This window comes from Bufo bufo, chromosome 8 (assembly GCF_905171765.1).
Source record: "Bufo bufo chromosome 8, aBufBuf1.1, whole genome shotgun sequence".
Taxonomy (NCBI): domain Eukaryota; kingdom Metazoa; phylum Chordata; class Amphibia; order Anura; family Bufonidae; genus Bufo; species Bufo bufo.
In genome coordinates this window covers 209,401,415-209,545,593 of record NC_053396.1, presented here as the reverse complement: position 1 = coordinate 209,545,593, position 144,179 = coordinate 209,401,415, and the positions used below count along the sequence as shown (strand labels likewise).

Genomic DNA, 144,179 nt, shown 5'->3' with positions numbered 1-144,179 from the left:
CCATGGTATCTTCCCACCAGCCCAGGAGCAAGTTGGCATAACTGGGGGCACAGGGACTCCCCATCGCCGTGCCCCCGAGCTGATGGTAGTACCGAGATTCAAACAAGAAATAATTATGCGTGAGCACAAACCGTAATATAGTAATGAATTATGTGCCTGAAAATGAAGGCTCCTAGATTTGAAAAAATGTTCAACGGCTCGAAGGCCACTCTCACGTGGGATGCGTGTGTACAGTGCCTCCACGTCTATCGAGGCCAGAAAGGTCTTATCATCTACCACAATGTTGTCAATCTTTAACATTAAATCCGTCGTATCCCTCAAATATGAAGGGAGGGTGGTAACAAAGGGACGAAGAATCTTATCGATAGAGATACTGGTATTTTGGGTCATAGAGTCAACCCCTGACACTATGGGACGGCCTTTCAGGGGGGGGGGACCCTTAAGAATCTTGGGTAAAGCGTAAAAGGTGGGGATCTGGGGATACTTTGGTATCATGAACCTTTAGTTCATCACAGGAGATAATTTTATCCTCAAAGGCCTGTAATAAAATAGATTCCAGTATACTCATGAATTCAAGGGTGGGATTTCTGTCCAAGACCTTGTAACAGGTTTTGTCACTAAGGAGGTTGAGGCACATTTTACAATAAATAGTGTGATCCATCAGAACTATATGACCTCCTTTGTCAGAGGGCTTAAAGATGAGAGAGGAGTCGTTTTCCAGAGATTTTAGTGCCGTCGGTTCTCTCTTAGGCCTCTTTCACACTTGCGTTGTCCAGATCCGGCATGCACTCCATTTGCCGGAGGTGCCCGCCGGATCCGTAACACCGCAAGTGAACGGAAAGCATTTGAAGACGGATCCGTCTTCAAAATGCGTTCAGTGTTACTATGGCACCCAGGACGCTATTAAGGTCCTGGTTGCCATAGTAGTAGTGGGGAGCGGTATACTTACAGTCCGTGCGGCTCCCGGGGCGCTCCAGAATGACGTCAGAGCGCCCCATTCACATGGATGACGTGATCCATGCGATCACATGACCCATGCGGGTGGGGCGCCCTGACGTCACTCTGAAGCGCCCGGGGAGCCGCACGGACGGTAAGTATACTGCCCCCCCGCTCCCCACTACACTTTACCATGGCAAACAGGACTTTAGCGTCCTGGCAGCCATGGTAACCACTCTGAAAAAGCTAAACGTCGGATCCTGTAATGCGCCGAAACGACGTTTAGCTTAAGGCCGGATCCGGATTAATGCCTTTCAATGGGCATTAATTCCGGATCCGGCCTTGCGGCAAGTGTTCTGGATTTTTGACCGGAGCAAAAAGCGCAGCATGCTGCGGTATTTTCTCCGGCCAAAAAACGTTCCGTTCCGGAACTGAAGACATCCTGATGCATCCTGAACGGATTTCTCTCCATTCAGAATGCATTAGGATAAAACTGATCAGGATTCTTCCGGCATAGAGCCCCGACGACGGAACTCTATGCCGGAAGAAAAGAACGCAAGTGTGAAAGAGCCCTTATCCGGTTCCTGATGGCACCGGAATTGTATTCAGGAATTCTTTCTATTTGTTCAACAGCCAGGTTTGTAAAAATATCAAGGGCAGGATTCTCCTGTGGAGGAGGCATCTTAATACTCTTTTCCCTTATGTCCTAACCAGCAGCACAAGTGGGGAGTTCTCCCCTGTGAAACTGGTAGGACAGGTGGAATTTTTATTGATTAAAATTGCTACCAAGACAATTAAACAATTAACCCACCCCCTATAAAGGGACGCCCGCCCTTAAACTAGTGCTTTTTTATCTGTCCTGTGGACTGAGGACAGGTTCAGGCGCTGCCTGTTACCTTTTTTTTTTTTTTTTTTTTAAATCAGATCATTTTTATTGTATGGCAAAGATATCACATAATATTTTGACAAATACATGCCATGTGTACCAAATACAGAATAAAGCACGACATGCTTCAAGACATATCAGCATGACTCATAGTACATTACATTAATACAATCTTTGGAAAAGAGGAAATGTACAGAATCCTAGCAACTCACCCCCCCCCCCCACCAACTATCCCCCCCCCCCCCCCCCCCCCAACCCAACCCAACCCAACCCAACCCAACCCCTATTCACTCCGGCGACAAAACACCACCTTACACTTTACAGCATAATCGCACTATTTGATACCCAATCGCCCCATAGTTTGTCCAACTTTTGAGGGCACCCTCTTTTAAGAAAAATAGCCTTTTCTTTTATCAACATGTTGTTAACATTGGTCCAAAACTCCCCCAATGTCGGAGGACCCGTTTGTATCCAATGCAAACAGTCTTCCCACTGCCACTTTCTTACTACGTCTGTTCCTAGCTCAGATACGTAACCTAATATACATATTTTGGGGTCCCTATCTATTCCCACTGACATTTTGTAATGTATTACCTCTAAAATATCTAACTATAACCGGGCATTTCCACAGCATATGAGACAAATCCGCTGGCTCAAAAGAACATCTTGGACACTTTGCGTCCGTTCTGACTCCGATCCTTTTCAAAAATTTTGGTGTTTTATACACCCGGTGTATAATAAAAAGTTGAGACAGCTTTCCCTGTTCGCTCAGTGAGGACAGCGGAATCGCCTCCAAAATTTCCTCCCACTGATCTTGGGAGATCCCCCCCCCATCATTTTCCCACTTTTTCATCCGGGTCAACGGATACGAATCCAGGAACTTACAGGATCCAGGATCCAATAATCGGGAATACAGCCTAGAAATTAACCCTCTTTTCCCCCCTCTGAGAGAATCAACTTTTGGGCTTCATCTAGTTTAGATATGCTAGTACCTTTTTTAATCCTAGTGTCACGCGCATGACGGATTTGGAGGTATTGGTAGAAGCGCGTGTGCGGGATCTGATATCTTTCCTGCAAATCCGTAAAGGATCTAAATATACCATTATCTAATAAATCTCTCAATCTAAGGATCCCTTTATTCTCCCAATTCAGAGTACTTGACAAAGAAATAAATTCAGGGAGCCGAATATTATCCCAAATCGGGGAAACCTCACTAACTCCCCCAATTCCCCTTACCTTTTTAACCTTGTCCCACACTTTGGAAACAAACCCTATCAAAGGCGAATTAGGCTCTAAATTTTGTAACCCCACACCCTCCAAAAACCACATTAAGTCCCTCTTACCTATATGCTGCAGTAAAATCTGACTAGACATACCCACCAACCTATAATCCAACCACCCCTTAAGATGCTGACACTGTGCTACAAATCCATGGGTTTGGTACCGCCAATCCACCCTTTGTTTTAGGATACTGCAACGTCTCCAATTTGATTCTGGGTTGGCCTCCTCTCCATATCAAATCTCTAAATATTGCATTAATTTTGTGGAACCTATCCATAGGCAACCAGACCGGGGCATTGTGAAGTACATACAACAACTGCGGCATCATTATCATCTTAATGAGGTTTACTCTGCCCACTACAGAAAGAAATAGTTTACACCACGCCTTGACCTTCAATCTAAGTCTCGACAACAGGGGAACCAGATTAAGCTCCTCAAATTCTGCGCTCCTTGGCGAGATGTGAATTCCTAGGTATTTAATTTTCCCGACATGTGGGATATTATTAGTATGAACCACAGCAGACACCACCTGACCATCAATAGACATTAATGCCGACTTCTGCCAGTTTATGGTAAGTCCCGAAAGACCGCCAAATTTGTCTATAAGTGACATAGTGAAAGCTAGAGAGGCCATCGTATCTCCCAAGAACAAGAGTATCATCCGCACACAGCGCAATTTTATTATGTACCCGCCAATATTGAAAACCCTTTATATCTGGCGATTTACGCACCGCTGCTGCTAACGGCTCTATGGCTATTGCAAATAACAGCGGCGAAAGTGGGCAGCCCTGCCTAGTTCCTCTAGCCAATTGAATGTAGTTAGACATCCCCCATTGGCCCTTATTCTTGCCTTCAGATTGGAGTATAAAACTTGCACCCACTGAATAAACCGAGGCCCAAATCCCATACATTTCAGCGTACCCTATAAATATCCCCACTCTACACTGTCAAAGGCCTTGGCAACATCAAGCGACAGAATGTCTCTATCTCCACAGTTATCAGCCGGAATTTGCAGACTGGTATAAACTCTACGAATGTTAATCGCCGTAGACTTCTGAGGCATAAAACCTGTTTGATCAGAGTGTACTACACTAAGAATCACTGTTTTGCCAAGACCTTTGCCAGTAGTTTAACATCTGCCGTCAGAAGGGATATAGGTCTATATAAATCAGGCATCCTCTTATCCTTTCCTTCCTTAGGTATTACCACTATAAGAGCCTCCTGCATGGACTCCGGTAGGAAACCCACCTCCAATGAGTAGTTGAATACTTTCAATAATTCCGATAGTAACACTCCTTGGAATTGCTTGTATACTCCATTGGGAGACCATCCGAACCTGGGGCTTTATCATTTGCCATGTCTTTCAGGGCCTCTTCTAATTCCTATAAAACCAAAGGTTCCTCTAACTTCTCCCTATCTCCCTCTGATAAAGACAACAAACCAGCTCCCTCAAGGAATTGAAAAAGCTCTTCCTCCGAACTAAAGGTCCTAGTGGAATATAGAGAAGAATATAATGTCTTCAGTATATCTAGTATATCCCTAGTGTCAGTACAAATTCTCCCCTGAGTGACCATCAATTCGGTTATATAGGTTGTCCCTTGCTAGGCCCTTGAGACCACGATAGCATATGACCCACTTTTTCTCCTTCTGCAAACAGTTTTTGTTTATAAAATAAACTCTTCCTGTCTGCCGCCTGCAGCAGATGACATCTCAACTGTTCCTGTGCTATGTCGCACAGGAAAATGCTATGTCGCTTCCTGTCTTCAGCCATACCCCTCACATTCCAACTTAAGAGCTTAGTCGTATGTGTCATATTCTTTAATTGAGACCTCTTCATGACCCCTCATCTTTACGAGCCATAAATGTGCTAATCCCCCAAAAAGGGACTCCCCTATGACCCAGCCGGAGTGAACACCCTCCCAACTCCCACCCTGAAAATATAGAATCTGATTCTGAAAGCATATCCACCAAACATCCCTCTCCAAGGGCACTTCCAGGCAAAACTACCCACCATTTTAACTATCATACTCAGCTCTGCGGTTCCCATTATCTGCGAGCTTCACTAACTGCGTTCAGCCCACACTCCTGCTTCATAAGAACTGAAAACATAATTAAAGAACAAAAAGTCCAGAACGTGGACCTAATTCTTCTTGTGATGTCCTCCCATATTTTGGGGACTTAAATCCTGAAGAAAAGTTTCTAACAGAAGAAAAATGAAAAAAGGTAATAACTTGCGGCCTCTTCAGAGCTTCCTGCTGAACAACTCAGAAGCTTCCTCTCCAATCCCAACTGCTCAGGTGACCTTGTTCTGTTCTTTCAGCTGACTTTCATGGCAATCCAGCCAGTTTGCCGCCTCTTCTGGATCCTCAAAGAATCTGGTAGATCCCATGGCCACCACTCTCAACTTGGCTGGAAACAACATAGAGTATTGGACCTGCAAATTTCTAAGTCTCCTTTTAACATCCAGGAAACTCATCCGTCTCTTCTGGACTTCAGCAGAGTAATCCGGAAATATGGAAATCCTTACACCATTTATGGCCAATTCAGCATGGTCTCGAGATTGCTTTATTATGGTATCTCTACCCATTAACTCTAACCCTTGCCATAGGGGCCAGGTATAGTAATTGTACCCACCTTATGAAGGACTGGGGGAAGCCTAGACAGCGCAATATCTCCTACATAAAATTAAACTCAACCGAGTCTAATGCCTTTTCATTATCGAGAGAGGCAATCGCCCGGGAACCCGCGTTATCATGTGAGACCTGGAAATTGGTAAACAATCTTCTAAGATTAATATCAGTGGTCTTACCCGGCATAAAACCAGATTGATCCGGATCAATCACTGACAAAATTACATCTCTGAGACGTCTAGCGAGAAGTTTAGCTAGGATTTTCGCATCTACATTCAAAAGGGAGATTGGTCTATAGGAGCTGCACTGGTCCAGGTTTGTGGATTGCCACAATAGTCGCCTCCATGAATGATGGGGGCAATCTGTTGCACTCAAAGGCGTAGTTAAAGAGTTTCAACAACTGCGCTCTTTGTTTGCCTATATCTGTCTTGTACCATTCTACCGGGAAAACATCTGGACCAGGAGACTTCCTCACCATCATGCTTTCTATCGCCGTCCTGACTTCCCCCACCTCAATGGGAGCGTCCAGAAAAGATCTGTCTGCGCGGGAAAGAGGCGTAAGCTGGATTTTCTTCAGAAACTCCTGAATGTCACTAGCTATGTAAGGCGATCTAGAGGTATATAGGTCAGAATAGTAACAGGCAAATTGAGTACAAATATCGCCTGGTTGGGAAAACTGAGTTCCCTCCGCATTAGTAATGAGGGAGACCACTGTCTGAGGATTTTCTGTTTTCGCTAAATAAGCCAAAGCTCTCCCGTTTTTATCCCCTTCCGAGAACACTACTTGCTTCTGATACAATAGCTTCTTCTGAGTATAATCTAGAAGATGAAGATGATATCTCCTCTGGGCCTCTTCCCAATCTCTTCTGGTCTCAGGGCAAGGATTCTGAGTATAATCGTTTTCTTTGTTAGCTATTTCTTCCTCTAACTTGGTCCTAGTACTTACTAATTCTTTCCTATGCGAGGCATAAAGGCCTCCCATTCAACAGTAGGATTAGCTGACCCTTCCTTGGAAGCCCAATAATCAGTTGCTCCCTCAAGAGCTGCACAGGCCACCGGCAACACCTCCAACCATTTAGCGTTTAGACGCCACTGCCTATCTGGGGGTGCCAGTGGCATAGCCAAAATCATGAGTAACGGGTCATGGTCAGAGATACCCCGCGGGAGGTATTCCACCTTAGAGAGTCATGGCAAAAGCTCCCTGCTAACAAACACCAGATCTATACGGGACAGGGTATCAAAAGAAGCCGAGTGACAGGAATATTGACGGTCATTCGGGTGAAGAAATCTCCATCCTTCCGTCAGAGCATGGGCATCGGCCCAATTGACAAGTGCCCTATTGTGCGAGGCCTGGGGACGGAGTCTATCTGCGATCGGGTCTAAAACCGCATTGTAATCACCCAGCATAATTAGAGGATCAGTCGGCAAAATTGACACCCTTCCCATAATATCATCCAGTATTCCTCTATGAAAGGAGAGGGGGGGGGGATATATAGGCCCACCACTATGTAGTCTCTTCCCCGCATAGCCGCATGTACAATAACATACCGTTCAGTGGTGCTCTGCTATCAACATGAGAGTTCACAGTAATAATACGGTAAATGGAGAAGAAAATGATAGCGGCACTCACCCGGATGTTGCAAATAGTTTCTTTAATCTTTTGAAGACACGTACAACGTAACAGCAGGCTGGGGCGGACACAGGCGTGTGTATGCCGAGTGATCAGCTGGCGACGGCCGTTTCGCGCACCTTGCGCTTCCTTACCTGTGCGCTCCCTTATAACAGGTCTCCAGTTGCCTAGGCAATCTCCGACGCTGGAGCAAATCAGTAATCAACTTCTTAAACAATGTATACAAGTATCGGACATAAAACCATCCCTGACACGTAAACTACTTCTAAATAAAAAGGCTAATCTAGATGCGTGTCACCTCATAGGTAGACACTTAACTCATTGCGGTTGTTTAACCCTAGCGGTCCCATCGCGTTTGTGCGAATAATCCAATCGGCCTCCCTCTGCATTAGGAGGCGATCCCCGTCCCCCCCTGCAGGTGGTGCAGATACATGCTCCAGGGCCACATATTGTCGGCCTTCTATATTGCCATCATGCATGTTCACTACGTGTTCGATCAATCTTGGGCATCCTTTTCCCGATCTCACAGAATTTATGTGTTCCCTGAACCTTTCATACATAGGGCGAAAAGTCTTCCCTATGTAAAAAGATCCACAGGAGCACAAAATCAGGTAGACTACGTGTTTAGTTTTGCACGTAGTGAACTGCATGAGTCTATGTTTTATGCCAGCAAAAAAGACGTATTTGCCTTTTATCATGTGTTTGCAAAAAGAGCAATTGCCACATCTGTGGCTTCCTGTTGGAACGTTTTCGGTGAGCCAATTTTTTGTTCTAGTTTCCCTCAATCTACTCCTTACTAATTTATCCCTGATCGTGTGGCACTTTTTAAAAGTGACAAGCGGTTTGTTATCTACTAAGTCTTGTAATCCTTCCTCATTCCTGAGGGTCTCCCAGTCCTTAAATATGGCCTGCTTAATTATATCTGCCAGAGGACTATACTTGAAAACAAAAGCGAACCTCTCTGTTTTGTTTTTTGATTCGTTGCTCTTTTTATCTTTGTTTTTGTTTTTATTTTTATTTTCAAGTAGCTCTTTCTGGGTGAATTGACCTGCTTTTGTCAATGCTGTGTCTAGAGTATATTCTGGGTATCCCCTCTCTAATAGTCTATTCTTGAGCTCTAAAGCCTGCTGTTTGTAGCCCGTCTCCGTACTATTTATGCGTTTAAGCCTTATAAACTGGCCATAAGGCACTGCTTGTTTTACTCTACGTGGATGATAACTATCATGGTGCAGCAGGGAATTGGTGGCCGTGGGCTTCCGATAGCCTGTGGTGACTATTGTGCTATTCTCTATAGTGACCATGACATCAAGAAATTCTAATGATTCACCTCCAAAATTCATGGTGAATCTCGTATTCATGTCATTATGGTCATTGAGAAAATGCACAAAGTCCTCACATAACTGCCTCGGACCCTGCCACACCATGAAAACATCATCCACGTAGCGCAAAAATAGTTTTATGTATCGTAGATACGGGTTTGAAGTGGAGTAGACAAAACGGTCCTCAAAAACCGACAAAAACAAATTAGCAAACGTACAAGACACAGGTGTGCCCATGGCCGTACCATGGATCTGCCTGCACCAGCATCCCCCAAAAGTAAACACATTATTGCTGAGTACAAAATTAAGTGCTTCTTGGACAAAGCTGCAGTAGACGTCACTCTTATCAGTTTTGCTGAGAACTTTGATGACCGCCCGCACGCCCTCCCAATGTGGGATACGGGTCTACAAGCTTTCCACATCAAGAGACACCAAATTAAAGTCATCCTGCCACGGGAAGTGGTTCAATGCCTCCAGAAAGGAGTTGGTGTCCTGTAAATATGTAGGAGCATGCGGTAAGAGTGGTCTAAGCAGCCAATCCTGTAATTGCCTCTGTGGCCCATGGACCCACTCATCAATCTAAGACAATAATGAAGGAGCTCATTGATAAAATATGGGTAGCCCCAGGAATTACCCCTGTCCTGGTGAAATACGTCCAGTCATGTCTAATCTGTGCCCAATGCAATCCCGGTAGGACTGAGCCCACGCCCAAAAGATGTCTCCCAAAAGCCTTATACCCCTTCCAGAGGATCCAGATCGATCATATCCAGATGCCAATGTGCCAAGGGTTTCAATACGTGTTAGTAGTGGTAGACATGTTCTCTGGGTGGCCAGAAGCCTACCCCGTCAGGAATCAGACAGCAATAACTACTGCTAAGAAATTGATAGAGGAAACTGTCTGTAGGTACGGGGTACCTGAGGTCATTGAGAGTGATCAGGGCCCAGCATTCACTGCTAACCTAACCCAAGAGGTCTGGAAGATGGTAGGGTCACACCTGGCATTTCACACACCCTACAGACCCCAAAGTAGTGGCAAGGTCGAAAGGCTGAATGGGGTATTAAAGTCAAAAATGCTGAAGATGACTAGGGAAACAGGGCTCAACTGGGTTCAGTGTTTACCAATAGCACTCTTTGCAGTCAGGCACACTCCCAAACCTCCTCACAAGCTGACTCCACATGAGATATTGTTTGGGTCAGGACCTCGGATGGGGCTGTACTTCCCACAACAATTGCAAATGCATTATGAATCTGTTGCAAAATATGTGATAGCTTTGAGCAAACAGTTGTCTAACATCCATGCACAAGTCTCTTCTTCCATTCCAGATCCTAACTCCCTAGATGGCAGTCACACTCTGAAACCAGGAGAGTGGGTAGTGGTCAAGAAACACGTCAGAAGTACTTTAGAACCACGCTTCGAGGGGCCCTACCAAGTACTACTGACAACTCCGACTTCTGTAAAGCTCGAAGGAAGACCCACCTGGATCCACGCTTCCCACTGCAAAAGGATAAGGAACCCGCCAGAACCAGAATCAGAACACGGATCCGCTTGAAGATGACACCATATGGCTCAATCTTCAAGCGGATCCGTTCCCCATTGACTTTCAATGTAAAGTCTGAACGGATCCGCTCAGGCTACTTTCTGACTTAGAAAATTTTCTAAGTTATAATGCAGACGGATCCGTTCTGAACGGATGCAAACGTCTGCATTATCGGAGCGGATCCGTCTGATGAAACATCAGACGGATCCGCTCCGAACGCAAGTGTGAAAGTAGCCTAAAAGACAAATAAGTAGGTAGACGTTCCTTGTTATACTAATAAATTCACAGCCTGATGAACGTTTAAAAATTAACGAAACAAAACTTTTATTATAGTCCGTTTAAAAAGGGGGCAAAAAGCCTATATGTCACAGTCTGTGACCATCAGGCACCAGTTTCACAAATGCACAGAGGACGGTCATAAATAAATCCTATGTGCAATTGAGAGACTGGACTAAATAACTGGCTTGCTAGCTGGTAGTTGCTAATAGCAAGTCCAATTTTGGAGCACGGAATCAGTGTAAATGGACGCTGGTGTGTTTCTAGCCGGTGATTCTATTAGATGTATATATATATACAGGTGCGGTTATGCCACCTGGGTCATAGGTCGCGTGATCCTACACACAGTTGGTCGCACTGTCTCTACATAGATCAAGTCTCTAGGGACACGTCTGTACTAAATTGTAGCGCAGTGATCTGACCAACCTCTGTGTGTATACGTCACAACCCTGCACCTGAAGCCAGTGTATCAAGGCTATACACCATCACTCATAGCCAGTATATTTTGGCTCAATCACACACCTATAGCCAGTATATTTTGGCTTCATTCATGCATCACATACACACTCTATGGCTTCAGGGTAAAGTATTGCATCAAGTGCACCCTGCCTAGAGAGCCGTGCTCCAAAGGTAACAGCAGCTCTACGCGTTTCCACGTGACATGTAATTGTCACGTATCTTCAGGAGCTTGTGTGCCTAAGTCAGGACAGAAATGCCACACTGTAGCGTGTTATGGCTCCGGCGTTCTAATGGCCGCGCGCGGCCAGGCAAACGCCGACATCATATGGCCGAAGCCCCGCCTATCGGGAGGGGTGTGCCAGTTCCACAGCCAATCAGAACTAGGGGCGGACTGAATAGTTCCGTCCTCTGACCGGAGGAAGCCGTACAGATACTTACCCCTCTCGGCAAGTATAGCGCACTAGCGCAATTTATTGGGGGAAACACACTCGCGGCCCATGTATTGTCCAACGATACAAGGACATGTCCGGAAAATTGAAAAAATTAATAGATGAATAATGCCATGGAGCAGTACAACAAATTAATTAATTTTTTCCATTTTTCCGGTGCACTTATGTGTGTACATACCTATATACCATAATGTACACTGTTTGGATATTATGGATTTGTTTAGCTGAGGTTTGAAGTAACAAGGTTACAGCCTGTATTGAGTGGCGTTGCCCCTCCCCGCTGGTGGTACACAGCTCAGACGGGGATCGGCATTTGCTATTTCGGTGTATCACCATTAATTGTGGGTCTCGATTACCGGACATGTCCTTGTATCATTGGACAATACATGGGCCGCGAGTGTGTTTCCCCCAATAAATTGCGCTAGTGTGCTATACTTGCCGAGAGGGGTAAGTATCTGTACGGCTTCCTCCGGTCAGAGGACGGAACTATTCAGTCCGCCCCTAGTTCTGATTGGCTGTGGAACTGGCACACCCCTCCCGATAGGCGGGGCTTCGGCCATATGATGTCGGCGTTTGCCTGGCCGCGCGCGGCCATTAGAACGCCGGAGCCATAACACGCTACAGTGTGGCATTTCTGTCCTGACTTAGGCACACAAGCTCCTGAAGATACGTGACAATTACATGTCGCGTGGAAACGCGTAGAGCTGCTGTTACCTTTGGAGCACGGCTCTCTAGGCAGGGTGCACTTGATGCAATACTTTACCCTGAAGCCATAGAGTGTGTATGTGATGCATGAATGAAGCCAAAATATACTGGCTATAGGTGTGTGATTGAGCCAAAATATACTGGCTATGAGTGATGGTGTATAGCCTTGATACACTGGCTTCAGGTGCAGGGTTGTGACGTATACACACAGAGGTTGGTCAGATCACTGCGCTACAATTTAGTACAGACGTGTCCCTAGAGACTTGATCTATGTAGAGACAGTGCGACCAACTGTGTGTAGGATTACGTGACCTATGACCCAAGTGGCATAACCGCACCTGTATATACAGTACAGACCAAAAGTTTGGACACACCTTCTCATTCAAAGAGTTTTCTTTATTTTCATGACTATGAAGGCATCAAAACTATGAATTAACACATGTGGAATTATATACATAACAAACAAGTGTGAAACAACTGAAAATATGTCATATTCTAGGTTCTTCAAAGTAGCCACCTTTTGCTTTGATTACTGCTTTGCACACTCTTGGCATTCTCTTGATGAGCTTCAAGAGGTAGTCCCCTGAAATGGTCTTCCAACAGTCTTGAAGGAGTTCCCAGAGATGCTTAGCACTTGTTGGCCCTTTTGCCTTCACTCTGCGGTCCAGCTCACCCCAAACCATCTCGATTGGGTTCAGGTTCGGTGACTGTGGAGGCCAGGTCATCTGGCGCAGCACCCCATCACTCTCCTTCATGGTCAAATAGCCCTTACTTTCAACGTTTTCCCAATTTTTTGGCTGACTGACTGACCTTCATTTCTTAAAGTAATGATGGACACTCGTTTTTCTTTACTTAGCTGCTTTTTTCTTGCCATAATACAAATTCTAACAGTCTATTCAGTAGGACTATCAGCTGTGTATCCACCTGACTTCTCCTCAACGCAACTGATGGTCCCAACCCCATTTATAAGGCAAGAAATCCCACCTATTAAACCTGACAGGGCACACCTGTGAAGTGAAAACCATTTCAGGGGACTACCTCTTGAAGCTCATCAAGAGAACGCCAAGAGTGTGCAAAGCTGTAATCAAAGCAAAAGGTGGCTACTTTGAAGAACCTAGAATATGACATATTTTCAGTTGTTTCACACTTGTTTGTTATGTATATAATTCCACATGTGTTAATTCATAGTTTTGATGCCTTCAGTGTGAATCTACAATTTTCATAGTCATGAAAATAAAGAAAACTCTTTGAATGAGAAGGTGTGTCCAAACTTTTGGTCTGCACTGTATATACATCTAATAGAATCACCGGCTAGAAACACACCAGCGTCCATTTACACTGATTCCGTGCTCCAAAATTGGACTTGCTATTAGCAACTACCAGCTAGCAAGCCAGTTATTTAGTCCAGTCTCTCAATTGCACATAGGATTTATTTATGACCGTCTTCTGTGCATTTGTGAAACTGGTGCCTGATGGTCACAGACTGTGACATATAGGCTTTTTGCCCCCTTTTTAAACGGACTATAATAAAAGTTTTGTTTTGTTCATTTTTAAACGTTCATCAGGCTGTGAATTTATAAACACGTAGTCTACCTGATTTTGTGCTCCTGTGGATCTTTTTACATAGGGAAGACTTTTCGCCCTATGTATGAAAGGTTCAGGGAACACATAAATTCTGTGAGATCGGGAAAAGGATGCCCAAGATTGATCGAACACGTAGTGAACATGCATGATGGCAATATAGAAGGCCGACAATATGTGGCCCTGGAGCATGTATCTGCACCACCTGCAGGGGGGGACGGGGATCGCCTCCTAATGCAGAGGGAGGCAGATTGGATTATTCGCACAAACGCAATGGGACCGCTAGGGTTAAACAACCGCAATGAGTTAAGTGTCTACCTATGAGGTGACACGCATCTAGATTAGCCTTTTTATGTAGAAGTAGTTTACGTGTCAGGGATGGTTTTATGTCCGATACTTGTATACATTGTTTAAGAAGTAGATTACTGATTTGCTCCAGCGTCGGAGATTGCCTAGGCAACTGGAGACCTGTTATAAGGGAGCGCACAGGTAACGTGATGAGGTCAGAGGCCAGAAGAAGCGCAAGGTGCGCGAAACGGCCGTCGCCAGCTGATCACTCGGCATACACACGCCTGTGTCCGCCCCAGCCTGCTGTTACGTTGTACGTGTCTTCAAAAGATTAAAGAAACTATTTGCAACATCCGGGTGAGTGCCGCTATCATTTTCTTCTCCATTTACCGTATATATACCGTGTGGAATGATGAACCAACCCATGGACGCCTTAACGCCAACAGTTTTTGGCCTCTTAAGTGAGTCTCCTGCAGCAATACCATATCTGGGGAAAATTTCTTCAAATAATTAAAAACTAGAGACCTTTTCACTTTATCATTAAGACCCCTGACATTCCAGGAGATAAAGTTACAGCACGCCATCATGTAATAGGGCCGACCACATATATCACAAGAATCTCAGGACATCCAGGCCAATCACACATCCACGCGCACCACAAGACAAAAGACAAACATACATAACACTTAGTAGCCCTTAACAGTAGCAATGTTAAGCATATCCCCCACCCTGCCCAGACCACCCCAACCTATCTGAGCCTATCATCCCAAACTTAAGGCTAGCAATCCCTGCTGATTCGAAGAGACCCAAGAAACATATACTAAACAGTCCCCAATTTAAGTGAAGACGTTCAGACCATCTTCAGCTCCCGCAGATAATTTGGACATCCGTACTGTGCACCATGACATTAAGGCTTAGGGGGCCCTGGAAGCTCAGCCTCTCCCGTCAAGCCAGTCCGAGGCCTCCTCTGGAGTAGTAAAGAATTTAACAAAGTCACCATCCTGGATCCTTAAGCGAGCTGGATACAGCATAGCATAACGGAGGCCCTTTTCCCTCAGGCGAGCCCTCACCACAGAGAACTGGCGTCGCATTTTTAGGACCTCCGATGAAAAGTCCGGATAGAACGAGATCCTGGAGTTTTCAAATCTAATATCTTGTATCTGACGGGCCGCCGCCAGGATAGTATCGCGGTCCCGATAATTCAGAACTTTTAATATGAAGGGGCGCACCGGAGCACCCGGCGGCAAGGGTTTGGTAGGTATTCTGTGCGCTCTCTCAGCGACAAATGTGGTGGAAAGATCTATGGAATCCAGACATTTTTTAATAAGTTGCTCTGCAAAAATCTCAGGCGACTGACCCTCAGCCCTCTCGGGTAGGCCCATAATACGTATGTTATTTCGCCGATTACGGTTTTCGGCATCATCCACTTTTGCTTGCAAGGTCTTCACCTGTTGCTGCAGGGCTCTGACGTGATTTTCTCCCAAGTGGGCCACGTCCTCCACCTCACCCAATCTCCTCTCCACCTCAGTGGTTCTGTCACGGATTTTATCAATGTCATGCCTAAGACAGGTGAGGTCTATATTTTTTTTTTTTAATCAAATCGTTTTTATTGATCAAATAAAGTTAACTTATTGTATGACAGTACATGTCCTCCTCTTTTCATTCACAAATGCAGAATCAGAATAAAGCAGTAGCATATGACAATATCATGGGAAAGTCACCATAAAGCTGTATACCATGTAAGCATACAAGAAGAAGCAATTGCACATTTACATGGCCACAACATAACTTACTAAACCCCCCCCCCCCCCCCATAGATCAGAGCGCAAATACCTCCAAAATATCCTATATTACAACATGAGTATGAGACAACCATTCATTCCACAACTTCTCAAACTTCTGAGGACATCCTCTCCTAGCAAACACCCGCCTTTCCAACGTCAACATATCATGCACCTTTCTCACAAACTCCTCCGATGTTGGCGGACTCCCCTGGATCCACCTCAGCGCCACCAACTTCCTAGCCACATACAGCAGCCTCCCCACTGCCACCTTTACCAGCTCGCTCCCTCCGATATCAGTCACATAACCCAGCACGCATACCTTGGTGTCCTTTTGCAACCTCAGCTCCAGATTGCGATTAAGCAAAGTCAACACTCCGTCCCAGAAACTACTTATCACCGGACAAGACCAAAGCATATGCAGCAGGTCTGCTCCTTCCTCCATACACTTTGGACATTTGTCGTCAGTTCTAACACCAACTTTCCGTAAAAATACCGGAGTTTTATATACTCTGTGGATGATGAATAGTTGTGACAACTTGCCCTGTTCGCTTAAAGACACTCTGGGAACTACCTCCAGTATATCTTCCCACTGATCTTTAGAGATGTCCCCCAGATCATCCTCCCATTTCCTCATCCTTGTAAGTGGGAACCCTTTTAAAAATTTGTTTAGTAAAAGAGTATATACCTGCGATATCAATCCTCTCTTCCCCCCAACCGGGAGAACCAGTTTGTGAACCACATCCATTTTAGCTATAATACAACCTTTCCGCACCGTGACCTCATAGGCGTGCTGGCAGATACTGATAAAACCAAACCCTGGGGATATTAAATTCCTGCTGCAAACCCTGAAAAGATTTAAATACATTACCCTCAGTCAGTTGACCTATCCTCATTACCTCATGAGATTCCCAGTTCCGGAGTCCTGACAGAGAGTAGAATTCTGGCAACAAGTTATTGTTCCAAACTGGGGAACGTTCACCGACGCCACCCACATTCCTAATCAATTTCACCTTCACCCAGACTTTCTTCATAAGTTCAATGAGCGATACCTTCTCTCTCCCCACATGCATGCCCAACCCCTCCAGTATACACATAAGGTCCCGACTGCCCAACCAGTGCTGCAGTATCCTTCCCGTCACATACGGCGACTGGAAGTCAATCCAGCCCTTAAAGTGCTGACACTGGGAGGCTAAGAAATACAGTCGTGGCCAAAAGTTTTGAGAATGACACAAATATTTGTTTTCACAAAGTTTGCTGCTAAACTGCTTTTAGATCTTTGTTTCAGTTGTTTCTGTGATGTAGTGAAATATAATTACACGCACTTCATACGTTTCAAAGGCTTTTATCGACAATTACATGACATTGATGCAAAGAGTCAGTATTTGCAGTGTTGGCCCTTCTTTTTCAGGACCTCTGCAATTCGACTGGGCATGCTCTCAATCAACTTCTGGGCCAATTCCTGACTGATAGCAACCCATTCTTTCATAATCACTTCTTGGAGTTTGTCAGAATTAGTGGGTTTTTGTTTGTCCACCCGCCTCTTGAGGATTGACCACAAGTTCTCAATGGGATTAAGATCTGGGGAGTTTCCAGGCCATGGACCCAAAATGTCAACGTTTTGGTCCCCGAGCCACTTAGTTATCACTTTTGTCTTATGGCACGGTGCTCCATCGTGCTGGAAAATGCATTGTTCTTCACCAAACTGTTGTTGGATTGTTGGAAGAAGTTGCTGTTGGAGGGTGTTTTGGTACCATTCTTTATTCATGGCTGTGTTTTTGGGCAAAATTGTGAGTGAGCCCACTCCCTTGATGAGAAGCAACCCCACACATGAATGGTCTCAGGATGCTTTACTGTTGGCATGACACAGGACTGATGGTAGCGCTCACCTTTTCTTCTTCGGACAAGCCTTTTTCCAGATGCCCCAAACAATCGGAAAGAGGCTTCATCGGAGAATATGACTTTGCCCCAGTCCTCAGCAGTCCATTCACCATACTTTCTGCAGAAGATCAATCTGTCCCTGATGTTTTTTTTGGAGAGAAGTGGCTTCTTTGCTGCCCTTCTTGACACCAGGCCATCTTCCAAAAGTCTTCGCCTCACTGTGCGTGCAGATGTGCTCATACCTGCCTGCTGCCATTCCTGAGCAAGCTCTGCACTGGTGGCACTCCGATCCCGCAGCTGAATCCTCTTTAGGAGACGATCCTGGCGCTTGCTGGACTTTCTTGGACGGCCTGAAGCCTTCTTAACAAGAATTGAACCTCTTTCCTTGAAGTTCTTGATGATCCTATAAATTGTTGATTGAGGTGCAATCTTAGTAGCCACAATATCCTTGCCTGTGAAGCCATTTTTATGCAACGCAATGATGGCTGCACGTGTTTCTTTGCAGGTCACCATGGTTAACAATGGAAGAACAATGATTTCAAGCATCACCCTCCTTTTAACCATTTTAACCCAATCAGCCTGAAATAATGATCTCCAGCCTTGTGCTCGTCAACATTCTCACCTGAGTTAACAAGACAATTACTGAAATGATCTCAGCAGGTCCTTTAATGACAGCAATGAAATGCAGTGGAAAGTTTTTTTGGGGATTAAGTTAATTTTCATGGCAAAGAAGGACTATGCAATTCATCTGATCACTCTTCATAACATTCTGGAGTATATGCAAATTGCTATTATAAAAACTTAAGCAGCAACTTTTCCAATTTCCAATATTTATGTAATTCTCAAAACTTTTGGCCACGACTGTAGATCCAGGCATTGGGAACAGCCAAACCTCCTTCAGACTTGGGGTATTGCAACGTCTCCAGCTTAATCCTAGCTTGGCCGTACTTCCAGATAAGATCTCTGAACATCGAATGTATTTTCCTAAATCTATCCAAAGGAATCCACACGGGGGCATTGTTCAATACATAAAGCAGCTGGGGCATCATCACCATTTTTAAAAGGTTTACTCTACCCACTGCCGATAAAAAGAGTCTACACCATGTCCTTACCTGTAGGTGGTCTATTTTAACTGTGAGGGGGGACTGACACTGTGTGATAGCTGACATTATTTTACTCAAGTCAAACGCCCCTTGGTAGTAAGAAATAGTACAGTCAATGTGGAGTAGAATCCCAGCAGCCTTCCCCCAGTACCTGTTGAGGATATGCTGGCAGCCGAATCTTCAGCTTTTGGTGACACCAGACAAGTAAGCGCAGGCTTCAGCTATGTAGATTCAGGTAGGGACCCAAACTAATGATGCTAGGGCCACAAACCCTTTCACAGCCCAGGATCTAGCAGCGCTGCGTCCTCCACTCACCGCGACAGCTCAGGCAGGTCTCGGCATGCACGCCCGATCTGTGTCCTGTACCCGCACGGCAGCGATCCCCAGCAAGCCGCAGCTCAGAGTTTCAGGGGCACCACGAGGAAGGAACAGGTGGAATCGACCTACCCGCTCACCAGCAGTCACAGTCCCGCGAGCCCGGAGAGGAGACAAGCGCCGCCAGCCAGAGTCACACGGATCCAAGATGGCGCCGGAAGCTGCAGAGTGAAGGCCAGTGGCAGGCTCTATCAGGTAACGAGACCCAGGCGATTGAAAATATAACCCCCAGACAGCTCAGTTTTGCTGAAATAACTGCAGACCGGTACTTTAGTGCAGAAAATAGCACGGATGACCAGGATTAGCACAGGATAATGGAGGAGCCAATGCCAGAAGCGTCCTCACTCCATGCTAGTTAGGCCACGCCCCCTCTCTTGGGCATCTTGAGCACTCCGGGTATACACTCACCTAAAGAATTATTAGGAACACCTGTTCTATTTCTCATTAATGCAATTATCTAGTCAACCAATCACATGGCAGTTGCTTCAATGCATTTAGGGGGGTGCTCCTGGTCAAGACAATCTCCTGAACTCCAAACTGAATGTCAGAATGGGAAAGAAAGGTGATTTAAGGAATTTTGAGCGTGGCATGGTTGTTGGTGCCAGACGGGCCTGTCTGAGTATTTCACAATCTGCTCAGTTACTGGGATTTTCACGCACAACCATTTCTAGGGTTTACAAAGAATGGTGTGAAAAGGGAAAAACATCCAGTATGCGGCAGTCCTGTGGGCAAAAAGGCCTTGTGGATGCTAGAGGTCAGAGGAGAATGGGCCGACTGATTCAAGCTGATAGAAGAGCAACGTTGACTGAAATAACCACTCGTTACAACCGAGGTAGGCAGCAAAGCATTTGTGAAGCCACAACATGCACAACCTTGAGGCGGATGGGCTACAACAGCAGAAGACCCCACCGGGTACCACTCATCTCCACTACAAATAGGAAAAAGAGGCTACAATTTGCACGAGCTCACCAAAATTGGACTGTTGAAGACTGGAAAAATGTTGCCTGGTCTGATGAGTCTCGATTTCTGTTGAGACATTCAAATGGTAGAGTCCGAATTTGGCGTAAACAGAATGAGAACATGTATCCATCCTCTGATGGCGACTTCCAGCAGGATAATGCACCATGTCACAAAGCTCGAATCCTTTCAAATTGGTTTCTTGAACATGACAATGAGTTCACTGTACTAAAATGGCCCCCACAGTCACCAGATCTCAACCCAATAGAGCATCTTTGGGATGTGGTGGAACGGGAGCTTCGTGCCCTGGATGTGCATCCCTCAAATCTCCATCAACTGCAAGATGCTATCCTATCAATATGGGCCAACATTTCTAAAGAATGCTATCAGCACCTTGTGGAATCAATGCCACGTAGAATTAAGGCAGTTCTGAAGGCAAAAGGGGGTCCAACACTGTATTAGTGTGGTGTTCCTAATAATTCTTTAGGTCAGTGTATATCTGAGAACTCCTTTCTCCCTCTCACTGTTGTCCGTTTGTCCACGTCTGGTAAACTGTGCCTGACAGAGGATTGTAACAGGATAATGGCAGGAGCGCACAGAAACGCGACTCACACCATGCTATGGCAGGCCACGCCCCCCCCCCCCAGTTCACGCCTGTTACCCATTTTGATTTGTTTGCTGCCAAGTTCTTGGTCCTTGTGGCCGTTTTTTCCTAGGTTCTGCTGGATTGTGGCCTCTGCCGCAGTTAGATGGTAGGGGGGCCTTTTGGCACTACTATATCCCGGCGATATCCCCCTGGGCTCGGCCTGTACTCGGCCGCGGTCCCGGCTGCTGCGCTCAGCGTTTCGCGCGCATGGGCGCCATACCCGGAAGTGCGTCAGATGATGACTTCCGGGTCAGCGGCGCGCGTATATTTGGCGGCTGTTTTAGCCGCGCTTCGGCCCTGCTGTGCCTAAATTTGTATTTTTGCCCCAGATTTACATATATAATCGAAGGGGGGGCCCTTCTGGTTTATCTTTATAAGTAAATAAAGTAGTGACAGTGGGTCACTTCCGGCGGGGGGGGGGGGGGGGGGGGGGAGGGTTATGGGTATGGGGGCGGAGCTACCCTGGGGGAGGGTCCGTTAGCTATAAAAGCTCAGCAGACACCAGACTCTCCCTCTCTGCCTGCAGTGAGTCTATTCTAAACTACTTTCAAAGTTGTTTTTTCAGATGGCTTCTCCCACTGGTGACCAGCATGGGAAATCCTCCCATAAACAGAAGCACCTAATTTGTGCCAACTTCGAGATGCCGATGCCGGACTCCTATGAATTCAATAGGTGTCCTCTATGCCGTCTTCCTCCAACGCAACCCACGATGGGTGACGTGTTCGGCTGTATGAAGGAATTCATGGGTATTTCCATTATGGAGATCAAGAGCGCCCTTTCTTCTAAGAGGCCCTGAGCTTCATCGCCAGGTCCTGTACCTATGGCTGAAGACATCATTTTGGTTGAAGACCGTTCCTCCTCCTCTTCTGATGAAGATGATGCCACTTTTCTTTTTCCTGTGGAGAAGACTTCTACGCTCCATCCGATCAAGGGATCATGATGTTGAGCAAGGGGAAGCTCCACCGTCCACCTCTAGGGGGCCAAGGGCCTTTAAAGTGGATAAAGATTTAAAAAAAGCTTATGTTAACTGAATGGAAGCATCCTGAAAAAGGTCCAGTTCTCGCAAAGAGATTTAAACAAATGTTTCCTCTCCGGGAGTCGGAATCAAAACTGTGGGTACCGCCTCCGAAGGTCGATATGGCGTTTTCCAAGTTGTCTAAGAGGACCTTAGTTGCTTCTGATGACGGAAGCAACCTTTAGGATCCATTAGATCGGAGGGCCAAATGCACTCTGAGGCGCAGCTATTCCGCAGCTTCTGCTTCAGTTGCAGTTGCTTCCTCAGAGGTCGCAGAGTTTGTTCGCTCCCGCGTTCTCAGAATTCAGTCTGACCTGAAATCTGGAGTCTCCAGAACTGATGTGCTAGACCAGTTCAAGACCTTACTCCTTGGAACTGACTTTTTGTGTGACGCTTCCACACAGCACCTGAAATTAGCCGCCAAAGGCATGGCTCTCTCTACCGCCAGTCGGCGGCCCCTGGGTTGCTAATAACGCCTCCAAATTCAATCTGTGTGGCTTACCATATGAACCAGGAAGACTCTTTGGTTCAGAATTAGATAAGATAATGGAGAGCCTGGCAGATAAAAAGGGGAAGTCCCTCCCCAACAATCCTTTCGGGGCCGGAGTAGGCCCAGAAGTTCTAGAACCCAGGGCCCCTCAAGGTCTCAGAGACGTCAGGAGTCGTCCAGACGCGGATGGGGTCGCGGTCGTGGAAAGGACCGTAAAGCGGATCTATGACTCTCCCGCTTACCTTCCCCCTTCCCCTCCAAATCTTCTGTGCGATGCTCAGAATTTCAGTTCCCCTCCGGTTGGAGGTCGTCCAAGCTTATTTCAGCAGGCCTGGCTGCAAAATATTCCGGACCAGTGGGTCCTAGAAATAATTATGTGGGGGTACAAAATAGATTTTCTGTCCCCTCCCCAAGAGAAATTTGCTTTAACCAGAACCCTAAGCCAGACCAAACAGTCTATCTTAGAGGATTCTGTCCTCTTTTATGTTAAAAAAAAAGGGCCCTAGAGGAAGTTCCTCCTCGCGAACAAGGGCTGGGAGTATACTGCCCCGTTTTTTATAGTCCCGAAGCCGTCGGGCGATTGGTGCATGATCATAGACCTGCGTTACCTAAGTCGGTTCATAAGACCAAAGCGCTTCAGAATGGAGACCATTCGATCACTTATCAGCATCCTAAACCCCGGCGATCTAATGATCACCTTAGATCTGAAGGATGCTTACCTTCATATCCCCATTCACCCAGCTCACAGGAGATTTTTAAGAATTGCGGTCTCCATAAGAGGGGTGGTAAAACATTACCAGTTTTCTTCTGCTCCCCACACTTTCACAAAAGTTGTGGCTCCGGTTGTCACCCAACTCGGGCTTCTAGGGCTAGAAATCGTGCCATACCTAGACGACTGGCTTCTAAAAGCTGCCACTCTAGACGTTCTTTTATCTCATCTTCAGCTGGCTCTTCAGTCTCTCCAACGCTTGGGCTGGCTCATAAATTGGGAAAAATCGGAGATCGTTCCATCTACTTCCAGGATGTTCCTGGGTTTTCTTGTAGACTCTGAATGGATGACCCTTTCCCTCTCTCCAGAAGAGCCGCGCAGTTCCTCATGGCACCTCGCGGGTGTCCATCAGAACACTCATAAAGATGTTAGGCCACATGTCAGCATCTGCGGAAGCATTTCCTTGGGCCCTATGGCACCTACGTCCACTTCAGGAAGAAGTGTTAGCAGTCTGGAATCGCAACCCCAAGGGGTTGGACAAGACACACTCCCTGTCTACCAAAGTCCGTTCCTCCCTCAGGTGGTGGAGGAACCTATCAGATGGGAGGTCCTTGATTTAACCTCGTTGGATCACGTTGACCACACAGACGCCTCCCTTCTAGGTTGGGGAGCCCATCTGGAGGAGAATCCAGTACAAGGTACCTGGAGTCCGCAGGAGAGGCTTCTCTCATCCAATCTGAGAGAATTGAGAGCAGTTCGTCTCGCTCTAATGCGTTTAAGATTTGAACACAAAAACCTGAAAATAAATTGTAAATAATTATTCTAAAATCATAATCATAGAAACGTGCCCACGCTAGGATACAAATGGTGCACGTATATATCAACGGATAAGCGGAACAACCAGGCGACAGTATCAGGGTAAAGTATACTTAAACCAAAGCAAGGCAACAGCATTAGCTGAGATCCATAACTCACGGTTACTTGATACCAAATGCTACGATCAGCAGGTCTCCAGGAATAGGTGGTATCGCCCCTTTGGGTGGCTGTTCCACATTTAGGCAGGGCGGGTGGTAGGGTTACCTTAGGGACAGATGATCTTCCCTACCACCTCATCTTGGCTGTTACCTCTGGAGACCTGCTGATCGTAGCATTTGGTATCTAGTAACCGTGAGTTATGGATCTGAGCTAATGCTGTTGCCTTGCTTTGGTTTAAGTATACTTTACCCCGATACTGTCTCCTGGTTGTTCCGCTTATCCGTTGATATATACGTGCACCATTTGTATCCTAGCGTGGGCACGTTTCCATGATTATGATTTTAGAATAATTATTTAGTATTTATTTTTGGGTTTTTGTGTTCAAATCTTAAATGCATTTAGTAAAAGTAAAATTTTAGGGGTATTTCTCTTCTGTGATTTTTCTGGATTGTTCCCCTGCTTTATTTATTCTCATTTTCTGTGAGCAGTTCCCTCTGTACATATATGTTTTATATTCTCACGCATGAAACTCCGGGAACAAATAAAACGTGGAAAATGTTTATTTAGATGAGCAATAAATACACAGCCGCACTGTACAATGAGACACAACTCATGGAAGACTGCGGAATATATACAGTTGCAAGAAAAAGTATGTGAACCCTTTGGAATGATATGGATTTCTGCACAAATTGGTCATAAAATGTGATCTGATCTTCATCTAAGTCACAACAATAGACAATCACAGTCTGCTTAAACTAATAACACACAAAGAATTAAATGTTACCATGTTTTTATTGAACACACCATGTAAACATTCACAGTGAAGGTGGAAAAAGTATATTAACCCTTGGATTTAACCACTTAAGGACCACAGGTTTATACCCCCCTAGTGACCAGGCCCTTTTTTACAAATCGGCACTTCACAACTTTAACGGTTTATTGCTCGGTCATGCAACTTACCACCCAAATGAATTTTACCTCCTTTTCTTCTCACAAATACAGCTTTCTTTTGGTGGTATTTGATTGCTGCTGTCATTTTTCATTTTTCTGATATTAATCAAAATAGATCGCAATTTTCTCAAAAAAAGTGTATTTTTAACTTTCTCTGGTTAAATTGTTCAAATATAATTACATTTCTATACAAGTTTGTGTCAGAATTTATTGTGCTACATGTCTTTGATAAAAAAAAATCCAATAAGTGTATATTTATTGGTTTGCGCAAAAGTTATAGCGTTTACAAACTATGGTACAAAAATGTGAATTTCCGCATTTTGAAGCAGCTCTGACTTTCTGAGCACCTGTCATGTTTCTTGAAGTGCTAGAATGCCAGGATAGTATAAATACCTCCCAAATGACCCCATTTTAGAAAGAAGACACCCCAAAGTATTCGCGGAGGGGCCTGATGAGTTCATGTATGATTAAAAAAAAAATCACAAGTTAGCGGAAAATGACACTTTCTGAGGAAAAAAATAAATAAATAAAGTTTCAATTTTTGCTAACTTCTGGAAAAAAAATAAAAATAAAATCTCCCACGGACTCACTATGCCCCTCAGTGAATACCTTGGGGTGTCTACTTTCCGAAATGGGGTCATTTGTGGGGTGTGTTTACTGTTCTGGCATTTTGGGCGGGGCTAAATTGTGAGCAACCCTGTAAAGCCTAAAGGTACTCGTTGGACTTTCGACCCTTTTACGCACCTAGGCTGCTTAAAGTGTCACACATGTGGTATCGCCGTACTCAGGAGAAGTAGGGCAATGTGTTTTGGGGTGTATTTTTACATATACCCATGCTGGGTGAGAGAAATATCTCTGTAAATTGACAACTTTGTATAACATTTTTTAAAAAGTTGTCATTTACAGAGATATTTCTCACACACAAAATGGGTATATGTAAAAATACACCCCAAAACACATTGCCCTACTTCTCCTGAGTACGGCGATACCACATGTGTGACACTTTTTTGCAGCCTAGGTGGGCAAAGGGGCCCAAATTCCAATGAGTACCTTTAGGATTTCACAGGGCATTTTTTATGCATTTGGATTCCAAACTACTTCTCATGCTTTAGGGCCCCTAAAATGCCAGGGCAGTATAAATACCCCACAAGTGACCCCATTTTGGAAAGAAGACACCCCAAGGTATTCCGTGAGGGGCATGGCGAGTTCATAGAAGAATTTTTTTTTTGGCACAAGTTAGCAGAAAATGATTTATTTTATTTTTTTTCTTACAAAGTCTCATATTCCACTAACGTGTGCCAAAATTTTTTTATCTTCTATGAACTCGCCATGCCCCTCACGGAATACCTTAGGGTGTCTTCTTTCCAAAATGGGGTCACTTGTGGGGTATTTATACTGCCCTGGCATTTTAGGGGCCCTAAAGCGTGAGAAGTAGCTTGGAATTCAAATGCGTAAAAATTGCCCTGTGAAATCCTAAAGATACTCATTGGAATTTGGGCCCCTTTGCGCATCTTGGCTGCAAAAAAGTGTCACACATGTGGTATCGCCGTACTCAGAAGAAGTAGGGCAATGTGTTTTGGGGTGTATTTTTACATATACCCATGCTGGGTGAGAGAAATATCTCTGTAAATGACAACTTTTTAAATTTTTTTATACAAAGTTGTCATTTACAGAGATATTTCTCACACACAGGATGGGTATATGTAAAAATACACCCCAAAACACATTGCCCTACTTCTTCTGAGTACGGCGATGCCACATGTGTGACACTTTTTTGCAGCCTAGGTGGGCAAAGGGGCCCACATTCCAATGATTACCTTTTAGGAGGGCATTTTTAGACATTTGGATTCCAGACTTCTTCTCACGCTTTAGGGCCCCTAAAATGCCAGGGCAGTATAAATACCCCACATGTGACCCCATTTTGGAAAGAAGACACCCCAAGGTATTCCGTGAGGGGCATGGCGAGTTCATAGAATTTTTTTTTTTTGGCACAAGTTAGCAGAAATTTATTTATATATATTTTTTTTCACACAAAGTCTCCCTTTCCGCTAACTTGTGACAAAAAGCTCAATCTTTCATGGACTCAATATGCCCCTCAGCGAATACCTTGGGGTGTCTTCTTTCCAAAATGGCATTTGAGGGTCTCCTCAATCATTACATGTATGGCCAGCATTAGGAGTTTCTGCTATTCTCCTTATATTGAGCATACGGGTAATGAGATTTTTTTTTTTCGTTCAGCCTCTGGGCTGAAAGATAAAATGAACGGCACAGATTTCTTCATTCGCATCGATCAATGTGGATGGAAAAATCTCTGCCAAAAAATTTGCAAAAAAAAGAGGGGAAAGGCGTCTGCCTGGACATAGGAGCTCCGCCCAACATCCATACCCACTCAGCCCGTATGCCCTGGCAAACCTGATTTCTCCATTCACATCAATCGATGTGGATGAATAAATCATTGCCAGAATATTTTTTTTAATATAAAAAATGTTTGCCAAAGCATATGAACACCTCGCCTCAGCTCATAAGCCTCGGCAAACATATATTTTTTACTGCAGAGGAGAAATCTCGTCTTGCAGCGCCGCATACACCGACTTTTGTGTAATCTGACAGCAGCGCAATGCTTCTGTCAGAATGCACATCAGTGCTGCAGCTGGTTCATCGGTTGGTCCACAGGCCGCAACGCAATAAATTTATTAACATCAACTTTCATAAACTTTATATAACATTTAAACAGAACATTAACTTTTTTGCTTACCTGTGTTTTTTTTTTTTTTTACCTTTATAGGACAAACCTCTCCTTCCCCATGGGACAATGTGCAAAGCGCAAATCGCCCAGAGATGTGGCGAAGTACATTATGCACTTTGTCCCAGGTGAAAGGAGAGGTTTGTGGCAGCTCTGTGTGAAAGGACCCTAAGACCCCTGTGTGCCTGTCCTGTGTCACGTGATCCCTACACTAATAGTGTACCTGTGTGTGGTACTTGCGGAAACACTCCCCTATGCACAGGGCAGGGTGGTCAGGACAGTCAGGACAAAAAAAGGTGGTGTCACGCCTTATTCCACCCCTGCTACAGACACAACATCTTTTTCTTGGGGAACGGTGAGTTGGGGAACCAGGATAGACACTCGGGAAGTGTCTGGCATGTAGCCGGCTAACTACATCAGGGACTTGGGGCACGGACCCTCCTGGATACAGGAGTTCCGAAATGATCTCTTCCTGGAATTTGAGGAAGGATCCTGTTCTCCCAGCCTTACTGTAGAGAACAAAACCATTATAGGCAGCCAATTGAATTAAATAAACAGACACCTTCTTATACCAGCGTCTGGTGCGGCGGGACACTAAATAGGGAGCCAACATCTGGTCATTGAAGTCCACCCCTCCCATGTGAAGGTTATAGTCGTGGACAGAGAGGGGTTTCTCAATGACTCCAGTTGCCCTTTCAATTTCTACTGTCGTGTCTGCGTGAATGGTGGACAGAAGGTAAACGTCCCTTTTGTCCCTTCACTTCACCGCGAGCAGTTCTTGGTTACACATGGCAGCCCTCTCCCCCCGTGCAAGTCGGGTATTAACGAGCCGTTGGGGGAAGCCCCGGCGACTAGGTCGTGCGATGCCACAGCATTGAATTCCGACTAGATGTAAGTGCCGAAAGAGGACCACGCTTGTGTAAAAATTGTCCACGTATAAGTGGTACCCCTTGTGGAGTAAGGGTGACACCAAGTCCCAGACAATCTTGCCACTGCTCCCCAGGTAGTCAGGACATCCGACCGGCTCCAGTTTTGAGTCTTTTCCCTCATAGACCCTAAAACGATATGTATAGCCTGTGGCCCTTTCACAGAGCTTATACAGTTTGACCCCATACCGGGCGTGCTTGCTGGGGATGTACTGTTTGATGCCAAGGCGCCCGGTAAAATGTACTAGGGACTCGTCTATGCAGATGTTCTGATTGGGGGTATACGCATCTGCAAATCTGGATGACAAATGGTCTATGAGGGGCCGAATTTTGTGGAGCCGGTCATAAGCAGGGTGGCCTCTTGGATGACAGGTGTTATTGTCAGCGAAATGCATAAAGCACATGATGACCTCAAAACGTGCGCTGGACATTGTAGCAGAGAACATGGGCATGTAATGTATTGGGTCTTTAGACCAATATGACCGCAATACATTTTTTTTGTTAGACCCATGCTGAGGATAAGGCCCAAAAATATTTTAAATTCGGAAACTGTGACTGGTTTCCACCGGAAAGGCTGGGCATAGAAGCTTTCTGGATTGGCGGTAATATACTGTGTGGCGTAGCGGTTGGTTTCTGCCACAACTAGGTCATAGAGCATCTCAATCGGGTTGAGGTCAGGACTCTGACTGGGCCACTCCAGAAGGTGTATTTTCTTCTGTTTAAGCCATTCTGTTGTTGATTTACTTCTGTGCTTTGGGTGGTTGTCCTGTTGCAACACCCATCTTCTGTTGAGCTTAAGCTGGTGGACAGATGGCCTTAAGTTCTCCTACAAAATGTCTTGATAAACTTGGGAATTCATTTTTCCTTCGATGATAGCAATCCGTCCAGGCCCTGACGCAGCAAAGCAGCCCCAAACCATGATGCCACCACCACCATACTTCACAGTTGGGATGAGGTTTTGATGTTGGTGTGCTGTGGCTCTTTTTCTCCACACATAGTGTTGTGTGTTTCTTCCAAACAAGTCAACTTTGGTTTCATCTGTCCACTGAATATTTTGCCAGTACTGCTGTGGAACATCCAGGTGCTCTTGTGCAAACTGTACACGTGCAGCAATGTTTTTTTTGGACAGCAGTTGCTTCCTCTGTGGTATTTTCCCATGAAATCCATTCTTGTTTAGTGTTTTACATATCGTAGATTCGCTTACAGGGATGTTAGCATATGCCAGAGACTTTTGTAAGTCTTTAGCTGACACTGTAGGATTCTTCTTCACCTCATTGAGCAGTCTGCGCTGTGGTCTTGCAGTCATCTTTACAGGATGACCACTCCTAGGGAGAGTAGCAGCAGTGCTGACCTTTCTCCATTTATAGACAATTTGTCTTACCGTGGACTGATGAACAGCAAGGCTTTTGGAGATACTTTTATAACCCTTTCCAGCTTTATGCAAGTCAACAATTCTTAATCGTAGGTCTTCTGAGAGCTCTTTTGTGCGAGGCATCATTCATATCAGGCAATGCTTCTTGTGAAAAGCAAACCCAGAACTGGTGTGTGTTTTTTTTATAGGGCAGGGCAGCTGTAACCAACACCTCCAATCTCATCTCATTCATTGGACTCCAGTTGGCTGACACCTCACTCCAGTTAGCTCTTGGAGATGTCATTAGTCTAGGGGTTCACATACTTTTCCCACCTGCACTGTGAATGTTTACATGGTGTGTTCAATAAAAACATGGTAACATTTAATTATTTGTGTGTTATTAGTTTAAGCAGACTGTGATTGTCTAGTGTTGTGACTTAGATGAAGATCAGATCACATTTTATGACCAATTTGTGCAGAAATCCATATCATTCCAAAGGGTTCACATACTTTTTCTTGCAACTGTACATAGTGGGGAGGGGGGCGTCCCCTCACCCCCCCATACACGAAATGCCCGGAGCTACAGCTTTTCTTCCGTAAATGCAGATACATCGGGGTTTAGGATAATCACGGGCACGTCTGTCTGGTTTGTAGAGATCGTATATGGCAGGGATGGCCAACCTGCGGCTCTCCAGATGTTGTGAAACTACAACTCCCACCATGACCTGCTGTGGGCAGTCTGGGCATGATGTGAGTTGTAGTTTTGAGACAAACCAAAATAAATACTGCATACAAGGCTGTACCTCTTTTAATAAAAATGTAAGTTTATTAGAAACCACAGATTAAAATAATTGTATACAATTACAGAGCTATGTGTGGACTAAGGTAGGTCCAACACACATACCTACAACTACCAGTTTCTAAATGGAAACAAATGTACACCGACAATACCTAGATATAACATCATAAATATGGCATCAAACATTGTAGATCAGCGGGCATGGTGTGTAGGTGAGAAACGCCCCATGCGTATCGCCAGGTCAAACTGGCTTCCTCAGGGGTCCATGGTTTGGGGCCACAGTGCACAATATATATACATGAACATTTAATTGATAAAACAATTCACCTGTTGAGAATAGAATCACAAAGGGAAGGTGGTGTTGATAGGTACTCATGTGTTGATAATGGCGCCGTCTACGATGTCCCGGCATCGGAATGTTTAGACAGGGCATGCGCAAGATGGCGCGCGACCAAAAATAGAAAGGCGATGCGCTCCAAAAGCAGGAAGCGCATCACATGAATGGATAGATATACACCGAGCATGCGCAAGGTGGCGTGCAGCCGGAAACAAAGAGGCGATGCGCTCCAAAGACCGGAAGTGCATCGCAAAGATGGACATGCCGGAAACAGCTGTGCGTGTCAATATGCGTTCCCCATTTTGAAAACCGCGTGTAGTAAAGGATATCGCCATATATATATATATATATATATATCCCAAAACATTGGCAAAAAAGTTGAAACTGAATTATGAATATAACCTAAATGAAAACTTACATTGTAAATTATATCGGAACCAAAAGGGAATGATCTGGCACCGGATGGATTTGTCGTTGCCACGTCTTTATTGCTCATATTCACATTGCATGATATCTACAGTGGATATCTCCTCCGGTGAGGTTGACATGTTTCAAACCCGAAGGTTCATAGTCATAGCCTCGCGGTGTGCTCAGGTTCGGAGGAACTTATAAGCCTCCAATAGAACAACACAGAAAAGAAAAAAGGGGAGGAAGGGAGATAGAAGACAGGTAAGGGGGAGAGACAAAGAAAGGAAGTGGAGGGAAAAGCAACCTCCGAGTCCGGCACCTCACACCTCAAATCCCGTAACACTACTATTATATAAATATATTCTCATGACCCCATAATTAGAGTTCCTGCCCGCTACCATTACTATTATTTCCATCTGGATTAAACCTGAAAAAAGAATTAATGCGTGTTTACTAAACGCTGCATAATATATAATTAATACTAATCTATTTTAAAAGGCCGGTTTGAGTGTCACTTGTTGTTCCCAGGAAGATACCCCGGGGGAGATTTGGGAGGTTCCCCTCTCCTGGGGCTCTTTTCCAAGTTTTTTAGCTGCTAATTTTGTATTTCAACTATGGATCACATACACATTGTGCGTTTTCGGAAATCCGACCCAATCGTTCTGGATGTGGAGGAGAATGTTTGGATTGGTCTGAACCGATTTGCTTTATACTCTTACGTTCAGTAGATTATGTTTATTATAATTGTCTTTATTTATTCAAATTGATATAGCAATAAAATATTCAGGTAATAAAATATCCAGGAATAAAATATTCAGGCAATAAAAGTTCAGACACAGTTTCAATGTCAACATCCCGCAGACACTTCGGAGTGTGGTAGCAGAGCTATAAAGATGTAACAGGCTGATAACGACGCTGATACCGCTAGTGACAGTGTTGGTGACGATAGCGGTGAATTGGTATTGAATATGAAGCGCAGTATAGATTAAGCTTGATCTTGTATGCGCAGAAAGCTTCTCACTAGTGACCGTTCCTCCGTTGCTAGTAAGAATATCTAAGATGGTTTACTCACGGCTTATCGGTCTCCTTGTGTGACGTCCCACGCGGTTTCAGAGAGCAGACTGACCTTAGTACCTCCGCTCGCAGCTGTCTTCAAGACTCGGCGTCCCTCGTGTTATGGCGTCGTCTCCGCACTGATTCGGAGTCACCTGCCAAGTAATGGGTTCTCCTCTTTTCTCTGCTGCCGGTGTCCACTTTTGATGTATGGGAATAGGGTCAGATAGCCGTCAATCTTTTTTTCTTCTTTTTAGAGCGCTCCAACAATATTGTTCTTTATATTAGTATGCTTGTTCACCAGACATGTTTCGGAGCGTAAGCTCGCTCCTTCCTCAGTGGTCAAACATACAGCTGTCATTTGTCCCGTCTAGGTCATCCATAAAGGCCGGAATGGAATCTTGGATCATCTTTCTGGACTTTTCTATCTTGTTTCCTCAATCTGCTGCTCCAAATTAAAAAGGGTGTTATAGATATTAATTCATGCCGCTGATGCATACAATTGCAATTTCATTATGAGATAAAAATTCTAAAAATATATAAATATAAAAATAAAATTCAATGAAGTAGATATATAAAAAAATATATTAAAAAAATATATAAAATATACATATTCTCCGGAGGTCCTTTTCCTCAAATATTTTCCTAAAAATATATATGTGAGTCTCTAGGGAAATGTGTGATTATATAGGAGTCCCCTAGTTAAGGGAAGACGGGGGTGCTGATAACAGAGACCCCCGTAGTCCGTCAGCAAGGGGCGCCCCATTTTAGAGAAAACCAAAGATTTCGAGTTCTGCATTTAAACCACTTGGTTGGATGGTATCAAACTCAAAAATCCTCCTTGATTCTTGTCAGGACATCCTAGATATGTGATCCCCTCCCCTCCAGTGTTTGATCACTTTTTCAAATGCTATGAATATTAAACCTGAGGGGTTCTGGTTATTGTGATGTCTGGATAAAGTATGTTTTTCATAGCCTTTCTTTATATTTGCAACTGCTATTCTTGTTTTTAATAATCTCTTGGTGCGTCCTATATACTGTTTGCCACAAGGGCATTGGATTATATACAGTACATTATTGGAATTGCATGTTAAAAGCTCATTTATTTCTTCTTAAAATTATTCTAAATAGATTGCACTTCTGTGCTCTTTCTTTGGAAGGCAGTAGTTTTACAATTGGAGCACCTCCCACACCTATAGAATCCTTTTACGTGATCCCAATGCTGTGGAATTCCTCTCTTTTTTTTATAATTTATTTGGTCGTTGGTGCTACCTTCCCTTTTAGATTTTGGGCTTTCGTATATACAAATTTAGGGTTTTTAGAGATTAATGGACCTATAGTCTTGTCATCTAGGATGTGGTGCCAATATAGTTTAATAATTCGTTCCACCTTCTTATATTCAGAATTAAAAGGCAAGATAATCCGTGGAGTTTCATCTTTTAAATTTATGACTTCATTTCTATTATTTTTATTTTTGTTTTCATTCTTGGATTTAAAAAAAGTAGTTCTGTGTCACGGCGGACGTGCACTCAGACTAACAGTTAAACCACCAACCAGGCTCTAGGCGAGAGGCAGGGGAAGGGTCACCTCCTAACTTATCCCTGACCTCTCTCCCTGCACTGCTCAGCCCACATGCAGACCTTTGTGGTAGGTATGATGTGTCCTCGTGCCTGGACTGAAACACCCTAAATTCCCTGAGATGGTGAAGAGGGGAAATAGGAGCAGCCTGCTCGCACAGAACCTGGATGGGAGAGATGACACCAAACAATCAAACAAAAAACCACACTTATCTCTCTGCGCTGGAACAGACAACCTTCCTTTCTAGCTTCCAAGACCAAAGTGATTAATATAATCCGCTCAGAGCACTGGGGTGGAGTGCTATTTAAACTCATAACCCCACCCAGTGCTCCTGATGGGAGGCGGATCCAGCACAGCTCCAAAACAAAGCACTAAACTCGTGCTGCTATTCTGGCCGACCTCCGCACACCGTCAGGACGGGGCATGACATTCTGTCTTTCTCGTTTTAGATAGGGATTCCTCTGTTACAGCTGGAGGATAATTTTTGTTTAAAAAACAAACTTTCATATCTTCTGCTTCCACTTCAAATTGTTCCTCCCTAGTGCAATTATGTTTTAACCTTTCCGAATTGTCCCATCGGAATATTTAACAGCCATCTTGGGAGATGGCAGCTGGTGAATAATATGTAGCTGTTTCTAGATGTTGGCTTTTGAAACGTGCTGCATATATATCTCCCATCTTCCTTCTTGATCAATAGATCCAAATATTCTGTCTCTACATTGTCAATATTACTAGAGAATTTTAAATGAAACTGATTGTTATTAATAGTGTCTAAAATGGTCATAAGTTCATCCCTTCCACTTTTCCAAATAAAAATTACATCGTCTATAAATCTCTGCCAAAGCACCAGGTCTGTCCCCAGTCTTGGGCCTATATATGTGTCTTCCCAATAAGTCAAAAATAAAATGGCATAACTGGGGGCAAACCTGGTGCCCATGGCGGTCCCCCTTGTCTGGAGGAAGTATTCCGATCCAAAGAAAAAATAAATTATGTAATAATATAAATTTTACCCCTTCTTCCAAATAACTGATATCTGTTCTGCACATAGTGTTCTATTCTTTTCCAAATGAGTTTTCATCGCTGCGACTCCCTGTTCATGATCAATTATTGTATATAGAGAGAGAGTTCACATCCAACGTGCCCATAATCCATTCTGGGTTATATTCCAATTTCTCAAAAATTTCAATAATTTGGGTGGTATCTTTTATATATGAGGCACTCTTTTTCACTGATGGCTGTAACAGTCTATCTATGTCAATGACCCAATGCCCGAAATTATAGGGCGACCCGGAGGGTTTTGGGGATCCTTATGCACTTTAGGGAGACAATAAAACACAGGTCGTCTATGTTGAGTTTTAGAGAGAAAATCATATTCCCGTTTTAACAGAATATTTTTCTCTAATCCAGTTTTGCAATATTGTAGGAGTTCCTGATAAAATTGTTCACCTGGATCTCTTTTCAGTTTCATATACCGTCACGATATTAGTGGAATGCTGCTGGAATCCAATGGCAGGGACAAGGCCTGTACACAGGAAACACTGGAGTCTTGAACAGGAGGTTGCAGGACTGAATGATGTAGCAGAGCCAAGCAAGCAGAGCCGTAACTGGTAGCAATGGTGCAGGACTGAAGGATGCAGTAGAGCCAGACAGGAGGGGCTGTTACCAGTAGCAACAGTGCAGGACTGAAGGATGCAGCGGAGCCGTTACCGGTAGCAACGGTGCAGGACTGAAGGATGCAGCAGAGCCAGGCAGGCGGAGCCGTTACCGCTAGCAACGGTGCAGGACTGAAGGATGCAGCAGAGCCAGGCAGGCGGAGCCGTTACCGGTAGCAATGGTGCAGGACTGAAGGAAGCAGCAGAGCCAGGCAGGCGGAGCCGTTACCGGTAGCAACGGTGCAGGACTGAAGGATGCAGCAGAGCCAGGCAGGCGGAGCTGTTACCGGTAGCTACGGTGCAGGACTGAAGAATGCAGCAGAGCCGAGGTCAGACGAGCAATGGGTCAGGGCAGGAACGGCGGCACAGGAATGTAGTCAAGCAATCTGGGTCGGCAACAGGAGGTAACAGGGTAAACCGCAAGTAGGAGGAACAAACCAGAGAGCTAGTTCCAAGCAAGAGGACTGCACGAGCAGAAGCTAAACACAATACTCAAGCAATTAGTAACAAGCTTGAGAGGTTTAAATGTGAAACAGGAAGTAAGATGGCGCCCAGCTGAGACACAATCCACCATCTTAACTGAGGGAGAACTTGAGGGCAAAACAATCTGAACTAAACAGACGTAGCAGGATGATTCCTGACATTACTCCCACCTCAACAGCGGCCTCCGGACGAGACCTGACTTGGTCTCCCAGGATGTCTTTGATTAAACTGTTTGATCAGTCTGGGAGCATTAATATTTTCCACCGGTTCCCAAGAATTCTCTTCAGACCCATAACCATGCCACTTAATGAGGTATTGTAGATGGTTCTGGAAAATTCTAGAGTCCAGGATTTTCTCTATAACAAATTGTTCTTGCCCATCTATCTCCACAGCATCGGGAGGAGGACGGATACGTTCCGGAAAAGGATTGGGTATGGCAGGCTTAAGTAGGGACACATGAAAAACAGGAGGAATCTTCATAGATCGTGGAAGCTTGAGCCGAACGGCTACTAGACTAATTATCCCGATGATCTTATAAGGCCCAATAAATTTCTGTCCAAGTTTTGGTGAAGGAACCTTAAGTTTCAAATTCCTAGTGGAAAGCCATACTTTATCCCCTATTTTAAACATTGGTGCTGGTCTACGAAATTTATCTGCCGCCGCCTTGTAATTTTCTTGAGCCCTCTCTAATGCTCCTTTTTTTTGCTATAATGCAGAGATCCTTTCTGCGACTGCTGGAATAGGTGAAACAGCAGGGAATTTGGGAAGAATATTTGGATGATACCCTAAATTTGAAAAGAAAGGAGTTTGCTTGGTGGAAGCATTTTGGAAGTTATTGTAAGAGAACTCAGCCACAGGAAGCAGATCGACCCAATCATCTCGTAAATGGCAGATATAGCATCGAAGATACTGTTCCAGAGTCTGATTTGTGCGTTCAGTTTGTCCATTAGATTGTGGGTGAAAGGCGGTTGAGAGATTAATATCAATCTCAAGCGCTGTGCAAAAACTACGCCAAAATTTTGATGTAAACTGCACCCCACGATCCGAGATTACTTCATCAGGGACTCCATGAAAATGGAACACATTCTGAACTACAAGGACAGCAGTATCTTTAGCAGAGGGTAGGCCGGTACATGGAATGAAATGTGCAGCCTTGGTGAGCCGGTCAACTACTACCAAAATTTAGTTTTTTCCTTTAGAGGTAGGTAGATCTACGATAAAGTCCATGGAAATAGAACCCCAGGGACAAGAGGGGCCCGACAAAGGCTGTAATAAACCCATGGGTGAAGAGCGTGGAGTCTTACATCTAGCACAAATGTCACATGACATGACATATTTCTTTACATCCTGTTGATAACTAGTCCACCAAAAGAAACAGGATAAAAATTCCTGTGTCTTCTGCACTCCTTTGTGACCCGCAATCTTAGAATCATGGACTAATTTTTGAATTTTCAGTCTTATTGTTTTGGGTATATATAGCTGCTGCCCATAGGTCCACACCTTGTTCTTAAGCACCAAATGCACAACATCAGGTGGTCGAGACAGCAAGGAGTCGGTGTCATAGGCCTCTTTTATCTCTTCAAGCAAGTCCTTATTATGGATTACTCCTACAAAATTTGACTTAGGAACAATAGTTTTGGGCGGAATCGTAGAAGTGGAATCATTGGAAAAGATTCTAGATAGGGCATCTGCCTTGCCGTTACGGGAACCAGGCCTGTATGAGATTATGAAGTTGAATTGATTGAGGAAGAGACTCCAACGAGCTTGGCGAGGGGATAGACATTTGGCAGATCTAACGAATTCCAAATTACGGTGATCAGTCAGAACTATTATTTGCTGTGAGGTTCCTTGAAGATGATGTCTCCATTCCTTAAAAGCTGCAATGATAGCTAACAATTCTTTATTCCCCACATCATAATTCTTCTCAGCAGAGGATAAACATTGGGAGAAAAAAGCACACGGCTGCAATAAACCCTTCTCTCCGATTCTTTGAGACAGAATAGCCCCTATAGCACAGTCTGAAGCATCTACTTCCACAATGAAGACGAGTTCTAGATCGGGATGAACTAATACAGGGGCTGTAGTGAACTTGGACTTTAGGAGACAAAATGATTCCTGTGTTTGTGGAGACCAAGCAAAAGCATTTTTTTTCTTAGTCAACTGTATAATAGGAGTCATTATTTCTGAGAAATTTTTTATGAAGAGTCTATAAAAATTGGCAAATCCTATGAAACGTTGAACATCTTTTATGCGCCTTGGGGTAGGCCAGTCTACTATTGCTTTAATTTTGCTAGAGTCCATGCGTAGACCATGAGGTGAAATTATATAGCCAAGGAATTGGATCTCAGTCTGGTGAAATTCACATTTTTCAATCTTAATGTAAAGTTGACTCTTCCTTAGACGTTCCAAAATAAGTCTCACATGTCTCTAAAGTTCTTCCATAGAGTTAGAAAAGATCAAGATATCGTCTAAATAGATGACTACGAACTGGTCCAGAAGATCTCTGAAGATATCATTGACAAGATGTTGAAAAGTGGCTGGGGCATTGCAAAGACCAAAAGGCATAACGAGATATTTGAAATGTCCATATCGTGACCTAAAAGCTGTCTTCCATTCGTCTCCAGATCTGATACAGACCAGGTTATAGGCGCCTCGCAGGTCTAACTTGGTAAAAATTTTTGCATGTCGCACTCTCTCCAAAAGCTCAGGGATCAATGGTAAAGGATAACGATTTTTGATTGTAATTTTGTTAAGTTCTCGGTAGTCAATGCAAGGTCTTAGAGTACCGTCCTTCTTCTTAACAAAGAATATGGGAGCCCCAGCCGGTGAGGAAGATGGGCGGATAAACCCCTTAGCCTGATTTTCTTCTATGTAGTCCTTGAGCGCTTTTAGTTTAGGGCCGACTAAAGGGTAGATGTTTTCAAAAGGTATAGGTGCACCAGGAAGTCATTCGTAGGGTCGGTGTGGGGAAAGCTTGTCCGCATTTTGTTTATCGCAAACGTCGGCAAATTCCTTATATGCAGAGGGTAACTCTACTGCCTTGTTATCTTGAGCTGGATTTTCCAAGCCTTGTTCAGACTGAGCTGTCGCAAGAACATCCTTAGCTGGGAAGCTTATTTATTTGGTCTCCCAATTGATAACAGGGTTCTGTGCTTGCAACCAGGGTAGGCCAAGAATAACAGGGAAATGTAGAGAAGAGATCAATAGAAACGATAGGACTTCATGGTGATGAGATGTTATAATGATTTCAAGCCCTGAGAAGAAGTGGTATTCCGAAAGCACAGTACCTCAGGGCCAGGAGGAATTGTTCTGAGGTTGGTGAGTTCAAGGCAGCGGCCTCGGATCTGAGATCTAGGTTTAAAAATCGAGGGTACCCACAGCACACTCTGAAAAAGGCATACCATCATGCCATGAGTGCGAATCGGAGTAAATTGCTGGTCCCAAAAAGTAGAACCAATATTGATTCCACCCCTTGTATCCTAGCTACTTTTGATAAGGCCCATCGACAGGTCCGCGAGATTCAGCAGAATTATTGGTCTATCCTCCAGTCTAAACCAGACATTGGATCATCTATATCTGATGGTCCATCTGTTACGTATCGACGTGGTTCCAACTTACGCGATCGATTGGTGCACAGCCTCTATACATGTCCTACGCCTGGGACACGGCTTAAAAATACAGCGAAAGGTAACTTCCCCTGTGGTTCCTGTATTATATGCAAACACATCATGAAAGGAGACTCCTTTACCAGTTTTTCAACTGGGGAGAGATATAATATTCGGTCCTTCATTAGATGTACCTCAGTGGGTTTAGTGTACCTGATTACCTGTAAATGCGGCCTACAGTACGTAGGAAAGACCAAGCGCGAGCTTAAGAGGAGAATAGGTGAACACCTATCAGATATTCGCAACTCACGGGACACAACTGTGTCACGTCATGTACGTGAAGCACATGGCGGTAATCCAGACGGGTTCAGGGGATTGTTCTGATCAATAGATCCATACGCGGTGGAGACATTGATACATTGTTACTTCGGAAAGAAGCTATGTGGATTAAGTTACAAACTATCCACCTCTCCATGATTCGCGGAGGACTAGCACACACCTCCCCTATAGGCGGGGCTTGTCTGATATCCTTTCGGCGTTCATGCGGCCGCGTACGGCCATCATAGCGCTGGAGCCTTGACACGCAAAAGTGTGAGGCATTCTTTGCTCTACAGGCTTACCTCTATTGAGAGACTTATGCTCCTGATGATACGTGGCAGACCATGTCATGTTGAAACGCGTTGAGCCGGTGATCTCCACTTAGGACACGGCTCCATAGGCAGGGTGCAGACCAAGTGTCAGGCAGCGCAACAGCTGACCTGGTAGTGTGAACGCGGTCCGATACCGAGACCCAGTGCTGTCCTGCATGAATGGGTAGGCAGATGTAGGCAGATGAGTGAGCGTCTATAGAATCAAACAATACCGCGTGGATGCTTTATGCTGGAATACCCAGATACGGTGTGTGACGCGATTCACACACGACTAGATTATGAGATTGGAAGATATTATCGCTTCCACTCGCAACAGGGCTTCCAGCTTCTGATTCACTTTCAGCTGTTCTGCAATTCACGCTCGGTAGGACGGCTACTGAACGCACCTGAGCCGGGTTCAAATATAAGAACCGTGTCCTGATTCCTTCTCCAGCGTATATTGGCACCAACGTGTCAGCAGGATAAGGATTTGGCCCAGACTTTATGTTATGTAGTGGGTGTATTTATTACATACATTACCTGAGTCTGGAGCCTGATAGTCACGAGAGTGATGTACAGTTATTTCCAGTTTTAACCAGATATTAATAAACACTTTATTTTCTTTTAAATACGTTCTTCAGGCAGTGTGACAATAATATATAGTGAACGTACCAAGTAGTATCCTTATCATGTGAGGCAATAAAAGTTCAGACACAGTTTCAATGTCAACATCCCGCAGACACTTCGGAGTGTGGTAGCAGAGCTATAAAGATGCAACAGGCTGATAACGACGCTGATACCGCTAGTGACAGTGTTGGTGACGATAGCGGTGAATTGGTATTGAATATGAAGCGCAGTATAGATTAAGCTTGATCTTGTATGCGCAGAAAGTTTCTCACTAGTGACCGTTCCTCCGTTGCTAGTAAGAATATATAAGATGCTTTACTCACGGCTTATCGGTCTCCTTGTGTGACGTCCCACACGGTTTCAGAGAGCAGACTGACCTTAGTACCTCCGCTCGCAGCTGTCTTCAAGACTAAGCGTCCCTCGTGTTATGGCGTCGTCTCCGCGCTGATTCGGAGTCACCTGCCAAGTAATGGGTTCTCCTCTTTTCTCTGCTGCCGGTGTCCACTTTTGATGTATGGGAATAGGGTCAGATAGCCGTCAATCTTTTTTTCTTCTTTTTAGAGCGCTCCAACAATATTGTTCTTTAGATTAGTATGCTTGTTCACCAGACATGTTTCGGAGCGTAAGCTCGCTCCTTCCTCAGTGGTCAAACATACAGGTGTCATTTGTCCCGTCTAGGTCATCCATAAAGGCCGGAATGGAATCCTGGATCATCTTTCTGGAATTTTATATCTTGTTTATTTAATATTTACTGCCAAAATATTTTATTGTTTGACTATTTTATTGCTATATCAATTCAAATAAAATATATTCTCATACAAGATTTCCTCATGACCCCATAATTAGTGCCTGCCCGCTACCATTACTATTATTATCACATATTTATTTGACAAGAGTCAATTTGGGCAAGAGCACCTATTTCCTAAAAACCAGTGGAGAGCCGCCTTATTTGCTTGTATTAATCCAGATGGAAACCTGGTATTCGACCTGAAAATCCAGTAGGCTTCACCCAACAATATTTTTTTCTTGATGTTGCCTCCTCTCGGTGGGGCTATCACAACGGTACATAAACTACTTCTACTACGGTTGTGTTTAGTTGTAGAAGGAGTCACTGTATTGGAAGTGCCTGTTGCCTGCGGATTCTCAATATAATTGAGGTGTTCCCGCAATCTTGTTTTAAACTGTCTGTACTGCCGACATACACTCACCTAAAGAATTATTAGGAACACCTGTTCTATTTCTCATTAATGCAATTATCTAGTCAACCAATCACATGGCAGTTGCTTCAATGCATTTAGGGGGGTGCTCCTGGTCAAGACAATCTCCTGAACTCCAAACTGAATGTCAGAATGGGAAAGAAAGGTGATTTAAGCAATTTTGAGCGTGGCATGGTTGTTGGTGCCAGACGGGCCGGTCTGAGTATTTCACAATCTGCTCAGTTACTGGGATTTTCACGCACAACCATTTCTAGGGTTTACAAAGAATGCTGTGAAAAGGGAAAAACATCCAGTATGTGGCAGTCCTGTGGGCAAAAATGCCTTGTGGATGCTGGAGGTCAGAGGAGAATGGGCCGACTGATTCAAGCTGATAGAAGAGCAACGTTGACTGAAATAACCACTCGTTACAACCGAGGTCTGCAGCAAAGCATTTGTGAAGCCACAACACGCACAACCATTTCTAGGGTTTACAAAGAATGGTGTGAAAAGGGAAAAACATCCAGTATGCGGCCGTCCTGTGGGCAAAAATGCCTTGTGGATGCTCGAGGTCAGAGGAGAATGGGCCGACTGATTCAAGCTGATAGAAGAGCAACTTTGTCTGAAATAACCACTCGTTACAACCGAGGTATGCAGCAAAGCATTTGTGAAGCCACAACACGCACAACCTTGAGGCGGATGGGCTACAACAGCAGAAGACCCCACCGGGTACCACTCATCTCCACTACAAATAGGAAAAAGAGGCTACAATTTGCACGAGCTCTCCAAAATTGGACTGTTGAAGACTGGAAAAATGTTGCCTGGTCTGATGAGTCTCGATTTCTGTTGAGACATTCAAATGGTAGAGTCCGAATTTGGCGTAAACAGAATGAGAACATGTATCCATCCTCTGATGGCTACTTCCAGCAGGATAATGCACCATGTCACAAAGCTCGAATCATTTCAAAATGGTTTCTTGAACAGGACAATGAGTTCACTGTACTAAAATGGCCCCCACAGTCACCAGATCTCAACCCAATAGAGCATCTTTGGGATGTGGTGGAACGGGAGCTTCGTGCCCTGGATGTGCATCCCTCAAATCTCCATCAACTGCAAGATGCTATCCTATCAATATGGGCCAACATTTCTAAAGAATGCTATCAGCACCTTGTTGAGTCAATGCCACGTAGAATTAAGACAGTTCTGAAGGCAAAAGGGGGTCCAACACCGTATTAGTATGGTGTTCCTAATAATTCTTTAGGTGAGTGTATATCAGATCACATGCAGTGCATTTTATGGCATAAATCACACCTGACGTATAGCAATTGATGTAATTTTTAATTCGGAAACTGTCTGTATGGGTGGAATTATCAAACTCTGTGGTTTGTATTGCACTACAGGTTTTGCACAGATGACCCCCACATCTGTAAAAACCTTTCATATTTCACCCACGTATCTTTAGTTTGCTTAGGGGTACTAATAAACCTAGACGGGGACAAAGAATAAGCTAGGGTCTCCGGGAAACAAGATATTGTCCTCGTACAGTATTGGTAGGCATTTATTAATTGCCTGTTGGATTTCAGAAAACTGCCGACTATAAGTGAGAACTAATGTTGGCTTTTGCATCCCTTTAATATTTTTATTTCTGTGATTTGAACTGGAATATTTAGCACTAAAAAGTAAATCCTTTCTACATCTATTGTTGACCGTGCCAAGAGCCCTATGCAGCGGCCAATATGGATATCCTCTATCCTTGAAGCGATTCCAGATGACCCTGCATTCATGTAAGAGCAGTATCAGTGCTGCAATTCCTCCGTGCCCGTGCTATTAGCCTTAAGAATGGTATTCCCTGAAACTTCTTTCCGAAAAGTTTCGGTACAAATATTTCCATCCTGCACACCTGTCAGTCTAAGATCTAAAAAAACTGACTGCACACGGGTCTACATGGTGTGTGAAACTAAGGTTGTAGGGGTTATTACTGACATAACCCACAAAGTGCGGTATGGCAGACACATCGGCCCCCCAGATGATGAGCAAATCATCGATGTACCTGCCATACCGGACTACCATATCCACAAAGGGATTATCCGCAGAGAACACATAGCGTTCCTCCCAGTATGCCATTGTCAGGTTGGCAAGGGATGGTGAATATTTCGCCCTCATGGATACACCCCTTGTTTGTAAAAATTTTTTTTTTTTTTATCAAACATGAAAATAGTTATGAGACAACCCGAAAAAAGGTAACTTCTGAAATATAATCAATAAATTCAGGTGTGTGTTTACTGAATCGGAGTAGGAGGGAGGAGATGTCCACCGCATGTATTGTCCCATGTACAGTCAGGTCCATAAATATTGGGACACCGACACAATTCTAAAATTTTTGGCTCTATACACCACCACAATGGATTTGAAATGAAACAAACAAGATGTGCTTTACCTGCAGACTGTCAGCTGTAATTTGAGGGGATTTACATCCAAATCAGGTGAACGGTGCAGGAATTACAGCAGTTTGCATATGTGCCTGCCACTTGTTAAGGGACCAAAAGTAATGGGACAATTGGCTTCTCAGCTGTTCCATGGCCAGGTGTGTGTTATTCCCTCATTATCCCAATTACAATGAGCAGATAAAAGGTCCAGAGGTCATTTCCAGTTTGCTATTTGTATTTGGAATCTGTTGCTGTCAATTCTGAAGATGAGATCCAAAGAGCTGTCACCATCAGTAAAGCAAGCCATCATTAGGCTGAAAAAACACAACAAACCTATCAGAGAGATAGCAAAAACATTAGGCCTGGCCAAAACAACTGTTTGGAACATTCTTAAAAAGAAGGAACTCACCGGTGAGCTCAGCAACACCAAAAGACCTGGAAGACCACGGAAAACAACTGTGGTGGATGACCGAAGAATTCTTTCCCCGGTGAAGAAAACACCCTTCACAACAGATGGCCAGATCAAGAACACTCTCCAGGAGGTAGGTGTATGTGTGTCAAAGTCAACAATCAGGAGAAGACTTCACCAGAGTGAATACAGAGGGTTCACCACAAGATGTAAACCATTGGTGAGCCTCAAAAACAGGAAGGCCAGATTAGAGGTTGCCAAACGACATCTAAAAAAGCCTTCACAGTTCTGGAACAACATCCTATGGACAGATGAGACCAAGATCAACGTGTACCAGAGGGATGGGAAGAGAAGAGTATGGAGAAGGAAAGGAGCTGCTCATGATCCTAAGCATACCACCTCATCAGTGAAGCATGGTGGTGGTAGTGTCATGGCGTGGGCATGTATGGCTGCCAATGGAACTGGTTCTCTTGTATTTATTGATGATGTGACTGCTGGCAAAAGCAGCAGGATGAATTCTGAAGTGTTTCGGGCAATATTATCTGCTCATATTCAGCCAAATGCTTCAGAACTCATTAGACGGCGCTTCACAGTGCAGATGGACAATGACCCAAAGCATACTGCAAAAGCAACCAAAGAGTTTTTTAAGGGAAAGAAGTGAATGTTATGCAATGGCCAAGTCAATCACCGGACCTGAATCCGATTGAGCATTTCACTTGCTGAAGACAAAACTGAGGGGAAAATGCCCCAAGAACAAGCAGGAACTGAAGACAGTTGCAGTAGAGGCCTGGCAGAGCATCACCAGGGATGAAACCCAGCGTCTGGTGATGTCTATGCGTTCCAGACTTCAGGCTGTAATTGACTGCAAAGGATTTGCAACCAAGTATTAAAAAGTGAAAGTTTGATTTATGATTATTATTCTGTCCCATTACTTTTGGTCCCTTAACAAGTGGGAGGCACATATGCAAACTGCTGTAATTCCTGCACCGTTCACCTGATTTGGATGTAAATCCCCTCAAATTAAAGCTGACAGTCTGCAGGTAAAGCACATCTTGTCCGTTTCATTTCACATCCATTGTAGTGGTGTATAGAGGCAAAAATGTTAGAATTGTGTCCATGTCCCAATATTTATGGACCTGACTGTATATGTGAAAAATAAAGACGTTGCGACGACAGAATTGTTCCGGTGCTGGATCACTTTCTCTTTTGATTCTTATGTATGCCGGAGTTTGCTTTGGCTCGTACCGCACACGGAGGACATGAGGTGAGCTGGACTTACATATTTAGCACTACGATTATAAATTATACCACAATTTAAATAACCCCAATATATATATATGCGCATATATATATATATATTTTATTTTTTTTTCATAAAAAAAAAAAATAATATACAAAATTGAATATATACATATATTAAATAATTTATAAACAATAATACATGATTATTAGTACATAAATAAATGAGTGGTAATACAGGATAAAAGATACAATGAGTATAAGTGAATTCATAATACAAAATTATTCACCCTTTAAAATGTGTACTTCATAAAGCAAACCGAGTAAAACTAGATAAATAATCATCCCTATTTTTGGAACATAATTGCAAAGTGTTTAAGAAAGAAAATTAATAAATATAAATAAGTCTATGATTCATAAGATAAATTTAAATAAAAAATAAAAAAAAGGGAGAAATTGATATTTATTACCGTATTTTTCGCCCCATAGGACGCACTTTTTCTCCCCCCAAAATGGGGGAAAAATGCCCCTGCGTCTTATGGGGCGAATGCTTGCAGTTTTACATCGCAAGCTGCGATGTACGAGCGAGCGAGGGACTGGGAGGAGGAGCTGGGGGCCAGCAATAGCGGCGGGGCGGTGCAGTCACTGTACTATAGCCCCGCCGCTTTGGTATACTAATATAAAATGTCTTATTCAATCAATAGTTATTAAACATGCCCCCCAACTCCTAATAGTACCGTACATCCTAACCGCTTCAGTAGAATGCAGGCAGGCTGGGCGGGCGGCAGCGTAACTCCCTGATGTCACGTGCCTGCGCCGCCTACTTTATGTATAAAGCAGGCGGCGCAGGCAAGTGACGTCAGTGAGTGACGCGCCGGCCGCCCAGCCTGCATTCTACTGAAGCGGTTAGGATGTACGGTAATATTAGGAGTGGGGGGGGGGGGCATGTGTAATCACTATTAATTGAATAAGACTATATTAGTATTCTGGAGCGGGGGGATCGGTGGATGACATTTTTATGGGGGACATCTGTGGATGGCACAGTTATGGGCTGGGGGGGGGGGTCTGTGGATGGCACATATATAACAGTGCCAGCCACAGATACCCCTGTAACAGTGTCCGTCATCCACAGATCCCCTCATAACAGTGTCCGTCATCCACAGATCCCCTCATAACAGTGTCCGTCATCCACAGATCCCCTCATAACAGTGTCCGTCATCCACAGATCCCCTCATAACAGTGTCCGTCATCCACAGATCCCCCACATAACAGTGTCCGTCATCCACAGATCCCCCACATAAGTGTCCGTTATCCACAGATCCCCCACATAACAGCGCCATCCACAGATCCCCCACATAACAGCGCCATCCACAGATCCCCCACATAACAGCGCCATCCACAGATCCCCCATAACAGTGCCATCCACAGATCATCCCCCACATAACAGCGCCATCCACAGGTCCCCCATATAACAGCGTCATCCACAGATCCCCCATAACAGCGTCATCCACAGATCCCCCATAGCTTGTGAAGAAACCGGATTCCGATTATAAGGTGTGGGGGTGGGGTGGAAAACAGCGGACTGGAATGTGGACCCACCAGGTCACTCAGAGCGTCCCAGTCAGACTGTATTGTATGGACATCTTCCATAGACCGTACAGTACTACACAGCTTAGTGTCATCTGCAGAAATAGATATGGCGCTATTACTCCCGTCCTCAATATCATTAAGAAATCTGCCCTTTATAGTTCATTAAAAATCGTGCAGGGAAGTCTTTTTCTCCTTAAAAAAAGAAAAGAAAACCAAGCGGATCCCATTATAGTGAAGGGGATCTGTTCGGCTCCGCTGTCAGGTATGTGCCGAGTCAGACACGTGTTATTCTTGTTCTTCTGCTCCTAGAAGGGAAGTACATGGCGTCGATGTGAACACCTCCTTAGCTGCACTTTGTGCTGTTAAAAATAGAAAAAATAAAAAGCTTTTTCCTCTTCTTTTACATTATAAATTACACGACGAATGAAGACATAATAATAAATCCATACAAGTCACTTACATTATCTGAATAACAAAAAATAAATAAAAAATATTGGCATCTACTGGGGGTGCGGTGCCACATGTACCACAAGTTGAGAATCTAAGTTATAATCCATTTAGCTCAAGAGCTGCGCTCATAGTTCGGCTTTATATCTGGTAATTATCTTTCCTTTGCATTGTGTGCTGTACAATAAACTGAAGTACCTCACAGGGTGCCCCACCAACGAGGCCAGGTGAGGTGGGGCAAGAGGGGGGCAGCAGAAGGGCCGTGGGCCATGAGCGCTTTCATTGTGGCAAAAGAAATTAGCATTTGGGAGGGGGGGGGGGGGGCGTTTCAGTTTTCGCCTCAGGCAGCAGAAAGGCTAGGTGCACCCCTGGTACCTCAGCCGAGTACTTCTCGTGTTCACTGGTACAATGCTGCCAGCTCCAAAGTAGAAATCCAAACTGGTGAACGCTGCTTTGGATGTGAATAGAGCATAAGGTTAATTAGCACTATAGGTAGAATCAGTAAATGATGAGCAGGAGTGGAGGTGAGCTTCTGCCCTCGCGTACCTGGCAATAGTCCGGGCAGAGACAGGGGTGTAATGAACGATGAAACTGAGAGGTATGTTGATTTCTCACCAAGAAGTAGACTGCCCAAAAGTAGCCTCTGAGAGTCTTTTTTTACACCCTCTTGTGGTAGTAGCCATTGTCTGAGCAGACCACACCACGGATCTGCCCGAGGCATAACCACAGGATGAGTTTTTGCAGCGATTCGACATTTCTATCTGGGTGCGGGATTTTATTTTTGTCAGTAAGTGAGGTATGTGTGTCATTAATGTGGCTCCCAAAAACCCTCTGTAATTATAGGTATCCCATGTCCCAGCAGCAAACCAGGCTAAGGCCTCTTGCACACGACCGTATGGCTTTAGGTCCATTCACACGTCCGTAGAAAGGGTCCGCAAATTGTGGAACGGGTGCGGACCCATTCATTCTCTATGGGGCAGGAATGGATGCGGACAGCACACATTTCTGCATTTCCGGAGCGCGCCCCCGATCTTCCGGTCCGCGGCTCCGTAAAAAAAAAAAAATAGAACATGTCCTATTCTTGTCCGCAATTGAAGACAAGAATAGGCAGTTCTATGGGGGTGCCGGCCGGGTGTGTCGCGGATCCGCAATACACTGCGGACATGTGAATGGACCCTTTTTCAGCATTTTGCGGCCCGCAAAAAAAAAAAAAATACAGATGGCGTCCGTGTGCATTCCGTATTTTGCAGAACAGAACATCTGGCCCCTGATAGAACAGCACTGTCCTTGTCCGTTACGCAGACAATAATAGGACATGTTCTATCTTTGAACAGAACGGAAAGCATACGGAGTACCTTCTGGTTTTTTTGCGGATCCATTAAAATGAACGGTTCCGTATACGGTACGCAAAAAACAGAACGTAAACGGGAAAAAATAAATCTGTGTGTGCAAGAAGCCTAACATCAATCTTGGTTTTCAAATAGATTTGACACAAAAACTGGCTCTTACTACAAGGCACTTACTGATGTATTGTGATTGTCCATATTGCCTCCTTTGCCGGCTGGATTCATCTTTCCATCCCATTATATACTGCTCGTTGCCATGGTTACGACCACCCTGCAATCCAGCACTGGCGGCTGTGCTTGCACTCCAAAAAAAGAAGAAGTTCTGGACTATGTGCCTTCCCAAGCTCCCGGCCATCATATAGTCTGCAAGTACGGCCACCGCTGCTGGATTGCAGGGTGGTCATAACCCCTGGATAAAAACAGTGTATAATCTGATGGAAAAATGAATCCAGGCAGCAAAGGAGGCAATATGGAGAATCACAATACATTAGGAAGTGCCTTGCAGTAACTTCCTCTACATGATAAATGCTATTAGCTGAAGTGACACAACCCCTTTAACAACAATTGATGAAGTCGTTTTCCGGGTTCAGGGTATTTATGGTCATCAATATCAGATCTGTGGGCGTCAGACGTTTGAGGGGTCTGCAGCCTCTTCATTCTCCACGTCAGTCTACCTGCCCGTCAGTGTGGGATACTGCAGCATCATCCTGCTCTGAAGCTGCAATATCCACAGCGACTGTATCCCGTCATACAGCTGATCAGGATAGGTCATCAGTATCTGATCGGTGGGGGTCCGCCGACACCTGGGACCCCTGCCCATCAGCTGTTTGAGAAGGCACAGGCACTCTCAGAAGTGGCGCAGCGCCGTACATTGTATAGTGGTTGTGCTTGGTATTGCAGCTCAGCCCCATTCACTTCTACGGGGGGCTGAGCCGCTCCTAGGTCATGTCACCGATGAACGTGTCATCGCTGCCCTAGAAAAAGCTGCAAGAAGCTTCACAAACAAGCTGATCGGCGGGGGGTCCCGGGTGTCGGACCCCAACGCTCAGATACTGATTACCTATCCTGAGGATAGGTAATCAGTAAAAAAAAAAACAGGAGTGTGCCTATGAAGTATGGTGAAAGCGCGCAGTGGTGAGGTTTCCGCTCCGTAACAGCTGCAGCGCGTCACTTCTGACCTGGAGTTGGCGTACGTTCACATGCGGCAGATTTGTTGACTGCGATTCCCATTGATCTGAATTGGGTCGTTACTACCTCATGTGCACAGATTTTCCGCAAGCCTCGCTCAGACGTCAGAGCAATTTTTCTGCCACTTGCAAAGAAACCTGATTCCGATTATAAGGTGTGGGGGTGGGGTGGAGAACAGCGGACTGGAATGTGGACCCACCAGGTCTGGTTTTCATAGCCGCCCTGTATAATCCCAATCCTGGCAGTAAGCTGCGGCCTGCAGGGACCGTGCCAGGTAATGAGCTGCGCCCTGCAGGGACCGTGCCAGGTAATGACTGCACCCAGAAGGCACCGTTAGTGCCCGTCTTGCCTCAGTGCACCCCCTCGCCTCCTTTTTCCACCAGCTGCCCGAATACTTTACAGAAGAGCATGCTCAGCGAGGGGCACCAGCGATCCCCGGCCTCCTTCAGCATCTCCCAGGCTTCCTGCATGCCCTTTGGCATCAGCCCATGAGAAGTGAACATGGTCCGATAGCAGCAGGGGGTGTGCGGCACAGACATGGATCCGGCCATCTTTCCCAGGTGTCTCGGAGCAATGCCAGCTGCCTTGGCCAAGATACCGACATAGACGTCCTCCACCGTCGGCCAAGGGCCGCTCGGCAGCCGCCCCAAGATGAGCGCAGCAGCTTCACTAGACAGGACATAGCCGGTGCCGCTGCAGTAGGGCGGGAAATAGTTGCCCCCATACATCTCCCGCGATATGTAATGGCGGTTCTCGGGGTCCCTGCAGGGGCTCACGTGCCAGTGCAGCCGCCCCATGTACTGGAGGCCGCTTTCCCTTTGTAAGAACTGCGACAAATGCACAGTGTTCACGAAAACGTCATCGTCAGTCTTGAGCAGGAACCGGGCCCCTCTGCATTTTTCCAGGGCCCACGTCAGCCCTGTGATGGTTTTCAGCGTCAGGTTCTGGTAAGTGTCGGAGAAGTTGGCCTGAATGATGTCCCTGTGGGTCACCGCCTCATGCATCAAAGCCGCCCGCTCTTCCGGGGACTTTGGCACAGCCAGAACGAAGAGGGTGAGAGACGAGGAGGCCGTGGAAGACGCGAGGCTCCCCCAGGTCTGGCGGATTGCGTCCCTCCTGTCTCGGTGGGAAGGAGCGCTGGACACCAGGATGAGCAGAAATGGCGGCAACAAGCAGGCCCTGGCTGGAGACAGCAGGAAAGGGGGGATGGGAACGTTCAAGGCTCGGGGTGAAGACACAGGAGAAGGCATGGAGTAGAAGATGGAAAGAATCCCGGAGAGGAACTCTTCAAGATACCCCATGACGCTGAGGAAGAACATCAGAGAGGCCAGAAGTGAGATCAGCGGCCAGCGCCGGCGGAGGAGGAGGAGTGGGCGCAGGCGGGCGGCGGTACACGGGAGCATGATGGCGGAGTCTTCTTGTAGATCATGGACAGAGCATTAAATAAATATGGCTGCCCCCGACAGCAGTTGAGGTAGAAGACCAAATCCTCGTCAGTGGAGCCCCAGGAGACATCCTCCGCCTCGAGTCCTCATCAGTGGAGCCCCAGGAGACATCCTCCGCCTCGAGTCCTCATCAGTGGAGCCCCAGGAGACATCCTCCGCCTCGAGTCCTCATCAGTGGAGCCCCAGGAGATGCCCCCGCCTCATATGGTCAGTCCTGGGGTGAGGAGGGGCCGCACGCTGAAAAACAAAGGAGCACAAGGTGAGTCAGGAGCGCGCAGTAATACACCGTACAGGTGACAAGACCAGAAAGCCGCACTGACCTCCCCTTCATACCCCACGTCTCTTACCCCTTAGCGCAATTTAGGGGCTCGGCACTGGCCCCCGCCCTGTGTCCCATCGCTCTGATTGATTAATTAGATCACTTCTGCACTAGGTCTGCAACCCCCTCTCCTGAAATACTCTGTGCTGCTGTGGCTGTCACTCCCTCCACTGTATGTGTCAGTCTCTTGTCTCCATCCCCCTCCTCACATCATGGCACCGTCCCAGCTCAGCCCCGGCCAGTGATAATAGATGTGACGTCACTGGCCCTGCGGAAAACAGTGAGCCCCGCTGCCTTCTCAAACAGCTGGGGGTCCGGGGTGTCGGACCCCTCACCGATCAGATACTGATTGGTGGGGGTCTGACATCAGGATAGATCATCGGTAATCAAAAAGGTACAGAACCCCTTTTAAAGAGCTTCTGTCAGCATGATCAACCCTATTAAACCTACTAGCATACTGGCTGGTAGGGCTCATCATGCTGATTAAAACGAGACCTTTCTGTTGTCTGTATCCTAAACAGCTGCAGAGATTTCTGCATTTGTATTCCTATGCAAATGAGCAAGTTGGAGCACCAGGGGGCGGGGCTGAATCCTTGGAGCACTGCTTTTGTGATTGAGAGGGCTAGAGAGCTGCATCCTAGCATGAGCACATCATATACACTACTTACTGTAGCCTTACCATGTTTTCTATGCTTAGATAGCGAATACACATTACTGGTTTATTCAAAGGCACAATGTATTTTTATAAAGACACCCGAACTATGTATTAGCTTTCTAAGTAAAGAAAAACACTCTTTGCAATATGATAAAGCTATATCCTGGAGGTAAGTGGTCAGCTGTGCATGTAGAAGCCTTCCTATATATCGAGGCCAATACATATTACTGGAGAATTTATAATCCTATATTGTCCCCGTGAATAAACCAGTGATGTGTATTAGCTTTCTAAGTATAGAAAGCCTCTATTCTCAATACAGTAATGAGCACAACCCCCTGCTGAAATATTTTGTGCTGCTGTGGACATCACTCAGACCTTCCCAACTTGTGAATATAGCCCGTAGATGTGTCTGGGCTGATAGTTTGTTACAATGTATCAGTTGCAGGTTAAAACGTTACCAGTCAGGAGTCTGTACAGCTCACAGTTTTGTCTGGACTGAATACAATAGTAACAAACCCTCAGCTGTGAGGGGTTTTCAACCTGCTGTAATGCAAATAGTAAGCGCCTCCATTCACTGACAGCAAGCAGAGGTCTTGATAACCTTAGACCGAAATCCAGAGTCTATTAGAAGAGGACGCAATGATCTGAACGCTCGTCTTGAGCAGGATAGACTCGGGGACAAATCCAAGTCATGACTCAGAAGATTACAATTCATGGCGCCTTGAGATCCTGGAAGGTGAAGGATTACCTCACCTGAGGTGGGTGTCAACTCGCACCTACAACGAGAAAGAAGCGGGGAGCGTTTGTGGCTGGAGGACCCCGGGGTCCGTCCACCACCACCGCTGCTGCTCCCATAGAAGTGAATGGAGGCGCACCGCGCATGCGCGACCCATGCTCCCATTGATTTCTATGGGGCAGACGGCCAGCTCTCGGCTATTTTTCGGCAGCCCCATAGAAATGAATGGAGGGTGGCTGCGCATGCGCAGCGCGACCTCCGTTCTCGTTGCAGGCGCGGGTCCATATGCCCCCATTGTGTGAGATGGGAAAACCCCTTTAAAGGGGTTGTCCAGTTAAGAGACTCTATTTTCAAACAAGCCCATTAGAGGGGGGTCCTCTGCCCAGGATGATTGGGGTCCTGGCCGCCATCTTTCCCTCTATCACAGCTTGGCACATGGAGAACCCCTCTAAGTGCCTGTGGGTGACCACGCTGGAGCCCGGGAGGGGTCGCCCTCAAACATGCGGTATTACTGCGTTTCCGGACTATCGGAGCAGGAGACGCGCGGTTTTCACTGTTATTTAGATTTTTTTTTTATAATCAAGAATAAACCCAATAAAGAAATCGTATAATGGACGGGGGAGGGGCGCTGATCCGTTACATTACTCGTCAGGGAAATGTAACGGAACCGAGCAGTGCGGCTCTCACCTGTCCTCCTCGCCGTGGAGCCTCTGCCGCTGTGTCTCTGGTTCACAGTCCTGTGCAAATAAAGCTGCAAGGAAGCGATAACGTATGGCGGGGTGGGGGTGGGGATGGATGGATGATGGATGGCGGGGCGGGGCGGGGCGGGGCGGGGCGGGGCGGAGTGTCAGCTGGCTGAACGTCTCCATGGTGATCGCCGAAGGCGGAAGTGGGTAGAGTGCTTCCGGGTGAGAGAGCTGGAGAAGGCACGCTTCTGCACAGAGCAACGGTAAGATAAGACTACAAATCCCAGCCAGTCACTCCGTATATCCTGCAGCCCCAGCTCGTTCACACTGTGCAGTGTCTGAAGGGTCTACCGCACCCCCACCATGGCAGTGACCACCTCTGAGGCTTCGTGCACATGCGTTCTGCCTTACAGGAGTCCAGGTTGCGGTTTTCCCTTTTTTTTTTATTGCCGTTCTGTCTCCCAGTGTACAGTAGTGAGGCCCCTTGAGGCCGGGAGGAGAACTGCATGCAGCGGGCGAGAATTCTGGAGCTCCCCTGTAGCAGTGACAGCCGCAGTGCCCCCCCCCCCTAGCAGTGACAGCCGCAGTGCCCCCCTCGTAGCAGTGACAGCCGCAGTGCCCCCCCCGTAGCAGTGACAGCCGCAGTGCCCCCCCCGTAGCAGTGACAGCCGCAGTGCCCCCCTCGTAGCAGTGACAGCCGCAGTGCCCCCCTCGTAGCAGTGACAGCCGCAGTGCCCCCCTCGTAGCAGTGACAGCCGCAGTGCCCCCCTCGTAGCAGTGACAGCCGCAGTGCCCCCCTCGTAGCAGTGACAGCCGCAGTGCCCCCCCCGTAGCAGTGACAGCCGCAGTGCCCCCCCCTGTAGCGGTGACAGCCGCAGTGCCCCCCCCTGTAGCGGTGACAGCCGCAGTGCCCCCCCCCTGTAGCGGTGACAGCCGCAGGGCCCCCCCCCTGTAGCGGTGACAGCCGCAGGGCCCCCCCCCTGTAGCGGTGACAGCCGCAGTGCCCCCCCCTGTAGCGGTGACAGCCGCAGTGCCCCCCCCTGTAGCGGTGACAGCCGCAGTGCCCCCCCCCTGTAGCGGTGACAGCCGCAGTGCCCCCCCCCTGTAGCGGTGACAGCCGCAGTGCCCCCCCCCTGTAGCGGTGACAGCCGCGGTGCCCCCCCCCTGTAGCGGTGACAGCCGCAGTGCCCCCCCCCTGTAGCGGTGACAGCCGCAGTGACCCCCCCCTGTAGCGGTGACAGCCGCAGTGCCCCCCCCCTGTAGCGGTGACAGCCGCAGTGCCCCCCCCCTGTAGCGGTGACAGCCGCAGTGCCCCCCCCTGTAGCGGTGACAGCCGCAGTGCCCCCCCCTGTAGCGGTGACAGCCGCAGTGCCCCCCCCCCCCCCGTAGCGGTGACAGCCGCAGTGCCCCCCCCCCGTAGCGGTGACAGCCGCAGTGCCCCCCCCCCGTAGCGGTGACAGCCGCAGTGCCCCCCCCCCCCGTAGCGGTGACAGCCGCAGTGCCCCCCCCCCCTGTAGCGGTGACAGCCGCAGTGCCCCCCCCCCCGTAGCGGTGACAGCCGTAGTGCCCCCCCCGTAGCGGTGACAGCCGCAGTGCCCCCCCCCCCCCCGTAGCGGTGACAGCCGCAGCATCGTCGTCGTCCCCGTAGCGGTGACAGCCGCAGCATTCCCCCACCCCCTCCTGTAGCGGTGACAGCCGCAGTGCCCCCCCCCCCCCCGTAGCGGTGACAGCCGCAGCATCACAGATTTTTCAAAAAAGAAAAAATGGCGTAGAGCAGTGGTCCCCAACCTTTTTTGCACCAAGGACCAGTTTCAGTTTCATACAAGTCAATTTTCCCGGGGACCGGGTGGGTTCTGGGGCGGGGCTTAGGGGGTGGGCGTGGCTTAGGGGTGGGCGGGGTTGACTGATTCACGTGCATGACAAAACACAAGGTGCATGTTAAAATATATAACACTATGTAACGAATACACTTATTATTTAAATGTGACTCAACTCACCATAATGCTGAATCAGTGGGAGCACTGGGCTTGCTTCGTGCATCTAGGGGTGATGGGCGACAATGACACCCGAAGTGTGTTCCTTATGTCCAGTCTACTCTGTAATCTTGTTTTGGTTGCTGTTACTGCAGAAAACCCTGCTTCACAAAGATAGGATGTTGGAAATGGCAGCAGAGTCTTCAGCGCTTTTGTGGAGATCTCAGGATGTTCTGCCTTTATCTTTAATCCAGAACGTTGCGAGATTTGACGTCTCAAACATACTTTTCAGGCCGCCATCATTTGCCATCTCAAGCAGTTGGTCTTCTTCTAGCACGGACAAGGTTGCCTCACCAGGCTTGTTCACAAATGGGTCACGGATCCATTCCTTTCTAGTTCGAGGGTCTTGTGTGGTTGGAAAATAACGCTCAAACTCTTTGAAAAGCTGAGATAGGTGAGCGTGCAGCAGCTGGGAGAATGAAGGTACCGGCTCGGTCTCTTCCAAAATCCCTGTTAATGTTTGAAACATGTCAAATATCCCAATTTTCACTCGCCGTCCCCACAATTCGTTTCGCTTTGAATGCAGCCACTTTATCTGCCAACTTGAAGACAGTTGTCATTCTCCCCTGAAGTGACAGATTGAGGTCATTGAGCAAGTTGAATATGTCACACAAGTAAGCAAGTTTTAAAACCCGTTCTTTACGACTGAAACGTGCAGCAAGCGGTGATTCTTTTTCTAAAAGAAATCTATGAAGCGGCTCCCGTAACTCACTTCTGTATGTAGCAAAAGACGTTTGTGCTCCGTGTCCATCTCCTCACAGAGCTGCTCGAGCAGACCAGAGTTAAGGGCATGTACTTTGATGGAATTTATTACTTTTATCACATCTTTCAAAACGCTGTCAAGTTCGGGTGACATTTTTCGGCTAGCCAGCATTTCTCTACGGATGACACAGTGCGTAGACTCCCATTCAGGCGCAACCTCCTTGACCCGAGTAGTTAAACCAGAAAGCCGTCCGGTCATGGCAGCGGCTCCATCTGTGCATACACCGACACAAAATGACCAGTTTAGTTTTCCTGTTATGTAATCATCCAAAGACTTGAATAGCTCTGCAGCGGTGGTGTTGGTTGTCCTCATGCACATCCTCCCGAAATATATATCGCACAAAGATGAGCATTATTGCCTTGTTGTCAACGTCAGTAGACTCATCAACTTGGATTGCGTACCACGGTGACTCGTTAATCCTCTCTAATAATTGTACCTCAATGTCCTCAATTCGTCTAGTTATGGTGCTGGCCGGAAGAGGAACCTGTGCTATCTTTTTAACTGAAGCCTCTCCTACGAGCTCACGGCAGATGTCCTTAGCGGCAGGCAGGATCAACTCTTCTCCAATAGTAAAGGGCTTCTTAGCCTTGGCAATGCGGTTAGCCACTAAGAATGATGCCTTCGGTGCAGACACATTTGATGATGAGGTGGTCTTCAGTAATTGCTTCTGTCCTTCATATTCATGTTTTTTTCTTTCAAAAAACTCCAAAGGCTTGTCTTTCGATGCAGGGTGCTTGCTCTCTAAGTGGCGAAGGAGTTTTGAAGGCTTCATGGCCTCGTTGGATAGACGTTCACCACATATTACACACAGCGGGTTTGGGGCATGTGAATCACCTGTTGCGATGAACCCGTAATTTAAGTAGGACTCTTGGTATTTTCTTTTAAATGCAGCTTTCTTTTTTTTTTTTGCTGCCGTCTCATCTGCCGTCTCATCTGCCGTCTCATCTGCTGTCTCATCATTGGATCTTTCTCCCTTTTTAAAGAAACTCTGCAGCAATGTTTGCTTCTTACTCATTTTACAAGGGTTAATAGCTTTATGGCTTTATTTTATCTGTGCGTGGAGGGCACAAGTGAGAAATTAAATTCTGTCCACTTGTTACTAATCTTCCCCTGAATATAGCTGTTTCTTTTTCGCGCCTAGTATGTATTCACTTGACTTCACACTTGCGTTCTTGTCTTCCGGCATAGAGTTCCGTCGTCGGGGCTCTATGCCGGAAGAATCCTGATCAGTTTTATCCTAATGCATTCTGAATGGAGAGTAATCCGTTCAGGATGCATCAGGATGTCTTCAGTTCCGGAACGGAACGTTTGTTGGCCGGAGAAAATACCGCAGCATGCTGCGCTTTTTGCTCCGGCCAAAAATCCTGAAGACTTGCCGCAAGGCCGGATCCGTAATTAATGCCCATTGGAAGGCATTGATCCGGATCCGGCCTTAAGCCAAACGTCGTTTCGGCGCATTGCCGGAGCCGACATTTAGCTTTTTCAGAGTGGTTACCATGGCTGCCGGGACGCTAAAGTCCTGACAGCCATGGTAAAGTGTAGCGGGGAGCGGGGGAGCAGCATACTTGCCGTCCGTGCGGCTCCCCGGGCGCTCCAGAGTGACGTCAGGGCGCCCCACGCGCATGGATGACGTGATCGCATGGGGCGCCCTGACGTCACTCTGGAGCGCCCGGGGAGCCACACAGACGGTAAGTATACTGCTCCCCGCTCCTACTATGGCAACCAGGACTTTAATAGCGTCCTGGCTGCCATAGTAACACTGAAAGCATTTGGAAGACGGTTCCGTCTTCAAATGCTTTCAGTACACTTGCGTTTTTCCGGATCCGGCAGGCACCTCCGGCAACGGAAGTGCATGCCGGATCCCAACAACGCAAGTGTGAAAGAGGCCTTATACACAAGTTTAACGGCACTATTCTTGTTCTCCTATTTGTCACATGGCCCTAATAAATCCTGCAATTAAGAATTTATTTTCTTGGAGAACCACCACATATGGATATTCACATACTGCTGTAACATTTTGGGCAACAGTGAATACGTCCTTTGTCAAGCTGTGATTGGCATGTAGTGTAGCATAGTATAGGTATAGGCAGCGCCGTATATTGAAAAATCTGTAATTCTAGGTTCAGGGAGGAAGATACTTCATCCCTACTCAGTGGATGTTGTATTCGCTCTAGCTGAGACACCGTACGATTGCTGCGGACCTCTTCACAGCCAGAGAGAAGATGAGCTGTTCTTGCGAGACTAGGTCATCTTCTCCCTGGCTGTGAAGAGGTCCCCAGCAATCGTACGGCGTCTCAGCTAGAGCGAATACAACGTCCACTGAGCAGGGATGAAGTCTTCTCTAATACCAGAATTTTTGAGTTTGATACCAAAAAAAGTATTACAACACCAATTTAACATGCAAAAAAAATAAAAAATACTCCCACGTTAACCACATGTTGCATGGGGTAAACGTGAGTATTTTTTTATTTTTACTTTTTGCTAAAGTATCAATTGACCATTATGCGAGGATGTACTTGATGGGGTCACTTACTATTAATGTGAAGCAAATAGAGGTCTAAATGGATAAAGCCTAATATTAATAGTAACACCAGCAAGTACTTCCTGACATAATGGCCATTGAGCAGCATGGGGTTAATGTGTGGGTTGGTGTTGGGTACTACAGTATGATAAGGTTACTGGCTATTAATGTGAGACACATGGAGTCTAAATTGATGAAACCATGTGCCACATATTAATAGCAACCTCGTCAAGTAGTACCCCGCTTAACATAATGGACAACATGGGGTTAATGGCGTCAGGTACATGCTGGAGTAACTTGCTGTTAATATGAGGCACATTGCTTTATCAAGTTGGAACTGCATGTGCCTCACATTAACACTAAGTAACCTCATCATGTGTGCCTCACATTAATGGTTAACCCAATGTTGCCCATTATTTGATGAGGTGATTGGAGGCCACTTACTTTTAATCTGAGGTACATGGTGCTATTACATTAGTACCCCCCATGTACCTCAGATTAATAATAGGTGACCCCATCTGTGGGACAGTGTGTGGGTACCTGCGCTTTCCAGATCACTAATGGCTGCTGGGACTGGACAGTGGCGGATCCAGAGCCTGGTCTCGGGGGGGGGGGGGGGGGGGGGGGGGCACTTCCATATTGTTTTGTGGCGGCGGACAGAAAATAATGTGGTGCTTATAGAACAGACTATTTTATTTAACCTGTGTGAGCAGAAGAAATGCTCTGTCTATAACTGAGGACTATCAGGGTATATTACAGGGCGTATTATAACTGAGGAGGGGTATCAGGGGACATTATACATATACAGGGGGTAATATAACTGAGGAGGGGTATCAGGGGACATTATACATATACAGGGGGTAATATAACTGAGGAGGGGTATCAGGGGACATTATACATATACAGGGGGTAATATAACTGAGGAGGGGTATCAGGGGACATTATACATATACAGGGGGTAATATAACTGAGGAGGGGTATCAGGGGACATTATACATATACAGGGGGTAATATAACTGAGGAGGGGTATCAGGGGACATTATACATATACAGGGGGTAATATAACTGAGGAGGGGTATCAGGGGACATTATACATATACAGGGGGTAATATAACTGAGGAGGGGTATCAGGGGACATTATACATATACAGGGGGTAATATAACTGAGGAGGGGTATCAGGGGACATTATACATATACAGGGGGTAATATAACTGAGGAGGGGTATCAGGGGACATTATACATATACAGGGGGTAATATAACTGAGGAGGGGTATCAGGGGACATTATACATATACAGGGGGTAATATAACTGAGGAGGGGTATCAGGGGACATTATACATATACAGGGGGTAATATAACTGAGGAGGGGTATCAGGGGACATTATACATATACAGGGGGTAATATAACTGAGGAGGGGTATCAGGGGACATTATACATATACAGGGGGTAATATAACTGAGGAGGGGTATCAGGGGACATTATACATATACAGGGGGTAATATAACTGAGGAGGGGTATCAGGGGACATTATACATATACAGGGGGTAATATAACTGAGGAGGGGTATCAGGGGACATTATACATATACAGGGGGTAATATAACTGAGGAGGGGTATCAGGGGACATTATACATATACAGGGGGTAATATAACTGAGGAGGGGTATCAGGGGACATTATACATATACAGGGGGTAATATAACTGAGGAGGGGTATCAGGGGACATTATACATATACAGGGGGTAATATAACTGAGGAGGGGTATCAGGGGACATTATACATATACAGGGGGTAATATAACTGAGGAGGGGTATCAGGGGACATTATACATATACAGGGGGTAATATAACTGAGGAGGGGTATCAGGGGACATTATACATATACAGGGGGTAATATAACTGAGGAGGGGTATCAGGGGACATTATACATATACAGGGGGTAATATAACTGAGGAGGGGTATCAGGGGACATTATACATATACAGGGGGTAATATAACTGAGGAGGGGTATCAGGGGACATTATACATATACAGGGGGTAATATAACTGAGGAGGGGTATCAGGGGACATTATACATATACAGGGGGTAATATAACTGAGGAGGGGTATCAGGGGACATTATACATATACAGGGGGTAATATAACTGAGGAGGGGTATCAGGGGACATTATACATATACGGGGGTTAATATAACTGAGGAGGGGTATCAGGGGACATTATACATATACAGGGGGTAATATAACTGAGGAGGGGTATCAGGGGACATTATACATATACGGGGGGTAATATAACTGAGGAGGGGTATCAGGGGACATTATACATATACGGGGGGTAATATAACTGAGGAGGGGTATCGGGACATTATACATATACAGGGGGTAATATAACTGAGGAGGGGTATCAGGGGACATATAATATACAGGGGATATACATATACGGGGGGTAATATAACTGAGGAGGGGTATCGGGACATTATACATATACAGGGGGTAATATAACTGAGGAGGGGTATCAGGGGACATTATACATATACAGGGGGTAATATAACTGAGGAGGGGTATCAGGGTAAATTATACTTGGGGTAATATAGCTGAGGGGTATCAGGGGACATTATACATATACAGGGGGTAATATAACTGAGGAGGGGTATCAGGGTAAATTATACTTGGGGTAATATAACTGAGGAGGGGTATCAGGGGACATTATACATATACAGGGGGTAATATAACTGAGGAGGGGTATCAGGGGACATTATACATATACAGGGGGTAATATAACTGAGGAGGGGTATCAGGGGACATTATACATATACAGGGGGTAATAAAACTGAGGAGGGGTATCAGGGGACATTATACATATACAGGGGGTAATATAACTGAGGAGGGGTATCAGGGGACATTATACATATACAGGGGGTAATATAACTGAGGAGGGGTATCAGGGGACATTATACATATACAGGGGGTAATATAACTGAGGAGGGGTATCAGGGGACATTATACATATACAGGGGGTAATATAACTGAGGAGGGGTATCAGGGGACATTATACATATACAGGGGGTAATATAACTGAGGAGGGGTATCAGGGGACATTATACATATACAGGGGGTAATATAACTGAGGAGGGGTATCAGGGGACATTATACATATACAGGGGGTAATATAACTGAGGAGGGGTATCAGGGGACATTATACATATACAGGGGGTAATATAACTGAGGAGGGGTATCAGGGGACATTATACATATACAGGGGGTAATATAACTGAGGAGGGGTATCAGGGTACATTATACATATACAGGGGGTAATATAACTGAGGAGGGGTATCAGGGTACATTATACATATACAGGGGGTAATATAACTGAGGAGGGGTATCAGGGGACATTATACATATACAGGGGGTAATATAACTGAGGGGGGGTATCAGGGGACATTATACATATACAGGGGGGTAATATAACTGAGGGGTATCAGGGGACATTATACATATACAGGGGGTAATATAACTGAGGGGGTATCAGGGTAAATTATACAAGGGGTAATATAGCTGAGGGGTATCAGGGGACATTATACTTGGGGTAATATAGCTGAGGGGTATCAGGGTACATTATACAGTGGTAAAATAACTGAGGGGGTATCAGGGTACATTATACAAGGGGTAATATAGCTGAGGGGTATCAGGGGACATTTTACAGGGGTAATATGTTATATTATGACTGTATAATGTACCCTGATACCCCTCAGCTATATTAACCCCAGTATAATGTCCCATGATACCCCTCAGTTATATTACCACTGTATAATGTACCCTGATACTCCTCAGTTATATAACTGAGGAGTAGGGTACATTATACGGTGGGGTAATATAACTGAGCTGAGAAGGGGTGCAGGTACTTTATATGCGTAGTGCGTACTACTGTATTATAACTTCTACTTATAGGGTCTCAGCCGGGCACCTGGAGTCACGGATTTTGAAGGACTATTGCTGGTCTTCTGGCACCGTTCTGCCAGCCCAGATGTTGTAGCTGCTCACATGAAGGTCCTGCTGATTCACTCTGGTCAGGGACGTCCTCTCACGTATTCAGGTGCCCTATAATGTGAACATGGGGTGTCTTAACTTAAGGAAGCAAATCAACGCAATATGTTACTGCAAAATGCAATTAAACTGCGCCGTATTAATACAGCATAGTGGTATAGCTAGCGGGGTCACAGATGCAAGCAGGACCACCAGGAAAACTGATATTAGCCCTTTCAATGCTTTTGATCACCCAGGATGCTAACACTAACACCTGTACTTCCCTAGAGGCTATATATATATATCACACATCAAAAGTAGGGCAGCACTCCTTTGCCAACTGTAAAGTGGGTGCCAGCGGTAACCCCTCGATTCTGGGTGGTAGACAAATTGCAAAAATCCACAGCACTCCTTAAAAGTGAAAAAACCTGCTATTTATTCACACATGTCATACAGCAACGTTTCGGTTCTCTCTCAGAACCTTTATCAAGCCAAGCGTTGAAGGCTTGAAAAAGGTTCTGAGAGAGAACCGAAACGTTGCTGTATGACATGTGTGAATAAATAGCACGTTTTTTCACTTTTAAGGAGTGCTGTGGATTTTTGATATATATATATATATATCAAAAAGATGGCAGGGCAGCACTCCTCACTTCAAGAGATGCAAATGGGGTCCAAACACAATCCAAATAAATGTAACGCAGCACTCCTTCTTAGATAAAAAGTGAAAAAATACCAAATTTATTCAACACATGTTGATACAAGTAACGCTCCAGCTCTCTCACTTGGCTTGATAATGGCTCTGTGAGAGAGCTGAAACATTGCCTGTATCAACATGTGTTGAATAAATTTGGTATTTTTTCACTTTTTATCTAAGAAGGAGTGCTGCGTTACATTTATTTAGAAAAAAAGAATATATATATATATATTAACCCTGTGACTGCCTTACTCCACCAGGGATGCAGACAATAAGCTTCACTTGCATGCTGTTTAATGCAGTTTGCCTGGATGCTGGATGTTCTGTGGCCCTTTGTATCTGGCTACTTAGAGCTTATTATTGGCCATGATGACACCACCACCCTCACCTAACTTAGCAGGCACGCGGGACGGCACTCAGTATCTTCAGGCAGGCTCTTCTTTCTTCCTCTGCCTCCCAGACGGGACTACTCCCTCTCCTGTCCTGGCTCACCTCGCACGGCTATGCCACCGCTCCAGCTCCGCCACCCTATGTACAGTAAACGGGACATGTTCTAGTTTTATTCTGACCGCCGGGCCGGTCCTGGGCCGCGGCCCGGCGGTAGGGGACCGCCGCATTAGGGTACTTTCACACTTGCGTTTTTCTTTTCCGGCATAGAGTTCCGTCCTAGGGGCTCAATGCCGGTGTTCTGCCACTTTTCTATACCCGGACAAAAGTCTATACCCGGAAGTGATGTAGCTGCACCGGAAGTCACGTGGACGCGTTGGAATCAGCTGGAGGAGGGGGTGTGCGCGCTGTAGAAAAGTGGCAGAACACCGGCATTGAGCCCCTAGGACGGAACTCTATGGCGGAAAAGAACAGATCAGTTTTATCCCCGTGCATTCTGAATGCAGAGTAATCCGTTCAGGATGCATCAGGATGTCTTCAGTTCAGTCTTTTTGACTGATCAGGCAAAAGATAAGGGTACTTTCACACTAGCGTTTTTCTTTCCGGCATAGAATCCGTCCTAGGGGCTCAAATCCAGAAAAGAACTGATCAGTTTTATCCCCATGCATTCTGAATGGAGAGCGATCCGTTTAGGATGCATCCAGTTCAGTCTTTTTTACTGATCAGGCTTTTCAGAAAACTGTAGCATGTTGTATTTTTACCTCCGGCCAAAAATCCGGAACACTTTGATTAAACGCCGGATCCGGCATTTTCCCCATTGACTTGCATTAGTGCCGTGTGATCCCACTTTTGCATGTTAAACCCGAAAAATGTGAAGAAAAAAAAGTTTAAGTCCATAAATGGCGGATCTGTTTTTTCCAATGCATTTTTTCATTGTGATCAGGATTCAAATGTAATCCGTTTTCACACGTTTTTCCAGATCGGCGGGCAGTTCCAGCGATGGAATTTCCCGCTGGATTCAAACAACGTTAGTGTGACAGTACCCTTAGATAGGCATATACAACAGTTTGAAGTGCCCACGACCTTCACCGAGTGGGACACTGCACACTGAAACTGACATGTGAATGAGGCCTAACTGATGCGCAAAATAACTTCAGTACGCACCATGTGCATGTGGCCCTAGCAAAGGATTTGTGTGTGGAGGGGAAATCTGCAGTACACCAAACCTCAGCCAAAATCAGGAATTTGGGATGGGGTTGGGGTCCACACAGAAATTGACCTGTGGGTGGATTTTAAAACCATGTCAAATCTGCATTTAAATGATGCGGTTTTTGCAGCACGTTTTTCTGTTCACATCTGGCGTTGACTGTAGCAACTGGGTTACCACTTTCATTTTTAACGGACACTGTGAGAATAGCACAAGTGACGTGGTCGGCTGCCACAGGCGCCCTCATGGTTACAGGGCGGCTTCACATTGCCAGTCCCACATCCAGGCAAGTCTATTATTGAACGAGGGTCCCGCGCTCACCCCCCCCAAAAACCGCACCACCAGCAGCCAGTGCACCCCCCAATGTCTCCAGCACACCTGACACAGCGTGGTCTCGTGTCGCTGCGCTGTCGGATACGCTGTACTGGCCGGCCGCACGACGCTTATTCACAGTGTAATAAACGGGCAGGAGAAGAGCGCGCGCACTGTTGGGGAAGACAGACCAACGTCAGGAAGAAGAGGCTGCCGTTCGGTATGCAGCGGTAAGCCCTCCCCCTACTTTAATATTAGACCTATTCATTGGTGGCAGTGGTGCGGCGCCTCAGAGCCAGCTCATTGTATTGGGCTCTGCGGCGGCCGCGTCATGGGAGGGAGGGATCCCCAAGCCTCCGTCCCTCCCTCCTTCTCCACTGACTTACATATTTTTTTTTTATGCGTCGGGCGCGCATGCGCTTCCAGTTCCTCTGCGGCCCGGCATAGTCTCATCCAGGGCCCGGTCCTGGGCCGCGGCCCGGCGGTTGGGGACCGCTGGCGTAGAGGACGGAGAGGAGGACTTTCAAATAGCACCAAGACCAGAAGTAAGAATCATGAAGGGAAACACACAGAACTACCAAGGCCTCAAGAGGAGCAGCACAACTCCTCCACCTTTCTGAGCTTGACCTCACATCTCTACCACAACAGGGCCGGTCGTTCTGCCCAGTGGAGAAATGTAACGGATTCAAACTGTTTGTTGATCTCAACACCTTTGTTAGGAACGTTACTCTGCGGAGACACTTCGCCATTGAAACTAGACCATGTAAGAACAACAAAGGAAAAACTGCCCGAGAAAAACAGATTCTCCATCCACTACCCACACCGATCTAAACCCAAATCAGCCTTCAACCCCGTTCACCATAGGGGGAATCCCATTAATACTTTCTTTTCCTTAGCATTCATTTTTCTCATATCATCAGAAACTAACACCAGAACAAAGAAAAACCTAAGGATGAAAAGCAGGCACTGGAGGAACTAAACAAAAAAGATTTTTTGGTCATTCGAAATGCGGACAAAGGAGGAGGAATTGTATTGCAAAATAAAGAGGACTACATAAAAGAAGCCAATAGGATTCTGGGAGATCCATTTTACTACGAATCCCTCCTCGTCAACTGATGATAAAAGGAATCTCGATAGTCTGTTGAAACAAGCGGAGGAAGATCACATTCTAACAAAAAAAGAGAGAGACTATATAACTATAGATCATCCAAATACAGCATTAATTTATCATTTACCGAAAATTCATAAGGATGTCAAGATCCCACCGGGGAGACCCATTATTTCTGGCATAAACTCACTGACATTTAACCTTTCCCATTATGTAGTGAATCTCCCTTCCTTTCTAAGAGATTCCCCTCAGCTAGACATCACTTGGGATCCCTCGTACAGTTGGTTGACCCTGCATGTGGTAGCCTTATACTCCGACATCCCGCACGAAGCAGGAATCGATACGTCGGGCTTTTATTTGGAGACAGACGGCCTCCTCTCCAAGACGCACAAAACCTTTATCTTGGACGCAATCCATTTTATTTTAAAACCTAAGGTATTCTCTTTTGAGGGGCAAGATCTACAAACAGCGGAATAGCACCGCCATGGGGACGCGTTTCGCACCAAGTTTTGCTCATTTATACATGGGCCGCTTCGAGGAGGAATATATCTACAGTGGGCACCCCTGGAAAGAAAATATCGTCTTTTATAAAAAGGTATATATCGACGATTTTGATCTTCATTTGGAAGGGCAATATGGAAGAGGCCCAGAACTTTTATTTCATACTTGAATACAAACACATGGAACCTCAGACTTACAGCAAACAGCTCAACCACTTCTATTGAATACCTCAACTTGAGCCTCTACCCAAGCAGCAAAACAATTATGTCCAAAACTTTTTTCAAAAAAGTGGACAGTAATAGTTACTTGGACGACAAAAGTGCGCGTCATAAGAAATGGAAAGACAGCATTCCATTTAGCCAGTTTAAAAGATTGAGAAGAAGCCGCACGATCACGAGTGACTCTGTTGCACAAAGTCAAATTTTACGTTCAAGATTTATTAGTAAAAAAATATCCAAGAGGGATCATTGAAGGCGCAAACAAGCAGAGTCAGGAGGATTGCCTGACAGCGAAAGGCAAAACGAAGGAGCTGGAGACGAGTTCCAAGTATAAAGCTTCATTTATTACAACGTTTAACCCGAATCACGAGGTCTCGAGGAATATCTTAACAAAACATTGGACTATATTAAGAAATTATCCTTTTCTGAAAGAAGCTATTCCGCCCAAACCTCAAATTATTTTCAGAATGGCCAGGACATATTAGCTCCTAGCAAACTGAAAAAGACAGGGCCGACAGCTCCAACTGTCCCCACCGTGCGGGCCGTTACAAATGCAATCGTGCCCAGTGCAAACGTTGCACTAGTATCTCCAGTAGCTCTTCTTCATTCATCGTGTATCTCGCTGAATGTGAATATGTCGTCCGCACTATACAGTCACTTAGGGAACGCTTAAGTAAGCAGCGGTGGAACATCGTACACGGCTTCCAGAAACATAGCGTCTCGAGACTATTATTATTATTATTATTATTATTTATATATATATATATATATTTATTTTTATTATGTCCCGACAAAGATCCCTCCAAGCTTGACTTCGCACCGATTGAATCCATCTATGAAACTTGTCCTGACAGATTCCGAACGCTACAAAAGAGGGAGATGTTCTGGATTTTTAAACTTCGAATGCTGGAACCATACGGTTTAAATGAGAGTCTAGAGAATAAGTGTTTCTGATGATAAAAATAATTTATGGACCCCCCCCCGTCCTTTATATATTTATATGGACATTTTCATTTTACTGAGTTAATTACCACCCTTTTATCAGTACCAGTCATCCCAAATTCCCCCCCCCTTTCATTCAGTCTGCAATTCACTCCTAAAATATCCAAATTTCATCCTTCAGTGATATGCATATATATTCACATACACACATTTATTTCACACCATCTTTATTCCTTCACTTACACTCTTAAAGTTCTTATTCACTTCATCATCATTTTATGTCAATTACATTTAGCCTAACCATCCTATAATCCTGCCCCATCTCTATATCGGCCATTGGGATTCAGCGATTCATTAGGATCCTCTGTCTCTTTGCTCCGGACTATTCTATCCTGTGGATTAGTTCCCCCCGCTCCCTGCCTGCGCCGCCCACTCTGCCTGCGCCGCCCCATCAGCGCTCAGACGCCGGTGGATTTAAACTCCTGAAGTCTGCGCGCGCCCCACGTGCCGCCTCTGTGGATCCACCAGGTATTTTCTTTCTCCGGCACAGCCCTTCAGATAACGATACTCGTCTTCAGCATAACCCCTCAGAGATCGCCCAGCTTTTATCAATACCCCCTGTGGTTCACCAATGCATCACCACCCCCAGTGCTAGTAAAGAGCTCTAGAAGATAATACCCCCTCTTTCCCAAATAACAGCATATACTTGAAGTTTTTTGGTGTGATATATATTATTGAATTTATCGACACTATTGAGTGGTATCGAATATTTCAACATTGAATTTTCTACCATTCAATTTATCGAATATTTCTATCGAATATATTTTTATTGAATATAGTATCGATCATATCTACCACAATATATGTGACTGTAATGTTGTATATTATTGCTACATTGTTCTTATAAATTTTATTACTTGTATTTTATGGGGATTTAATAAATATTTTCTGCACATGTCAATCTGGTTGCCAAGTGTATGAGTGCTCGCTCATTTTCCTATTGTTACATTTGCCTTTTAAGAGGGTGGGGTGATTCCCTCTATATCAGCTTGTAGCACCATACCTTAACTACTTGCTAGTGAGCCACCACAACCTACCACTATTTTTTGTATATGAATATTGCCAAGTGTTTCTTCATATTATATATATATATATAAGAAAAAAAGGGATGGCAGCACCGTCACAATGAAGTTGGAAGGAAAGGGTGCACAGGCCCAGATGTGGATATAAGCCAATCCAACAAACACAAAAAATGGAAAAAAGGGCAGCACTCCACTGGATAAAAATAAAATAAACTTTATTTACCCATAGGCAACAGCGACGTTTCGGCTCATACACAGGAGCCTTCCTCAAGCAGTGTGCATACATCAAAAATTCTGGGTACATATAGTGTTTCAACCAATTAAGAGCAATTACATGTTAAGTGTACATAATTAATAAGAAAATCAAACTACATGATGCCATATACATATAAAAAGCAATGAAGCCAAACATGTGTGAATATTAAATCGTGTTACGTACAATAGCAAGATAATATAATAGATATACGTAGTACAATACATCTATATTACACAAATCACATAACAAGTGCCAGCTGTGAATGATTACATAAAGTGCAAAGTGCTTACTGTTTACAGGTGATAACCATAATGGAAGCGGGAGGGAGAGCGGCTGTTGTCCATGTAGACATGTGCGATCCGGCGTGCCTGGACCGCAACCGCGCATGCCCCTATGACGCATAAACTGTGCTTCCGTCTAGCATTAGCCTCGTCACGCAACGCATGCGCTCTTGGGCTACAATGCTAACGCGGCCATTTTGGATAAGGGCAGAACGCCCACTGAGTTACGCTGCTATTGAAAACAACTAATCCTCCCGGTATATCGCAGGCTAGGGGTGAAAAAGGACATATGTACATGTCCGAGTGTCTCAGCGGCTAAGAGGACTAAGGAGAAGGCCAACACCTACAAATTGAAGTGGGCACCCCACCAAGATTATAGAGCGGTAGCGCATCCGCATGTAAATGCCGAGTCGCACCGCTACTTCAGTCAAAGTCCATCCATCGCCACCTCACTCTGAGGGTTCTCCTCATCACACCCCGCCTTACTAATAACGGAATCTGGGTTAAAAATACAGAAATAGTTATTTAAGGAATGCACAAGTCTAAAGATCATGTAGTGCATGGGCAGACGCGTCCAGACATCGTGACCACACAGCCCCCATGGGCATAATGCCACCTCCCCAAACTCCGAATCCAATGAACATTTATCTGAAAAAATAAAAAAGGAAAAAGAAAAAAGAGAGAAAAGAAGAATACATTAAAAATTTTTTACAAAGATCAAAAAACTTGTTCTTGACCAGAAAAGACTTGCAGAATAAACCCTAGGATATATGTTTTGTATACACAAATCACATATTACACAGAAAGACAGTCGACATTCAGAATGCAACGAGAGAGGGCAAACCACGCAGTTAACTCACTCCAACCCTATAGTCCACATTAAGACCACATGGCTGTAGAGAATTAAGCGTAAAGATCCACTTGAGCTCTCTCCTTTTTAGGAGTCCAATCCTGTTGCCACCTCTCCTTGGCATTGGTATATGGTTAATGATGTAACACCTCAGGTCTTTCTCAGTGTGTTTATGATTGGTAAAGTGTTTGGAGACTGGTAAATCCAGCCGTTTCTTCCTCACACTAAGTCGATGATTATTAAATCTTGTCTTGAAGTCAGTTGATGTTTCTCCAACGTATAGCAAATTACATGGACAAACAATCACGTAAACAACGTGATTGGAGTCACAAGTCAGATAATGTCTTATCTGATATGCGACCCCAGTTTGTGGGTGTATAAAGGACCTACCCTTGATCATGTATTTGCAATTTACGCAGGACAAACATGGAAAGCAACCAACACTTGCACCAGTCAGTGTGAGTTGTCTTGACATTTTTGAGGTTCCTACGTCTGCCCTAACCAACTGGTCCCTAAGACTCTTAGATCTGCGATAGGACATAATAGGGGGGGAAAGAAATTCCTTAACCATATTATGACAACCACCCAATATGCCCCAGTGACGTCGAATAATGTTGTTAATGTCAACGCTCTGTTCACAATGGGTGGAAATAAAAGGAATCCTATTCTTTTTTACTTGTTGTACTTTCCTTTTAAGGATGTCATCCCTGTTGAATTGACCGACCAGTTTCTTTTTCTCATGTAGCAATTTGGTTGGATAACCTCGTTGCTCAAATTTATGCAGTACTACATCTAGCGTGTTATTAGATGTAGTGGGGTCAGAGACTATACGTTTAACTCTCAGAAACTGAGAGTATGGGAGAGATTTTACCATCGATCTAGGATGATTGCTGTTGTAAGTCAATAGTGTGTTCCTGTCGGTAGGTTTCGTAAACAATTCTGTCTCTATTTTACCAGCCGACAGAATCACACGGGTATCAAGGAACTGCATCTCCACTGGAGAATGTACCAAAGTGAACTGCAGTGCCTCATCAACCCCATTGAGGTAACAATGGAAATCAAAAAGTTTCCGCAGATCACCAGTCCAGATGAGGAAGATGTCGTCTATGTACCGCCACCACGCCCTGATATATTGGAAGTGGTGGTTTCCATAGACGACATCTTCCTCAAACCGACGCATAAAAATATTCGCGTAAGTTGGGGCCACATTGGACCCCATCGCCACGCCCTGTTCTTGTACATAATATGAGTCCTGAAATAAGAAGTAATTTTGTCTGAGTACAATTTCAAGCAAAGATAGTATAAATTGCTGAGCACCTTCTGTAAATGTGGATTTCTCCAACATGGAAGAAATGGCTGTCAAACCCTTATGATGATCTATTGATGTATAGAGTGAGGTCACATCAAACGATGCTAATGTCACATCCGACACATCAGTTAGATCAATTCCCTGCAGTTTAAGCAAAAAGTCGCTAGTGTCGCGAATGTATGAACTGCCTCCACATGCAAAACCGCATAAGATCTTATCAAGAAAAATGGATATATGACTAAATATTGAATCGGAGCCCGAGACAATGGGGCGGCCAGGTGGATCAACGAGGGACTTGTGGATCTTAGGCAACACATAGAGTACTGGGGTAACAGGATGTGCCACTGTAAGAAAATCCACAAGCCCCTCGTCAATGACCCCCGCATGAAGAGCCTCCGTCAATACATTATCAATCAACCCTGCAATTTTAAATCTTGGGTCAGAGTCAATGTGTCTATAGATGGTTCTATCACCCAATTGCCGCTTAATTTCGGCAATATACTTATGGGTGTCAAGCACGACCACCGCACCGCCTTTATCAGCGGCCTTAATGGTAAGTTCGTGGTCGAGCTTGAGTTCTTTAAGTGCTACCATCTCTTCTGTTGTCACATTGGGATGACCGAAGGGTTGAGAGAGATATGCAGCTTTCAAATTCTGTATGTCAGATTTAACAGCAGCCATATATGCCTCAACTGCAGGCTCATTGATGACTGGGTTAAAGCTGCTTTTAGGTGAGAGATCGAGCATGCCAAGAGAGAGTTCACTCATCCTGGAATGCTCGATCCGCTCCCTACCATGAAACCAAATTTTTAACTTGATTGCACGAAAAAAAGCACACAAATCAAAATCAAGTTCGAACCAATCTGCATTGGCTCGAGGGCAGAATGAAAGCCCCTTACTCAGCACACTCACTTGGGCATCGGTCAGTTTTTTAGAAGAAAGGTTGACAACCGTCACTTCTTCCTGGACGGCATGTTTCGGCCCTGAGGTCGAGATTTGTTGTTGCGTTGTTTTCTGGTATCTCCTGTGTCTACGGCCTCCACGCCGGATACGTTGTCTCCGGATTGTTCCATCTCTCTTGCCCCTAAAAAAGCTTGGTCAACAGAAGAAGCATCATTTATGGTTTTATATTTCTTTTTCCATGCATCCTTGTTTGCATGGACATTTTTGTCACTGGATTGCCAGGAATAGATATTTCCCTTTTTGTAATCGTCACAATCTCGGTTCCATTTAAGGCGTTTTCCTTCCTCAATCTCAGTACGGAAGGACTGAAGCTGAGTAGACAGTATATCATTGTATGTCCCAAATTCATCCACTGAAGACAGATTAATCAACAATTGTTCCACATTTACCAATTCCTGTGTGACATTAGACAGTTCGCCCTGTAGAAATTCAATGTTGAGCAATATAAAGTCCAATGCATACCTGTTTGACAGATTTTCAAATTTTTTACAAAATAATGGGCAACCGGAAAATAAATTGGGGCATAAAGTGGATCTCATCCCTCTTGGTATACGCTGTGCTTTAAAATATTCACCGAGGGTGGTCATGTGGAGACGCAAAGAGATAGACCTCTTTGATAGGAATTCATATTTCCTCTTTAACTCCTTAGCTGTTGGGGTGGTAAGAAACGTAGCATCTCCCTCAATCGAGCATAAAATCCTGTCGACCGCTTCCTGTGTATATGTGGAGCCTCCGGGTATAGTATAGTCACTGGTAGACATATTTGAAATAATAAGTCCGTGTGGAAAAAGACGTGCAAATGCCAAACAACGGCTGTATATAAAAGAAAAAAAGGGATGGCAGCACCGTCACAATGAAGTTGGAAGGAAAGGGTGCACAGGCCCAGATGTGGATATAAGCCAATCCAACAAACACAAAAAATGGAAAAAAGGGCAGCACTCCACTGGATAAAAATAAAATAAACTTTATTTACCCATAGGCAACAGCGACGTTTCGGCTCATACACAGGAGCCTTCCTCAAGCAGTGTGCATACATCAAAAATTCTGGGTACATATAGTGTTTCAACCAATTAAGAGCAATTACATGTTAAGTGTACATAATTAATAAGAAAATCAAACTACATGATGCCATATACATATAAAAAGCAATGAAGCCAAACATGTGTGAATATTAAATCGTGTTACGTACAATAGCAAGATAATATAATAGATATACGTAGTACAATACATCTATATTACACAAATCACATAACAAGTGCCAGCTGTGAATGATTACATAAAGTGCAAAGTGCTTACTGTTTACAGGTGATAACCATAATGGAAGCGGGAGGGAGAGCGGCTGTTGTCCATGTAGACATGTGCGATCCGGCGTGCCTGGATCGCAACCGCGCATGCCCCTATGACGCATAAACTGTGCTTCCGTCTAGCATTAGCCTCGTCACGCAACGCATGCGCTCTTGGGCTACAATGCTAACGCGGCCATTTTGGATAAGGGCAGAACACCCACTGAGTTACGCTGCTATTGAAAACAACTAATCCTCCCGGTATATCGCAGGCTAGGGGTGAAAAAGGACATATGTACATGTCCGAGTGTCTCAGCGGCTAAGAGGACTAAGGAGAAGGCCAACACCTACAAATTGAAGTGGGCACCCCACCAAGATTATAGAGCGGTAGCGCATCCGCATGTAAATGCCGAGTCGCACCGCTACTTCAGTCAAAGTCCATCCATCGCCACCTCACTCTGAGGGTTCTCCTCATCACACCCCGCCTTACTAATAACGGAATCTGGGTTAAAAATACAGAAATAGTGATTTAAGGAATGCACAAGTCTAAAGATCATGTAGTGCATGGGCAGACGCGTCCAGACATCGTGACCACACAGCCCCCATGGGCATAATGCCACCTCCCCAAACTCCGAATCCAATGAACATTTATCTGAAAAAATAAAAAAGGAAAAAGAAAAAAGAGAGAAAAGAAGAATACATTAAAAATTTTTTACAAAGATCAAAAAACTTGTTCTTGACCAGAAAAGACTTGCAGAATAAACCCTAGGATATATGTTTTGTATACACAAATCACATATTACACAGAAAGACAGTCGACATTCAGAATGCAACGAGAGAGGGCAAACCACGCAGTTAACTCACTCCAACCCTATAGTCCACATTAAGACCACATGGCTGTAGAGAATTAAGCGTAAAGATCCACTTGAGCTCTCTCCTTTTTAGGAGTCCAATCCTGTTGCCACCTCTCCTTGGCATTGGTATATGGTCAATGATGTAACACCTCAGGTCTTTCTCAGTGTGTTTATGATTGGTAAAGTGTTTGGAGACTGGTAAATCCAGCCGTTTCTTCCTCACACTAAGTCGATGATTATTAAATCTTGTCTTGAAGTCAGTTGATGTTTCTCCAACGTATAGCAAATTACATGGACAAACAATCACGTAAACAACGTGATTGGAGTCACAAGTCAGATAATGTCTTATCTGATATGCGACCCCAGTTTGTGGGTGTATAAAGGACCTACCCTTGATCATGTATTTGCAATTTACGCAGGACAAACATGGAAAGCAACCAACACTTGCACCAGTCAGTGTGAGTTGTCTTGACATTTTTGAGGTTCCTACGTCTGCCCTAACCAACTGGTCCCTAAGACTCTTAGATCTGCGATAGGACATAATAGGGGGGGAAAGAAATTCCTTAACCATATTATGACAACCACCCAATATGCCCCAGTGACGTCGAATAATGTTGTTAATGTCAACGCTCTGTTCACAATGGGTGGAAATAAAAGGAATCCTATTCTTTTTTACTTGTTGTACTTTCCTTTTAAGGATGTCATCCCTGTTGAATTGACCGACCAGTTTCTTTTTCTCATGTAGCAATTTGGTTGGATAACCTCGTTGCTCAAATTTATGCAGTACTACATCTAGCGTGTTATTAGATGTAGTGGGGTCAGAGACTATACGTTTAACTCTCAGAAACTGAGAGTATGGGAGAGATTTTACCATCGATCTAGGATGATTGCTGTTGTAAGTCAATAGTGTGTTCCTGTCGGTAGGTTTCGTAAACAATTCTGTCTCTATTTTACCAGCCGACAGAATCACACGGGTATCAAGGAACTGCATCTCCACTGGAGAATGTACCAAAGTGAACTGCAGTGCCTCATCAACCCCATTGAGGTAACAATGGAAATCAAAAAGTTTCCGCAGATCACCAGTCCAGATGAGGAAGATGTCGTCTATGTACCGCCACCACGCCCTGATATATTGGAAGTGGTGGTTTCCATAGACGACATCTTCCTCAAACCGACGCATAAAAATATTCGCGTAAGTTGGGGCCACATTGGACCCCATCGCCACGCCCTGTTCTTGTACATAATATGAGTCCTGAAATAAGAAGTAATTTTGTCTGAGTACAATTTCAAGCAAAGATAGTATAAATTGCTGAGCACCTTCTGTAAATGTGGATTTCTCCAACATGGAAGAAATGGCTGTCAAACCCTTATGATGATCTATTGATGTATAGAGTGAGGTCACATCAAACGATGCTAATGTCACATCCGACACATCAGTTAGATCAATTCCCTGCAGTTTAAGCAAAAAGTCGCTAGTGTCGCGAATGTATGAACTGCCTCCACATGCAAAACCGCATAAGATCTTATCAAGAAAAATGGATATATGACTAAATATTGAATCGGAGCCCGAGACAATGGGGCGGCCAGGTGGATCAACGAGGGACTTGTGGATCTTAGGCAACACATAGAGTACTGGGGTAACAGGATGTGCCACTGTAAGAAAATCCACAAGCCCCTCGTCAATGACCCCCGCATGAAGAGCCTCCGTCAATACATTATCAATCAACCCTGCAATTTTAAATCTTGGGTCAGAGTCAATGTGTCTATAGATGGTTCTATCACCCAATTGCCGCTTAATTTCGGCAATATACTTATGGGTGTCAAGCACGACCACCGCACCGCCTTTATCAGCGGCCTTAATGGTAAGTTCGTGGTCGAGCTTGAGTTCTTTAAGTGCTACCATCTCTTCTGTTGTCACATTGGGATGACCGAAGGGTTGAGAGAGATATGCAGCTTTCAAATTCTGTATGTCAGATTTAACAGCAGCCATATATGCCTCAACTGCAGGCTCATTGATGACTGGGTTAAAGCTGCTTTTAGGTGAGAGATCGAGCATGCCAAGAGAGAGTTCACTCATCCTGGAATGCTCGATCCGCTCCCTACCATGAAACCAAATTTTTAACTTGATTGCACGAAAAAAAGCACACAAATCAAAATCAAGTTCGAACCAATCTGCATTGGCTCGAGGGCAGAATGAAAGCCCCTTACTCAGCACACTCACTTGGGCATCGGTCAGTTTTTTAGAAGAAAGGTTGACAACCGTCACTTCTTCCTGGACGGCATGTTTCGGCCCTGAGGTCGAGATTTGTTGTTGCGTTGTTTTCTGGTATCTCCTGTGTCTACGGCCTCCACGCCGGATACGTTGTCTCCGGATTGTTCCATCTCTCTTGCCCCTAAAAAAGCTTGGTCAACAGAAGAAGCATCATTTATGGTTTTATATTTCTTTTTCCATGCATCCTTGTTTGCATGGACATTTTTGTCACTGGATTGCCAGGAATAGATATTTCCCTTTTTGTAATCGTCACAATCTCGGTTCCATTTAAGGCGTTTTCCTTCCTCAATCTCAGTACGGAAGGACTGAAGCTGAGTAGACAGTATATCATTGTATGTCCCAAATTCATCCACTGAAGACAGATTAATCAACAATTGTTCCACATTTACCAATTCCTGTGTGACATTAGACAGTTCGCCCTGTAGAAATTCAATGTTGAGCAATATAAAGTCCAATGCATACCTGTTTGACAGATTTTCAAATTTTTTACAAAATAATGGGCAACCGGAAAATAAATTGGGGCATAAAGTGGATCTCATCCCTCTTGGTATACGCTGTGCTTTAAAATATTCACCGAGGGTGGTCATGTGGAGACGCAAAGAGATAGACCTCTTTGATAGGAATTCATATTTCCTCTTTAACTCCTTAGCTGTTGGGGTGGTAAGAAACGTAGCATCTCCCTCAATCGAGCATAAAATCCTGTCGACCGCTTCCTGTGTATATGTGGAGCCTCCGGGTATAGTATAGTCACTGGTAGACATATTTGAAATAATAAGTCCGTGTGGAAAAAGACGTGCAAATGCCAAACAACGGCTGTATATAAAAGAAAAAAAGGGATGGCAGCACCGTCACAATGAAGTTGGAAGGAAAGGGTGCACAGGCCCAGATGTGGATATAAGCCAATCCAACAAACACAAAAAATGGAAAAAAGGGCAGCACTCCACTGGATAAAAATAAAATAAACTTTATTTACCCATAGGCAACAGCGACGTTTCGGCTCATACACAGGAGCCTTCCTCAAGCAGTGTGCATACATCAAAAATTCTGGGTACATATAGTGTTTCAACCAATTAAGAGCAATTACATGTTAAGTGTACATAATTAATAAGAAAATCAAACTACATGATGCCATATACATATAAAAAGCAATGAAGCCAAACATGTGTGAATATTAAATCGTGTTACGTACAATAGCAAGATAATATAATAGATATACGTAGTACAATACATCTATATTACACAAATCACATAACAAGTGCCAGCTGTGAATGATTACATAAAGTGCAAAGTGCTTACTGTTTACAGGTGATAACCATAATGGAAGCGGGAGGGAGAGCGGCTGTTGTCCATGTAGACATGTGCGATCCGGCGTGCCTGGATCGCAACCGCGCATGCCCCTATGACGCATAAACTGTGCTTCCGTCTAGCATTAGCCTCGTCACGCAACGCATGCGCTCTTGGGCTACAATGCTAACGCGGCCATTTTGGATAAGGGCAGAACGCCCACTGAGTTACGCTGCTATTGAAAACAACTAATCCTCCCGGTATATCGCAGGCTAGGGGTGAAAAAGGACATATGTACATGTCCGAGTGTCTCAGCGGCTAAGAGGACTAAGGAGAAGGCCAACACCTACAAATTGAAGTGGGCACCCCACCAAGATTATAGAGCGGTAGCGCATCCGCATGTAAATGCCGAGTCGCACCGCTACTTCAGTCAAAGTCCATCCATCGCCACCTCACTCTGAGGGTTCTCCTCATCACACCCCGCCTTACTAATAACGGAATCTGGGTTAAAAATACAGAAATAGTGATTTAAGGAATGCACAAGTCTAAAGATCATGTAGTGCATGGGCAGACGCGTCCAGACATCGTGACCACACAGCCCCCATGGGCATAATGCCACCTCCCCAAACTCCGAATCCAATGAACATTTATCTGAAAAAATAAAAAAGGAAAAAGAAAAAAGAGAGAAAAGAAGAATACATTAAAATTTTTTTACAAAGATCAAAAAACTTGTTCTTGACCAGAAAAGACTTGCAGAATAAACCCTAGGATATATGTTTTGTATACACAAATCACATATTACACAGAAAGACAGTCGACATTCAGAATGCAACGAGAGAGGGCAAACCACGCAGTTAACTCACTCCAACCCTATAGTCCACATTAAGACCACATGGCTGTAGAGAATTAAGCGTAAAGATCCACTTGAGCTCTCTCCTTTTTAGGAGTCCAATCCTGTTGCCACCTCTCCTTGGCATTGGTATATGGTCAATGATGTAACACCTCAGGTCTTTCTCAGTGTGTTTATGATTGGTAAAGTGTTTGGAGACTGGTAAATCCAGCCGTTTCTTCCTCACACTAAGTCGATGATTATTAAATCTTGTCTTGAAGTCAGTTGATGGTTGAAACACTATATGTACCCAGAATTTTTGATGTATGCACACTGCTTGAGGAAGGCTCCTGTGTATGAGCCGAAACGTCGCTGTTGCCTATGGGTAAATAAAGTTTATTTTATTTTTATCCAGTGGAGTGCTGCCCTTTTTTCCATTTTTTGTGTTTGTTGGATTGGCTTATATCCACATCTGGGCCTGTGCACCCTTTCCTTCCAACTTCATTGTGACGGTGCTGCCATCCCTTTTTTTCTTTTATATACAGCCGTTGTTTGGCATTTGCACGTCTTTTTCCACACGGACTTATTATTTCAAATATGTCTACCAGTGACTATACTATACCCGGAGGCTCCACATATACACAGGAAGCGGTCGACAGGATTTTATGCTCGATTGAGGGAGATGCTACGTTTCTTACCACCCCAACAGCTAAGGAGTTAAAGAGGAAATATGAATTCCTATCAAAGAGGTCTATCTCTTTGCGTCTCCACATGACCACCCTCGGTGAATATTTTAAAGCACAGCGTATACCAAGAGGGATGAGATCCACTTTATGCCCCAATTTATTTTCCGGTTGCCCATTATTTTGTAAAAAATTTGAAAATCTGTCAAACAGGTATGCATTGGACTTTATATTGCTCAACATTGAATTTCTACAGGGCGAACTGTCTAATGTCACACAGGAATTGGTAAATGTGGAACAATTGTTGATTAATCTGTCTTCAGTGGATGAATTTGGGACATACAATGATATACTGTCTACTCAGCTTCAGTCCTTCCGTACTGAGATTGAGGAAGGAAAACGCCTTAAATGGAACCGAGATTGTGACGATTACAAAAAGGGAAATATCTATTCCTGGCAATCCAGTGACAAAAATGTCCATGCAAACAAGGATGCATGGAAAAAGAAATATAAAACCATAAATGATGCTTCTTCTGTTGACCAAGCTTTTTTAGGGGCAAGAGAGATGGAACAATCCGGAGACAACGTATCCGGCGTGGAGGCCGTAGACACAGGAGATACCAGAAAACAACGCAACAACAAATCTCGACCTCAGGGCCGAAACATGCCGTCCAGGAAGAAGTGACGGTTGTCAACCTTTCTTCTAAAAAACTGACCGATGCCCAAGTGAGTGTGCTGAGTAAGGGGCTTTCATTCTGCCCTCGAGCCAATGCAGATTGGTTCGAACTTGATTTTGATTTGTGTGCTTTTTTTCGTGCAATCAAGTTAAAAATTTGGTTTCATGGTAGGGAGCGGATCGAGCATTCCAGGATGAGTGAACTCTCTCTTGGCATGCTCGATCTCTCACCTAAAAGCAGCTTTAACCCAGTCATCAATGAGCCTGCAGTTGAGGCATATATGGCTGCTGTTAAATCTGACATACAGAATTTGAAAGCTGCATATCTCTCTCAACCCTTCGGTCATCCCAATGTGACAACAGAAGAGATGGTAGCACTTAAAGAACTCAAGCTCGACCACGAACTTACCATTAAGGCCGCTGATAAAGGCGGTGCGGTGGTCGTGCTTGACACCCATAAGTATATTGCCGAAATTAAGCGGCAATTGGGTGATAGAACCATCTATAGACACATTGACTCTGACCCAAGATTTAAAATTGCAGGGTTGATTGATAATGTATTGACGGAGGCTCTTCATGCGGGGGTCATTGACGAGGGGCTTGTGGATTTTCTTACAGTGGCACATCCTGTTACCCCAGTACTCTATGTGTTGCCTAAGATCCACAAGTCCCTCGTTGATCCACCTGGCCGCCCCATTGTCTCGGGCTCCGATTCAATATTTAGTCATATATCCATTTTTCTTGATAAGATCTTATGCGGTTTTGCATGTGGAGGCAGTTCATACATTCGCGACACTAGCGACTTTTTGCTTAAACTGCAGGGAATTGATCTAACTGATGTGTCGGATGTGACATTAGCATCGTTTGATGTGACCTCACTCTATACATCAATAGATCATCATAAGGGTTTGACAGCCATTTCTTCCATGTTGGAGAAATCCACATTTACAGAAGGTGCTCAGCAATTTATACTATCTTTGCTTGAAATTGTACTCAGACAAAATTACTTCTTATTTCAGGACTCATATTATGTACAAGAACAGGGCGTGGCGATGGGGTCCAATGTGGCCCCAACTTACGCGAATATTTTTATGCGTCGGTTTGAGGAAGATGTCGTCTATGGAAACCACCACTTCCAATATATCAGGGCGTGGTGGCGGTACATAGACGACATCTTCCTCATCTGGACTGGTGATCTGCGGAAACTTTTTGATTTCCATTGTTACCTCAATGGGGTTGATGAGGCACTGCAGTTCACTTTGGTACATTCTCCAGTGGAGATGCAGTTCCTTGATACCCGTGTGATTCTGTCGGCTGGTAAAATAGAGACAGAATTGTTTACGAAACCTACCGACAGGAACACACTATTGACTTACAACAGCAATCATCCTAGATCGATGGTAAAATCTCTCCCATACTCTCAGTTTCTGAGAGTTAAACGTATAGTCTCTGACCCCACTACATCTAATAACACGCTAGATGTAGTACTGCATAAATTTGAGCAACGAGGTTATCCAACCAAATTGCTACATGAGAAAAAGAAACTGGTCGGTCAATTCAACAGGGATGACATCCTTAAAAGGAAAGTACAACAAGTAAAAAAGAATAGGATTCCTTTTATTTCCACCCATTGTGAACAGAGCGTTGACATTAACAACATTATTCGACGTCACTGGGGCATATTGGGTGGTTGTCATAATATGGTTAAGGAATTTCTTTCCCCCCCTATTATGTCCTATCGCAGATCTAAGAGTCTTAGGGACCAGTTGGTTAGGGCAGACGTAGGAACCTCAAAAATGTCAAGACAACTCACACTGACTGGTGCAAGTGTTGGTTGCTTTCCATGTTTGTCCTGCGTAAATTGCAAATACATGATCAAGGGTAGGTCCTTTATACACCCACAAACTGGGGTCGCATATCAGATAAGACATTATCTGACTTGTGACTCCAATCACGTTGTTTACGTGATTGTTTGTCCATGTAATTTGCTATACGTTGGAGAAACATCAACTGACTTCAAGACAAGATTTAATAATCATCGACTTAGTGTGAGGAAGAAACGGCTGGATTTACCAGTCTCCAAACACTTTACCAATCATAAACACACTGAGAAAGACCTGAGGTGTTACATCATTGACCATATACCAATGCCAAGGAGAGGTGGCAACAGGATTGGACTCCTAAAAAGGAGAGAGCTCAAGTGGATCTTTACGCTTAATTCTCTACAGCCATGTGGTCTTAATGTGGACTATAGGGTTGGAGTGAGTTAACTGCGTGGTTTGCCCTCTCTCGTTGCATTCTGAATGTCGACTGTCTTTCTGTGTAATATGTGATTTGTGTATACAAAACATATATCCTAGGGTTTATTCTGCAAGTCTTTTCTGGTCAAGAACAAGTTTTTTGATCTTTGTAAAAAAATTTTAATGTATTCTTCTTTTCTCTCTTTTTTCTTTTTCCTTTTTTATTTTTTCAGATAAATGTTCATTGGATTCGGAGTTTGGGGAGGTGGCATTATGCCCATGGGGGCTGTGTGGTCACGATGTCTGGACGCGTCTGCCCATGCACTACATGATCTTTAGACTTGTGCATTCCTTAAATAACTATTTCTGTATTTTTAACCCAGATTCCGTTATTAGTAAGGCGGGGTGTGATGAGGAGAACCCTCAGAGTGAGGTGGCGATGGATGGACTTTGACTGAAGTAGCGGTGCGACTCGGCATTTACATGCGGATGCGCTACCGCTCTATAATCTTGGTGGGGTGCCCACTTCAATTTGTAGGTGTTGGCCTTCTCCTTAGTCCTCTTAGCCGCTGAGACACTCGGACATGTACATATGTCCTTTTTCACCCCTAGCCTGCGATATACCGGGAGGATTAGTTGTTTTCAATAGCAGCGTAACTCAGTGGGCGTTCTGCCCTTATCCAAAATGGCCGCGTTAGCATTGTAGCCCAAGAGCGCATGCGTTGCGTGACGAGGCTAATGCTAGACGGAAGCACAGTTTATGCGTCATAGGGGCATGCGCGGTTGCGGTCCAGGCACGCCGGATCGCACATGTCTACATGGACAACAGCCGCTCTCCCTCCCGCTTCCATTATGGTTATCACCTGTAAACAGTAAGCACTTTGCACTTTATGTAATCATTCACAGCTGGCACTTGTTATGTGATTTGTGTAATATAGATGTATTGTACTACGTATATCTATTATATTATCTTGCTATTGTACGTAACACGATTTAATATTCACACATGTTTGGCTTCATTGCTTTTTATATGTATATGGCATCATGTAGTTTGATTTTCTTATTAATTATGTACACTTAACATGTAATTGCTCTTAATTGGTTGAAACACTATATGTACCCAGAATTTTTGATGTATGCACACTGCTTGAGGAAGGCTCCTGTGTATGAGCCGAAACGTCGCTGTTGCCTATGGGTAAATAAAGTTTATTTTATTTTTATCCAGTGGAGTGCTGCCCTTTTTTCCATTTTTTTATATATATATATATATATATATATATATATATATATATATATATATATATATACACTTTTATGTAATTAGGTCCCACTTTGGAAATTTCTATTTTTATAGACTTTTCACAGTGATTTTGATTGTATCCTTTTTTTTTTAGACTTGAGAAAGGGGTCATGTACCCCGAAACGTGTTGTCTTGGATTAAACTGAAGTATCTTTGACATTGGTAGTGGTTTTGCGCCCTTCATTTTGTTCGCTCATTTATTGGACTTCCCTAGTCCAGTAATTCTACAGTCCGTAGCGGTGACAGCTGCATAAAACTAGGCCTCGCACATCCATCCACGTTAATAAAAAAAAAAAAAGTTATGGTGGCCTAAACATGATGAGGCAAAAACCGAAGAGAGTAGCTGGAAGGCCGGATGTGGGGAGATGTTCCTCCAGAGTCCGCGGCCTGCCCTGATCCCACAGACTGTTTGCCGATGGGTCTCTGAGCTCCTTGTGCACGTTTTCCCTGTTGCGAATTGTCGCGCGCGTGCTCCGCCCCGATGGTCCGGCGGGATTCTGCTCCTGGACCATTGAAGTTGTGCAATGTATTCATCTTCTTCTTCTTCTTTGTACACAGATGGCAGCGCAGTTACAGGAGAAGCTCCAGGCCGAGGTCACCAAATACCAGCAGGTGCAGAAAGGTAAAAATAAGGAGGGTGGGGGGGTCGTCCGTTGTGTAAGGGGGCGAGGGTCCAGGGATCATCGAATGACATTCACTGTGTGAGGAGAGATGAAGGGGCACAGGAATGGTAATGGGCTGTGAGGCTCGGGAGCTTCGCTGTCAGCGAGACCCGCAGTCAGTCACTACAATGCCGTGAGTCTGGGTCTGGAATGCCTTCCATATTTCCTGGACCACACACCAGCTTTATATAAGGCGCAGCGTCTCCTACCTCCCAATCAGACCTGTATGTCTCCATGGTAACAGACTACATACAAACCGTGTGTAGTCTGGTCCTGTAGTCATGCATTACTCTGCTCCCCAGCGAATGGTACTACAAGAACCAACTGGCTGACAGAAGCGGTAAGACATCAGGATCAGACTACAGAGGGTTCCCAGCGGGGGCACATAGGTCTGCGCTGGAGCTGTGTACACAAAATGCTAGGATAGTTTTAATCAACATTTTGCAAAGTTTTCAATTTTTCTTGTCTTGTATATTAGACTCATGCGAGCTATAAAAACAAGGTAAACGTGTCCTCTAACGTCAGAGAACACCTTTAACTCTGCCATGTCCTCTTTCCCCAGATATCAGCAGCAGTATGTCTGCCCGACAGAAGCTCGAAGCTCAGCTCACCGAGAACAACATAGTGAAAGAGGTGAGGGAAGCGATCTCGTGGCCTGGGGGTCTCTGGAACCAAAGCGGAACCAGACCCAGTAAAAGAGGATTTCTTGTTTCATGTAAATAATTCTTAAAGGGGTTGTCCACCTTTACATAAAAGCCAGGCTACCCCTGTAAACGCCCTAAATTAACAAAAGAATGGATACTTGCCCGTTTTCTCCTACTTCTTCCTGCGCTGCGCTCAAGTCCTCGCTGCTGCGGTGACATTCCATGCACAGGTCAGAGCTGCAACCAATCACTGGCCTCAGCAGAGACAATCCTGTGCATGGCTGATGCCAGCAGTTGGCTGCAGCAGTGGCCTGTGCATGGAATGTCATCGCTGTAATCAAGAAGATAATGTACCCGAGTATGGCGCTTGAAGAAACCGGTAGGAAAACAGATGAGTACCCATTCATTTGTTATTTTAAGCCGTTTACAGGAGTTTGTATATAAAATGGTCAACCCTTTTAATCCCCTCCAACCAGGTGAAATACTGGACTAATGGCCTGGTCCCTGTCCGCTGCACGCTTCTGCACACAGTGCTGGAATGAAAGGGTCAGGGGGCACACCAAATAATACACGGAGTGCAAGGGGTGGTAAAAAAGGACATGAAACAATATCACCAGACCCAAGAGAGAGTCAAAAGAACCGCCCCATGAATGCACATCCGACAATCAATCAGTATCAAAATATATAAAGTTTATTGGACAAACCAACAGACACACATAAAAAATTGTATACAATGATAACAAAGTGCGGTATGCAATATAATAAATATAACCGACACACACAAGTCCACTGAATGGCCAAAATAGGGCATATATGAACTAGCATATAAAAAACCAATATAGGGTATAAAGCAAAATAAGGAAATGAGGAGAGACCACTGAGAATGCTAACAGACCAAGATAAGATCTAAGTGAGTGAGTCAAACCTGCATAAACCGCTGGTACAGTGGACCTGAAAAAATGAGAAAGCGCCCAACGCGTATCGCCGGAGCAATCCGGCGATACGCAGTGCTGGCTTCATTCATTTTTCCGTCACATTATACACTGCTCGTATCCAGGGCTTACGACCACCCTGCAATCCATCAGCGGTGGTCATGCTTGCACACTTTAGGAAAAAGCGCTGGCCCATCTGTTGGCTGGGAGCGCACATAGGCACGCATGCACAGCAGCTCCCGTCCCGACCACCTCGTATCTGCGCTGTAGCCGTGGCCATAACTCTGGATACAAGCAGTGCTGTGGAGGTCACTCTTAAGGGCGAGTGGTGCTGTGGAGGTCACTGTTAAGGGCGGGGGGTGCTGTGGAGGTCACTCTTAAGGGGGAGGGGTGCTGTGGAGGTCACTGTTAAGGGCGGGGGGTGCTGTGGAGGTCACTCTTAAGGGCGGGGGGTGCTGTGGAGGTCACTCTTAAGGGCGGGGGGTGCTGTGGAGGTCACTGTTAAGGGCAGGGGGTGCTGTGGAGGTCACTCTTAAGGACGGGGGGTGCTGTGGAGGTCACTGTTAAGGGCGATGGGTGCTGTGGAGGTCACTGTTAAGGGCGAGGGGTGCTGTGGAGGTCACTGTTAAGGGGGACAGTTAAAAATAAAATAAACAGTGTGTAACTGCCGGGGTCAAAAAAAGAAAATGGAGAGCATGGATCGGCCTCCTGGGCGCCCCGTAATAAACGCAGAGACGGCCCAACTCTTCATACTCGGGCAGTGCCGGAGACTTTTTCTTGTCTAAAATACAAGCCCCTGACCACAGCGCTCATATTGCACGATGCGTTCCTAGGGATCCCCTCCACATCACTGATGACATCACAGGGATTCCCTTTGGAGTAGTGACCTAAGATGCAACACTTTTCACCAACAGTTTGGCACCACAGGGAAATGAGGCCTTATGTATTGTACACCGACATCCGTGGTCTTGTCCACGTCCTCACAGATATGTTAGGTCCTCCAGAGCAAGGTGTCGTCAGAAGCCGTGATGAAGAAATATGTGTCCAGATACTTTCCTGGTTCTTGCGCTGTGGATTTGGCACCCCCCCCAGCACCCCTCCTGCCTGTCCATTCCTTCCTGCCCATAGGGTTTATCCTCAGCTGTAATGAGCTCATTTTCTATTGTGTGACACGCCGGCAGTTGGCAGACGCCGGCTGATCCCGTATTTAGTGCTTTCCATTGCTGCTTTCCTCTTCCTGTTTGGTTTTCTTGTACCTCAGTGATTTCCTCCACGGACTGTGAGCGGCACCACAAGGCGTCATAGAAATAGGAGAGGTTTGATTTATTTGGTGTCCACGTTCTCCTTGTTATATGAGATTAGACGGAAGGCTCGGCCTTTCGTTCATATTATCGGGCATGTGTCCATGAACCGTGTGGTATTGCAGCCCAACCCTTGGGACGTGCGTTCAGTGAAGATTAGATCCAGCAGATCCCACGGCCCCTCTACGGTTCTCCGGCCAGGTTCTGTTTGCTCGGCTTCAGTGGTGACATCATGTCGACAATACGTGACCGCTGCAGCCGGGAAAATCAGAGCAGCAGCGCAGGATCTGCCGGGTAAGTGATCATCTGTTCTTCGTAGCAGACACATCCCCCTTAGTGTTGTCTGGTTTCTTACTGAATGTGGAGAACACCTGTAAATGATTGCTTGATTTTACCGCAAAACAGCTGTGTGCATGGGGCTAAATGGCAGGCTTGTTCTGCATGTGAAATGGCTGTTTTCGGGCAAATCCTGGGCATTTACCAATTAATAAAAAAAATGCAACATCCACAGGCTGCCGTGCTTTGTGCCGTCAAAGCGTCAGTCTCACTGCTGCCCCATGTGGTCTCGTCATTACAAAGCACGTGCTGTCAAACTGAAGTTTTTGGTGCAGTTTTTGATGCAGTGTTTTGTGCTGAATCCAGGGGTCAGATCTAATGGAATCAGAAATAGTAAGGACAGACTTTTAAGTATAGTAAATGTTACACTAACAGCCTGCTATGCTTTGAACTTAGTGCAGGGGTCTACGATTAGAGCAGCGCCCTGTGTTGACAGCTGCACCTGTATACTTCCCCTTCCTGTCTCATCCACGTCTGGCTTTCATTTAAAGGGAGTCTGTCACCACTATATGACCATATACAGCACTTACATGGCGCTGTAGCACACCTATACATGATTCTAATGGTACCTTTGTTATTTTCTTTAGACATCCAGAAGCAGGAAAAACGACGTTTATTTCATATGCAAATGAGCCCTCGCAAGTGCCCAGGGCGGTGTTCCGTGTGTAGGTGCCCAGGCTGCCCTGCCCTTTTAACCGTTACTCCTCCCCCAGCCTCTTCCTTTGCCCGCCCTCCTATTCCCGTGTATCATCCCTAGGTCCGGCCGAGATACCGCGCCTGCGCACTGCTTCACCGGCTGGCGCATGCGCACTAGTTGAATTGATGCCGTACCCAAAATGGGCATTGCAGTGTACATGCCCCGGCCCGGCGAAGCAGTGCGCAGACGCGGGATCTCGGCCGGACCTAGGACCGGACAGACTCCCTTTAAACACTGCATCAAAAACTGAATGTGTGGGCCGCTGGCAGTGATGGACGCGTGGTCCTGCGGCTCCCTCACAAGTGCACGTCAGGATCGCCTGTTCAGTGGGTTAAAAGCCTCACAAAATGGTTAAAACCTCCAAGGAGCTACCGGTAACTCCGAAGTTGAATGCCAGCTAAATGGACTTGCAAAATGCACAGCTTGTCGGAGACTCGTCCAAGATGGCGGCGGCGGGAGACCAGGCCGCTGACTCAGACAGAGACAGTGTGGCGGAGAGCGATTAGGGCGAGTCTGCCTCTGCCCCTATTACTAAGGCTTTCTTAAGGAAAACTATCCTTCAAGCTATGAGACCTGTGATGGAGGAATTGGCTGACATAAAACAAATAGGTCACAGAGTGGAAGGTCTGTAAATGGCGCAAATCCAGTATAGTGGCCTTTTCTGATGCGGTAGCGACGCGCTCTTCTCACCATGCTGAATTTTTCAATAAGCCACTGTTACTTATAGAAGACCAAGAGAACCGGAGCCGAAGGAAAAATATTAGAATCAAGGGCTTACCGGAGCAGTTTGCGCCAGAGTCCTTTGGGATCTTCAGCAATCTTCTGGGCCCAGAGAGGGCAGCGGGAATAGTGGTTGAACGAATTCATAGAGCATTACGCCCCAAGCCAAAACAAGGGGATCCACCAAGAGATATAATTTGTGGTCTGTTATCGTATGTGGATACGTCCCAGATTTTAACAGCTGCTAAAGAGAAACAGCCCACTATATACGCTGACGCTACCCTACACATCTATCGGGATCTAGCACCAGCTACCCTAGCTAAGCGGAGAATTCTACGCCCATCACTTGAACTTCTACGGTCAAAGAACATTCAATATTCGTGGCTTTTTCCGTTTGGCCTAGCTGTCTGGCTCAATGGTCGGAGGCTGACAGTACATACCCCGCATGACCTGGATAAAATATGGGTAGCACTGGAGATTCCCCCGCTGCAAATCCAATCGTGGATGCCAAATCAATGCTGGATGATCAGGACCTCCCACAACTGCCCAAAGTGGAGCCATGGAAGACAGCGTGTAGGAATCGAGAGCCGAAGGAGAGGAGAAGACAACCCAAGTCGGCTGCTTCAATCACTTGACTGTCCTGATTCCCCAGGTTCTAGATTCATGTTCCTCAAGCAGGACGTTTGGAGATACAAGCTACCATGAAGGTTTGGGGTCAGGGACCCAACAGCTACCTCGACTGTTTTTCTTGGCAGCCCCACTGTAGTGGGCACGAGCTCCCTCGTTATATTATCTCATTGGTATTATATTATATACTTGTTTTTATGTTGCTCTGGCCATAGCTTTTAAATATTGGGGCCTAAAACTTGAGTATAGGATCAGTTCCAACCTGGACCCAATTTCCATTCCTCCTTCCAGCCGTCTTTATGCATCTGTCTTTGGAAAACCAAACGAGCAAAAGGTTTATGATGGTGTAAGAGAAGATATTAGGGTCCCTTTGAAGTACCCTGAAAGTCCCCCCACCCCCCCTTCCCCTCTGTAGGTCTCATATAGGTTTAGACGTTTCCCATTACAGGGTTAATACACCTGACCTCATCTTTTTTGAATAGCCAAAGAGGGACTTAAGCCTAAGACGGGGTAATTATGGCAGAGATTACCATCAGCACTCTAGGCGGAAACTCGCCTGATAAGAGACATCCCACCATCTGTCTACTACGTAAACTCAAAACCAGTATTACCTTTCTACAAGAAACCTACTTTAGAAAAGACAAAATCCCCAAACTCCCTACTCATTGCTTCAGCCAATGGTTCCCCTGTTGTCAGCGTAACAATTGCAATCCACAAATCTATTCCATTTCAGGTCTCGGGGCAGAGTTCTCTTTCTTGAAGGGTCTGTCGCCTCCACGACATGCACCTTGGCAAATATCTACGTACCTAACACAAAACAAGTTCCACGGTTGTTACAAGTTTTGGATGATTTAAAAATGTTTGCGGAGGGTCAAATTATTTTAGGAGGTGATCTAAATTTTGTATTGAATTCGGTGTTGGATTCGTCGTCACAACGTTCTCATATCACGCAAAGAGCAATTGGAAAGCTCCATACTAAATTACAGGAGTTGGGATTAGTAGATTTGTGGAGACAACTTCATCCAAAAAACAAGGGATTGTACCTTTAGGCCAGCCACACACAACTCTCTTTAAAGATTAGATCACCAATCTCCTGGCCACCGAATCAGTGTTGTTACAGACGCGTTCAGCCTCCATTGGTAATATTACCGTTTCTATTATCACACTGTCCATGAAGCAGTTACCCAAAGGGGAATGGTCATGGAGGTTAAATGAGTCCCTCCTTAGTGATGAAAAGGTCCGTCAGGAAGTCAATAGACACCTTAGAGAATACTTCGCTGTAAATTCAGTGGAAGAAGTGAAAGCGCTAACGGTCTGGGAGGCTCATAAAGCCTCCCAGAGGCCAATAGAGCCGAGAGTCTGTTAACTTTCAGGCCGATAGCCGATAATTTATACCGATATTTTATATATTATATTAGTTGGTAGTCACTGAGGTGGTGGAAATTTGCATTTGGCACTAGTATATTATAAATGTACGGTAAATTATAAATTAATAAAGCCCTTAGTTAGTAGTCAATTTATAATTTGCATTTATAATAGGAGTGCCAATTTCCACACCACCCCCCCTTCTCACTGAATTTATTAACCCCTATCAGACCTCAGATGAGACTTTAACCCCTATCAAACTTCAGATGAGACTTTAAACCCTATCAGACCTCAGATGAGACTTTAAACCCTATCAGACCTCAGATGAGACTTTAACCCCTATCAAACCTCAGATGAGACTTTAACCCCTATCAAACCTCAGATGAGACTTTAACCCCTATCAAACCTCAGATGAGACTTTAACCCCTATCAAACCTCAGATGAGACTTTAACCCCTATCAAACCTCAGATGAGACTTTAACCCCTATCAAACCTCAGATGAGACTTTAACCCCTATCAAACCTCAGATGAGACTTTAACCCCTATCAGACCTCAGATGAATAACATTTTAAAAAATCCTTACCTCTCCTGTGCCGCGGATCCTCTTCATCTTCAGGTCCGGTGTTGCGCTCCCCTGTGTTCTCCGGCTCACGCTGCACTATCACCTGACGCTGTACGTACGGGGCTAGGACAGTGCAGCGCGGGCCCCATCAAAGAAGACCAGGGAGGGTGAGTATCGGAAGCGCTTGCTGCGCTTCTTCCCTGCTCCTGGCACCCGATGCATACTAGTGAGCGCTTCCATAGTATTCGCTTTATACGCAATATCGGCAAGGTTAGATGCCGATAATGTACAAAATCCTGAATATCGGCCGATTTTAATATCGGTACTTCCGATAATCGGTCGATCCCTAATATTCATTGCCCTTGGCTCAAAAACTAAAAAGAGACAAACAAAAGGAGGTGGATAGTATATTGCAAAAAGATTACCGCAGTAGAGAGAATCCAGAAAAGTTCTAAGTCTCTTACCCTGCAGGAAGATTTAGTGATCCTGAGAGCAAGGCTCAAAGCTTTTCTCTCGACACGATCAGCTATGAAATACTTATACTTTAAACACCTTATTTATGTACATGGAGACAAGGGAGGACGACTTATGTCCTCTCTCCTTAAGAAAGCCAGAACTAAATCCTTCATACACAAAAATCAAAACTGATTACTACTACAGAGGAGATTGCAAAGGCTTTCCATCTTTTTTACACCAAACTATACAATCTCAAAGATCCTGGGGACAAAGACACCGACTTGAGTACTAGGGCTGCAACCCAGAAGTTTTTGGAATCCTTAAAACTCCCCTCTCTAGCCCCCCCCCCCAGTTGCATTAGACCTGGTCCGTCCTTTCTCGGAGAAGGAACTCGGACGTTATTTGCCGCTTCTCTCCCAAAAAGAGTCCAGGTCCAGATGGATTCCCCCTCCATTACTTTAAAACCTTTCAAAAGATTTTAGTACCTTATTTGACAAAAGTATGTAACGCTCTTCTCTCTGGGAGCTCCCTCCCTAGACAGTCCCAAGAGGCTTTTATCATCTTAATCCCCACAGAATGTGGCAGCTATAGGCCAATTTCTTTGTTAAACCAAGATCAGAAAATTTGGGCTAAACTGCTCGCTAAAAGAATCAGAGCTATCATCCCCTCCTTAGTAGGCCCAGAACAGGGGAGAGAGGGTAAGACAAATGCTGGTAGACTGTTTCATGCTATTCAGACGGCTCACACCTCCAAAATACCATTGGCCCTCCTCGGCATCGACTCCGAGAATGCTTTTGATAGGGTCCAATGGGCATTTATGGAAGCGACTCCACGTAGATTTGCATTTCTACAGCCATTGATACATGCAATTTTCACACCGTATCGGTCTCCCCATGCGCGCCTTAACATAAATGGCACACTCTCTCCCGCATTTGAAATTACAAACGGAACGAGACAGGGGTGCCCATTATCCCCCACCTTGTTTGCCCTTGTAATGGAAACCCTACTTCAAGCTGTCAGAGAACAAGAAGACGTACAAGGCTTACCTTTTAGGTGGGAGACAGCTGAAATTTTTAGCCTTTGCCGATCTATTGTTTTTAACGACAAATCCGACTGCTAGCTTACCGGTGATCGCACAGTTGTTGCAAGAGTATGGGGTTTTGTCTAATTATAAAGTCAACACAACCAAGTCAGAGGTTCTGAATGTGTCGGTCCCCCAGTCACAAGTGCCCGGCCTAAAATTGAGCACTGGCTTCGCGTGGGCTCCTACATCCGTTACCTATCTAGGAGCAGGTCTCTCTAGAGACCTTTCAGATCTCTATTATCTAAATTACTCCCCAGATTACAAAGTTACTGAAATCTTATGAGGCATTGTGGGTTTCCTGCCTTGGTAGAAGAAATCTATTGAAAACATACATTATGTCGAAAGTTCTGTACATACTACAGATGGTTCCCATTCACCGATTCCCCGCCTTTTTTACTTCCATTAGAAGCCTTTTCTCTAGGTTCTTATGGAAAAATAAGACATCAAGATTGGCTCACTCAATGATGGTCAGGAATAGAGAAAAGGGAGGTTTGAGTCTACCTGATGTGCATTCATATTATAAAGCGGTACAATTGAACAGATGGGTTACAGTTATTGTTCCCAGCTGGTGAGGAGGACCCCTTCGCAGTTTCATCCTCGTAGAACAATGGGACAGACCTAGAAAACATGTGGCTCCCTTGTCCTAAGCCCAGATCCTCTAGGAGTAGCAATCCCACGTTACTAGGCCCAATAGAGGTTTGGTGGCAACTGGGACAGATCCTAGCTCCACAACCCTCACTTGCCCGTTATGCTTGACTCTCCAGGAGCAGCCAGGGAAAGCTTGTGGCGCTCCTTGATAAATTGGAACCTAGGAGATGCTCTCACCGGAAGGGTCATTCCCACAATAGAAGCTTTTAGGGCCTTCCTTCCAGTACATGTACCTGAAGTATCACTATCCTTCTATTATGCTCACTTTAAATGTATATGCTCTAAGTTCTTCGATAAGGCAGTGCCGGAGAGGGACCTTACAGAATTTGAGCAGCTGATGTTGTCAAAACTCCCCAAAACCAGGACAATCTCTCACATTTATCAGCACTTTATTTTGCACAACACCTTATCCAAACCAAGTTTCCTGAGCACTTAGGAGAGGGAACTGGGAGTTGCTCTTTCTGATGCAGAGACACGGTTTATATTGACGCATTCTCAAGGCTTCTCGCGGTGTGTGCGCCTTCAGGAAAGCCATTAGAAACTACTGTGTAGGTGGTATAAAACACCGGAATTTCACACAGACAGATGTTGGAGACGTCAGAAGTCGAGTGGCTCTTTGCATATCTGGTGGACGTTTGACGGCATTCAAACATTTTGGAAACAAATTGAATCTGTTATACAGAAAATATACAAAACACCTTTTCTTCTCTCACCAGAAATTATTTTTCTGGACAAACCAAGCGCCACCTATCAGCCCTCTGAGTCCAACTTAATTACACATTTACTAGCAGCAGCTAAGGAATTAGTTCCATTTCATTGGTTAAAATCAAGCCCTCCCTCTATTGAGGAATTTAAGGTAGACCAGATATGCAACTTTGAGGAACTTATTAGTTGGACAGAGAGAAGGCATGATCGCTTCCTGAGGTTGTGGAGCCCTTGCAGGCTCTGGAGAGGCCTACTATGGAGTTTGCGCTTCTGCACATCCATCCCCCCCTTCCCCAAGTAGGGAAAGCAAAATTTCCTTCTCTCTTATTCGTTCTATACTTGTTATAAAACCAATAAAAGTGAATTTAAACCAAAAAAACTAAATGTGTGTTTCCCACCAAACAAACAAACTATAGGTAGCCACGCCCTTCATCTAACACCCATGTCTTCACATCTCACTGTATACTTTATACAATGCACTGGATTACAGTAATGTGCGCTGTAGCATATTCTGTGTTCTAGTGGTGATAGGTAATCAGTTCTCACCTGTCCTTGTACTATAAGCAGGGTGTTCTAGTGATGATAGAATCAGTTCTCACCTCTCCTGTCCTTATACTATAATCAGTGATAAGCAGGGTGTTCTAGTGATGATAGATAATCAGTTCTCACCTCTCCTGTCCTTATACTATAATCAGTGATAAGCAGGGTGTTCTAGTGATGATAGATAATCGGTTCTCACCTCTCCTGTCCTTATACTATAATCAGTGATAAGCAGGGTGTTCTAGTGATGATAGATAATCAGTTCTCACCTCTCCTGTCCTTATACTATAATCAGTGATAAGCAGGGTGTTCTAGTGATGATAGATAATCAGTTCTCACCTCTCCTGTCCTTATACTATAATCAGTGATAAGCAGGGTGTTCTAGTGATGATAGCTAATCAGTTCTTACCCCTCCTGTGTTCTCTCCTGTCCCTTATACTATAATCATCAATAAGCAGGGTGTTCTAGTGGTGATAATCAGTTCTCACCTCTCCTGTGTTCTCTCCTGAGCCTTATACTCTGTACCTTCATGTTTTTCCAAGGCGTTTAGTTACAATGCCTGAACCTGTGCTGCACATGCTCAGTAGTGAAGACCAGATGAGGAAGTTCACCACTGGGAATGCCTGCAGTCCTCTCAGAATTAGACAGAACAGGAACACAGCAATTGGGGTCCATTCACACATCCGTAATTTGGGTCCGCATTCGTTCTGCAATTTGCGGACCCATTCACTTTCAATGGGTCTGGAATGGATGCGAATCCGCTTTTTCGGGATCCGTAATTCCGTTCCTGAAAAAAATAGAACATGTCCTATTCTTGCCTGCAATTGCGGACCAGAAAAGGCATTTTCTATTATAGTGTCTGTGATGTGTGGTCCGCACATTGCAGGTGTCCGTGTTTTGCGGATCCGCAAAACACTTACGGACGTGTGAATGGGCCCTTAAAGGGGTTTTCCAGGAATAGGTAACTTTTCACAGGAGCCTGCAGCCTTCCTCCTCTATGGACAGAATCATGCTTAGGGCTCATGCACACGAATGTATTTTCTTTCTGTGTCCGTTCCGTTTTTTTTGCGGACCCATTTATTTCAATAGGTCCGCAAAAAAAAACAAAAAAACTGAAGTTACTCCGCGTGCATTCCATTTCCGTTCCGCAAAAAATTCGAACATGTCCTATTATTGTCCGCATTACGGACAAGGATAGGACTGTTCTGTTAGGGCCAGCTGTTCCGTTCTGCAAAATACGGAATGCACACGTCCGTATTTTATGCAGATCCGTTTTTTTGCGGACCGCAAAATACATAAGGCCGTTTGCATGAGCCCTTATCTGCTCTCCACCACTCCAGTCTTACGTGCTGTCTCCTGTGTGTCCATCTTCCGGCCTACGGCTTGTTTACTTCGTCCCCTGTATGGAGATGGTCACCTGTTCCACTGCAGCCAACAACTGGCTTCATGGATGATATGTCACTTGCAGACACCAGTCATTGGCTGCAGCAGAGCAGATGATAATGCCGGAGAGGAAGTAAACAAGCCGTGGACCAGAAGATGGACACACGGGAGCCAGTGCACAGGGCCGGAGCTGTGGATAGCAGGTAAGTAGGAACCCTTCCATATCGGGGGCTGCTGTAATATCTTATTTCTTCCTGGGTAACCCTTTAACGGCAGCACTGGATATAGCAGCTTCTTACATATTTCTTTATGCCCATTTAGACTTGCACAGGATTCTCTGCATTTCCAGGATACATATAGAGCTTTTCTAACTGTTTCTGAGGACAAATGCATAGATTTCTTACAATTATTCACTGTTTTCCAGTGTATTAATTATATATTTACTTACAGGAATATAGAAAATGTCAGGAATTTCAGAAATAATATTCCAATAAATATGGCTAGATAATTATGAAGTAGTTGGTGTGTCATTGCACGTACTGGCGGGGAACGCTGATGCATTTTATTATATTGCACTTTTCCAGGAGCTGGCTCTGCTGGATGACAGTAACGCCGTGTACAAACTGATCGGGCCGGTCCTGGTAAAACAAGATTTAGAAGAAGCAAAGTCCACGGTGGACAAGAGATTGCTGTATATAAACGGAGAGATGTGAGTACAGCTACACGGGGGGAGGAGCGGTGTACAACAGAGCGCAGTCTGCTGAGCTCACGCGCCGCCGGGGGCTCCGGTCACAGAGCGGCTTTCAGTTAATTATTCTTTGTAGAGACCTAGACCCTGATTGTGTAAAGCGGGTAGATCTGCATGTATTGGGCTGTGTTCACACTATTTAACCACCTCAGGACCACCGTACGCAGGATTGCATCCTGGCGGCGGCCCTGTTATTCTGGGTGGACGCATATACGCGTCCTCTCGCGAGAGGCGAGATTTCCTGTGAACGCGCGCACGTTCACAGGAACCGAAGGTAAGCGAGTGGATCTGCAGCCTGCCAGCAGCGATCGTTCGCTAGCAGGCTGTAGATGCGATTTTTTTTTTTTTTTTTAACCCCTAAAAGGTATATTAGACGCTGTTTTGATAACAGCGTCTAATATACCTGGTCCTCTGGTGGTCCCTTTTGCTTGGATCAACCACCAGAGGACACAGGCAGCTCAGTAATATGTAGCACCAAACACCACTACACTACACCCCCCCCCCCCCCCCCCCCCGACACTTATTAACCCCTGATCACCCCATATTAGACTCCCTGATCACCCCCCTGTCATTGATCACCCCCCTGTAAGGCTCCATTCAGACGTCCGTATGTGTTTTGTGGATCCGATCCACATATAGACTCCCTGATCACCCCCCTGTCATTGATCACCCCCTGTAAGGCTGGCTCCATTCAGAGGTCCGTATGATTTTTACGGATCCACGGGTACATGGATCGGATCCACAAAACACATACGTACGTCTGAATGGAGCCTTACAGGGGGTGATCAATGACAGGGGGGTGATCACCCCATATAGACTCCCTGATCACCCCCCTGTCATTGATCACCCCCCTGTAAGGCTCCATTCAGACGTCTGTATGTGTTTTGCGGATCCGATCCGTGGATCCGCAAAACACATACGGACCTCTGAATGGAGCCAGCCTTACAAGGGGGTGATCAATGACAGGGGGTGATCAGGGAGTCTATATGGGGTGATCACCCCCCTGTAAGGCTCCATTCAGAGGTCCGTATGTGTTTTGCGGATCCACGGATCCGCAAAACACATACGGACGTCTGAATGGAGCCTGACAGGGTGGTGATCACTCCATATAGACTCCCTGATCACCCCCCTGTCATTGATCACCCCCCTGTAAGGCTCCATTCAGACATTTTTTTGGCACAAGTTAGCGGAAATAGTTTTTTTTGTTTTTTCTTACAAAGTCTCATATTCCACTATCTTGTGACAAAAAATAAAATCTCACATGAACTCACCATACCCCTCACAGAATCCAAATGCGTATTTTTTTTTTTAGACATTTATATTCCAGACTTCTTCTCACGCTTTAGGGCCCCTAAAATGCCAGGGCAGTATAAATACCCCACATGTGACCCCATTTTGGAAAAAAAAACACCTCAAGGTATTTTGTGAGGGGCATGGCGAGTTCATGTAAAATTTTATTTTTTGTCACAAGTTAGCGGAAAGGGAGACTTTGTGAGAAAAAAAATAAAATAATCAATTTCCGCTAACTTGTGCCAAAAAAAAAAAACTTCTATGAACTCGCCATGCCCCTCACGGAATACCTTGGGGTGTCTTCTTTCGAAAATGGGGTCACATGTGGGGTATTTATACTGCCCTGGCATTTTAGGGGCCCTAAAGCGTGAGAAGAAGTCTGGAATCCAAATGCCCTCCTAAAAGATACTCATTGGAATTTGGGCCCCTTTGCGCACCTAGGCTGCAAAAAAGTGTCACACATGTGGTATCGCCGTACTCAGGAGAAGTTTGGCAATGTGTTTTGGGGTGTCTTTTTACATATACCCATGCTGGGTGAGAGAAATATCTCTCTATAATGACAACTTTGTATAAAAAAAATGGGAAAAGTTGACTTTTAGAGAGATATTTCTCTCACCCAGCATGGGTATACTTCTTCTCACGCATTAGGGCCCCTAAAATACCAGGGCAGTATAACTACCCCACAAGTGACCCCATTTTGGAAAGAAGACACCCCATGGTATTCCGTGAGGGGCATAGTGAGTTCCTAGAATGTTTTATTTTTTGTCACAAGTTAGCGGAAAATGATGATTGTTTTTAAATTTTATTTTAATTTTTTTCCTTACAAAGTCTCATTCCACTAACTTGTGACAAAAAATAAAAACTTACATGAACTCACTATGCCCATCACGAAATACCTTGGGGTGTCTTCTTTCCAAAATGGGGTCACTTGTGGGATAGTTATACTGCCCTGGCATTCTAGGGGCCCTAATGTGTGGGAAGTAGTTTGAAATCAAAATGTGTAAAAAATGCCCTGTGAAATCCTAAAGGTGCTCTTTGGAATGTGGGCCCCTTTGCCCACCTAGGCTGCAAAAAAGTGTCACACATGTGGTATTGCCGTACTCAGGAGAAGTTGGGCAGTGTGTTTTGGGGTGTCATTTTACATATACCCATGCTGGGTGAGATAAATATCTCGGTCAAATGCCAACTTTGTATAAAAAAAATGGGAAAAGTTGTCTGTGGCTGAGATATTTCTCTCACCCAGCATGGGTATATGTAAAAAGACACCCCAAAACACATTGCCCAACTTCTCCTGAGTACGGCAATACCACATGTGTGACACTTTTTTGCAGCCTAGGTGCGCAAAGGGGCCCACATTCCAAAGAGCACCTTTAGGATTTCACAGGGCATTTTTTACACATTTTGATTTCAAACTACTTACCACACATTAGGGCCCCTAGAATGCCAGGGCAGTAGAACTACCCCACAAGTGACCCCATTTTGGAAAGAAGACACCCCAAGGTATTTCGTGATGGGCATAGTGAGTTCATGGAAGTTTTTATTTTTTGTCACAAGTTAGTGGAATATGAGACTTTGTAAGGGAAAAAATAAAAATATAAAAAAAATCATCATTTTCCGCTAACTTGTGACAAAAAATAAAAAGTTCTATGAACTCACTATGCCCATCAGCGAATACCTTAGGGTGTTTACCTTAGGGTTGGGGGGACCTGCGCTTGTTGGGATTTTCTACATGGTGTGATTAACAATTGGTTTGGCACATACTGTATATGCACATTGTCTGCAGCCCTAAAAGGGGTTGTCCAGGTTTTGTTTAGATCCCGTTCCCCCCCCCCCCCCATCTTCAGCTAGTGGTACCTGTGAAGAAATCTCTACTTACCTGTCTCCATAGCTCCATTCCAGCTCTCCTCAGTGGACTTCCAGTCCCCGTTTGTCAGCTTCTGCATGGATGGGGGCGGGGTCACCTGCGCTGCTGCAGTCAATGACTGACCTCTGCAGCACATCCCTCCTGGGTCACGTGCCACTTAAGGACACGTCACTGTGCAGAAGTTGGCAGAGAGGGATTGGAAGTCAAGTGAAGGGAGCAGGTAAGAAGGGAGCAGGTAAGTTTGGATTTCTTAACGAATACTACTGGGTATGGGGAAAGGTAAAAAAAAAAAAAAAAACACTGAAAACTGGACAACGCCTTTAAACGCCACCTTTTTTTTTTGTCCTGCACATTTATCCATCATTTCTACCATTCCTTCCCTGTCACAGAAAGAGATATGAAACTGTGCTGAAAGACATGGAAGAGCGATCAGAACAACAACGCACGTCCCTGGCGAAGCTGCAGCAAGAATACCAGCGGGCGCAGGGCAAGGGGGCAGTAAAGGCTTGAGAGATCAAACCCCCCCCCCCCCCCCCCCCCCAATCATCACTCTGTTTATACACTGGAAGGACATGGCTCGTAATGTTCTCCTGGTCACACGCCAGTCACAGGGGAGGGGCGCTGTATCCTGCACATCTGTTATTAAACGTGTTCACAGAATGCCACCTTGTGTCTGTATCTGTAGCCCTGCTTGAAGCATCCTGGGACATTTAGTTCTACACAGTTTTTATTTTATTTATTTTAAATATAATATAGATAAAACATAGAAATACAGACAGTTCCAGCCTAGGAATACAGTACATAGTGTTTCGTGATAGTGTATAGAGGTTGAGCAGCACTGTACGTGCAGCGTGGCGCCATATCCTGAGCGGTCGCCACAAAGCTGCCGGAGGACATCCCTTCCTACGGCGTCTTTTCACGTCAGCCATAGAATGTTCTTGATGCTGTAACAGTGCGATAAAAGAAGGTGCAGTCTCCTCACCGTGTCAGTGCAGAGCAAGGAAAGTGTCGTGTCCAGGGGCTTGTGGACTAAGAAGAACAAGCCCCCAGCATGACAGGAAGCGTCCTGATGTAGCGTCAGTCCTACATGTAGATTCTAGAAGAGGGACTTTGCAAAGTCTCCCGCTTTGGTCTTCATTTTGGGGTAGGTGGCATGGATTTGTGCCTTCAGATGGGGCCGTGCCTCATGCTGATGGGCCACGGTGGGGAGATGCTGCGGACGGACCAGGAAATCCAGGCTAGCTGAGCTCATGGCATAGAAGACGTTGGCGGTGCCCGGGATGACCAGCTCTGTGGGGAGCAGAGATTAATGTGGTTATTGTCCAAGAAACGGCTTTTATTCATCATTTTTCTTCAAAAAGGTTTTCTTGGCTTTGGCCTCAGGAATGTTCTGCATATGGGCAGGTTAATGGTGCCAGCACTTACCAGTAAAGGGTTTTTACATTCTCTGAAATGTATGGCACAGGATATACACAAATGTTTGGGAGATGTGGACCCCAACCCTACATAAAAAAACAAGGGTTTCCCACCACCCATTTTGCTAGGTTGAGTCAAGTGTAACTGCATCAGGGTCAGGAGCTCCAGGACACAGCTCAGTATCTGCAAAGCATCAAACCTTGAAGGATCTCACCTTTATTCCCAGGCAACAACTGAACAAGTTCCTGTGGCCCCTGGAGTATCGTGTGATGTTTCCGGACGATCCTGTCAATCACTGTGGGAGCCTTCTCCTGACTGTTGATCTGGGAGATAAAATCACATAATTTATAGATCATCTTCTAGAAGACCCTGCACTCCGAGATGACTGTGTTCTAAAAGAACTTGCACCCCATGATTTATAGAAGACCCTGCACCCCGAGATGACCCTGTTTATAGAAGACTCTACAGGCACGACCATGTTATAGAAGACCTTGCTCCCCATGATGATATAGAAGACCCTGAACCCTGAGATGACTGTGTTCTAAAAGACCTTGCACTCCGTGATGATATAGAACAGGGATACCCAACCTGCGGCTCTCCAGCTGTTGCAAAACTACAACTCCTAGCATGCTTGGACAGCTATCGGCCTACAGCAGGGCATGGTGGGAGTTATAGTTTTACAACAGCCGGAGGGCAGCAGGTTTGGCATTACTGATCTAGAAAACTCTGCACCCTGAGACGACCCTGTTATAGAAGACCCTGCTCTCAGGGATGACATGTTATAGAAGACACTGCTCCCCGTGATGCTGCTGATATAGAAGACCCTGCCCCTCAAGATGACCATGTTCTAGAAGGCCATGCACCCCTAGAAGACCCTGCACTCAGGGATGACATGTTATAGAAGACACTGCTCCCCGTGATGCTGCTGATATAGAAGACCCTGCCCCTCAAGATGACGCTGTTATAGAAGACCCTGTACCCTGCGATGATAGTGTCTCCTCACCCGCACGCTCTTGTAGACGCTGTTCTTCTCTGCTGGCTCCACCCGTGCTCGAATGATGCGGAAGTCTGCTGCAGGGTCAGGAAATTTTCCCTGCTCGGTGATGCTCTCAGAAGAGGCGCTGTGCTGCACATTCAGCGTCACATTCAGCGGACTGCCACAAGATGCAGAACGTCTGTGTGTCCTTACCGGGCTCAGCAAGCCTTTGTGCGCTGGTTTGGGGGAGCTTTGTGTATCCAGGGTCGGAACTGAAGGGCTTTTCTGTTGCTAATTAGAGAGGAGCCGTGAAGGAGAAAGAAATCCTCAATATACAACACAAGTGTGACCTCCTGTCCCACAAAATGTCAGATTTGGGCAATCTGAATTCCTTTTGACCAGTTTTGGTAAATCTCCCCCATCGTTTCTCCTCTGCCACTTTCTGCACGGTTTGTGTCCGAGGCATTAGGTTACATTCACCTTGTATACGAACACATGGCGACTGGAAACATGGATTTCTGTAATCCTCTGTCACAGAAATCTCTGCAGTAAATTCGCCGGGATTACACATTGTAGATTTGGTGCAGAAATTTATGCAACTCCCCTATTCATCTGAATGAGGCTTGAAGAACTCGACATGCTTGTCGCCAAAACAGCCCCATTCAAATTAACGAATGAAATGGGTTTTCTATTTTCTGTGTGTGACTATACCCTAAGGAGAGAGATGTGCAGGAATTTCTGCAGATTGGCAGTGCGGACTCTGCACAAATCCACAGAGACTTACAGAATAGGAGCATGCACGTTATTATTACTGCAAATTTCACGCTTTTCAATGGGTCAAATCTGCAAAGCGGCAGAAATTAGCTGCTGTGTGGACCTGGCCTTACCCTGTCGTGCTTAGTTATCACCTCCATTTTAAAGAAGATGTCAAGTCCTATACTGGGGGAGATATTTCCGCAGCTACAGAGGGTGGATTGTAATTTCTGGTATCTAATTATGCAGGGAAAGGAAAAAAAATCTTGTTATCCCACCAAAATAGTCCGTACCGGGCTCAGGCTTGGAGTCAGCAGCCGCTCGCAGGGCGTGTCCCAGGACACCAGGTGCATGCTGGGTCCAAATGGCGCCGCAATAGAGGCCAGAAGACTGTGAGAAAACCAGAACATGGTCAGCAGAGCAGGAACAGTTTGATAACATGCCACCATATATATCCGACCTACTACTCACTCCGTGCAGTGTGTGATGATCACTGTAGGCTTCACTGGTGCCGGTGGGGTTACCGTTGCATCTTGGTTTGATTCAATGTCACATGACAATCGGTAACTGCGAAAGTAATAATCGGACATCACCCAACTTCTAGCACCAAAACCCTCCTGACCGCCGCTTTAAGACTGTATTTTTGGCTAGAGGCTCCTGTTCACACTTACCTCTCGTCCTCGCTGAGAAGACGCAGTCTCTGGAACCAGCCGACGAAGTGCGGATCTAAAGTGAGGCGATATCCTAGGCAGACGGTCTGCAGGAGCCGGATCTGAGAAAGCGACTCAAACTCCTGATGAGGAGAAAGAAAGTCATTATAGGAGGACTAAACATGGAGGTTTCAGGGTCGGGAGGGCTTATATAGGTAACAATGGTGCATCCCTGAGGGGGCGGAGCATGACACAAGGATTCAACAAAGAGCCCGTCCCTGACACTGCATCAGTATGGCCGGAGTGTTCCTTTAATAACACTACACATAAGCCTCCAGTATAAGTCCAGGCTCTCACCTTCCTGCGCTTCTCAAAGTTCAGGAATCCGTTCTGAAAACGACAGGATTGGTATTAGAAAAACATGAAGAAGGACGCCCGGCGAGCAAACAATGACCGCCACAGTGACGACCAGTCAGGGACTATATGAAATATTACCCTTCACTTCTTGACCTAAAGTTAAGAAAGGGAAGAGAAGACTCACCTCCAGATGATCCCGGATGGCGGAGTCCAGCATAACGAGGTCAGTGAGGAAGACTCCGAGGTACGGGATGACCCCCTGTCACCGAGGAAGACAACAAAATCATGAGGTTTTACTCCATGAGTAGTGACCAAAAAAACATGGAGGTCTAGATTTTAGAGGTAAAAAAGGATGGTCCCCATAACCCTGCCCTTATCATGGTCCAAACTTACATCATGTTGGCTGCAGTAGTATAGTTTGTATGGCACTATTACAGTTGTGTTCAAAATAATAGCAGTCAGACATCACTAACCTGATCAATCACTGTTTTTGGTAGAAATTATATTTCTACATGGCAAATAATTTACTAGTAGGTGTAGTAGAGTAATAGAAATCCAACAGTCATGACATGAATGCTGCAGATTCTGTGTAATTGAATCACTAATTTAAAGGGGCATGTTCAAAATAATAGCAGTGTGGAGTTCAATGAGTGAGGTCATTCATTCTGTGAAAAACAAATGGCAATTATTGCCTTTTTTTAAAAAAAAGGAAGGAAGGCGGCAAATGTTGTACATGCTGGTTACAGTTCATTTCTCTCCGAAATTCTCAGGAAAATGGGTCGTTCCAGACATTGTTCAGAAGAACAGCGTACCTTGATTGAAAAGTTGATTGTAGAAAGGAAAACATATAATGAAGTGCAGAAAATAATAGGCTGCTCAGCTAAAATGATCGCAAATGCTTTAAAATGGCAACCAAAACCTGAAAGACGTGGAAGGAAGAGAAAAACTGCCATTCGAATGGATAGAAGAATAGCCAAATCGGCAAGGACTCGGCCAACAATCAGCTCCAGGAAGATGAAAGAAGGTCTAAAGTTCCCTGTGAGTCCTGTTACAATTAGAAGACGCCTATGTGAAGCCGAGCGATCTGCAAGAAGCCCCCGCAAAGTCCACTGTTGAAAAACATACATGTGCTGAAGAGGTTACAATCTGCCAAAGAGCACATTGACGGCCTAAAGAGACATTTTGTGGACTGATGAAAGTAAGATTGTTCTTCTTTTTGGGTCTAGTGGCCGGAGACAGTTTGTCAGACGACCCCCAAACACTGAATTGAAGCCGCAGTACACTGTGAAGACAGTAAAGCATGGTGGCGCCAGCATCCTGATATGGGGATGTTTCTCATACTACGGTGTTGGGCCCATTTATCTCATACCAGGGATCATGGATCAGTTTGAATACATCAGAATACTTGAAGAGGTCATGCTGCCTTGTGCTGTAGAGGAAATGCCCTTAAAATGGGTGTTCCAACAAGACAACGACCCCAAACACACCAGTAAACGTGCAACATCTTGGCTCCAGACCAACAAGATTGACATTATGGAGCGGCCGGCCCAATCCCCAGATCTTAATCCAATAGAAAACTTGTGAGGTGACATCAAAAATGCAGTTTCTGATGCAAAACCAAGAAATAGAGAAGAACTGTGGAATGTAGTCCGATCATCCTGGGCTGGAATACCTGTTCACATGGGCAGAAGGTGGTGACTCCGAGCAACACAGATGTACAGCAGTTCTCAGAAACAGCGGTTATACAACTAAATACACTGCCTGTCCAAAAAAAAAAGTCGCCACCTGGATTTAACGAAGCAAATAGTTATGAGCCTCCTATTGGATAATTACTGCATGGGCGATTATCTTTCAGCTGGCAACAAGTTATTTAACCCCAACTGGTGCAATGAGTTGCTTCTCATTTCTTAAACAACCATGTCGAAAGACACATCTTGTGGTCATAGAAAAGATGTTAGTCTGTTTGAGAAGTGTCAAATCATTGGCATGCATCAAGCAGAGAAAACATCTAAGGAGATTGCAGAAACTACTAAAATTGGGTTAAGAACGTATTATTAAAAACTGGAAGGATAGTGGGGACCCATCGTATTCGAGGAAGAAATGTGTCGGGGGGGAAAAAAATCCTGAATGATCGTGATCGGCGATCACTTAAACGGTGAAATCAAATCGAAGAAAAACAACAGTATAACTCAGGGCTATGTTTAATAGTGAAAGTAAGAGCATTTCCACACGCACAATGCGAAGGGAACTCAAGGGGTTGGGACTAAACAGCTGTGTAGCAGTAAGAAAACCTCTAATCAGTGAGGCAAACCAGAAAAAAAAGGCTTCAATTTGCTAAAGAGCATAAAGATTGGACTCTGGAGCAATGGAAGAAGGTCATGTGGTCTGATGAGTCCAGATTTACCCTGTTCCAGAGTGATGGGCGCATCAGGGTAAGAAGAGAGGCAGATGAAGTGATGCACCCATCATGCCTAGTGCCTACTGTACAAGCCTGTGGGGGCAGTGCTATGGTCTGGGATTGCTGCAGTTGGTCAGGTCTAGCGACTACCTGAACATACTGAATGACCAGGTTATTCCATCAATGGATTTATTCTTCCCTGATGCCACGGGCATATTCCAAGATGACAATGCCAGGATTCATCGGGCTCAAATTGTGAAAGAGTGGTTCAGGGAGCATGAGACATAATTTTCACACATGGACTGGCCACCACCAGACCTTAACCCTATTGAGAATCTATGGGATGTGCTGGAGAAGGCTTTGCGCAGCAGTCAGACTCTACCATCATCAATGCAAGATCTTGGTGAAAAATGAATGCAAAACTGGATGGAAATAAATCTTGTGACATTGCAGAAGCTTCTCGAAACAATGCCACAGCGAATGCGTGCCGTAATCAAAGCTAAAGGCGGCCCAATGAAATATTTTTGGTGGCGACTTTTTTTTTGGACGGGCAGTGTATTAGTGAAGTGATTCAAAGGAAAGCAAAATCTTCAAACATTTCTCAGTTTATATAGTGAATGTTTGAGTTTGTAAAGAAGAATACAAACACTGCTATTTTTTTTGAACAGTCTAATATTCACCTTTCTTCAATTTTTTTTAGAGGAACAACACAAATTTGATATATTTTTCTTCATGTTTTGATTTGGAATAGAATGTGTAGTGTTCCCAATGCATTTGTGTGTATGGAAATAAAAGCTATCAGAAGGATTTTTAGCTTTATTCACTTTTTTAAACCCACTGCTATTATTTTGAACGCAACTGTATATGTCCAACCTTGTAGCACTATTATATAGATTTATGACTGCTCACAATACTGGATTCCTCTCAGGCCATTGTAGTAATCTACATTATGTCTGTATGGATGAAATACCCTAAAATGGCCGTGTATAATGAGATCCCCCCCCCCCAAGGTCTGATTCTTCTGAGAAAAGGGGAAGGATCATTGGATCACAATTAAATACACTGCTCAAAAAAATAAAGGGAACACTTAAACAACACAATGTAACTCCAAGTCAATCACACTTCTGTGAAATCAAACTGTCCACTTAGGAAGCAACACTGAGTGATAATCAATTTCACATGCTGTTGTGCAAATGGGATAGACAACAGGTGGAAATTATAGGCAATTAGCAAGACACCCCCAATAAAGGAGTGGTTCTGCAGGTGGTGACCACAGATCACTTCTCAGTTCCTATGCTTCCTGGCTGATGTTTTGGTCACTTTTGAATGCTGGTGGTGCTTTCACTCTAGTGGTAGCATGAGACGGAGTCTACAACCCACACAAGTGGCTCAGGTAGTGCAGCTTATCCAGGATGGCACATCAATGCGAGCTGTGGCAAGAAGGTTTGCTGTGTCTGTCAGCGTAGTGTCCAGAGCATGGAGGCGCTACCAGGAGACAGGCCAGTACATCAGGAGACGTGGAGGAGGCCGTAGGAGGGCAACAACCCAGCAGCAGGACCGCTACCTCCTCCTTTGTGCAAGGAGGAACAGGAGGAGCACTGCCAGAGCCCTGCAAAATGACCTCCAGCAGGCCACAAATGTGCATGTGTCTGCTCAAACGGTCAGAAACAGACTCCATGAGGGTGATATGAGGGCCCGACGTCCACAGGTGGGGGTTGTGCTTACAGCCCAACACCGTGCAGGACGTTTGGCATTTTCCAGAGAACACCAATATTGGCAAATTCGCCACTGGCGCCCTGTGCTCTTCACAGATGAAAGCAGGTTCACACTGAGCACATGTGACAGACGTGACAGAGTCTTGAGACGCCGTGGAGAACGTTCTGCTGCCTGCAACATCCTCAAGCATGACCGGTTTGGCATTGGGTCAGTAATGGTGTGGGGTGGCATTTCTTTGGAGGGACGCACAGCCCTCCATGTGCTCGCCAGAGGTAGCCTGACTGCCATTAGGTACCGAGATGAGATCCTCAGACCCCTTGTGAGACCATATGCTGGTGCGGTTGGCCCTGGGTTCCTCCTAATGCAAGACAATGCTAGACCTCATGTGGCTGGAGTGTGTCAGCAGTTCCTGCAAGACGAAGGCATTGATGCTATGGACTGGCCCGCCTGTTCCCCAGACCTGAATCCAATTGAGCACATCTGGGACATCATGTCTCGCTCTATCCACCAACGTCACGTTGCACCACAGACTGTCCAGGAGTTGGCAGATGCTTTAGTCCAGGTCTGGGAAGATATCCCTCAGGAGACCGTCCGCCACCTCATCAGGAGCATGCACAGGCGTTGTAGGGAGGTTATACAGGCACGTGGAGGCCACACACATTACTGAGCCTCATTTTGACTTGTTTTAAGGACATTACATCAAATTTGGATCAGCCTGTAGTGTGTTTTTCCACTTTAATTTTGAGGGTGACTCCAAATCCAGACCTCCATGGGTTGAAAAATTTGATTTCCATTTTTTTATTTTTGTGTGATTTTGTTGTCAGCACATTCAACTATGTAAAGAACAAAGTATTTCAGAAGAATATTTAATTAATTCAGATCTAGGATGTGTTATTTTTGTGTTCCCTTTATTTTTTTGAGCAGTGTATCTTGTGTATGGCCCTATGTAGGAGGGAACGTCTCCCATCCCTACAATACGGGAGTCATGGCATCTCTTACCGTGGCTCGGGGGTCTCTGGCACGGGGAGAGTGTTTTTTGGAGGTTACATCAGAAGCGTCCTGAGACTAAACAAGAAGTTAGTTATATGATGAATTGTTACCTCAGCAGAGGACAGGAGGTCGGCCACCCACCTGGAAAAGCAGCTCCCTCATCCGGGTGTAATTGTCCTTCTCAGAAAACACCTCGCTCATGTCCTGGTAACTGCGCTGGATTTCCCTGTGGACATCAACCCTGTTAAATACCGCACTGAATGTATAGAAACGTCCATCACCTAAACTCTGGAAATATGGCCACCAGGAACCAGTGTGTGCCCTAATAAATACTGCACTACATGTATAGAAACGTGTCCATCATCTAAACTCTGGAAATATGGCCATGAGGTACCATTCTGTGCCCTGAAGAAGACCTCGCTCCATGTATAGAAACACGTCCATCATCTAAACTCTGGAAATATGGCTACGAGGTACCATTCTGTGCCCTGAAGAACACCTCGCTCCATGTATAGAAACACGTCCATCATCTAAACTCTGGAAATATAGCCATGCGGAACCATTCTGTGCCCTGAAGAACACCTCGCTCCATGTATAGAAACACGTCCATCATCTAAACTCTGGAAATATAGCCATGCGGAACCATTCTGTGCCCTGAAGAACACCTCGCTCCATGTATAGAAACACGTCCATCATCTAAACTCTGGAAATATAGCCATGCGGAACCATTCTGTGCTCTGAAGAACACCTCGCTCCATGTATAGAAACACATCCATCATCTAAACTCTGGAAATATAGCCATGTGGAACCATTCTGTGCCCTGAAGAACACCTCGCTCCATGTATAGAAACACGGCCATCATCTAAACTCTGGAAATATAGCCATGTGGAACCATTCTGTGCCCTAAAGAACACCTCACTCCATGTATAGAAACACATCCATCATCTAAACTCTGGAAATATAGCCATGTGGAACCATTCTGTGCCCTAAAGAACACCTCACTCCATGTATAGAAACACATCCATCATCTAAACTCTGAAAATATAGCCATGCGGAACCATTCTGTGCTCTGAAGAACACCTCGCTCCATGTATAGAAACACGTCCATCATCTAAACTCTGGAAAAATGGCCACCAGGAACCATTCTGGTTTCCCCGTTACCTGGACGTCTCTGCCCACACTCTCTTTAAGCGGTGCACAGACGTACTCTGTAAGGCCGTGAGGATGGCATAGACGGAGGAGAAGTTCCTGAGGTTCCAGCATTCCTGAAGAAAGGAAATTGGTCATTTAGAGGAGATCTCCAGACAAGTCATAGAAATATGTGTCAGAATATCGTAAATCTATGACCTTGGACCAACAATGACTACGGGGCCGGGACCCGACACAGCTCAGAGATTCTCATTATGGGACTTTGGGCTTTCTTCCCAAAGGATCTCTAACCTCAAAAGTGAGTTTTATCTAGGAACAACTGATAATCCAGAATGTCTGATACTCCAGAATGTACCACAGCTGCTAGAGTTTACTCCCTCTCACCTCGGCCACTCGCACCCACTTCTCAATGACCCTAGCCCTTTGTTGTGGCTTCAGTTGCGCGTCCTGGACGCACGACGATGTGACAGCCCTTGACAGGCGGTTAAAGTGGCGGACAGTCTCTCGGACAGAGTGGCATCGGTCACAGTGCTCTCCTCCCCTGTCTCTGCGAGACCACACGGACCCCAGGCACTCGTACGGGACGACTTTTAAGAAGAGAGACTGAAAGAGAAAGAAAAAGATAGTCATGAGAATATCCGTGAGAAATGAGACTGGAAAAGACCTGAAGTTTATAACAACTCCACCAAACGATGAACTCTCCTATAACAGTGCCATTCCTCTAATCTGGCAAGCCTGATAATCTGGCACAGAACTGGAATATAAAGTAGAATTTCTCCAGATCACAGAGGTCCCCCCCCATAAAAAGCTAAATGGGGTCCCCCCATGACTGTAGGAATGGTAATGTAAATGCTGCTTACACCTTATATAGCCGTCGACGGCTATGCCCACCCCGAACACATGCACACTTATTTGGCTCTCTTTCCTGACCCCCCCCCAATCACATGCATGCTCAGCCAAGCGTGCACGTTTTAATAGGGAGAGAGAAATAAACCAAACAACCAGTTTTGCCCACTTCTAAGGGCCATTTCACATCAGATTTTCATTGTCTTTGTCTTTTTTTTATTTTATAAAATCCCAACCCCTGCAGTATACATGATGTCCCCCATAGTGGCCCCCTAAAGCTAAAAAAACTTTTAAAAAATTACTCCTTCACGCGCAGAGTCAGCCGCTCCTTCCTGGATGCTGAAGGACCTGCTCTCAAGCGCGTTCACAGCAGGAAACGTCATCATGCTTGAGAGCAGGTCCTTCAGCAGGTCCTTCAACATCAAGAGAAGTGACTGCCTCTTCGGGTGCAAGTCGATGAGGTGAGTTGTTTTTTTTAACCCCTAAATGGTCATTTTGCACCACTGTACCCATTTTTTAACAGCGGTTAGACGGGTGCACTCCTGTCTAACGGACGTTTAAAATGATCCCATTGATTCCAATAGGGTCCATCTGGACAAAATTTGAACATGTTCTATTTTTGATGGCTGCTAATTACTAGCTGTTAAAAAAAAATGGCAATGTGAATAGCCACATGGACTTCAATTTGTCGCTTGAACATAGCCTGATTTGCTACACTCAGGATCCCTGCGCCTCCTGCACCATCAGAAATCCATACACTCAAAGTTCGAGCGACTTAACGTCGATTCCCCAAAAATGGCAACTTTTTAAAGTGCGTCTATCCCTTTCAGTAAGTCGGAGTAGAGAGCGGCGTCCTCACCGCCTCCAGGCAGGTCAGTTGCTCCGCCACGTATCCGGCTTGGAACGTCAGGATATCTAAGGGGTCGTAGTAGTCGGTCTCCCCTCCTGCCGAGGGGACATCCTCGGTCACGGTCTTTCGCCCGCCATTGACCTCCTGTAGTTTTGGCACCAAGTTTGCTTTCTTCAGTCGTAAGAAGCAGCGAGACAGTTCTTCCCTCACACCAGGGTCCAGTGATATAAAGTCCTCTGGATACTGAGACATCCAGCCGCAGAAGAGACTGCTGACGCTGAGGAGAGAGACATAGCAAGGTCACAGGCGGGAGGGTGTGGAGAGAGCCATCATGGTGACTGTACAAAGGACATTACAGAGACCCCTCTGTCCGGTGCAGGATCTGCGTCCACACTGATATCTACAGTGAATTATATGGTCCATGCCCTGTACCTGACAGAAAGAGTCACCATGATGTCTCAGTAGTGCAGCCTCAGGCTTTGGGTTTGTACCTTCAAGTGATCAGATCTCAAGATAGAAATGAGATATGAAATAATGTTTTAGAGCAGCTCCAGAAGTCGGGGCCGGAATTACCCCTCTGTCCATTGTGTCTATAGATGATAAAGTGGGGACGCATTGTGTCGGACCCTGGAGGTCCCCTTTAAGTGATGCAATCTGTCCATATGACCTTTACACTAAATAAAAGTTTGTGCGCCCTACATTAAAACACAGGCCTGATTGAGTAGCGAAGATACATGTACTACTCACTCATCATCTTTTCCTCCATAGGAGTTATCAGTTGCCCGAGTGTAGTCATTGCCCTCCAACCTGCAAGCACAGGACACAACGGCTCACAACATAGAACAGGATGACATCGGCGAGGAGAGTGATAGGTGGAGGAACAGAGGAACATGTCAGGTATTACAATGTAAACAGTGCCTATAGTATATCCGTCATAACCTGTGATATATAATGTAATATAGCCATGACCTGCAATATAAAATAATGCAAAATATAATATGGTCGTGAACTGTAAGGCTGGGGTCACACGGGCGAGTTTTCTGTGCGGGTGCAATGCGTGAGATGAACACATTGCACCCGCACTGAATCCGGACCCATTCACTTCTATGGAGCTGTGCACGTGAGCGGTGATTTTCGCGCATCACTTGTGCGTTGCGTGAAAAAACGCAGCAAGCTCTATATTGTGCGTTTTTCATGCAACGCAGGCCCCATAGAAGTGAATGGGGCTGCGTGAAAATCGCAAGCAAGTGCGGATGCGGTGCGATTTTCACGCATGGTTGCTAGGAGACGATCGGAATGGGGACCTGATCTTTATTATTTTCCCTTATAACATGGTTATAAGGGAAAATAATAGCATTCTGAATACAGAATGCATAGTACAATAGGGATGGAGGGGTTAAAAAATAAAAAATAAATTATTTAACTCACCTCATCCACTTGTTCGCGCAGCCCGACTTCTCTTCTCTTCTTCTTCTTTGAGGAAAAGGACCTGTGGTGACGTCACTACGCTCATCACATGGTCTGTCACATGATCCATCCCCATGGTGATGGATCATGTGATGGACCATGTGATAAGCGCAGTGACATCACCACAGGTCCTTTCCCTCACAGATCATCAAAGAAGAAGTCAGAAGAGATGCCGGCTGCGCGAACAAGTGGATTAAGGTGAGTTAAATTATTATTTATTTATTTTTTAACCCCTCCAGCCCTATTGTACTATGCATTCTGTATTAAGAATACTATTATTTTCCCTTATAACCATGTTATAAGAGAAATTAATAAAATCTACACAACACCGAACCCAAACCCAAACTTCTGTGAAGGGGTTCGGGTCTGGGTTCCAAACATGCCGATTCTTCTCACGCGCGTGCAAAATGCATTAAAACGCTTTGCATTCGCAGGGAAAAATCACGCATTTTCCCACAACGCACCCGCATCTGATCCCGCACGTCACCTGCAACGCCCGTGTGAACCCAGCCTAAAACGGCCCTCATATCCAATAATAAGAAAATCCAAATCAATGGTAAAATACACGTGAATGACCGCTCCTGATCTATAGGACGGATATGAGCGGAGCCACTGGTCCTCTGCCATCTATTTTGCGGATCTGCCACTTTGCTGGTGATCCCTGGAGCGATGGCAGGAGCCGCATACAGGCACCATGTGTACCACAATATCATCACACCTGTGCAGCAGCGTCCTCAGCACTTCATGGGGACTGGTGAAGGTGCGGTACGTGGCCAGGAAGGCTGGGATGTAGGTGGCGTCCCCCAGAATCCGAGCTTCCAGGAGATGGAGGATAAGCTTGGGAACAGTGCCGGCACGCAGAGCTAACACTCTAACAGGAGGCTGCGGAGAGAAGAGGAGGCGGATCAGACCATGTAATGTCATACCGTATATAACCATCCAGCCATGCACAGGGGTGGACCGGGAACGTAATGGGGCCCTGGGTTGGCAAAAGGCAGGGCAACGGATGTAGATAGGAACATAAATACAAGGGGCCAACAATACCACAGTGCAGCACAATATACCGCCCCAGCAGAACCAAATACCATAGTGCAGCACAATATACTGCCCCAGCAGAACCAAATACCACAGTGCAGCACAATATACTGCCCCAGCAGAACCAAATACCACAGTGCAGCACAATATACTGCCCCAGCAGAACCAGATACCACAGTGCAGCACAATATACTGCCAAGCAGAAGCAAACACCACAGTGCAGCACAATATACTGCCACAGCAGAACCAGATACCACAGTGCAGCACAATATACCGCCCCAGCAGAACCAGATACCACAGTGCAGCACAATATACTGCCCCAGCAGAACCAGATACCACAGTGCAGCACAATATACTGCCAAGCAGAAGCAAACACCACAGTGCAGCACAATATACTGCCACAGCAGAACCAGATACCACAGTGCAGCACAATATACCGCCCCAGCAGAACCAGATACCACAGTGCAGCACAATATACCGCCCCAGCAGAACCAAATACCACAGTGCAGCACAATATACTGCCAAGCAGAAGCAAACACCACAGTGCAGCACAATATACTGCCACAGCAGAACCAGATACCACAGTGCAGCACAATATACTGCCCCAGCAGAACCAGATACCACAGTGCAGCACAATATACCGCCCCAGCAGAACCAAATACCACAGTGCAGCACAAAATACTGCCCCAGCAGAACCAAATACCACAGTGCAGCACAAAATACTGCCCCAGCAGAACCAAATACCACAGTGCAGCACAATATACTGCCACAGCAGAACCAAACACCACAGTGCAGCACAATATACTGCCCCAGCAGAACCAAATACCACAGTGCAGCACAATATACTGCCACAGCAGAACCAAATACCACAGTGCAGCACAATATACCGCCCCAGCAGAACCAAATACCACAGTGCAGCACAATATACTGCCACAGCAGAACCAGTTACCACAGTGCAGCACAAAATACTGCCCCAGCAGAACCAAATACCACAGTGCAGCACAATATACTGCCACAGCAGAACCAAACACCACAGTGCAGCACAAAATACTGCCCCAGCAGAACCAAATACCACAGTGCAGCACAAAATACCGCCCCAGCAGAACCAAATACCACAGTGCAGCACAAAATACTGCCCCAGCAGAACCAAATACCACAGTGCAGCACAAAATACTGCCACAGCAGAACCAGTTACCACAGTGCAGCACAAAATACTGCCCCAGCAGAACCAAATACCACAGTGCAGCACAATCTACTGCCCCAGCAGAACCAAACACCACAGTGCAGCACAATATACCGCCACAGCAGAACCAGATACCACAGTGCAGCACAATATACCGCCACAGCAGAACCAGATACCACAGTGCAGCACAATATACCGCCCCAGCAGAACCAAATACCACAGTGCAGCACAATATACTGCCACAGCAGAACCAGACACCACAGTGCAGCACAATATACCGCCCCAGCAGAACCAAATACCACAGTGCAGCACAATATACTGCCCCAGCAGAACCAGATACCACAGTGCAGCACAATATACTGCCCCAGCAGAACCAAACACCACAGTGCAGCACAATATACTGCCCCAGCAGAACCAGATACCACAGTGCAGCACAATATACCGCCCCAGCAGAACCAAATATAACTGATGTTAATGATGAGAGCAGCCATGGGGAGAACTTGGGTGGCCCCCTGGGCATTGGCCCCCAAGGATATTTCTCTGTAAGGTCTATAGCCAGTTTGCCCGTGGCCACGAATCAGCTGCCCTGCCCCCGAGCACTATGTTGCATACTTAGCCGGTGTACCTGACGAGCGCTACAACAACAGCACAAATATTTCCATATAAGCAAAGAGGTCTTCTTCTCATGATGATGATGACGATGGCTTCTGCCCTGTCCACACATCACTGCCACATTTACCATAGAGACAGAAACCTTCTATGGGTCTCAGGACCAAACTCCACCAATTCCAGCTTCTCCATCTGCCATGTGAGGAGTCAAGACCGATCTAGACAACGATCCACGTGTCCTCCATCTCATTGTCTTCTCAGCCGCCTCTCACAAGCGGTCACCCTAATATTCATTACTTCTTAGCCGCCATGTCAGCTCCTTGTGGACCCCGGAGTCGGCGCGGCACACTGGCACTGGACAGCTGGCACACATCATATACAAGTGGACAAGGGGTCAGAACCTCTGGGACACTGCAGCTGTTGTGAAACTACAACTCTCAGCATGCTCCATTGGCTTGCACGGGAGTTCCGGGAAAAGCTCTGTGCAAGTGTGCATGCTGGGAGTTGTAGTTTCACAGCAGCTGGAGTCCCACAGACACAGCATTACCTGCTGGGAGCTTGCGTTTCGTAGATATACACCGTACACGACGCCGTCCCGCTCCTCGTCTCCCTCGTACTGTAAGACCTGGAGGAAACACACACACAACGTTAGCACGCGGAGCCGCTCCGATTGTGGCGAGCTCGGCAGGAAAGCAAATGCACAAACCTGCAGCCATCTCATCATTCATCCCAAAAGCCTCGCACCACCGCGCGCGGATGGGGCGCGCCTCACCTTGCCGGGCAGAATGTACCACGTCGTCGTTCTGGAGGTGACACAGGGACCTCCCCATGACAGGCACTTCAGGGCCACATTCATAGAAAGTGAACCAGCTGTGGAGGGAGGGGGAGCGGACGGGAGGGACGCACACAAGGTGGAAGGTAAAAAGTCAACGAGCAAAGGAGTGCAAGGGGTTAATCCTGGGTGAGGGCGGCGGCGGGAGTCTGTCCGTACACCTGGTGTCTGAGGTTTACACTTCCGCAAAAAAAAAAAAAAACACGTGCTTCGACAGGTAAATACAAAGCGCGGCCTGCGACATCCTGCCAAACCGGTTCCTGCAGCGAATATTTATAGGCACATAAACTGTGCATGTACCTACAAGGCCGGGCCCACCGCTCGGGGCAGGGGCCTGCGTTTTTGTCTTGGGTCATTTTTATAATTTTTTTAAAATAAAAGCCAAAAAGTCACAAAAATATAAGAAATATAATAACACTGAACAGACAGGAAGACTTCACATTGCCATCATTAGTCAGTACCTTGCCCGCTCGGCTCATCTGGTCCCGACCTCCAGTAAAACCTGTTATAGCAATGACTGCGTCTTTACGGACGTCTTCTCCCCCCCTTAGCGGCGGACCTTAAAAGAATCCTCCACCTTCGAAGAAACACTTCACGGTTAAAATCCGCAGGGAGAGATGAGTATTTCCTTCGAGGGTTAAGTCCTGATTTTCAGCTGGAGGTTGTGTTATTGGCCATTATAAGACTTCTGCTGCTGCGTCCATTATCTCCCCCCCCCCAGCAGTCATGTGACCCGCCAGCTGGGGTTTTTATGAAAGGGGTTGTCCAGGACTAGAAGAAGCAGCTCCACCCCTGTCCACAGGTGGTGTGCGGTATGACATTCACTTCACTGGAGCTGAGCTGCAATACCAGATACGACCCCTGGACAAGGGTGGCGTATTGTACGGCTCGGTTTTCGTATAGGACTCATGCCCACAAACGTATTTTTATTTCCGTGTCCCTTCCGTTTTTTTTGCGGACCGTATACGGAACTAATAATTTCAATGGGTCCGCAAAAAACCCCCCAAAAAAACGGAAGTTACTCCGTGTGCGTTCCGTTTCTGTATATCCGTTCTGCAAAAAAATAGAACATGTCCTATTATTGTCCGCATTACGGACAAGGATTCTATTAGGGGCCAGCTGTTCCATTCCGCAAAGTGCGGAATGCACACGGACGTCATCCGTTTTTTTTTTGCGGATCCATGTTTTGCGGACCGCAAAATACATACGGTCGTGTGCATGAGCCCTAAGATGGACAGAACTTTCTAAACTCTCTACATGTGGATTCACACACAGGTAGGCCTCATGCACATGACCGTTGTGTGTTTTGCGGATCCGCAAAACACGGATGGCGTCCGTGTGCGTTCCGCAATTTGAGAAGAATAGGACAGGTTATTTTATTTTTTTGCGGATCACGGAACGGAGCAACGGATGCGGACAGCACATGGAAGTAAATGGGTTCGCATCCGAGCCGCCAAAACTGCGGCTCAGATGCGGACCAAAACAACGGCCGTGTGCATGAGGCCGTATTTTGTGATGTTTTTCTGCACTTTTGTGTTTTTTCAATGGTGTTTTTTGCACATATGGTTTTTGATGCATTTGTTATCGGAAAGTCTATGGTAAATATCCAATGCAGGACACAGAAGCGTTTTTTTTTTTTTTTTTTTTAAATAATTGCTGACATGTTTAGTGGCCAGACTAAATTCCTGTGCGTAGGGGCCCTAACCGTCACCTGGGCCCCCGCCATGCACTGCTCCAGGGGTGTAACCTTAAAGGGGTATTACCATCTGGGGCATTGACGGCATCAATGTTTGGTAGATGTGGGTCCCACCTCTGGGACCCGCTCCATTCTCCAGAATGGGGCCCCCGAAGCAAAAGATAGAGCACCGCGCATGCGCAGATTGATCTCCGTTCACTGGACTCCCAATAAATAGCAGAGCTTGGAGAGCAAGACACTGAAGCCCAGCCACTGCTCCATGCACCGCTATGGGGCTGCTGGACATAGCTGACCCAGCGCTTCTTTATTTTCGGGACTCCTATAGCGATGAATGGAGCATGTACTGTGTGTTCTCCTTCACTTTGGGGGCCCCCCTTTCACTAGGCAGGACCGGGTACCGCACCTATCTGACAGTGATGGCACATCCTAGAAATGTGCCTTCAGTGTCCCAATCTGTACCAGCTCCCTTCCCCCGATCCCAGACAATCATACATTAAAGGGGTTCTCCGGGACTGTCCGTAGGATCACATGGGTGGGGGTCCGAAACCAAATGTCAGTGCTAAAAGCCATTGTAGTCGATGGAAGGCTCCATCCACTGTCGTTTCCAGCCCCGACATGGCCTTCTGCTTCCTGTTTCGTAGCCCGACACAGCCGATCAGCGAGGGTGCGGGGTATCGGATCCCCACTGATCTGATACTAATGACCCATCCTGAGGACAGACCATCAACATCTAAGCACCGGAGAACCCCTTTAAACAGACGGCCGTCACCTCTCCTGACATGTCTAGTTTAATAAATATTTGCACCCTTTTTCATAACTATATTCCTCCTAGAATATGACTACATGACCCTTGTCAAAAGGGGGGGGGGGGGTCCCTGCACAGCTTGCTATTGTCAACGCCGACAGTGTCAGAGTCAACCCCAACTGGTAACACCAGGCTGTCAATTTAGGCTGGGGCTACACGACTTCTTGTCGCAGAAAAGTCGAGCAACATTTGTTAAATTGATAATGAATGGTGTCCCACTGCGACTTGTGACGACATGCTGTGACACCACCGTCTCAGAAAATCCATCCAAGTTAGGCCTCTTTCACACGGGCGTTGCGGGAAAATGTGCGGGTGCGTTGCGGGAACACCCGCGATTTTTCCGCGCGAATGCAAAACATTGTAATGCGTTTTGCACTCACGTGAGAAAAATCACGCATGTTTGATACCCAAACCCGAACTTCTTCACAGAAGTTCGGGTTTGGGTTAGGTGTTGTGTAGATGTTATTATTTTCCCTTTTAACATGGTTATAAGGGAAAATAATAGCATTCTGAATACAGAATGCTTAGTAGGTGATCAATTGAGGGTTAAAAAATAATAAATAAATTTAACTCACCTTCTCCTCTTGTTCGCGTAGTTCCCGGTCTCTTCTTTACCTTTTAAAAGATGAACTATCGGCTAGGACCTGTGGTGACGTCAGATCACATGCTCCAATCACATGGTCCATCACCGTGTGATTGGAGCATGTGATCTGACGTCACCACAGGTCCTAGCCGATAGTTGATCTTTTAAAAGGTAAAGAAGAGACCGGGAACTACGCGAACAAGAGGAGAAGGTGAGTTAATTTTATTTATTTTTTTTAACCCTCAATTGATCACCTACTAAGCATTCTGTATTCAGAATGCTATTATTTTCCCTTATAACCATGTTATAAGGGAAAATAATACAGTGAATAGACTGTCACCTAGCAACCGTGTGTGAAAATCGCACCGCATCCGCACTTGCTTGCGATTTTCACGCAACCCCATTCACTTCTATGGGGCCTGCGTTGCGTGAAAAACGCAGAATATAGAGCATGCTGCTATTTTCACGCAACGCACAAGTGATGCGTGAAAATCACCACTCATGTGAACAGCCCCATAGAAATGAATGGGTCGGTATTCAGTGCGGGTGCAATGCGTTCAACTCACGCATCACATCCGCGCGGAATGCTCGCCCGTGTGAAAGGGGCCTTATTGTTGCATGACACATATAGCGGTGTAGCCCTAGCCTTATTCATACATTTCTAGAAGGAATAACAGAGGGACAGAACAGCATAGGGTTTTCATGGGTGGTGCAAGTATTTAGTACAAACAGGAGAGGTGACCGGTCCTCTTTACGGCTGGGGCGGCTACGCAGCGACATGACCAAAGGACTAGCACAGTCTGAACTGCAAGAGATGTCCCGTCCATAGTCCAGGCAGGGAACCTGGACTCAAACTGGATTTTCGGAATAGGATAATCACATGACCAGGATCCACGCAAGACCAGGACGGCAAGTATATTGCAAACATTCTTCTACAGGCGAGCTATGTGTAACTAGTGAATGCACGGACAGAAGCGCTTCGCAGTGTTTCCGTGGGCTTCTAATCCGTGCCTCTGTTCTGTACCGCACCGTATCTCCCGGATTGTGGACCCATTCTAGTGAATGGGTCTGCATCCGTGATACAGTGCGCACATGGCCGGGCACGGGCCGCCTACAGTCGTGTGCATGGGGCCAAAACTAGATGCAGGTCAAAAACACAGAACAGGTGCAGATCTTTCCATTACACCTGATCTCTGTGGAGGCTTCATTGCGGATTTTGTCTCACAATAAGGCCTCTTGCACACGACCGTATGCCCTCCGAGATATACGGTCCCAGAGCGGCATTGACCGTGCGCACGGGAGCGCGCTGCACCATAGATTACAATGATGCTGTGGACGCCGGGCCTCCCGCGGGGCTATTGTCTCGCACTCATATGATCTTATGAGTGCCCGCAGGCGGCCCGACGTGCACAGCATCATTGTAATCTATGGTGCAGCGCGCTCCCGTGCGCACGGTCAATGCCGCTCACGGACAGTATGTCTCGGAGGGCATACGGTCGTGTGCAAGAGGCCTTACTGATGGAAATAACTGATCCAATAACTGAAGTGTGAACTTAGCCTAAGGGTCCATTCACATCTCCGTAGTGTATTGCAAATTGCGGATCCGCAATACACCCGGCCGGCACCCCCATAGAATTGCGGACAAGAATAGAACATGTTCTATTTTTTTATCGGGAGCCGCGGACAGGAAGATCGGGGATCGGGGCCGCGCTCCGGAAATGCGGATGCGGACAGCACACTGTGTGCTGTCTGCAACTCTTCCAGCCCCATAGAGAATGAATGGGTCCGGATTCATTCCGCAACGTTGCAGAACGGATCCGGACCCATTCTACGGACGTGTGAATGGACCCTAAAATGTATCAGCCTGGAGTCCAAGGTGTCTAGACTGGATACAGCTCTGAACAGTTTCCAGAACTTTGGATATAAACAAAAAAAGTTCCCCTTTACTGACAGCAAGCAGAGATCTTAGAAATGTTGATGAAAAGTCTGCTTCATAACTTCCATATAATAATAATCTTCATTTACATAAAAATTTAATATGAAGATGTACATTTTGTGCTGCAGAACATGAAGCAGTCCTTCTGAGACGTCTTCGCTTTTTTTCTGTTTTCCTAGAACTGACTGAGGCCCGCAGCAAATTTTTGAACGGCCCCCAGTAGCCTCCTCTTCCATGCAACCCTCACTCCTGCGTCTAGTCGAGATCGCTCTCTCAGACCAGTGCCGGCTCTGCGGCAGTTGGAGAATGAAAACCTTGAAAATAATTTTCAAGAAAATATTTTTGGAGACCAGTTTGTCACAAAGTAATGAAGTTTCTTTTATCCAAGGTTGGACCTTCCTGTTGTTTTGACCGGTCCGATTATGAAATGTGCCGTTTCGAGGGAATGTCCTTGGTCCTCCGCCAATGGCCCTGACTGGTTCCTTGATGTACATTTCTCTAAATATCCAGTAAATAATCTTGAAATACGAAAGTAGATGTGAATATTCCTGATGTCCAGCACTTTTTCCAGAAAGTAACACAGTAATTTCTCAATTTTACGGCGACTAGCGGTTGACGCTGTGCCGCCATAGCCCCTACCAATTAGGCAGTGTCTAATATGCTGCACTCGAAGGATGATCAAAGAAGAACTAAAATAATTCTGCAAGGAAAAGTGAGAATGAAGACTGAAGTGTGGGGCATAGACCGCTTGGTGGTTGTGATTTCTGCCAAAGGTCTATTGGCAGACCCCAGGGGCCACCCCGACCCTTACAGCTATGGTGCCGATTATAAATCTAGGTATTCCTCTCTTTCTCTCCGGATTCCACCTAGAAAGAGGTCAACCCACATCTTCTGGGTCAGCGAATCGGGCCGGTGCTGCCAAACTTGTCTCAGTTCATGATGAAATTTTCTGAAACTCCATAACCCTTACCCTCCATATCATCACTTAGGGCTCATGCGCAAGAACGTATTTTTTAATCCGTTCCGTATTTTTTGCAGCCCGTATTCAGAACCATTCATTTCAACGAGGCCGCAAAAAAACGGAAATGACTCTAAGTGCATTCTGTATCCGTATGTCCGCATGTCCATTCCGCAAAAAAATAGAACATGTCCTATTTTTGTCCGTTTTGCAAAGACAGACATTGTTACAATGGAACCGCAAAAAATAAACAACGTAACACGGACGTCACATGGATGTCATCCTTTTTTGCGGATCTGTGTGCATAAGTCCTTAGCAAGAGCCACAAATTATACCAAGGGATTGTGAACCGAAGATTCCCCAAATTTAGGTGGAAAAAAAAAAAGTCAGAGAAAATGTTTCAGTAACCTTGCACCCTCCGGCCTCGCTGTTCACACACGCACTGTCTCCGCTGCTTCCTGACACTATTGGTCAATCCCTGAGTCACCGCCATGATGAGGAGCACGTACTCCCTGAAGACGATGCACAGCCCCTGGGCACAATCCAGCCCCTTCCTGCCCTGGTCCAGCTATTACATCTACTGCTTAGTTAGAAAACACAATCAAGGGGAAAAATAAAATAACTTATTCAAGCGCCTGTACAGCAATGAAAAAACATACACATTTTGGGCCGGTGTCTTGGAGCATGAAGAAATACATCTGTTAAAACATTCACACCTCACTTCTCTTTTCAAGCTGCGTCTGAGGCTTCTGCCGACAAGGGGAGGAGAAGCAAGATACGTCACACATCAAACTGCAATTCAGAGAGTGGCAGCTGATAGTAGTTGGGGAGAGTTGAGTTCAGGCATTCATAGTTTTCTATGATTTCAGTATTTACTTGTAAAAAAAAAAAGCCTGTGAGTCCTGCATCCCCTGCCTTCTTATAAAGAAAAACTATGAGTCCTGCTTCTCACTCCCTCTAATAGAGAAAGCCTGTAAGTCCTCTGCCCTCACATAAAGAAAGCCTGTGAGTCCTGCTTCCTCTGTCCTCTCATAGAGAAAGCCTGAAAGTCCTGCTTCCCCTGCCCTCTCATAGAGAAAGCCTGTGAGTCCTGCTCCCCCTCCCACTAATAGAGAAAGCCTGAGAGTCCTGCTCCCCCTCCCACTAATAGAGAAAGCCTGTGAGTCCTGCACCCCCCTCCCACTAATATAGAAAGCCTGTGAGTCCTGCACCCCCCTCCCACTAATATAGAAAGCCTGTGAGTCCTGCACCCCCCTCCCACTAATATAGAAAGCCTGCAAGTCCTGCTCCCCCTCCCACTAATAGAGAAAGCCTGTGAGTCCTGCTTCCCCTTCCCACTAATAGAGAAAGCCTGTGAGTCCTGCACCCCCCTCCCACTAATAGAGAAAGCCTGCGAGTCCTGCTCCCTATCCCACTAATAGAGAAAGCCTGCGAGTCCTGCTCCCCCTCCCACTAATAGAGAAAGCCTGCGAGTCCTGCTCCCTATCCCACTAATAGAGAAAGCCTGCGAGTCCTGCTCCCCCTCCCACTAATAGAGAAAGCCTGTGAGTCCTGCTCCCCCTCCCACTAATAGAGAAAGCCTGTGAGTCCTGCTCCCCCTCCCACTAATAGAGAAAGCCTGCGAGTCCTGCTCCCCCTCCCACTAATAGAGAAAGCCTGTGAGTCCTGCTCCCCCTCCCACTAATAGAGAAAGCCTGTGAGTCCTGCTCCCCCTCCCACTAATAGAGAAAGCCTGTGAGTCCTGCTCCCACGGGAGCAGTAATGTAAACACTGGATTTTCTCTGAAAACACAGGGTTTACTGCAAAAAGCTTGAAGGGGCTGATTATACTCACCAGAACTAATATAATAAGCTGTAGTTGTTCTGGACCTGGTGACTATAGTGCGCCTTTAATGTAAACATTATTCAATGCACCACATTAGTCATACACCCATGATCATTTTCCATAATTTATTTCATAGACAGCTACAGTAGATACCGATAATGCTTTCCTATACTGTAAGTGGAACAAAAAAAATGGTTTCCAAAAACGAGCTTTGGAGGGAAAAAAACTTTCATGCAGAATGCAACCTCCTACATGGAATTATAAAAGGGGCAGAAGCCGAACTGCAGATATAAGAGGGTGGAACGGAACCCCGTTTGTGTACAGGGACTAAACTTTAAATCAGGAAGCCACCACAAAAGGAAAGACCAATTCTTCTTATTTCACTTGAATGTCTATTAATTCTATGTTATTTTTGCACCCTTTGTTATAGTCTCAGCAATATGTTCATTTGCATTTTGTCGCCAACAAATGAAAAGTTGTGTTCTGTACCTGAACGCTTCCAGGCTTTTGTCATATGTAACTTACAAGCAGATGGTCTGCAGACTACCAGGCCTACCACCAGTATTACCCCTTCATATACCGCCATATACAGGCGGGCAGGCGGTATATGATTGAAGGGGCAATACTGCCTGGTATATGGACAGCAGAGATGGCATCCTCTGGGCAGTACTGTCTCTGGTCATCCTTCTCCAGCACCCTGACTGCCACCTGCGAGGGCTGGCTCTCATGGCACCTCACTGCCTGCTGCTTGGCTATCAGTGACTGACCCCACAGCGAACACTCAGGGTCAGGGAGTGACTCCGTATTCACACTGTGACACTGACTGACGTCTACTCACTGATAGCCAAGCAGGTGGCAGTCAGGGTGCTTGTGAAGGACGAATTGACCATAGACAGTACTGCCCAGAGGATGCCATATCTGCTGTCCATATAATACCAGGCAGTATTGCCCCTTCATATACCGCCTGGTCACCCCACACCTAGCACTCAGGGAGTACTGTCACACTGACGAGTCTGTGACACTGACTGTCACTCACTGTGTTAGTGTCGCTCTCGCTCATTCATTCAGGCTGCCTGTGGTTGCGGAGTCCTGAAGCGGCCGGCACACTGCGGGCGGCTCTTCTTCTTGCTCCGGCTCCGCAATGTCTTTCCCGCCCAGAAGGTGGGCGGAGCATCGTACTGCCGTGGTGATTCATCAGGGCGCGCGCATGCTCCTGATAGATACCGCTCATCACTCTGCGGCGCTGCGCAGTGCAGCAGCTGCAGAGCAGAGGCAGAACTCAGTTCACAGATTTCCAGGGCCCCGGGGGGGGGGGGGGGGGGGACGACTTGCCCCCCCCTGCGGACGCACCATGCCTCTCATAGAGAAAGCCTGCGAGTCCTGCTTCCCCCTCTCATAGAGAAAGCCTGCGAGTCCTGCTTCCCCCTCTCATAGAGAAAGCCTGTGAGTCCTGTTTTCCTGCCCACTCTTTGAGTGACCTGGTGACAGAAAAGTTAGCCCACAAGAGCTAATATGGCTGACAGACATGTTCATATCCCAAAAACTAAAGCCCCGAAGAGAGTTAAAGCAAAACAGCTGAGAGGGAAGAAAGAGGTTGCACTCAGATATGGGGTCATTTATCAAACTGGTACAGAGTAGAACTGGCTTAGTTGCCCATAGCAACCAATCAGATTCCACCTTTCATTTTTCACAGCTCCTTTGGAAAATAAAAGATGGAATCTGATTGGTTGCTATGGGCAACTAAGCCAGTTCTACTCTGTACCAGTTTGATAAATCTCCAGCATAGACTTTACGTCTTGTCTACCCTTGTTGTAAGGCAAAGGGCTACATTTGCAGCACCGGAGGGCCACATTGAGGCTTGGGGGCCACAGTTTTGACATCCTAATTATAATCGAGAAGATGCATTCATATATTTTTTTTCCTTACCTCGCTCTGGTCATCTTTGAACTCTTGCCTTGGTCGGTGTCCTCGTCTCTCCTCCTCCAGCGCCGTCTTCAACGTGCGCAGGATCATGTGTGTAACCACAGACTAAATGTTAAGAAAGTGACAACATGGTGACTTTACGAGGCAGCAGGCCAAATCTAACATGCACCCCCCCCCCCCCCCCCCCCCCCCCCAATATGGTAACACTAACAAACTGGGAAAATGGGGAGGAGGCCATGCAGGTGTGAAGTGTTTATGCGGGAGTGTACTTACCACCGCTCAGGAAGCCAACGCCACCATTTCAGACAGAGGCCACATATCACCCTCACGGGGTTAGCAGGGGTCATGCACACAACAGAGAAGCAGATCCTGTCCTGGTCCCAAGATGGTCACCTGAAGATGTGAAAAGTGGACGGACTCTCTTGTAGAGATAAGAACTTGCTGGTATCTGTCCTGTCTTACAGCACTGGATGATGAATGCGATGTCTCCGAGGCGATGTAGGTATCTTCTAAGCACTGCTCAGCCTCACCTTGTCCTTTGACTTGCGTCACATCCTGAGGTGCAGGAAGAGAATCAGGAAATCTCTAAGAGAGCGCTTCCTGCATCAAGAGAGTGCCCAGTACCCCGGTGTATGCGAGGCATTGTCTGTGTGTAGCATTAGAGCCGTGATCCTGGTCACCATTGTGTTACCAGACTGGATGTGGCGTTTTATTACCAGTTCCGCTTCTGCTTTCCGAATACAGAATTGTGTAAATGCGAATGTATATACAGTGAGGAACATAAGTATTTGAACACCCTGCGATTTTACAAGTTCTCCCACTTAGAAATCATGGAGGGGTCTGAAATTCACATTGTCGGTGCATTCCCACTCTGAGAGACAGAATAAAAAATAATAATTCAGGAAATCACATTGTATGATTTTTAAAGAATGTATTTGTCTTGCACTGCTGAACATAAGTATTTGAACACCTGAGAAACAGCAAGAATTCTGGCTCTCAAAGACCTGTTACTGTGCCTTTAAAAAGTCCACCTCTACTCCACTCATTAATCTAACTTAGTAGCACCTGTCTGAGCTCTTTAAAGACACCTGTCCACCCCACAGTCAGTCAGACGCCAACTACTACCATGGGCAAGACCAAAGAGCTGTCAAAAGACACCAGAGACAAAATTGTGGACCTCCACAAGGCTGGAAAGGGCTACGGGGCAATTGCCAAGCAGATTGGTGAAAATAGATTAACTGTTGGAGCAATTGTTAAAAAATGGAAGAGGCTAAAGACGACTGTCAGTCTCCCTCGGACTGGGGCTCCATGCAAGATCTCACTGATAAGAAAGGTGAGGAATCAGCCTAGAACTACAAGGGAGGAGCTGGTCAATGACATGAAGAGAGCTGGGACCACAGTTTCAAAGGTCGGTAGAACACTACGCCGTCATGGTTTTAAATCATGCATTGCACGGAAGGTTCCCCTGCTCAACTCATCACATGTTCAGGCCCGTCTGAAGTTTGCCAATGACCATCTGGATGAGCCAGAGGAGGCATGGGAGAATGTCATGTGGTCAGATGAGACCAAAGTAGAACTTTTAGGTCTAAACTTCACTCGTCGTGTTTGGAGGAAAAAGAAGGATGAGTTGCATCCCAAGAACACCATCCCTACTGTGAAGCATGGGGGGTGGTAACATCATCCTTCGGGGGTGCTTTTCTGCGAAGGGGACAGGACGATTGCACTGTATTAAGGAGAGGATGAATGGGTCCATTTATTGTGAGATTTTGAGCAACAACCTCCTTCCCTCAGTCAGCGCATTGAAGATGGGTCATGGCTGGGTCTTCTAACAAGACAACGACCCGAAGCACACAGCCAGGATAACCAAGGAGTGGCTCCGGAAGAAGCATATCAAGGTTCTGGAGTGGCCTAGCCAGTCTCCAGACCTAAATCCAATAGAACATCTTTGGAGGGAGCTGAAACTCCGTGTTGCTCAGCGACAGCCCCAAAACCTGACAGATCTAGAGGAGATCTGTGTGGAGGAGTGGGCCAAAATCCCTGCTGCAGTGTGTGCAAACCTGGTCAAGAACTTCAGGAGACGTCTGACCTCTGTATTTGCAAACAAAGGCTTCTGTACCGAATATTAACACTGATTTTCTCAGGTGTTCAAATACTTATGTTCAGCAGTGCAAGAAAAATAAATTCTTTAAAAATCATACAATGTGATTTCCTGAATTATTATTTTGTATTCTGTCTCTCAGAGTGGGAATGCACCGACAATGTGAATTTCAGACCCCTCCATGATTTCTAAGTGGCAGGGTGTTCAAATACTTCTGTTCCTCACTGTATCTATGTGACTTCCTCATTTGGAGGTGATCTAATGCTTTGTAAATTTCCACAATTAATACATAAAAATCTTTTGACGTCGTGATTGCCGCGTTGAATAATAATACATTCTGCGTACCTAATATGAAGGAAAGTGGCAGAAAAACGCCAGATCTGAAAAACAAAATGCAAGTGACCCAAATAACGCACCTCAAGAATGAAAAACGTGAAGACAAAAAAAACTGTTTGTCCTGCATTTAATATTTCCTAATATTTCCACGACCGCTGTTGGCCGGTGCAGGGGCGGATTAAGTGCACGATAGGCCCGGGGCTGTCTACCCAACTAAAGCCTCTTCCCCCTCCATTTTAGTTTTTTTTTCTGAAGAGGCTGCGGTGCTTCGTGAGGACCACAGTCTCTTCCTAGGCCATATGACATCACATTCATAGTTCACATGGTCTAGGTGCAGCTCAGTTTTATCCGAGTTATTGGGTCTGAGCTGTAATACCGAGCACAGTGCTATCAAATGGACATCGCTGTGCTTTGTAAGGAGCAAAGAGGCTGCGGCGCTCACTGGGACATCGCGGTCTCCTCGAACAGCTGATTGGCGGGGGTGCCCGGAGTCGGACCGCCACCATCTCATACCTCTCTGAGTACAGATGTCATAGATGTTACCTGCAGTCCTATGTAACACCCCACATAACACAGTGAACTATTGTTTTATGTGGGGTGTTACATAGGACTGCAGGGAACATCTACTACATTATCTGCACACAGAAAGTTATCACTTTTATCTGGGCTGTTACATAGGACTGCAGGTGACAAATTGAAATTTTAGTTGCCAAATTTAAAATACATATGATTATAATAAAAAAGACTTGGAGGAGAAGATGAGACGCAGGTCACAGTAGTGAGCGCGCTCTATATATAGGGGAATACAGCACCACATACCTGTTACATCCAGTGACATCTCCTGTCATGTAGATCTTCTCTTTCTTCTCCTCCATTTGACCCAAACCACCATGACTAATTCTTTCAGCTGCATCTCGTCTGTCCAGGGTTTGTTACACAGACATGTTAGATTTCTCATAATTGGGGTTATTTATCAAACTGGTGTAAAGTAGAACTGGCTTAGGTGCCCACAGCAACCAATCAGATTCCACCTTTCATTTTCCAAAGGAGATGTCAAAAATGAAAGGTGGAATCTGTTGCTATGGGAAACTAAGCCAGTTCTACTTTACACCAGTTTGATAAATTATCCCAAAGGTCCATACAGTGTAACACCCTATATTGTGCTCCAGGTAATAATGCCTGTATAGTGTCCCCAAAAATAATACCCCCTAATAGCAACGCCCCCACACTGCCCCCATATAGTAATTTCCCCCTCACTGCCCCCATATAGTAATTTCCCCCACAATGCTCCCATATAGTAATTTCCCCCACACCGCCCCATATAGTAATTTCCCCCACACCGCCCCATATAGTAATTTCCGCCACGCTGCCCCCATATAGTAATTTCCCCCACAATGCTCCCATATAGTAATTTCCCCCACACCGCCCCATATAGTAATTTCCCCCACACCGCCCCATATAGTAATTTCCGCCACGCTGCCCCCATATAGTAATTTCCCCCAAACTGCCCCATATAGTAATTTCCCCCACACCGCCCCATATAGTAATTTCCCCCAAACTGCCCCATATAGTAATTTCCCCCACACCGCCCCATATAGTAATTTCCCCCACAATGCTCCCATATAGTAATTTCCCCCACAATGCTCCCATATAGTAATTTCCCCCACACCGCCCCATATAGTAATTTCCCCCACACCGCCCCATATAGTAATTTCCGCCACGCTGCCCCCATATAGTAATTTCCCCCAAACTGCCCCATATAGTAATTTCCCCCACACCGCCCCATATAGTAATTTCCCCCAAACTGCCCCATATAGTAATTTCCCCCACACCGCCCCATATAGTAATTTCCCCCACACTGCCCCATATAGTAATTTCCCCCACACTGCCCCCATATAGTAATTTCCCCCACACTGCTCCCATATAGTAATTTCCGCCACACTGCCTCCATATAGTAATTTCCCCCACACTGCCTCCATATAGTAATTTCCCCCACACTGCCCCATATAGTAATTTCCCCCACGCTGCCCCATATAGTAATTTCCCCCACGCTGCCCCATATAGTAATTTCCCCCACGCTGCCCCATATAGTAATTTCCCCCATGCTGCCCCATATAGTAATTTCCCCCACGCTGCCCCCATATAGTAATTTCCCCCACGCTGCCCCATATAGTAATTTCCCCCACGCTGCCCCATATAGTAATTTCCCCCACGCTGCCCCATATAGTAATTTCCCCCACGCTGCCCCATATAGTAATTTCCCCCACTCTGCCCCCATATAGTAATTTCCCCCACTCTGCCCCCATATAGTAATTTCCCCCACTCTGCCCCCATATAGTAATTTCCCCCACGCTGTCCCCATATAGTAATTTCCCCCACGCTGTCCCCATATAGTAATTTCCCCCAAGCTGCCCCCATATAGTAATTTCCCCCACACTGCCCCCATATAGTAATTTCCCCCAAGCTGCCCCCATATAGTAATTTCCCCCAAGCTGCCCCCATATAGTAATTTCCCCCACGCTGCCCCCATATAGTAATTTCCCCCAAGCTGCCCCCATATAGTAATTTCCCCCACACTGCCCCCATATAGTAATTTCCCCCAAGCTGCCCCCATATAGTAATTTCCCCCAAGCTGCCCCCATATAGTAATTTCCCCCAAGCTGCCCCCATATAGTAATTTCCCCCACTCTGCCCCCATATAGTAATTTCCCCCACACTGCCCCCATATAGTAATTTCCCCCACACTGCCCCCATATAGTAATTTCCCCCAAGCTGCCCCCATATAGTAATTTCCCCCAAGCTGCCCCCATATAGTAATTTCCCCCACTCTGCCCCCATATAGTAATTTCCCCCACACTGCCCCATATAGTAATTTCCCCCAAGCTGCCCCCATATAGTAATTTCCCCCACGCTGCCCCCTATGAAATGATTTGCCCCCCAAAGTTAGCACACACAGAAAAAAATAAAAAAATAAAAGCTAATACTTACCTGTGTCCCGGATGGTGAGGAAGGCAGCAGGCGCGCAATCTTCATGGTCCTGCGTCCCGGCGCAGGCGCGCGATGATGTCATCATGCACGCCTACGCCGGGATTATACTACCATAAAGTCCTCAGGCCTAGTAGGCCTGAAGCCTATGGCGGTGATCGGCGGCGGGGCAGAGAACTATGCGCTCCCGTGCCCCGCCGCAGTATGTGGGCATTCGGGTCGGCGTTGGGCCCCTCAGCGTTGCCGGGCCCGGGTTTGCCGAACCGAATGCCCCCATGCTAATCCACCACTGGGCACCAGCCGTTTGTGCACTGCAGCACGGACGCGCACCCATTCATGGGTCTGCAATCTGGAAGATGCGGGGCGGAACAGAGGCACGGAACCACTACAGTGCGCTTCCGTGGATTTTCTGTCTGTGCCTCTGCACCACAAATAAAGCAGTGCTTGCACTAGTGCGGACCGTCGGATGCGGATCGCGGACCCCATTCAGGTGAACAGGTCCTGCGTCTGCATACGGCGGTCCTACGGTCAGTGCCCATGCCTTGTGGACTGCAATTTGCAGTCTGCAGCCCGGGCCCAGTATGAGGCCTTCCATGTAACATCAACAGCTTTTTTTTGCTAAAAGACACTAAAATCCCTCAAAAACACCCAAAGAAACCTACTGCATGTGTAACACCAACCTAAGGCTTTATGCACACAGCTGTGCTTGTATATCAGTCCACAAATCACAGATCCACGAAATACAGATAGCATCTGTACGCACTCCACAAATATCTATTGTCCTCTGCAATGTGGAGCGGAATAGGACGTGTTCTATAATTTGTGGAATGACCTCATGAATCCGCAAGAAATGCAGATGTGTGCGCGACCCCATAGAAATGTGTAGGTCGGGTGCATGAGGCCTAAGGGCGTGTGTGCCCCGTGCCCTTATTGTGACCGCAAACAGCGGGTCTGCAATATACAGGCCCCGGTCGCGTGCACTCCGTATGACGGATGCGGACCCAAGGATTTGAATGGGTCCGCAATCTGCAAGATACGGAGTGGTGTGGAGCGGAGGCACGGATCGGAAGCCCAGGGAAGCACTACAGGATTTCGGTCCGTGCCTCCGCACCACAGAAAATAGAAAACAGCGTGCACACGGACAGTGCCCGTGCATTGCGGACCACTATTTGCCGTCCGCAACACGGGCACAGGGTGCACGCGCTCCTGGTGCGTGAGTCCTAAATCAGTGATACAGTCACCAATCTTAAGGCTACATGCACACGACCATTGTGTGTTTTGCGGTCTGCAAAACACGGATGGCGTCCGTGTGCCTTTTTCCGTTCTAGACGCCCCCTCATCTTACCACAGGATTCAGCGCAGGCCCCCCCCCCCCCAGGTGCAGCTCTAAACACAGAACAGGAGCAGATCTTTCCCTTATACCTTATGTCTGTGGAGGCTTCAATCCTGGTTTTGGCTCCAATCACTGATGGAAATCACTGACCAGACACTGACGTGTGAACTAGGCCTGAGGCTTCGGCTACACCTCGATTTTCTGTAGCACTTTCAGAAGACTGCATACAACTCCATTTACTGCACCAACTGTAGATCAATGCTTAAAATCAATTACAATTGCTAAAAAAAGATTCAGCGTAGCCCCAGCCAAAGGCCTTATTCACACATCAGTGTTTGGTCAGTGATTCTGAGCCAAAACCAGGTGCAAAACAGAGAACAGGTGCAAACCTCTCCATTATACCTGATCTCCTTGCCGGCTCACAATCACTGATCAAACACAGCGAAAGCGCCCTTAGGGCTCATGCACATGAATGTATGTATTTTGCAGTCCACAAAAAACAGATCCGCAAAAATTACGCATGATGTCCGTGTGCATTCCGTATTTTGCGGAACGGAACAGCTGGCCCCTAATAGAACAGTACTATTTTTGTCCCTAATGCGGACAATAATCGGACATGTTCTATTTTTTTTGTGGAAAGGACATAAGGACTCAGAATGCAGACGGAGTAACTTACTTTTTTTTGGAGGACCCATTGAAATGAATGGTTCCGCAAAAAAAGACGGAAAGGACACAAAAAGAAAATACGTTTGTGTACATGAGCCCTTAAGGTACGGCAACACAGAGGGGCACATTTACTAAAGTGTCACCACCTGTTTTCATGAGTCTGTTTACGCCTGCCCTTTTTTTTTACGTCTCATTTACCAACTGTTTTTGCGCCTGTTTTAGAGGCATTTGTGCCTGGTCTATTTTGAGTTTTAATACAAATTCTGAAGTTTTTTAACTTTCGCACCTAATTTCTGTCCTATTTATGTAGGTGTGACTTATTTTGCGCCAGATTTTGTCGTAAAAACAGTCTAATTTCTACTCCACTCCAGGACAGGCGTACTTTTCTATCTCTGTTTTGAGTGGTGAGTTGCGCCACAGTTTGCTTACTTTCATGGAGACATACGCCAAAATTCAGCTCACTTGTGCCACATTTTCATGAGCATACTATGTAGATCAGTTTAGTGAATATGGACCAGTCTTATGAGAAAATGACCACTAGAGGTCAGACTTAAACCAAAAAAGACAAACTAGATTTATAAAAGGATAAGGGCTGTTTCACACGAGCGGATGCCGTGCGTGACATCCGCTCCGTGAATGACAGCCAAGACCCGATGCAGACTGCAGAGGCACGGAGCATTAACATGATTGATAATGCTCCGTGCCTCTCTGTGATCTCTTTACTATGAAATCACAGTGACAACTTTATCTCACTGTGATTTCGTAGTAAAGAGATCACAGAGAGGCACGGAGCATTATCAGTCATGTTAATGCTCCGTGCCTCTGCAGTCTGCATCGGGTCTTGGCTGTCATTCACGGAGCGGATGTCACGCACGGCATCTGCTCGTGTGAAACAGCCCTAATAATGAGGCACAAATTGACTGGGTTTCTATGTTCAGTTTTTTTTATGCAGTTTTTTAATCCAAAACCCGGAGTCAACTGTAAAGGGAAAGTAAGCATAAATGACAGGTACTACCTTAGAATATAACTACTATAATACTAACTTCTATGTACAAGAATATAACTACTATAATACTGCCTCCTATGTACAAGAATATAACTACTATAATACTGCCTCCTATGTACAAGAATATAACTACTATAATACTGCTCCTATGTACAAGAATATAACTACTATAATACTGCCTCCTATGTACAAGAATATAACTACTATAATACTGCCTCCTATGTACAAGAATATAACTACTATAATACTGCTCCTATGTACAGGAATATAACTACTATAATACTGCTCCTATGTACAAGAATAGAACTACTATAATACTGCCTCCTATGTACAAGAATATAACTACTATAATACTGCCTCCTATGTACAAGAATATAACTACTATAATACTGCTCCTATGTACCAGAATATAACTACTATAATACTGCTCCTATGTACAAGAATATAACTACTATAATACTGCTCCTATGTACAAGAATATAACTACTATAATACTGCTCCTATGTACAAGAATATAACTACTATAATACTGCTCCTATGTACAAGAATAGAACTACTATAATACTGCCTCCTATGTACAAGAATATAACTACTATAATACTGCCTCCTATGTACAAGAATATAACTACTATAATACTGCTCCTATGTACCAGAATATAACTACTATAATACTGCTCCTATGTACAAGAATATAACTACTATAATACTGCCTCCTATGTATAAGAATATAACTACTATAATACTGCTCCTATGTACAAGAATATAACTACTATGGGGGTGGAGCTTGGCCGCTGAGCTGTATGGCTGCTGGTTTCTGAGCTCCTCATCCTAGCTGGCACAAACCCCCTTTTATAGCACCTTTAAGACGCTCAAAATGGGCAAAGTGGGGAGAGATTGCCCCAGGGAACCTGCCGACCCACCTGTGAGCCGCTCCAAGCAGCCTGATATGGAGCAATTCCTGAAGAAATCTTCCAAGGGCATCGCTGTGGAGACACCTAAGATGGCGCCGGCTCCTTCTCTTCATTCCGATGCAGACGAATTTTTGGAAGCGGGAAGTATTTCGGATGCTTCCGAATATAAAAATCGCAAGCGGGGAGCGACTCTTTCCAAAGCGATCCTTGGCGAAATCCTGGATTCCGCCCTGGCACCTCTGAAGCAAGACCTGGCAGAAATAAAGACCGATCTTCGATCCATCGGCCAGAGAGTTGCCGCACTGGAAAATTCGCAGGACTCGATTATTCGCTTCGGTGAGGAAACCTGCTCGACACTTTGCTCGCATAGAGAACTTATCAACGATGCCCTCCTGCGAATAGAAGATCAGGAAAATCAAAGCCGCAGACGTAATAATCGTATCCGCGGTCTTCCAGAAATATTTGCATCGGAAGTTCTCGAAAAAATCGCGAAATAAATATTCGCGAATCTTTTAAACCCAGAAAGAGCGGCAACTATCATCATTGAACGCATACACCGTGCTCTTCGTCCCAAGCCGAAAGCGTCGGATCCTCCGAGGGATGTTATCTGCGGCCTCCTCAGTTTTGTGGACACAGCGGCCCTATTGAAAGCAAGTAGGGAAGCTGACCGCCTGGAATATGAAGGCTCGCTGTTGTAGTTCTTCCAGGACTTAGCACCCTCCACGCTGGCAAAGAGACGTATTTTGCGTCTGCTTCTTGAAGGTTCTCAAAACCTCGAGGACCCAGTTTCGATGGTTGTACCCCTTTGACTTGGCTTTCTTCAAAAACGGAAGGCAGATCACCATACGCACTCCCCAGGACTTATCCGGGGCCTGGGTTTCACTGGGCAAAGCTCCGATTGAAATTCCGTCCTGGATGCCTGCGGACCAGGGAGATCCTATACCCTCGCCTCCGAAAGCAGACACCTGGTCCCTTGTGCCTACCGGGAAGAAATCCCGACCCAGTCAGAGTGCTCAGGCCTCCGCTGCAGCAGGTCACTCTCCTCATCGCTGAAGCCTATCTGCTGAGATGTTCATCATTTTTGCCGGACACAATTCCGGTGTTCTCCTGAAGTGGACTTCCAAAGTTGCGGATCTTTCCTTTCTGCTGTTCAGGACATGCACCAGGGCCTTTTAGTCCTCAACGTGGCTTTTTGGACGTATCCAGGCCTTTGTTTCCTTCTCTAAGGACTTCTCCTTCCTGAGTGCTTTCTACCTCTCCCCTCCCACCCCCTACTGCACAGGGGATTTGTTAGCCACTGTTCTCCTCGTTGACTTCCTTGTTACCTGATGGCCTTCCCTTGGCCTACCCCAGCTCTACGAGACCCCCTGCCTGATGGATCCCGGCACCAGTCCGTGATGAGAAAGGATCCTCTGATTTCCAGGCGCTCTGTAGAGCTCTTAGTTCTGCACTATGTGATAATGCTTTCCTGTTTGCCTTATTGTCTACCTTCTTTTGCCCTTATGTGTTTCCCCTTTTGTGTCCTCTTATCCCATCCTTATGCTCTTATTTGGCTCGCTCAGATTTAGATTTTGATTGCTATGTGCTTTCCTACTGACTTCAACTGGCTTCTTTTGTAGTTTCCTCCCTTAATATCCGGGGCCTGAATGAGCCGTGCAAAAGATCCCAGGTGATTTCCTTGCTACAAAAAGATAAAGTTTCCATCGCTTTTTTCCAAGAAACGCATTTTCGGGCAGGTAAGATCCTTAATCTTCCTTCCAAGAAATTCACTCAATGGTTCCACAGTGTGCAGTCCTCCGCTAGCCGGGGTGTCAGTATTGCCATTCACAAGCAGGTACCCTTTGCGGTTGTAGCCTCCTCCTCGGATCCTGACGGCCGGTACTTGTTTGTGAAGGGCTCTATAGCAGGCACACCAGTTACATTGGCCAACATATATGCGCCTAATAGGGGACAAGTTGCATGGCTGGTTCAGACCCTCTCTGCGCTCGCTGCATTCGAGCATGGTATGGTAATTCTGGGAGGAGATTTTAATGTGACCTTAGACCCACTCCTGGACTCCTCCTCGGGGAGATCGGCCATCACTCATGTTCGTCTTAGGCGCCTGAAAGCGGCTCTGTGAAAATTGGGTGTCATTGACACCTGGCGTACCCTGAGCCCTACAGGTCGTGACTATTCGTTCTACTCCCATGCCAAGTCCTCACACCATAGATTAGATTATGTATTCCTTTCCTCTGGACATGTTAAACAGATCGTACATACTCGAATAGGCAACATTACGCTGTCGGACCATGCCCCTGTCTTTTTGACGGTTTCGCTGTCCACTCTCCCTACAAGAGAATGGAACTGGCGTCTCAATGAAACCCTCATTCAGGATCAGGTATCCTCCGAGAAAATAGCCACCTCTACGGGAGTTTTTCAGTAACAATACTGCAGGTCCCTCCCTTCCTTCCCCTGCTGTAATCTGGGAGACTCATAAGGCTGTGATCCGTGGAGAGCTTATCGCCCTCGGCTCCCATTTTAAAAAACAAAGGACCCAAGCTATATCCACCCTCCTATCCCGTATCGCCACCCTTGAGCTCAGCCATAAGCAATCTCAAGCTATAAGCCTTGCGGAGGAGCTTTCGGTCGTGCGAACCCAACTCAAGAATCTGCTAAACGTGACCTCGGCTAATTTGCTCCTACGCCCGCGCTTTAAATCTTACGCCCACGTGGACAGAGGGAGCAAACTTATGGCGGCACTAACTAAACAACAATATTCTGACTCCTTCATACCAGCAATCAAAGACGCTGCAGGTAATCATCTAAAAGCTACCTCCGATATAACCAAAGCATTTTGTGCTTTTTACGAGGACCTTTACAATCTCCCGGCCCCTCCTGGCTCATCTCCCTGTTCTATCACGGATGCCTCGAATAAGTTCCTCTCCTCCCTTCAACTCCCCTCTATATCCTCAGAACAGTCCTCCCAATTACTAGCTCCCATTTCCGGCTCTGAAGTCATGAAGGTCCTGGCCACTATCCCCTTCGGACGCAGTCCTGGACCCGACGGTTTCACTATCTCCTATTATAAAGCTTTTAAACCCATACTGGTCCCTCACTTTAGCTCTTTATGTAATTATCTTCAGGTGGTTGCCACCTTCCTCCCCAATCACTTACAGCGCATATCACCATTATTCGTAAAGAGAACAAAGACCCGTTGCACTGTGGCAGTTACCGCCCTATCTCCCTACTAAATACAGACATTAAATGGTGGTCTAAAATCTTAGCCCAGCGGATTCAGAAAGTCCTTCTGGACATTATTCACAAGGAGCAGGTTGGCTTTGTCTCTGGCAGACAGGGAAATGAGAATACTGTTCGCCTCCTACATCTCATGAATTGGGCGCGGACTACTTCTACTCCGTTAGCCCTGTTAAGCACTGATGCAAAGAAGGCCTTTGACAGAGTGAGCTGGCAGTATATGTCCCTGGCTCTGTCGAAGTTTGGCTTTCCTGATCAACTTATTTCGGCTATTCTCTCTCTGTACTCAGCCCCCTCTGCAAGGGTCAAGGTCAATGGCACCCTCTCACCCGCCTTTGCCATTACGAATGGCACTAGGCAAGGCTGTCCACTCTCCCCCTCCCTCTTCGTGATAGTCATGGAAACTCTTCTGTGCAAAATCAGGAAAGATCCCGATATTAAAGGTCTACGGAGGGCTTCCCACACGCACCTTACAGCAGCGTTTGCGGACGACCTCCTTATTATGACCACTAACCCTTAGAATTCCTTCCCCCGGCTACATTCCTTGTTCGAGGAATTAGGCTGGATCTCCAATTTTAAGATCAACTATAGCAAATCCCTTGCCTTGAATGTCACCTGTAAACCCGCTCTTGTCGCGTCGCTTAAACGTTCCACCCCCTTCGCGTGGGCCACACGTGATATCACATTTTTGGGGATCCACATTTCTGCCAACCTGAATGACCTTTTCAGTCTTAACTACACCCCTATGCTTAACTCTATTAAGTCTCACCTGCAGTCGGTTAAACTTCCCTTCATTTCTTGGATAGGCAGGAAGAACTATCTTAAGACTTTTGTAGTCCCCAAACTCCTATATCTGCTGCAGACGTTGCCTATATGGCTTCCGCGCTCATACTTTACAGAACTACGTCGGAGGTTCTCCCTTTTTCTCTGGGCGAACAAACCATCTAGGATAGCTTATTCCACATTGACTAGGGAAAAGAGGTTTGGGGGTTTTGGCCTACCCGATGTCCACCTATATTATGTTGCTACACACCTGAATAGATGCTTCTCTCTCCTTTCTCGAGGCTCCCCGAACTTATGCACGGCCCTGGAACGTGATCTTATCACATACAAGTATAAACTCATCCTATGGGGGGTTCGTAGCTTCACACTCCTTTGCCTCTCCCATCTGGAAAGGCATGCTCGTTGAATGGGCTAAACTTTATAAATCTAAAGATCTTAGATTCCCAAGTCCTCACCTCCCTCTACACCTATTACAAAATTTAGTGCACCCTAAAATCACTGCCCCTTCAGGTGTTTGGTATAGGTTGTCCGACCACACCCTACAAGAGATTGTGTCCACGGCTGGGGGCTTGGCATGGGACGCAATTCATGCTCTACCTGAGGTTCAAAAGCAATCCTTCCTGGCTCTTGCTGCATTACGCAAAGATATTGCAATTTCAAACTCCCTCCTCTCTGCACTGCGGAACCTACCTGGCTGGAAAAGAAACTAGATGTACCGATCTCCCCAAGGAAGCCCCTGTCGACTCTCTACAAGGAGTTACTTTCTTCCACACCTCCAGTATTATCCTTCATGGCTGCCTGGGAGAAGGAACTCTCGTTCCGCCTTTCGGAACCAGAAAAAGCATTTATTCTCTCTAATTCTCATGGATTTAGTCGTTGTATCAAAATCCAGGAGAATTCTTTCAAGTTATTGATGCGTTGGTACAAAACGCCCGAATTCCTCCATAACCTTAACCATGAGATCCCTGCTCAGTGCTGGCGATGTGGAACAGAGAAGGGGTCCCTATCTCACATATGGTGGGCCTGTAGTCTAATCCGTCCCTTCTGGAAACAGATTGAGAGCCTACTCAATCGGATTTGTGGCTCTCCCATAAGATTGGACGCGCAACTGGTCCTGCTCTGGTGCCCCAACATGTCCTTAACTCCATCCAAGAACAATTTACCAACATTGCTTCTCACTGCTGCCCGCCTGCTGATCCCTGTGTTGTGGAAGAACGACTCTGCGCCCACGTTACTAATGTGGCAGGAGAAAGTTGATCAGATTTGTCGATTTGAAGAACTGGCTCACTGGGAATCTCACTCACGCTCTCAATTCTTAGACACATGGAACCCCTGGAAGGCCTACTGCTACCCAGCAAACTGAGCGATCCCCTCACCATTTCAGCTCTTCCCCCTCAACCTCCCCCTCTTTCTTCTCTTATGTGTTTATCTTCCTTTCTGTAAGTATCGTTTTGTCCTTTTTTGTTGGACCCATATAAGTATAATTGTCAATGTATTTGACTGCTCTTGTTTGATGCCATCTGCGTATGGCTGTTGTCATACTACTATGTTACCTAACTTTTGCCTTCTCAATAAAAAGAGATTTGGTTAAGAATATACACTGCACAAAAATATAAACGCAACACTTTCGGTTTTGCTCCCATTTTGCATGAGCTGAACTCAAAGATCTGAAACATTTTCTACAGACACAAAAGACCCATTACTCTCAAATACT

The 144,179-nt window shown here is 45.8% G+C and overlaps 3 protein-coding genes across 7 annotated transcripts; 1 reads left to right on the top strand and 2 right to left on the bottom strand.

Annotated features, from left to right (window-relative positions):
• Positions 1 to 51,209: 51,209 nt before the first annotated feature.
• B3GALT4 (beta-1,3-galactosyltransferase 4) lies at positions 51,210 to 52,483 on the bottom strand. Its single transcript, XM_040442619.1, has one exon. The coding sequence runs from the start codon at positions 52,291 to 52,293 to the stop codon at positions 51,241 to 51,243; it is 1,053 nt and encodes a 350-aa protein (XP_040298553.1). The 5' UTR covers positions 52,294 to 52,483; the 3' UTR covers positions 51,210 to 51,240.
• A 2,414-nt stretch (positions 52,484 to 54,897) lies between these two features.
• On the top strand, positions 54,898 to 102,821 carry PFDN6 (prefoldin subunit 6). Of its 2 annotated transcripts, XM_040442617.1 has the most exons (6): positions 54,902 to 54,994; positions 82,064 to 82,068; positions 86,156 to 86,219; positions 86,822 to 86,892; positions 98,844 to 98,968; positions 102,551 to 102,821. In XM_040442617.1, exons 3-6 carry the CDS (start codon positions 86,156 to 86,158, stop codon positions 102,669 to 102,671), a joined length of 381 nt encoding a protein of 126 aa, XP_040298551.1. In that variant the 5' UTR covers positions 54,902 to 54,994; positions 82,064 to 82,068; the 3' UTR covers positions 102,672 to 102,821. The 2 variants fall into 2 exon arrangements, with proteins under 2 accessions (XP_040298552.1, XP_040298551.1); XM_040442618.1 differs by lacking the exon at positions 82,064 to 82,068 and having other exon boundaries at positions 54,898 to 54,994.
• A 258-nt stretch (positions 102,822 to 103,079) lies between these two features.
• On the bottom strand, positions 103,080 to 129,754 carry RGL2 (ral guanine nucleotide dissociation stimulator like 2). 4 transcript variants are annotated; one of them, XM_040442613.1, is made up of 18 exons: positions 129,387 to 129,754; positions 129,117 to 129,218; positions 119,104 to 119,181; positions 116,448 to 116,611; positions 115,010 to 115,069; positions 114,272 to 114,539; positions 112,951 to 113,169; positions 112,579 to 112,682; positions 111,559 to 111,643; positions 111,427 to 111,492; positions 106,498 to 106,572; positions 106,314 to 106,346; positions 105,978 to 106,099; positions 105,778 to 105,873; positions 105,600 to 105,696; positions 104,581 to 104,844; positions 103,792 to 103,900; positions 103,080 to 103,451 (listed from the first exon to the last, which is right to left on the bottom strand). In XM_040442613.1, the coding sequence occupies exons 2-18, from the start codon at positions 129,201 to 129,203 to the stop codon at positions 103,258 to 103,260; spliced, it is 2,121 nt and encodes a 706-aa protein (XP_040298547.1). In that variant the 5' UTR covers positions 129,204 to 129,218; positions 129,387 to 129,754; the 3' UTR covers positions 103,080 to 103,257. The 4 variants fall into 4 exon arrangements, with proteins under 4 accessions (XP_040298547.1, XP_040298548.1, XP_040298549.1 ...); XM_040442614.1 differs by having other exon boundaries at positions 129,507 to 129,754; XM_040442615.1 differs by lacking the exons at positions 129,117 to 129,218; positions 129,387 to 129,754 and adding an exon at positions 119,329 to 120,252.
• Between the last annotated feature and the right edge of the window lie 14,425 nt (positions 129,755 to 144,179).

Excerpts from the sequence above, each read along its gene's own strand:
- PFDN6 (XM_040442618.1), top strand. The coding sequence starts at position 86,156 with ATGGCAGCGCAGTTACAGGAGAAGCTCCAGGCCGAGGTCACCAAATAC. Across the intron at positions 86,893-98,843 it reads AGAACAACATAGTGAAAGAG|GAGCTGGCTCTGCTGGATGA; the intron begins GTGAGGGAAGCG and ends GCACTTTTCCAG. Across the intron at positions 98,969-102,550 it reads CTGTATATAAACGGAGAGAT|AAAGAGATATGAAACTGTGC; the intron begins GTGAGTACAGCT and ends TCCCTGTCACAG.
- RGL2 (XM_040442613.1), bottom strand. The coding sequence starts at position 129,203 with ATGATCCTGCGCACGTTGAAGACGGCGCTGGAGGAGGAGAGACGAGGA. Across the intron at positions 119,182-129,116 it reads TCAAAGATGACCAGAGCGAG|GTCTTACAGTACGAGGGAGA; the intron begins GTAAGGAAAAAA and ends TGTTTCCTCCAG. Across the intron at positions 111,644-112,578 it reads GTGTGGGCAGAGACGTCCAG|GGAAATCCAGCGCAGTTACC; the intron begins GTAACGGGGAAA and ends TGATGTCCACAG.
- B3GALT4 (XM_040442619.1), bottom strand. The coding sequence starts at position 52,293 with ATGCTCCCGTGTACCGCCGCCCGCCTGCGCCCACTCCTCCTCCTCCGC.